Genomic DNA, 144,179 nt, shown 5'->3' with positions numbered 1-144,179 from the left:
GCTCAGTCCACTAAGCCATACCAGCCAGGGCTTGGGTGTTCTTTTTTGATTCTTTATGACAATCTTTGCCCTTTAATTTATGCATTTAGATCTTTGACACTTAAAGTAATTATTGATATGGATAATATCTATCTTATTCTTGTTTTCTGATCATTGATGTCTGTTTCTTTGTCTCTCTCTGTCTCGGGATTCCTTTATCTTTTTCCTTCTCTAGTTTTACTTGAGCATTTTGTATGGTTGCATTTTGTCATCTCTCTTAGCAAACCACTTATACCTTTTAGTAAATTATCTGGGGTGATATTGGTTAATGAGGGTACGTACTATATAAAACAGTATGGATTTCAATAAGACAGTGTTCATATGTGGCCATACTAGAAGGTATATAACCATTCTGCACCAGTGCTTAAACTCAGTGTGACTGTTAGCTACAAATATGGATAGAATAAGGGTGCTGTTTTTGCAATAATAAAACGTGTAGTGTTGTTATAATGTATCTCAGCAATATGTTAAAAAAGGTTCTAAATAGAATAAGTTATCATCTGATTGAATGTGTTTGAAGTTAAGAAAAAATTAGTTGTGTTTATATACAAACTGGAGTAGTATTCAAGACTCAAAAATTATTTACATGTAAGTCCTCTGGAACATTCCACATATAATGTAGGGCAACAGAAAATTCATCCTGTGCATTGCAAAAATGGAATATCCATGGTCCTACCCAAACATTCCCTCATTTTATATTCTAGCTACATCTTAATTTGTGAATACTCAGTTTGTTTCCAGATTTTTTTCTAACACAACAAAAAAAAATGCTTCAAGGAAAATTGTGAGCACACATTTGCTTGAAGCAAAAATTGCTCTTTGTGTGTGACAGAAATTGACAAACTACAGCACAAAATGGCACCGATTTACAATTCCATTATCAAACACTTTCTCAATTATTTGGGGGACAGCTTTTACAGTGTTTTATTTAAATGTTTTCTGCTCCTGTTGCAGCCGTGACTACCAGGCAAGTTGAGTTGGAAGAAAGACTTGGGAAAGCTGAGAGGCTGAACTATGTAAATATTCAAAGAAGGAACATTCCAAGTATGAAACAACAAACGCAGAGGCTCTGAATTGGAAACATATTCTGCCCCTTTGAGAGGCAGCAAGGAGGCAAGGAGCGGGGGCTGGAGTGGTGAGTCAAGGGGAAAGGGGCTTGGTAGGCGTAGAGGTTGTAAATTAGGCAGGGACTGGAGCTCTGCGGTCTTTGTGGGATTTGAAAGGACTTTTGGATATATTCTGCCTCTGATGGGAACTCAGTGGAGGCTTGAGGTTTCACATTGAACTTGTTAGTGAATCCCAGTAGTTGAGTCTGCCACCTGAGCTCACCGGCCTGAAGAAATGCATGAGCAGGAATTTTCACTGAGCAAAAGAATTCGTTTGTGAAATGACTGAGTGATCCAAAGAGTGGGTTTGCTCATGGTCTGCACACCAGACTCCCAATGGCATATAGAAGGTAGAATACTATATAGGACAAAATCACAAGACTCTGCGGGTCATATTAGGAGCTGATTGGTCAGAGGCGAGGTAAGGAGCAAAATCATTTCTCAGGTACGGAGGATGGCTCAGAGGGCCTTCCTGGTGGAACTTTGACTGGTTTCATGGCCAGGTGGCCAGGAAGTTGTTCCACCCGAGGGCCCAGGAACTGAAATACCTAGGTCAAGACTTTATCTTTACTCTGCCAGAGGTACATACTTTAGGGTAATTAGTCAGGTCTGGGATGTTGTCTTCTGTTATCTCAGGGGTCAGCAATGATCAGGGTGAGAGGCTAGGTCTGTGACATGCATAGAGAGAGAAGAAAAAACATGATTTCTAAAGGTACAGTCACAATCAAACCAAAATCATGAAGACCCTCAATTTCAAAATGTCATCATTGATCTAGGAATCTAGTACCTACCATATTTTTTCTGAAATGTTCAACAGTCTCTTCAGAATTTTTCTTCTAATTACAGATTACGGAACTTTTCAAATTAATATTATTTCTTTACATAAAAAATCTCTTAATTTTACTATTAAAAACAAATACGTCTTAGCCATTCTTTTCTCCTTTTTTTGTCTACTGTAGGTATTCTACAATTCATACCATAAATGTAGAGACTTTTCATAATTTAAAGACACATGATTTTAGATTTTTCTCTGTAGGCATGTTTTTATTTGATTGCCATTTTAAATGTTCAACATTACACACAGAACTCACTTTTATAACTAGGTGATCACACAAAAAGAGCATCAGGTAAAACAGTCTCTTGGGGTTGGCTTTCTAGGAAACTTCAGAATCACCAATATATGCAACATAAAATTATAAATTGGGCCAAGATTTAAATTAAACTTTCAAAAAATCAGCTCAAACTCTGTACCAAGCCAAATTCGAGGTGTTTGGCACATATTAGTAAACAAAACAAAAATGCTTGATTTAGTGACCATATTCTAGTAAGAATACTTGTAAAATTTTTTTAAACATAATAAATAAATTTACGATAGCCAAGAGTTGGAAGCAACCTAGATGCCCATCGGTAAATGACTGGATCAAAAAGCTATGGTACATTTACACAGTGGAATTCTATGCTGCAGAAAGGAAGAAGGAACTACTACCCTTTGCAACATCATGGATGGAACTGGAAAACATTATGCTGAGCAAAATAAGCCAGGCGGTGAAAAACAAATACCATATGATCTCACCGTTAACAGGAATCTAAACAACAAAACAAACAAGCAAGCAAATATGACCAATGACACTCAAATATGGAACAGGCTGACAGGGTCCAGAGGGGAGAGGGGAGAGACTCATAGGGGAAAAGGGGATGGACTCACATGAACAAGTATAAAGGACACATGGACAATAACTAAGGTGGGGGATGGAAATGGGAGGGAGATGGGGAGCACTGGGGGTGGGGGCAGGGCTAGGAATATAAGACAGAAAACTGTACTTGAACAAGAATTAAATAAAAATAGCCCTGGCTGGTGTAGCTCAGTGGATTGAACACAGGCCTGAGAAGCAGACGATCCAGGTTCGATTCCCAGTCAGGTAACATGCCTGGGTTGCAGGCCAGTTCCCAGCAGGGGACGCATGAGAGGCAACCCTACAGTGACATTTCTCTCCCTCTCTCTTTCCCTTCCCCTCTAAAGATAAATAAATAAAATTTAAAAAAAGAATTAAATAAAAATAAAAATTTAAAAAAAACACAATAAATAAGTACATGGTATATTAGAGGGTTAGAAAAGTAATGAAAAATGGAAAAGAGATGGAGAGGGGAGGAGAGAGTTCAAACTTAAATAAGATAATCTTCAGACAATACAGTGGAATAATACTGTGTAGCAGGGAACTAAAGCTGCCATTCACATATTAACTGATAAATCTTAGATGTTTAATATTTAGTTGAAAAGGCAAGATACAGTGTGAAAGCATATCCAAAATATTCCCTTTAAGAATCTAATAATATATATATTTATTGTAAATAAAGCATCTGTTGTAAAATTATTAGGAAAGTATGAATTGAAAAAAATGTGATGGCCGAGAGAATTAGAGGGAGCCCCCAATGAATATTGGAATGCATACACTTTGTTACTTTGTTTGGTAAATTAATGGGTGTTCATTTATTTTTTTAATAAATTATAAAAACATATGAACTCTGTTGCTGTATCCAATATGCTATTTTAAAGAGAAAAAGTATAATTTTCACAATACATTATACAGTTTTATATGAACTCTATGCAAACAAAACAGAGTACATTGTCACACACCTGCCCCCAGGGAAAAAAATCTGAAAATACATAACTTTAAATTATCAAAGTCTCTAAATTTCCTGGGTGAATTGTAGGATACCTGGAGTACACAAATTTTTTTCTCAATGTGTATTTGTTTCTAATAATGCAATTAAGAGATTTTCTAAGTATAAAGAAACAATATTAATTTGAAAAGATATACAGGCCTGGCTGGTGTGGCTCAGTGGATTGAGTGACAGTCTGTGAACCAAAGGGCTGTGGTTTGATACCCACTCAGTCTAGGGCACATGCCTGGGTTTCGGGCCAGGTACCCGGGTGGAGGGCATATGAGAGGCAGCCACACATTGACCTTTCTCTCTCTTTCTTTCTCCCTCCTTTCCTTCTCTAAAAATAAATTTTAAAATATTTTTAAAATTCTTTAAAGAAGAAAAGCTATACAATTCATAATTAGAAGAAAAATTCTGAAGAGACTCGAATATTTTAGAAAAACAGTTGGTAGGTACTAGTTCTTAGAATAATGATGACATTTTGAAACTGAGGGTCCTCATGATCTTGATTTGATTTGTGACTATCCCTTTAGAAATCACGTTTTGTTTCTTTCTCTGTCTACACACCTCACAGACCTGGCCTCTCACCCTGATCATTGTTAACCTCTGTGACAACAGAGGACAGCAGCCTGGCCCTGATGAATAGCCCCAAGGTCTGTGTGGGAGGTGGGGGCGAAGAGAACATCTGGACCTAAATTATGTTTTCGCTCTGAGCCCTAAGGCGGAACTGCCCCCTGGCTACTTCTCTGTGAAACGGGACAAAGGCACTCTGGAGCAGAAAATGTCCTTCATTGTGACAAAGTGCTTGTGTGATTTTTGCCTTGGGTGGAGTGGTAAAATTATTTTTTTTAAATCAGCAATATATTCTTTGGGGACTAGGGGGCTTAGTCATCTTTGTCCTCCTTGCATCATAACATAAAATATAAATATTCTCCGACATTGTGCAAGGCATGCTGACATTGCAGGTCAATGGGCAAGGGAGTGGTTGGCAAAAGTGATTTATTTCAGGAATCCTGAAGGAGTTATAAAGGATCACAAGGATGAGAAAGCAATATTCCAATTAATGTCTATTCCATTTTTTGGTGAAATTTTCCATCTTGGCACATCTTTTGTTCAATTTATTAATATAACTTTAAAAAATCGATTTTTGATAAATGCATGGGTTAGTTCTAAGTTTGTTTCTATTGTTTTTGAAGATAAAATCTTGATAATGTTTTTATGAAACATTTTATGAAATCTCCAACGTATGTGAAAAATTCGTAAAGAGTCAGGATGCAGTTATCTTTCTTCGGGGTAGAATTTGATGGATAGAGAACCAGAGTGGGGATTTGATAGTGTGACTTATATTAAGAAATATATGTTTGGACTTTTGCCCATTTCTGGCAGAGCTCCTACATCCTTTGGAATTTCTCAAGTGAAGAGAGCTGTAAGGATGTCCTTTGTTATGTTAAAAAGGTGACTTTGAGAGCCACACCTGAGGCTGGGGCTGCTTGCTGGGGGAACAGAGGGTTGGAAGTTTTAGTCTTACCCCTGCCCCACTCCTGGGTTCCAGGGAGGGAAGAGAAGCTTGAGGCTGAGTTCAGTCACTGGTGGCCGGTGACTGGATCCGTCATGTCCATGTGGACATGGATAAAGCATCCATAAAACCCCGGAACGACAGGGTTCGAAGAGCTTCTGGGTCGGTGACTGTGTGGGGAAATCGAGTGATGTGCACGGAAAGGCAGTGATAGCCTTGTGCCCCTTCCCGATACCTGGCCCTGTGCCCCTCTTCCATCTGGTTGTTACGAGTTCTATCACTTTATAATAAACTGGTCTCCTGACTTCTGGGAGCCACTTTAGAAAAGTAATCAAACCTGAAGAAGGGTCTTAGGAACCTCTGATTCACAGCCAGTCAGCCAGAAGTACAGGTGGCAACCTAGACTAACAATGGCCCTTGAAATCCGAAGAGGAGTTCATGGGATCCTTCAATTTGTAGCCTGTGGGTCAGAAGCTCAGGTGGTAACATTGAGTTACAACAAACGTCTGAAGTGGAGAGTTGCCTTATGGGACTAAATCCTTAACATGTGGGATCTGTTGCTATGTCCTGTGTACAGGGTGTGAGAACCAAGTTAAATTGTGGGACACCCAGCACGTGTCCCAAGAATTGTTTGGTGGTGGTGTTCCGACAATGCCTTTCAATTCACAAGTGTTGGAATGGGGTCCAGCATCTAAATGGGGACACATTGCGCCTGGCTGGTGTAGCTCAGTGGATTGAGCGCGGGCCTGTGAACCACACGATCGCGGTTCAATTCCCAGTCAGGGCACGTGCCTGGGTTGCAGGCCAGTTCCCAGCAGGGAACTCACGAGAGGCAACCATACATTGATATTTCTCTCCTTCTCTCCTTCCCTTCCCCTCTAAAGATAAATAAATCTTAAAAAAATAAAAAAAACAAATGGGGACACATTGCAATCCATGTGGGGTTTAAATTTGTTCCAGGCTAATATGCAGTTTTATACTATAGCTATATATGCCTCTGACTTACCTTCTCTCCAGAGAGCTCTTTCAGAGTATCAGCTGAAAATCTTGAATGATTATTAGCATCCATCTTCCCTAGAAGGTTCTGGATTCAAATTTTCATTTTTTCAGCACTATGACATTAATAAGATTTTCTGTTGATTCTCGATTTCTTTTCTGCTTTGCTTCTTTGTCCCGCTCCATGCACAATTCAGTCTTGACTACCTTGGGGATGTCAAATGTCAAGATCGGCTTTCCGAATCTCTCTTCTCTCCACATTCTTGCCCGTTCAAGCCCTTGTACCTGTGTTGGAATCTGTGAACTTCAATGTTCATGAGTACAATTTGTGAGATTTCTGAGAACTCTGCTGTCTTTTCCTTTCCTTGGAAATCACCATCTTATTAATGCTTATTAACTTTTCAAACACTCACTATTCCAATATGTGAAAATACTCTGAAGAAAAAGATGTGAGCAGAATGCAGGGCTCACTTCAATGAGTTTACTTTCTCCCCACAATTTTGGTCCTTCAAGTCCTGGTTGCCTTCTATAATATTCAATTTTTATTGGATGTATATATCCAGTTTCCATAGTGGTTATCGGAGGAGCATGAGTGTGCTACAAGCTACTCCATCACAGCAAGTTGCGTTTGAGTAATCATGACCTGTATTTTCACTACAAGACGTATTAGCAACATTCCTATCTTTTAATAGCATTTTGAAGCAAAATGAAGTAGAAATACACAATCAGAGGACAGTAACCAAATATACTTCTTGAATATAACTAACATTTATATATGAACACATTATTAATATGTAATCCTCTGAATTTCTAGGATTGATATATATTTTTTTAAATGCAGCCCATTTATATCATCACAAAGTTTACAAACGATAAGCAGTTGATAGCCCATCAGTTTTGTTTCCACCAAGATAAGTTCCACAAGTGCATCATACGTTATGAAAAGTTAGTGAGACCACTCTTAATAAGGTTTTCTGCAACTTTCGTCTTTTTTAGATGGTCCATAAGTACCAAACACCTATCAGTCAGAATGGCCCTTGGTAATGAATGGCTTGTTAAAATGAGGAAGCCATGACGGCGTATGTGAGAGGGGCCGTCATTTTAACTTTCATTCAATGTCAATTTAATTTCAGTATCCTTCCCACACCCAGTTTATGGTTAGGACAAATTACAACACTGATGTGTTTGCTAGGGTAATGGTGATGATATGCCATTAATTCCCCAGAGCGTATCATATTTTTGGAACACGTGGTGTAGGGAAGGTCACATTGAATTCATCCCTTTACACTTCTAAACATACACCACTACCATGAAGCTGCTGTATAACAGAGGAAAGATACAGAGCAAAATTGTGAGTGTCCTGTGCTTATCATCATAGTCTTCTATAACTTACCACCATGAGTATGCACTTAGGTGATCACTTCATAAAAGGTGGTTCCATTTAAATGTGCTGTTTTTAAAAGTGGGAGAAGAAACAAAGGACGTTGGCTGGTCAGGTGTTTTCAGTTTATCAGAGTATTTCTATCTTTACACTGGTCAGGAAAAGACAGGGTGGCTAGTTCTCACTTGGACTTTCAATCCCAACAATAACACGTTCCCTGCTATTCCCACATGACTGCTAAGACAGCAGTAAATATCTCTTTGTAAAAAGGTTGTTGGAAAGGTCAAATTGTAGTGAACTTTTTTTGTTTATTTAAGAAGCCAAAATGCATGGAGCAATGATTTATGTCTCATCTATTTATGAAAGAACATACACACCGTATAGTGAGATGTTTCATCTCATCCTTCGGCCCAGGGCGGTGGCCCTAAACCAGCAGTGAGCTTGCCCTGCGGAAGAGTCTGCAGGTTTGGAGATGCATTGGGTTTTCATCGTTGTGGGGGAGGTTGCTGCTGGCATCTGGAGTAGCGATGCTGAGATTTGACAGCGCCCAGGATGAGCCCCGCTACAGAGGAGTATCTGGTCCCAAATGCCAAAGTGTCCAGGTTGAGAACCCTGGCTTAAGAAGAATCATTCTGTTTTCCATCATTTAGATGTATGATACCAAGTGACTAAGATAACTACTGTTTGCATGGAATTTACAATTGAATAAATGCATTTGATATCCATTAATTTACGAGTTTATCTTAGTCTTCTGAAGTAAATATAATGAAAATTGTATGTCAATAAATGTAGCACTTAGTTGAAAAGAAACAAACATTTGAATAACACAAACTATAAAACCAAAGCCCTGCAACTAAAGCCCTGCCCAGGTGGCTCAGATAGTTGGAACATCGTTGAATACAGTAGAAGGATGGGTGTTCAATTCCCAGTCAGGGCACACCCCTAAGTTATGGGTTTGATCCCTAGTCAGGCAACTTACAAGAGGCAACCAATCTATATTTCTCTCTCACATCAGTGTTTCTCTCTCTCTCTCTTCCTCTCTTTAAACATACCTTGGGTGAGGATTTTTTTAAAAACCAACTTAAAATGAATAATTTGACTAGTCCTATATCTATTAGAGAAATTAAGTTTTAGTTTAATTATAAGAATGAAAATTCTAGTACCATATAATTTCACAGGCAAATCCTGGTAATCAGTTAACATAGAAGATAATACTATACAACTGTTTGCTAAATTTTGAGGAGGTAGAGAATACTTCTGTACTCATTTTTCTGATATTATACCCGTACTCAAATTCAATTACAATATTTTTGACATTTTCTTAACATTTAAAAACTTATTCTTGAATTTATTTTTTAAATAGTGAGCAGTCTTAATCTTTTACACAAATTTGTGATTCCTATTTAATCACTGGAAAGCATTTAGATACAAGGATTTTTGGTGAGTCAAATAATATTAACTGCCAAGCATAAACTCAAAATGTAATCAAACCTAAAACAACAAGATAAAATTAAAAAAGTGACAAAAACATATTTAAATAACTGTTTTCTGTAATCAGTATTTCACCATGTCTATTCCATGTATGTACGTATGTGAAATCATAGTCCTTTAGTATCTGGATGGATTTACAGTTATAGTTGTTGAGTAAACCACATGGTAAAAATTTTTCTACCTTTCCCATTTTTATTATAAGTGGCAGCAATAATGTTAAAATACCAGCATCCAAAATTTTACATCACTGGCTTCAAAGCAAATAGTCAACTAAAGAAAATTCCATGTTGGAAACTTATTTCCTTATAAAACCTGAAATAAAAACTATGATGATATTAACAAACACACAAACAAGATAAACAATTCAGCCTTCCTGGTTAGTGCAAATTTATACCTTCATAGCTGTTTCTGGTAACAGAGTCAACTCTTAACTGCCCATGTATAAAAAGTGATTTGATGTCACGCAAGCCAACTATTTTTATATGTGTTCAATTTTAATTATATGCTGAAAAAATGTTTTTAGAATTCTGTCTACCACGTACCTGATTATGGTTTGGGTGGGAATTAGTGAAATACACAGCAAATTCAGGAAGTGGATTTTGGAAAGGTGATCATAGTTCTTAGCACGTGGATGTGACTAGAATCAAACAGAGCAGAGCCCAACTAGGTTTTTAGGAAGTTGAGATGCCAGAATACCCACCATTACTATTCTCAGACCAACACAAACTGTCATTGTTTAGACTTAAAATGTTCCTTTGGTCCAGGTGACTAAAGGTGGGAAATGGGATGAGTAAGATGCTTAACTCCCATGAAGGTATAGCCTTCGATCCACTTTAGACATGATTGGGGAGAATAATGGATAAAAAATGCCAGAATATGACACCACCATTTACAGAGGAAAATTGACTGGGCAACTCATTCTCAGGGAAAAATGAAGGCCTGACCCCAGAGCACGTTTACCTCCAAGGCCAGGGCCCAGCCCCGCCTGCAGGGAAGAGTGCAGGATTGCTGCGAGACTGCTCCGTGCACTTGGCCTTCTCTCTTTCTACATGCAGGAGTTTATTGTGGGCTCAGTGCCTAATCTACTAGTCAATATTGTTTGTTTGCATTTTGAGAAAACTTGTCTTTGTAATGCGCAGGTTTCTAGACCAAGAGGAATTATACCTGGAAATGATGATTAAAAACAATAAAATAAGCCCTGGCTGGTGTGGCTCAGTACATTGAGTACTGGCTTGTGAACCAAAGGGTTGCCAGTTCAATTCCCAGTCAGGTCACATGCCTGGGTTGTGAGACAGGTCCCCAGTAGGGGGTGCATGAGAGGCAACAACACACTGATGTTTCTCTCCCTCTCTTTTTTTCTCCTTTCCCCCCTCTCTAAAAAGAAAAATAAAATCTAAAGAAAAACAGTAAAATAAAAGTAAAAAACCTAGACATCACAATGACTGCATGAGAGTTTCGCATTGTTTCCTAGAGGAGTGGGCGAGAGCATGTCTGTGTACAGTAAGGAGAAGTGACTATCTGGAGCACAAGTAGATAGTCCACAGTATCGTTAGGGCTGTCCTGCTAGTATTGCTGGCTCTTCTTCTGAGAAACGAATGTAGTTTCACTGTCCTGCTCCATGGAAGACCCATAAAATGTGAGTAGCAATGACATTCGTCAAGTCCAGTTGTGAAAGAAAAGAACCAATGCACAGCCCATCAGTCTCCGTACACCCCTGACAGCAGGCATCCACTCCACACAGCGCCTGCCCTGAGAACTGGAGTTCTGCAGAAAGTGCACAACGCAGACTCCCAGCTCACTAACCTTCATGAAACATGGTTTTAGGAGAAAGAATCGTTTTCTTTTTAACCAGTAAGTTATATATATATATATATATATATATATATATATATATATATATATATTTAAACTACAGCCTGATTTAGTTTATCCTGACAGATGCAATTTACTGAAAATTACTCAAGAAAGGGGAAAGTGCATATTTTTATCCAGTCCTAGTTCCCAAGTTAATTATTAAAGCATTAAACAATCTAACAGTAACGTTTTATCCAGACCTGCCTCTTTAATTATCATTGCATGTAGGAGAAACCGTTAGCCCTCGGATCCCTTTTATCTGTGGTTCATATTAAGGAAAGTACTGCCTTAGGGAAGGAAGGCTTTGCCACGGAAAGACAAAGTGCACTGTGGACCTCAGTGTATGCAAGCAGCCGTGAGTGCCTGCATGTCAGGATGGCTATGCAGATTGTTGAAGTGACAGATTTTGCATACATTTTGTCCTAGTGACAATGTTGTTTTCAGACAGGAAAACCTAGATAGTGCATTTCCCATTTATGTGTGATTCCCAGTGAGAAGCAATCGGTAAAGCAATTGCAAAACGTCTACCAGGAGAGTACAGAACAGAAAATACGCCTTCATGGTAGTTATCCGTTTTATCGGTGAAGAAAACAACTACTCATTGGTTTAGGTTAGAAATCTTTCTGCTCCAGATTTCCTTAAAGTAAAAATGTTCTTGAGGTTTTTCAGAAAGGGTAGTGAAATGGAAAAATTTAGGTTCTTGGATGTGAATTGGCCTCTATAAGTAAGTTGCTCTCTGGAACATAATTCATTAGTTATACTATTTAGTGAAAGCAAAAATTTACTAAAACAGATCAAAACAATTTTGAGCAGTAAAAGTTAAACATAGTTTATCAAGAGACTACCAACTTTTAAATTAACATGGTGTTATATGTTTCTCCAATAAAATCATATGCCAGAGAATATTTGAATTGACTAGATACTTAGCATTAAAAACCTTGGAAGTACCTTTCTATTTATTAATTATTTATAATGGTTGGTTACCTGTGAATGATGTTGACATTCAGTAGCATTACATAAATTAGTTCTTATGAATGGAATTATTTCTAAAGATTCCGTTTTTGCATACATGTCAATTTGGTTTGAACACAAATGAAGAATGTGCCTTAGTGTTTTTTCTCCATGCCATTGAAATCAATTTCTGAAGAGTAATTTTATATTTGATCTGGGCTGTTTACATCGGATGTGACTTTAACATGAAAACATTTGGAAACAAGCCCAGAATGTCCGAAAGCCTCACAGCGCATTGTGTTGTCTGACCCTGCGTTGTTTTCCCCGGGGACAGGCTCACGTGGCCCACTGCCCACCTTGTAAAGAGTAGTGTCATACGGGACTGGTTTCGTGCGTTTGATGCCTGTTGAACATTCTCGGTGCCATTAGGACAATTTAATGCCCTGTGCCTCGAAGCTAAGTCAAGCACCTCTTATTGGGTCAGAGAGTTCAAATACAAGCATTCAAGTGAATGAAAGAAGACATCTCTTCTTCTATACAGGAACTTGGTGTACCTATGTGAAGTGCACTGTAATCATTTTAGCAGGAAGTCCAAGTTATGTGAATAAAAGTACCCTTGACTGTAGGTAGAGTACTTTGACAATTCTAGCTATCAGAGAAAAGTGTAATAAGGACACAAGGGGAGCACAGGCAGGGACTTGGAAGAGCTGCGCCAGGAGAGGAAGAAGCAGAGGATGGCTGACTCAGGAAAGTCTAAGTGCCTGTCTCCCTAGGTTCCAGGAAAATTTCAAGACGTTAAGATCCTTTAAATTTACCATTCCTAAATTTTAATTCCACAGGAAAATTTCCCTTTAAATAAAGACACATTCATAGCTTCTTTTGATTTAGCCTTAAAGCAGGCTTCACAGGAAATAGGCTTTACTGGCTATTGCCCTCATGCTTCAGCAAGTATAATACCCTGTGGACACATTAGGGCTTTGATGGGAAGGCACTGTCCACAGTAGGAGGGAGCCTGGACACGGACGGTGGGGCATCTTACTCTCCTGGTGGAGCATTCAGGGGAGGACGTAAAACGATGATGGGAAGGCATTCTGATTACTCTTAGTTGGTCCAGGCTGCTCGTATAAGTCAAACGGTCGTCAAGTAAATGACTTGATTATACAAATATCTACCAAAATAGTACTTTATATTTGATATTTAATTTATGTGTCTATACATTTTATAAAGCAAAAAAAAAGAAGAAAAGAAACAGAAAACCTTCCTGCAAACTCCCGGAATGGTCCTTGTGGTGGCCGCAAGAATTCCCTACATGATTCGTTGCTATGGTGACATAGGTGACTGACAGTTCCCATTAATACCCCTCTGGAGTCCTGACCCACCAGCTCGGGACTGATGGTGGCAGAACTAGAGGACAGGCCTGTTTCTCTGAGACTCCTCTGGCAGGCTATTCTGAGTGACTGACCCACGTGGGGGGCACCGTAACGTTACCAGAATGGTGATGCAGCCCATTTGTCTCCTAGCCCACCCTTCTTCCTCCCACTGCCCCTCATAGGCCGCAGGCCGGCACTGTGGTCTGACAGTTCTCCCTGGCAACTTCTGGCTCCTCCCCATCCTCAGTCCCAGGTACTTCCCCTGATAAAATATCGCACATCTAATCCCGCCTTGCCACGTGCTTCTTGGATAACGGAGACGGACGCATCGTATAGATCCTCAGCAAGCATCCGAAAGGTGACACTTTTCTTGACTTTTCATTGACTACAGTTGATTCTGAATGATGCTGGCATCGATCTGAAAGACTGGCTTGTTCGCCATAGAACACTTCAGTATACAGGGTGTGACTTAAGTGCATGTTAGTCTCTTTAATCAATAATCCACTATTTCTAGTGAAATTTTGTAACACTATTTATAAATTGATGCTTCAGACATGCTCAGTGGGTGTCTAAAACTTTCTAAACAAGATCCACATGCCAGAGATGGACACCAACAACGAAGTGGATACAGACATCAGAACCTGCATGAGAGCATTCATTCATTCATTAGCCTGGAGAAGTGGAAGTAAATGAGTGGCATTCCGGAAATGTGTTTGCTCAGAGTATATAGGTGTATTGATCTTTGCACGGCTGTTGTTAGCCCAGGAAGTCAGTGTCATCTCAGAAGTACCTCCTGCTTGTAAGACTGTTCAGTCCCACCCACCACTGCCCATTAACTCAATGCAGTAATCTTTCCTCATTTCAGGGGAGTATCCCTGTTTCTTCATCACTACCGTGTGCTTACAGGTGAACCTTTTATTCTTTCTAGTTATGTGGCTTTTAAAGAGCAAAAGCCCCTCCATGCAGACGAACCAGCACATACAAACGTGCTGTGGCGGCAGAGCACCGGCCTTCAGGATGGATGGACGGCAGGAGGAAGGCAGAGCTGGGGTGGACGGAACAAACAGGAGAGCAGGAGGCGAAGGGGAACAGTGTGTCTGGACGAACCCGCTGTCCCTCCGTGGTCCAGGATCGGGGGAACTGGGCCCCGGAGAGTTGTGAGATGGAAAGATAAAATGTGAAGCTTGAAAATAAGATGCTAAATAGATAACATTTACTGATAAGACAAGGTCTAAGGTTTGGTAAAAGTTGACGTGAAGTGGTGAAGGCTGTTGGAGGGGAAAATTCAAAGTACTAAGGCCATCTATGTAGAAATTGTTAAGAATTATGGAGAGTCTTCTTAGAACTGAAAAAGCTCATTGGAGAGAGTAGCAGTATAATCAGTTGAAATCTTCAAAATGTGAGGAAAAACGGACCACGTCCTGTAGCTGACTGAGTCAAGAAGAGCTGTGTGAGGCAGAGCTGAGGTCGCGGCTCTTCTCTACAAGGCCTCACTTGTAGGAGTGTACAAAGGCAAGGAAACTTGAAAGGCTGCTTGGGAGGTAGTATGTTTAGGGAGGGCTACATTTGTTTAGGGCAAGAAACTGAAGAAAATACTTATCAATAGTGTTCGGAGGAATTTTGCTAACAACCATGACTAATCCAAGAAGGACAATGGGTGGGCAGAACTCTATGGTGTGGAAGTCTGGTAATGGGATGATCTGGGAGTCTCTGAGTCCTTACGCCATAAATAGGGTTAGGTTAGGTCATCTCACCCACTGACCCCAGATGGTGGCCTTAAGGCTCTCAGGAGGGTGGGTAGAAAATAGAGGCATGGAGGTCCTTCCAGGTCATGCAGAGATCTAGAACCATCTTCTCTCCTGACAGGGTGCTGTGGAGGCTGAAGAGAGGGAGGTTTACCCAGAACACCAGGGGTTCTGGACTTTCTCCTCCTTCCTGTTACAGGAGGGCAGGGTCTAGGGTCACGGTGGTCTTATCTATGTATCTCTTCTTCCTCTCTCACTAAAGAACACTTATGAAAAAATACCCTCACAAAGTTTTAAAGCTAGTTAGTTAGAATTAATTTGCAACACCATCTAATCTTTTATAGTACCAGCAAGCAAAATATTTGCTTTTAGCAAAGGAAAAAGTGACAATTTGTAAGCATGAGCTGGGTGCCTATAACAACTTTATTTATATTATGTTTTTGAATATTCATGACAATCCTTTCCATTTTACACATAACAAAAACAAGTTGCACAACAAGTTTCGTTGCATATCTTAAATGTGGAAGAGCCACAGTTGAAGTCTATTCCAGTGCATTTCCATGCCCGCATCTCAGAGACTGGTCAACCTACCATCGGTCAATTCTTTAGCTGTAGTTCTGTGCGCTGACTCAGTCTATACATGGACAAAAAGCTGGTTTTATAAGCTCCATGGTGGGAAAAAAGGCATAACAACATTCTGGAGATCCTTTAACAATTTTAGCTACCTGATGGGAAACAGGCCAAGTGTGAAAACTATCACCCCGTTCCTTCACCAGCATGGCAGTGATAAATGGTTTGCATTTTTTAAAAGAAGAAAACACCCTCAACAGAACTATTAAAAGGAGAAAATGACAGGGGGGTCATAACGAGGTTCCTTGAAATACTTTAATATGTTTCCAACTTTCACCGAATCACCAAAAATGATTTCCATGAAGGGTTTGTTGCAGGAGGCACTATTTAGTTGGCTATTAATTGGTGCCCTGGGGACAGAAAGGTCCTTTGGAAAGTTACCTTGGACAGGTGCCTCTGAAAATGTGTTACACATTATCATGTGAAGTTCTGAATTATAACTTTTAGAACTAAATCTAAATTTTTGAACTAAAATAACCTTTGCTGCACTTTGCAACATTTTCCTTTAAAATCTAAACCCTGGTCCCACTCTATGCATTTTTTTCCTTTATCATTATTTTGAGAGGCACTACCGAAATCTGACAAGATCAACTACTTCTAAAACACAGCCGGGCCTCAGCAGCGCTCTCAGCTGCCGTGAGCGGCCAGCCTTTCACACGGGCTCCTTGGGTTTCTGTTGCTTCCTGCAAACCAAGGAGTTGTAACTGGGCCACATGGTAAGAACCCCAAGGACAAAGTACACCTGGAGGGGAAATAATTCACATTAAAATGCACCCTTTATAAGTATTTAAAAGAAAAGTAATGTAGAGGGCCACTGACATTTATAAGGTTAACTAAAGTTTTGAATAATCAAAAGAATGGATACATTGGAAATAAATTAAGAAATGCCTTTCTTAGAATAAACAAATGGGATCTCATCAAAATAAAAAGCTTCTGCATGGCTAAAGAGAACAGCATTAAAATGAAAAAGAGAACCAACCATATGGGAAAGCATATTTGCCAATGATTTGCCACTGGGTTCTGGACTATTTCTGTCTTCGTGATCGTTATTTCAGAATGTGTTACACCAAAAGTGGGCAGCTTAGATTAGTGCCCTCGATCATCACATGTTTCTGTGGGTCAGAAGCCCAGATATGACTGGGCTGGGCACCTTGTTTTGGATCTCTAAGGAAGCACACAAGCCTCAGAGAAAAGATGGCATTTGTTAGTGAGAATGTCCTTGATAAGTCACTGGGCCATGAGGCATGCAGAGGTGGCCATCGGTATGAAAGTCAGGGTCTGAACCTGAATGTTTACTACTGATAGAAAGTGTGCTTCTGATCCACACAGGCACGCTCCCCCTGTAGTGGGAGAGGTCCATGGCTTTAATGTGAGGGGTGAAAACCTGCTGTGGCTATGAAACAGAACCTGTAACATCACGGTACTTGAATTTTACATTGACTGACTTCCTAACTGATACTAAAATCCATTTTGCTACTGTTTCCCATGAGTACCCCAGCCATGTTCTGGTAAATTCTATAACATGTATCAGCAGGTCAGGGTTGCTGAGAGGAGCTAGTTTGAGTCTATGAAAAGTTCTAAACATAACCCTCTGGTGTCATGGATGAAAGTTTCCCCTGTTGTGCCAATGGGGGTGAATCCATGGGGCAGTCACCCCGCAGACAAAACTCACCCCCAACAAAAAACAAAGTACTGCGAGGTTAAGCTACAGATCTGTCAGAGTTTTTGTGTGTGTACTTTACAAGAGAATACTTTATTCATTTTTGTCTGTTTTGATATGTCCAATTCTATTTTTTGTGAATAATGAAAGCACTTAAAAATATAGCTCAAGGTGAACATAAACTTCCTGTATATGTCATACATCAGTCATAAAAACAAATACAAGTTTGATTCTATGAATTGTTGAATAAAGGTATCAGTTCAGAGGTATCAGTTAAGGTATCAGTTAAGCATTGCTATTGCCATATTGAAAAATCTTATGTTAACATATGGTCTCTTCTTCTTATATTTTAATTAAAAATATCATCATGATAGCTTCTCTTTGTTGTTATTGGTTCTCATGACATTTTTCATTTCTGTCTCAGTCAGTAATACAGACAGCATCCTCCAGTTTCAGAAATAGGCCAGTGGAAGAGGGAACAGTGGGGAGAAATGGTGGTGGATGGGGACCTGACTTGGGTGGTGAACACACAACCCGCTGTACAGATGATGGGTTGTAGAACCGTGCACCAAAAACCTGTATAATTCTGTCAACCAGTGGCATCTCAATAAATTCAATAAAATGGATAAAAACCAAATATGCCAGTGTCTCAAAATAAAATAAAGGTCCTTTAAAAGAGAAAGAAAAAAGTGTAAGAAAGGTTAAGCAAAGATTAACAGATATCTCTCAAGGGGAAATTAGCCACCCAGGGGCATGACCTGTGGAGTCTGAGAGGAAACACGTCTCGAGGTCAGCTGATTTTCAGGGGCTGATAGGCTTATCATTTCTAGGTTTAAGGGCTAGCAGAGTCAGACTCTGGGAGGAGAGCATTTCTAGGGATGTTTGGTCAAGACAAATTAGTGGGCAAGAAACGAACAACTGTGAACACTTGGCCAATGCTATTTTATTATTTGAACACAATCATTGCTTTTGAGGAAGGCACATGTAAATGTTACAAGTCGAGCTATCACTATTCTAACGGTCACACAGGACCCACCCCGAGCCACCTGTCTAGGCCCTTTAATCCCAGGCCAAGGGAAGGAGGCTGTCACCTGGAGTCTCTTTGGAAATGTTTTACGAACTGTAACTAGTGTCTTTATCCACTAATCTAATCTTTCAAAGCAACCACACAGAAAGTGTTCTTCGCAGGAAAATGTTCAAAATAATTTGAATCATATGTTTCTGTTTATGTCAGGGGCTGGCATTGAAATTTGGCAGCACACGTGGTCCACATGTCAGGGGCTCAGTTCACAGGATGTTGGCATGAAAGTATCTCTAAAGTCTTTCACATGCAACCACAGCTCTGCCAGGAGGTGCATTAGAGGGAGCCTGTATTTAAAGTGACAGAGCAGTTTCAGATCCAAGTAAATGGTGCTTCATGGTGTTTGTTATCCTTATTGATAGGGTTATTTCACACTTTACATGTATTCATAGTACATGCACCCAGGTTTCTTCTGCCTGATCATTTAGTAAGCAGGTCATTGGAAAGCAAAGGACCTGTGTCTGTCCCATTCGCTCTTTCCTACTCAGACACACTCGTAACAACCCCTTAGTCACTTGACAAAACTGACAAAACTGACAAACCAAATACACAATCTTTAAAAGCAATAGATTAAGATTGCAGGCAGAAGCATCATACTCCTGAAGCCTAAATTTCAATTCTATCATTTTCTCTCTGTGCAACTTGAGGAAGGTACCTGACCTCTCTAACCTGCAGTGCACTTAACCCAAATGTGGGGAAAATATCGACCTAACAGGACTATTGTGAGGATAAATTAAAATAATTACATGGAAAAAAACATATACCTTTATATATATAATTATACAAAAAGAATATATTAGGGTAGTTGAGGTAAAAACATATTAGTTTACATTTTCTTTATATAATAGGCTTATATTATTTAGTATACAGATATAGGAAAGTTTCAAGGGTCAGACTTCTAGTAATTTAATCTAAGATCAAATATGTGGGCAAAATCTCCTACAAATAACAGTTTTAAATTTTAAAATTAGAATATATATATAGAGAGAATATAAAACTACAATGTGTATGTCTGCTTTTATTAGACATATGTGTTATTTTATGCATTACTGTTCATACATAAACAACCTAAAGTATATGAGTGTGTGTGTATGCATGCATTGATTTAAAGCTTTGATGATCATTAACAAATTTGGTACACTATATTAGAAAATATTTTGAAAAAATAATAATGAAAAAGATGTCCAAATATGTGGAAGAGGCTAAGGCAGAGCTTACAGGAAAATTTGTACAGCTTAAATGTTCAAACTGAAAAACAGTGAAGGTATAAAACTAATGTATGTAGCCCAGTTAAAAGGTCCCCTCCAAAACTGACAAACCAAATACAAAATAATCAGAGAATAGTAAATAATAAAGATAAGAATGCAAATCCATTAAATAGAAACAATAGAGAAAAACAACGGAAGCAAAAGCTGCTTAAGATTGGTGAAACTATCATTTTCTCTCCATGTGACTTTGAGGAAGTTACTTGGCCTCTCTAATCTGCAGGATGATAACCGTCCATGATAAAAGAAAGAGAAAAAAAAGAGTGGGAAAACACATCCTATTAATAGTGGGAAAGAAAAAGAATGTCTATAGAGATTTTATAGATTGTAAGTAGATAATAAGGGTCTATTATGAAAAACTGTATGCCAATAAGGTTGACAACATAAATGAACTTCATGGATTCTTCAAAATACAAACATTATTCAATCTGAATCAAAAAGAGGAAAAATAAATTGTCTTATGTCTACTCACATAATTTAATTCTCAATTCAAAATTCACCCACCAAAAAAACCCCCACATTTCAACTATGTAATCAGCAAGCAGCCAGTGATATTTATCAAACATTTAGAAATAAATGCCACCATGCATAGACAAACATTTTAAGAAAATAGAGAAGGAATAACCAAATGCCAGTGATTTATATGAGATCGACATTACTCTGACAGCAAAGCATGAAAAAAGTCACAGGAAAAGAAAACTACATGGCATTTACATAGACAAAAATTCTTAACAAAATATCACCATGTCAGATCCCCGAGTATAACCAAGTCTTAGTCTGTAACAAACAAGTGAGATTTTTCATAGGCCTGCAAGGGTAGTTTAACATTGGAAAATCCATCAGTACAACTCATCATATTGAAATAATAAAGAAAGATACACTTTTGATCATTTCAATGGGTACAGGAAAAGCAACTGACAAATGACACTATCTATTCATGATGAAAACTCTCAGTACACTAAAAATTAAAAGGAACATGTTCAACATAATCATGAAAAGTGAATGTTTTTCCCTTAGTGACAAGAATGTCTCTCTCAAAATGTGTACCCACATTGTACTAAATGTCTGACCATGTGCAATAAGGTACTACAGGAAACAAAGCATTCAAAGGTTTGAAAAGAGGAAGCAAAAAGCTGTTATAAGTTAGTCATTTACATAAGAAATTTTAAGAGATATACAAAAAAGCAACTATGCCTAATAAATGAATTTAGCAAGGTCCCAAGTTACAATGTCAGAACTATGTAACCATACAGACAAACTTATCAAAGAGTAGTCAAAATTAAATTGCAAAACACTGCTGATGTACATTATAGGGAAGTACAAATGAGTGGAGACCACACCAAGCTCCCAGACTGGGAGATTCAAGGGTTTTGTTTTCAATAGCTCCCACAATGATTACAAATTCAATGGCATGATTCCCCAAAACCCCATTCCCTTTTCTCCCTGTCTCTCCTATTTTATTTTCTGTTCATACCCCCAAAATTATCCCCAACCATTTCACTTTATTCCTTTTCCTTTTGTTATGACTGGCCAATCTAGAAACCTGTGTGTTTTGGGGGGGACAACACATTGTACTGCTCCCTTTTATTTAGCTATGATTAGCACATCTTCAAGGGCCTAAATTATAAATATCTGAATAGGTCATTTTTGTGTGTTTACCACTGTCTTAGCCCAAGCCTTCATGTTTTATCTATTTGTATGAGAATTACTAAAATAGACTCATAATCAAAAACCCTGCCTTGGCGGTTAAACAGCACGCCTTACTGTTGCCCAAATCACTTTCCTAAAATTCAGATTTAGTCAAATGATCCTTTCCCAAAAGACATTAGTGTATTCACAACTAAGTCAAACACCTTCATGTTCTTGTTCTGCTTATATGTTCATGCTTAACTCCTAACATTTTTCAACATCCACCTCAAAATCCAAGTATGCCAGTATTTTAGGCATTCCATTAACATGGCTTTCTTAGTGGTACTGCAAACAGGCTACCTTTCTTTTTTCTTTTACAATTTTATTTATTTTATTTTTAGACAGAAGAGAAGTGATGAAGAAAAAGATGGAGAGAAACATCAATGTGTGGTTGCCTCTCATAAACCCCAACCCACTCTGGGGACCTGGCCCACAAACCAGGCATGTGCCCTCACTAGGAAACGAACTAGCGATGCTGTGGTTCACAGGCCAGTGCTCAGTGCAGTGAACCACACCAGCCAGGGATTAGGCTACGTTTCTTAAGGTAAGTAGACCTGCTTGTCCACGGAGCTCAACATGAGCAGCATCTCTTTTGCAGACTTTCCCAAGTGCCGCCACACTTTCATCTGTAAAGCATCAGTAGATTAAGCCACATCCTCCTGGGCTCCTGTAGTACCTTGTGAAAAATGTGTCCTAGCACGTATGAGAGTCTAAAAAACGCAAGACCCTTTCACTAATAGATGACTTGATTCTTGTAGACAAAGAGCGCAGTGTGATTTTTATTTTGTTTGTTTTTATCTACTCCTACCACAGTACCTCACACAGAGCAGCACTCAACATTCCTTGAATAAATGGATCTAAAGACATCCAATGGCAGTCTAAGTACAAGACAGCATGATAGAGTGGACTCTGGATCACTGCTGGCATCAGATTGACAGAAACTTGAAATCTGGCCGCAAAACATTCCAACTGTGTGACATTCTCTGAGTTTCAGTTCCCTTATACCTGGTAGAATGAAAGTAATAGCAACCAACATATACCACAATGCCTGAAAACTCCACAGCACTTAGAAGGGCCACAGCGTCCTTTTCTCTTGCTGCTGGGAGGGATGCCCAGGAGAATTAACATTGTTTGGATGCGGTTCCCTTTGCCGCTGAGAGCTGGGCTACAGGTGTGGCTCTAAAAGATAAAATAGCTCCTGTCCGGGCCGCTCAGTTGGTTAGAGCATCATTCGGAAACACCAAGCTGGTGGGTTTCATCCCTGGTCAATGAATGCATAAATAAGTGGAACCGCAAATCAATATTTCTCTCTCTCGCCATTTCTCTCTTTCTAAAATTCAGTAAAACAAAAGGTGAGCAACTATAGGACCATTGCTAATGTACATAGACTACTCGTAGCTCTCATAAATTTAAACAGAAAAATCTTTCCTCTTCTTCAATTTTCTGGAAGAGCTTGAGAAGGGTAAGTATTCAATTTCCTTTGAATGTTTGGTAGAATTCAACAGTGAAGCTATCTGGTTCTGGAATTTTACTTTTTGGGAGGTTTTTTGATGGTTGTGTCAATTTCTTCACTGTTGATTGGTCTACAAAGAGTTTCTAGTTCTTCATGATTCAGTCTAAGGAGTTCACATATTTTTAGGAAGGTATTTGTTTCTTCTAGATTATTGAAGTTGGTGGTGTATAGTCTTTCGCAGTATTCTGGTATGATCCTTTGTATTTCTGCAATCTGTGGTAACTTCTCTTTAATTTCTGAATTTGTTTGAGTCTTTTCACTTCTTTCCTTAGTGAATCTAGCCAGAGGTTTGTTAATTTTATTAATCTTTACAAAGAACCAACTCCTTGTTGCATTCGTTTTTTGTATAGTCTTTTTGTTCTTCATTTTATTTAATTCTGCTCTAACTTTTTATTTCCATTCTGTTGACATTTGGCTGCTTTTTTCTTTTCTTCTACTTTTTTAAGGTGTAATTTTAGGTTGTTTACTTTGGTTTTTTTCCTTGTTAGTTCAGATAGGCCTGTAATAAGAGAATAAGCATTTACTAGTAGAAGTTTAAAATCTGTCACTAAGAACTTACAGGTGTAGCAATCAGCCACGAATAAGATAAATTATACATAAGCAAAAACCGAAGAAAAGAAAAGCCTCACTCAGAAAGAAGATAATGACACAATTAAGTGTTAAGTGGGAGAGGAACAGATAGAGAGAGAGAGTAACCAAATCCGTTTTGGAGACCCAAAAGGACAAGTATGAACTCCCACCATGGACGTCACGAGGTCTGCTATGACCCTGCCCTGGCTCTTCCTGTACTTCCATGCAACTCTGCTCGAACGTAACTACAAACAAAAAACCTTGGCTCTCCTGGCAACTCAAACTGCCTGACCAATCGACACCTGCATCACAAGGTTGCTGAGATCAGGAAGCTGGGTGCTGAATGCACAGTAGCCCCTAAAATGTTTTACACCATTTTCCGGCATGAATAATGACCTTGAGGCACAAACTAGGTTGGTCCTTTAAAATGTACATTAGATCATATTCTCTTTATTTAAAACCCTCCAGTGGCTTACCACCTCACTCTGTGCCAAAGCTAAATAACCTAAAATTGCCAGCGAGGCCTTCTAAAATCTTCCCCCATGTGCGCAGGGAACACACGCGTGCATGCACACACACACCCCTCACATTATACTTTTGACCTCTCTATACTCCACTCATGACAGACTCCTGGATGTTCTTTGAACATTCTAGGTAACAGATTGATTCTTGGATCTAAGCTCTTCTCTGGCAAGATAACTGCAGAGCACACTCCCCCATTTCACGACTGTTTTCTGCCCACCCTCTCCTCTCCAGTTGGAACTTTCCTGATGTGTCTGTATTAAATGCTGCGCATCCTGCTCCGTGACAATACTAACTAATCCTCTTGTCTGATTTATGTTTCTAATCAGCCCTTTTGCTTAGCTAATGTCCTAGATAGTCTGCTAATCAATCTTGTCCATTCACTGCGTCCCTTTACTAGAACATGGGCTCCACTTTGGGGCTTTTGTCTGCAGTTTTCATGAGTGTATCTCCAATGCTAAGGCAGGAGCTGGGAAGACTTCCCCTTTTGTCCCTCTCTACCCCGTAACCCCATTCCCTCCAGCAACCACACCAAGACACATCATGATTAAAATGCTAGAGGTTAAAGATAAAGAAAGAATCTTAAAAGCAGCAAGAGAAATGTAGATAGTTACCTACAAAGGAGTTCCCATAAGGCTGGCAGCTGATTTCTCAAAAGAAACTTTGAAGGCTAGACTGGACTGGCAAAAAATATTCAAAGTCATGAAAGCAAGGAGCTAAAACCTAGATTGCTCTATCCAGCAAAGCTATCATTTAGTATGGAAGGGCAAATAAAATGCTTTCCAGACAATGTAGAGCTAAAGAAGTTCATCATCACCAAACCATTATTCTATGAAATAAAGGGAACTATATAAAAAGGAAGATAAAAACTATGAATATTAAAATGACAGTAAATTCACAACTATCAACAATTGAATCTAAAAAACAAACTAAGCAAATAAGCAGAACAGGAACAGAACCACAGATATGAAGATCATTTGGAGGGTTATCAGTTGGTAGGGGGAAAGAGAGAATGGGGGAATGGTGCAGGGATTAAGAAGTACAAAGAGGTAGTTACAGGGTACAAAATAGACAGGGGATGTTAAGAACAGGAAATGGAGTAGCTGAAGAACTTACATGCTTGACCCTATTTGTAAAAGAAGTGTATCTTTTAAAAATTGTATGTTTTCTTCAGGAAAGAAGAAATGTTGTGCAATAGAGGTTTCATTGTTACAAAAAAAAACCCCTCTATTCAGAAACTTCTCTGCTCTTTGTCTTATGTTCACACAAATGTAAGGTGACCAACAACTACCTGGAAGAAACGTTGTGAGGATTAAACAACATTGAGTATGCATAACTTACATCAGAGTGCAGTCACTCCATGTGTACTGAGAAAAACCAAAACTTTCTGTTTCTTCTGCATACAGACCACCCTGAACCTGCCACAGTAGTCTTAGTTTGTGAGCACAATTTGGCTTTCAGCCATGCGACTGTATGCCTCAAAGGTCTGGCTATGTTTGCCTGCAAACGTATTGGTACCAGGCTTTCTTTTTATTGAACATGTGGATTTATAAAACATAGCTAATAATATGTGTCTGAAAGCACAAGCCATTTTTGTTGAAATTAAGATGAGTGTTTTAGAGATGCTTATTAAAATCAAGATTTTAAAATGCCATTAAAAGGCATGAATGAATACACTTTAAAATAGTTATAAAAATTATTAACACTGAATAGTACCAGTTTGTGTCCACACAAAAATCTGTACATCTCTATTCATCATTGTTAAAACTTGCAAGCAACCAAGATGTTGGTTGGTAGGAGCATCGATAAACTGTGGTGCATTCGGACAATGGAATGTTATTCAGGAATGAAAAAAAAGCTCTATCATGCCATGAACATACCTGGAGAAATCTTAACTCCATATCGCTAAGTAGAAGAAGCCATTGTGAAAAGGCTGCGTAGTTGTGATTGCAATTATACAACATTCTGGCAAAGGCAGAACTATGGAGACAGTAAAAGATCAGTGATGGCCGGGGTTAGGTGGGAGGGAGGGGTGCAGTGGCAGGGCACAGAGGATCTTTAGGCAGTGGAGCCACACTGTGTGATGCTGTAATGGTGGATACAGGTCATTATACATTTGCCCAAACCCATTGAATGGGAAACGCAAAGGGCGCACCCTAATGTGAACACTGGATTCTGGGAGAGAGGGGTTGATGTGTCGTGTAGGTTTATCAGTTATAATGAATATAACCGTGGCGGGTACACACAACTTTGGTGTGGGATCAGACAGCGGGGCAGGCTGGGAGGAGCAGGGGCACAGGGACCAAGCGGTCTTCATACTCGATGTTGCTGTAACCTAAAACACAGCTCTAAAAAAGTGAATAAAAATTATTTGACTGGTAGGTCTTCATGTTTCTTTCAATTTTCCTTCACTCTTTCCTCCACCTCTCTCTGATTTGGATTGAAGACTATTTGTAACTAAAAACCTAGACACATGATGAATGTGATTTATAAAAAAAATATTCAGAGACCCATTATGGGAATATATACACACATATGTAGTGCAATTATATATAATATATTAAATTAAACTATATGTATATATATATATATATATATATATAATAAGCTAAAATATTAAAGCTATCTTTAAGAAACACTGTTTCATCTACCATACTAATTAGTTGACCCACTGTCAGAAAATATAACATAGAATAAGCTAATTTCTGCTGAGTGGATTTTGTATATTTATGTGTACATTTATTTTATACATATATTTATTGATCACATATATAATTCAATGTTCAAGTGTACTGTACTATCTATATTAAAAGCCACTACATTATATAAAACAAAGCAGAAATTGGTCAACTTTTCCTGTGAGTGCCAAGACAGTAACTATTGTAGGTTTCTTAGGTCAAGAATCTGTTGCAGGACTGACCACTGCCGTAATAGTATGAAAGCAGCTGCAGACGATTGAGACCACGCGTTAACGGATGTGAATGGCTGAGTTCCAACCACCTTATTTGTATCAATAGAAGGCCAGGTGGATTCAGTGCAGGGGCATCTTAATTTTCAGGTTGTGATGTAGAGAAAGATTGTCATTTAGTTAATGTTCAAATATTACTAATTTCCAATGACTAGTTTTGCTAGTTTCAATATATACATTTAAGCAGGATTTTTCTTTTCACAAGTATAGGCACAATCTTTAGAAAATGTAGCAGTGTTTTAGAGGTACTATTGCATTTCAGGAAACTTAAGCAACACACAGGGCATCAACTTGTACAGTTCAGCTTGGTCTGCGAACGAGCTGTTCTGTTCCACAGGTCTCCCATGCTCAGTGTCGATTCGACCACATGTGTTTCATGTCTCATCACATGTGTGGTGGAGGCTGACATTCCTCTTTTCCCAAATTATTCTATTGGATTTTCATTTTGTTTTCACTCCTTTCTGATGCTTAAAAATTACGTGTGCCTTTCATTTTCAAGAAGCAGTTGGTCACAGTCTTCTGTGTCTTTGTACCACTCTAACCTCTGACACGGTCTTGCGAAAGTAAAGATGAGAGAGATTGAATATCAGGATAATCAATGGTGATAAGTCTGCATTTCTGGAATTCTATTTCTGGATTCTAGTATTTTAAATTGTTTGTTTGTGTATTGTCAATTGCTAAAGTATGTCTTTTATGGAATGGACATTTTGTTATTTAGGTAGTTGTTTATTGCCAATTTCCTTTATCATGGGGATTAGATTGCAGTTTTAAAAAAAAATATTTTATTTATTTATCTTTAGAGGGGAAGGGAAGGAGAGAGGAAGAGAAACATCAATGTATGGTTGCTTCTCCTGCATCCCCTGCTGGGAACTGGCCCCTGCTGGGAACTGGCCTGCAACCCAGGCATGTGCCCTGACTGGGAATCAAACCGCGATCGTCTAGTTCGCAGGCCCGTGCTCAATCCACTGAGCTACGCCAGCCAGGGCTAGATTGCAGTTTAATCAAGAAAAACTCTTCCTTGGATGCAGAGCTCCGAAGAAGGTATGCTCTCAGCAACAAAACAAAACAGAAATAAAAGATGAAGTGTGTATATTTACGAATAGATAAATTTTAATTGTATCAGACCAACACTGCTGCAACTAGAATTTAAAAGATAAATCTTCTAAGGCTGTACAAAGTGTTGCCATATTTAACAGATTTTTAAACTAGGAGCCAAATTTTACTGAGTCTGACAAAAAAGGGCTTACCATTGTTTGAAACATATATAATGACAAGTGTTTTGTGTGTTGTTTTTGTTCTCGGAAAGCATTTTATTTGCTCCTATTTATCAGTGTGATACATGATCACTCTTAAAGAATAAACTAAAATACTGTACTTTGGACTACTAAGAAAGAATGACATCTAATGATTATCTATAGAGACAATTATTTTCATTATCAGAATTTAGAAAAGTGACTTTATGACTGTCTGTAGGGAGTAGTGTTGGCTGACAGCTGGAGTCAATGACCCGATCCTGATTTGGCAGAATCTGCATAAAACATACAATTCCAAACTGCACGTTCTTTAGAAAACCTAACTGTATCTCACTGTAGTCCACAATCCTGACTGTCTTTGGAGTGGCATGGTAACAATCGGTGTAGCAAGTGCTGACCCACACTTGCTCTTTTGTGTTGGGTAAGATAGCCCTCAGGACATCACCCTGAACTGGAACTCTCAGGTTGGAAAAGGGTAACTGCCCTCCGAAGTGGGTCTGGGAATTGTATGAAAACAAGAAGCAACATCCCATAAAATGCCACATTCTTCCATAAACATTAGAACTTGGATGCACCCTGAGGACATAATGTTACGTCAGACAAACCAGTGACGAGGACAAATGCGGAATGATTCCACTATTAGGAACAATGTCAGTTAGCTAAACTCATGGAAGCAGGGAGTAGAATGCCAGTCAGTGGACAGGGCTCGGGGGCCAGGGGAACAGGAGATGGTTTAACGGGTATGAAGTTCTGCAAGATGAGTGAGTTCCAGAGATGTGCTGTGCAATGTCGTACCTGTAGTTTGCCACACTAATATTTTGCACTTCAAGATTTCTGTTCAGAGGATAGATCTCATGTTGTATTCTGACCACAGTTTTGTTAAAAAAGTTTACGAGATAAAACGTATTTCTATTTGGTGTGCTGCACATTAAGAAGTAGCTGACATTTACTTAACAAATGGTAACTAGTCCAATTTCTGAATTCAAAAATGAAGTAAGCATAAATCAGAACACAGTCTGTTTGGTTCTCACAGCATTAGTGGTAATCCTTTACCTACTATCATAAAAAAGCAACGAGCATGCCTACCATCCCAATATTGCAGGACTCGAGCATATTTCTGAAATTTGAGGCTGTCCCCTATCAATAATTGCATATAGAAACCTTGACAATATTGTTAATAGACATTCATAGTTTTAGACACCGTTCATATATCTTGACCTCTCTCTGATTTGGATTGAGGACTATTTGTAACTAAAAACAGCAGGGAACTTAACATTATATATTTTACAAAAATAATGTTTATGACAGAATCAAATGATAAATTTCCTACAATCAGTATACATAGGTAGGTGATGAACTCAGGAAAAAAAAGAGGATAACAATTTAGATATTGCCTTCGTTTTCTGTATTCTACTTGATTCCTGAGCAGAAAGACTGAATTGAGAAGCAGCCAGGAGGCATAGACCCAGTGGAAAAGCTCTTCTCCTTTTGGTAACTATTGTGCTTAACTTAAAGCAATCGTCCGTTTCGTCAGCTAGTTCCCAAACAGAGGGCGTGCCCTCTCCCCTGCAGAATCCTCTTCCATAAGTTCATAAGTTGAATTTCCCTCTTCAGCACCTCAAGGCGATAAGTACTTCATTTCTGTTTTATTTTTGCTCGTTGTTAGGAAAAGGGCAAAGAATACGATCAGTTCATACTGCTTGCTGGAGCTGTCTGCCTTTTAACCCCAGACTAGGAGCGGACACCAGAGCGCCCTTAAGATAGTTCACACAAAGGGCTCAGTGTTCAAGGCTCTACTCAGAAAACCCAAAATAGCGTCCAGTGAGCAGTGACAAACCGAGTGTCGTGGTGCTTAAAGCCAAAGCCCAGAGCAAAGTGACTCAGTCAGATTTGATAAGAAGCCAGGGAAGCAAAAGAACAATCTCTTCTGCCATTCCTCGTGTGTTTACCAGGGATTTTGGACTTCCATTTCTTCAGAACTGCTAGAATTTGAAGACATAGGTAAGAATGGGATAATCAGGCATACATTGAACTATATAAATTATTTTTTAATGACTATAGGACCGAAAAGTACTTCAAAAAGCTCTTCGCCAGTGTGTACTTCACAGGAAAGAAAACATTCTAATGCTTTAAAACTGTGACATGTATTTTGAACTTTCTCTAAGACAAATATATGTGAGAGCAATTAGCCATCACTATCGTTCAGATTGAGAAAAAGTTGCATATATCTAGAATATTTAAAATATTGTTTCCAGGAGATATGTATCACCACTGTATTTTTCCTTTCTCTAGACTTTTGCTTTTTCATCTATCATGTATTTTTACCTCCACACTACCAGGTGATATTTATAGTAAAATTGTCAACCTTGAAATTATGAGAACAAATATTTATTTACAGAATAAATATTTTAATAAATGATTTATATTTAGGAAGTGATATCAGTATGGTACTTTCTGCATATCTGAATAAAACTAAGTGTTTCTTTGAAGAACAATCTATTTTCACATCTGACATACAAGTATTTAATTTTCTTCTTTTGCTATCAAACTCTCTATAGACATTTGAAAATTTTATAAACAAAATGCTGAATTAAGAATGTTATATTAATAATACCATTAAAGTAAAGTACTGCCCTTATTATGAATATAAACACATATATTGAAATATGTATACATGTAATTAGCAAATATTATATTCATTACATATAATAAAAGGCTATTTTATCAAATTTGAAAGATATAAAATTGTATATTAAAAAATGCCAAATTTGAAACACAATTCAACTTGTTTCTAATTTGTTGAAAATAATTTCAATTAGGTTACTACTATTAATAAAGTATTTCAATGAAATTTTGCCAAAGGGATTTAGTGGATCCGGAATATGAAGAGATAAACCACAAAAGTATCTAAATAGAATGGCTTTTTTTTTCTTTAGAGTATATAAATTTATACTTTAGTCCATGAATTCATGTTTTGAATTTCTGTATCTGTACGGAGGGTATTATTTATATAAAATATTTGCAGCCTGGACGGGTGTGGCTCAGTGATCAGTGCTGGCCTATGAACCAAAGCATTCATGGTTTGATTCCCAGGGAGGGCAGGTGCCTGGGTTGTCGGCCAGGTCCCCAGTGGGAGCCACGTGAAAGTCAACCACACATCGACATCGATGTTTCCCTCCCTCTCTTTCTCCTTCCCTTCCCCTCCCTCTAAAAATAAATAAATAAAAATAAAAATAAATAGATTAAATCCAATATTTTCAAATTTAGTAATATACACATTCTTGGTAATTTGTAATATAAATTAATATAATAAAATCATATAAGTTCATACAAAATATTTATTAAAATCTAAATACTTTAGCTGTTTAAGTATGACAAATATGCACATATACATGCATATAATTTTTGTTTGAAAAAGCCAAAGGGTTTAAGAATTACAAACTTTCAGTTATAAAATAAATCACTGGGATCTATTATAAGGTATAGGGAATACGGTCAATAAAATCATAGTAACTTCCTAATGTAACATTGTATGTCAACTACAGTTTAAAAAATGTTTTAAAATATTTAAATTTCAATGTAATGCGACTATCTCTGCTTATCACACTTTTCAACCAATAGAAGTATTTTTCAAAAAGGAATAATCATTATAAAGTGTAGAATTATTCATATTTAAGTAAATAGCCAGCTTATCAATCTATAAATTATCTGATATTTTATTCTTTATATACCTCTTATGTGTTCCTAAGAATTGTTGCTATTCTTTTATAATAAATCTATATAAGAATATAGATTGATACTGAATTGTTTGCCACTAACACTCTTCAGATGTCTCCCAATGTTATGTTACATTTCAGGTGTTATAGAATATTTAACGCTATACAGTTTAAAGGGATGCATAGTTCTCATCACCTACCTTTGCTTACATGGGGTTTTATTGCTGCGACTTCATGTTTGAGAACCATGCAGATGAGAATGAGGAAGTGGAGCACGTACATTTTGTTTTCATGGCGATTTCTTTCAGTATGGTGACCTTTGACGACCTGACCTTTGGTGAGGCGTATCAGATTGAGGACTAAACATACAAGTAAGGAATTTAGTGAACCCGTCTGAATCCTTCTTTCTGGCAATGCTGCTGAAAGCTCGCAGATTTGAGAAACGAGTGACTTTTACCGAAGTGACCAGAAAGAAGTCTGATACTTTTAAAAAAGAATCCATACTTTTAAAGTGTTCGTCACCGGCTCACATCACCACTTATTTGAGAGTCCAGCAAAATGTTCTAAAACCTACCTTTTCACGACTTACAAGTCCGTCTCTTTTGCAATGGTGCAGGCCCTCTGCAGGGTTCTCATATGATTCGCTAAGAGCATTCTTATCTCCCTTCCAACGCAGTTCTCGCTCCAGTAAAGGGAAGTGGTTTTGTCAGAATGTGCTGCATTAGTTACTCAGTAAAAGACATTCACAGTCATCAAAGAATGCCGTAATTGTCAAGCAAAACATAATGTTCAGGGACTCTGCTTTGGCATACAACTCTAGTGAAAACCAAATCCAGGGAAGCAGGCAGCAGATGAGAGGCTACCAGAGGGGAAGGGGATGGAGGGGGGACCATGTGGGAAAAGCAGGTCAACTGTGTGAGGACAGCTGGGAACTAGACTTTTGGTGGCAAGCGCTCTGGAGCACACCCGAAAGTTATACAACACTATAAACTAACGTGGCCTCAATAAAGTAGAAGTTTAAAATTATTACAGGACAGTGACGTATAAACACTCAGGATTAGTACATCCCCATTTTTATGTCCTTTCATCCTATGAATTTTCATAATAAAGGATCATCATAAATGTGCAGAATAGTATGTTAAAGTGGAGATAATTTTGGCATATCAGTTATGGCCTAAAATAACCTAAGTAATTTTCTCTAAGTACAAAACTTAGAAATGTCATTTCTATGAAAATGAGTAAGTTATACATAAATCATAGGACAGAAAAATGCCACCGCTTTTCCGCTTTTAAGTTGAATTACAGCTGGATTGTTTCCAAGAGTTCGCCATCTACTGAAAAATCTCTCGTGGAGATTCTGACATCCTTTGATGAAGAGGACACTGCCAAAATTCCAAGACAAACATGGACTATCACCAGAACACGGAAATGGTAAAGAGAAAAGAACAGAGATGCACCTTGTATTTGAATTTTAAAAGTATTGTTTGTTATTAAACAAATACGTCTTGATTGTGCTTGAAATTGCTTTTAGTCCGGCAAAGCCAAAAAGAGTCCTTTTCCCAAAGTAACAGATGAAAAATGCAGGGGCCCCGACACCACTTTTCAGCTGGATGTGGACCCTCCTTCGAAGTAAGACATTGCTTTTTCTTTGCCTCTTGATCTTCTCTTTCATCTAATGTCTATCAAATGTGCCACTTCTGTAGGCACATCAGCATCGGATTCCAAATGTCTTGGTTAGTAATAAATAAGTGTATGCATTTACATACATATATACATACTTAGGCATATGTGCATCTATATACTTGTTAAAGGACACATGTCAAATTTACATATTTACTCATTTGATAGTTTATGACCACATTAAAATGTGATGCCATTTAATAAAATATATTTAATAAAGTCACTTGTGTATAAGTGTTATATATGTATGTGTATATATATATATATGTATATAAGTTTTAACAGTTTAAAATACACAGCTCTTAACTCATAGGTATAGTGTGAGATTGTGTGACCTTGTATTATAAAGATATCTCTGAGTTTTTGTTTTGTAGAGAATGAAGAAACAAGGAAAACATGGTCAAGCTTTATACGTGTGAATTAGTTATTACAAATCTTAGTTAGATATTAATTAGCTGGCTTCTATATATATAAGGAAAAATGGTGTTAGGGATGCCAGATTTAAAAAAATTAGGGGAGATTATTTCATATAAAATATCATTCCTTTCCACAGAACGCATTAATCTCCCTCCCTGCCCACGATGAATTGAAGTAGCTTATACTCCATATAACCAAAATGTTTAAGATAAAAAAATTTACTTACTCAATAATTCAGTCATTCATCCATATTATACTGAATACTTCTACATTTAAGCACTTAAGAAATAACATGTTTATCTTCTCTGTAATCAATTACAAGGGACTCAGAAAACTAAAAGATATTCTTACTCACATTTTAAGTCCACTTTTATCTTAGATTAACTAAATTTATGATATTTTTTTCTCCCGTAAATTTACATGTATTTTAACCCATTCTATTCCTGGAGGTATACTTTTACTCTTTTCTAAATTTAAAAACATCTCTTTTATTTTTATGTACATTTTATTTGGAATTAAAGTGTTGTACTAAAATTTTATCTTGGGACACAGAGAGCAGGAATGTATTTACTATAGAAGCCTGCTATTCATGTTAAGGGAATTTGATTTTTTTCTACATTTGTTAAAATACTTTTCAAGACCATTAAACCTGCAGCTACTATGTTATGAGTGTGTAACTGTAGCCTCCTCATCAGCTGCATTTCTTTATTTACTACTCTTACCTTCCTTTTATCTTTATAAGTACTCATAAAATTAAAAAAATCATTTACTGTAAAAATTTAGCATCTGTTTTTCTTATTTCCAACTATTAAGTGCTGCTATTTTCGGTGTTAATTAACATCACACATGAGAAACAGCTAACAACAAACTATTTTCTGCTTGCCACCTCCTGGAAATACCACCAGGATACATAGTTGCCTCTCTCTCTGTCTCTCTGTAACTTCAAAATAAAACAAAACTTAATACTTCGACTAATTACCTAAGAAAGAGAAAAGTGTGCTATGTACATCAAAGAAAAGAAATTGGTTACTTTCTAGGAAATTAAATGCCTTTATTTCTAATTTTAATTTTAAACATTTTTATTAGAACTCTGAACATAGAAGAATTTTTGGCTTTACTTATTAATGGCATAACCAAAACTGATTTCAATATTTCACTCATTGCGGGTGTGCACGCATGATACCCTGGTAATAAACGCATAGGAAATGCATGCGACTCTGAGTGCACCAGAAAAATAGTGAATTCTCAGGGGAAATACCAGGAAAAAAGACTTTAAGCATTTGCTTTAAAAATTGTGAGGAAATGGCAAAAGAATTAAGTTAGTACCTAATATTGTAGAGAAAATACCCAAGAAAAATCAAGACTTGCAATCGACACAAGCAGGAATTAGCTGAATTCCACAGGCTGTGGAGATTTGCAGCCTTAATACCTTGATTTAGAAGTACTTTGACCTGGTCTGCTGTTTAAAATAGTGTTTCTAAATTAATATGCAAATTAACTTGTCCCTGAGCACTTCCTCCCCAGTGTCGACCCTATTCAACTTCTATTCATTCAGGTTAGGCATTTTTTTATCTCCTCTATTAAGTCTTCATTCCAGCTTTTGCCTATAGCTGGTCCTGGGGACTTCCTTTCTCTCGTTAGTTTATATAAGCTCACTTTGATCTTTTTTTCTTCTCTTTTTAAAAGGAGATTAATAATGAACATCTCACTGAATTACAAGGAAGACTAATGGGAGAACACATGAGGTATCTATGAAGGTGCCTGGAATGTAGTTGGTGATTTCACTGGAGTGCTAGGTGACCAAGGAACTGTCCAGTTCCCAGCCATCTCATACCACAAGGTCTTAATGGGAGTCGGTGGAGGGGCGGCCCTCAGCTCCCCACCCTCACTCAGTGGTCCCAGCTTGACTGAGGCTCTGCCTTCTCCCAACTACGACTCTTGCTTGCTAAAGAAGGGATAGAGAAGACCATCATTCCCGGGCCTTCCCTAGCTTCAGTTCTGAACTGATAGACATCACATTTATTTATATTTCATTAGCAAAACTGGTCAGGTCGATATGCCTGATTGAAAGAGGAATATTGGTAAACAATAGTATGTCTTCCACGGGGACTAAATATTTTAGTTCCTTTTTTATTTGTATTTTATAGTCTAGTCACATCTGTTTTGGCTTACTAATTATCCAGCATTTAGGGATAGTTTGTGAAATCTTACTGGAATAGAGCCAACATTTTCTTAGAGCAATAGGGTGGAAGGGAAGGGAAGAGGATAAGAATTACGGTTCTCTCTGAGTCTGGAATCACCATGCTCCCATTAAAAAATATGGGCGTGATTTTTGCAGGTACCTTAGCCTCAGTATTTCCAAACCTACCATGGACACTCCCTACCTGGGCCATCTCACTCCCATTACCTTTTCTGGGGACCATGATTAGCCTGAGCGCTGGGAAACATCGGCACCTACAGGATGGCAGTAAACCATCCAGAGTGCCAAGGAGGGCACAACAGAGCCACCATTCCAATGTCCTGGATTCCCTGCTGCTTTTAAGTAGAGAGTAGAGGACTCAAATTCTTTCACTGATGACTAATAATGTATTGGAACTAATAACTAAAATAAAAAAAAATATATATATATAAATTAAATATAAAGGTAGACACTGAGAGGGAAGTGAGACAATAAATAATACAGACTCCCCAAGAGATTTCAGCTGAAACACCAAACATTTCTTTTGAAACAACTAAATATGTTTCCATTAAAATGTCCCTGCTTCTGAGCTTAAGTGGACAAGATATTTATTTATTTATTCACTCATTCATTTATGTATGTTTTTAGAGAGAGGGAAGGGAGGGAGAAACATCAACGTGTGGTTGACTCGGGTGTGTCCCCCGCTGGGGACCTGGTCCACAACCCAGGCATGAGCCCTGACTGGGAATCGAACCAGCAGCTCTTTGGTTCGTGGGCCAGTGCTCAGTCCACTGAGCCACACCGGCCAGGGCCTTAAGTGGTAAAGATTTTAAAATAGATTCACACAATCCGGAGTACCCCCTTTGACATGAATGTTGAGGTTGTGTGTATAACATAAAAAAATAGATTTTAAGGTATAACCAGCCACCAACCATCCAGGATATTCCTCTATGAGGAATTATGAAAATGCTTCAGTAATAAAAGGGATTGTTAATAGAGATTGCAAGGCCTTCATTTTTTTTCATTATAAATAATCCTTTAAATTAAAATAAAGGAAAAGACTAACTACTTTCTCTCTAATAATATTGCCCCATAGGCCACATTTTACTGTATGTTTCACATTGAGTTTCATGCATCAGACTCCAGTGTAAGAAGTTAGACATGCTTCTTTAAATTGAGGAAGAAAAAAGTTTTCTCCTTTTTTAAGGGCCATTTTAGAAATCATTATTTTAAGAGTGTTTTTTCTTACTTTCTTTTGCAATTTAAGCTTTGGAACTTTCTGATTATCACACAGTATAAGTCTCCTGAAATGTTCTTTTGGTCAGGTCTACTCAATGGTTTCCTAAAGATGGAGACATTATATTAATTGCCATCTACTTTTCTTTACGAGAAGCGATTGTAGCTGAGCTTAGTTCAGCTTTTCATGAGGCTTCCAGAATACATTATATTTTTATAAGTTTTCACAGATGGAATAATTATCTTTATGTAACCAAGAAGAGGTCATAGAAAAGACAATTTCTAATTAGATCCAGTTACAAATGCTATAAGTGCATAGATTATAATATTTTCATCTGTTAAGTCATAATTAGTCTTCTTTGAAAGCATAATTGATCTGAGTCACACTGGGATCATTTGCGACCTATATATGCCCATGCAATATCACATATTGCTTCAAGCATGACAATTTTTATTTGTCATAGTCATTTAGCCATGTTTGGAAAAAATATAATGACATTCAAGTCATTTGAAAATCCATGTAGAACACATGCATCAGGCATAATGTATCCTACACTATTTTTGCAATAGTCATTTATAAAGTTTTACGTGCATGCACATTTGCAGAAATAACAGCAGCTGAGTATTTCAAAGTTTAAAAGAATGGAAGTGATCAGATTTTTACCACCCACTTCTAGGAAGGTATTTGTCTAGTTAGATGAAAACACTTGGTAGCTGGCAGACAGTATACTGGATGCAGATTCTCGTTTAATCAAGATAACCCTGAGGGATAGCACTGTTACTACCCTCCTATCTCCCAGGAGATCACTGAGGCATGCAGTGGTTGGGCCAATCGCCCAAAGTGATGAAATCAGTGGGTGGCGACTGTTCCCCTCATTGTCATCCCACTGCACAGGTGGCGCTCCTGAGCTCGCCAAGCTGCCTTTAGAACATTTCAGCTCCATGCATTTGGGAGAATAAGCTCAGAATCAATAAATGGTAATCGCTTGATCTTCACCGTAGTGTGAAAAACCTGTATTTATGTAGAATTGTTTTATAATTTTTTGTAAAATCATGTATGTGTATGTGAAATAAATATTAAAGCAAATACACATGAGGGAAATATGAATCCATGTATAATTCCTGGTTTTAGAGATGATTTCCGTCTGCATTTGAGGGCATAATCTTCTTCATATTCCCTGTATTTGTCTACATTTTTTCCTTAAATAAGTGGCATCATTTTATATGTATTTATTTTTTTAACCTAAGAAAGTATTACAGTAATATTTTATTTAATCTTTATTACATTTTTGATTACCATTTAGTCCCCTTATCCAGAGCACTCCCACCCTACTGTCCATGTCCGTGAGTCCTTTTCCCGTTTCGCTCAGTCCCTCCACCCCACTAGCTGTCATCTATTCTCCATCTATGAGTCTGCCTCCATTCGGCTTACTGGTTCAGTCTGTTCATTAGATTCCACATATGAGTGACATTAGATGGCATTTGTCTTTCTCTGTCTGGCTTATTTCAATTAACATAATGTTCTCCACGTCCATCTATACTGTTGCAAAGGGTAAAATTTTCTCTTTTTTATGGGTGAGTAAAATTCCCTCGTGCAAATGCCCCATAGTTGTTTTATCCACTTACCTACTTATGGACACTTGGGCTGATTGCATATCTTAGTGATTGAAAATAACACTGCAATGACCATAGGAGTGTTTATGTTCTTTCAAATTAGTGTTTTGGGTTCCTTCAGATATGTTCCCAGAAATGGGATCACTGGGTCAAAAGACAGATCCACTTTTACTTTTTTTGAGGTATCTCCTTACTGCTACCCACAGGGGCTGTGCCAGCCTGCATTCCCACCAACAGTGCAGAATGTCCCCTTTAAAGTCACTTTCCAGCACCATATTCATTGGCTAAATGATGTTATGTGAGCATGCATTTTGAAATTTGTTTTCATTCACTTGTGTCCTTGTCAGTTGTGAGACCAATTGTATGCATCTTTTCCAAGTGAATAGGTTTAAGACGGGGAATTTCTGGTGTTTTTAAATTATACAATGAAAATAAACATAGAGCCACATACACATGGTTTTACCTCCTTCAATAATGTAAGTCACATTCAAATAATGTTTTGGATATTAGAAATAAGGTATTGCTTTATTTGTCCTGGTTACTTATTGTTAAAAGAACACTAAGGGGGAAAGGGATTCTATGAAAGAAGGTATTTTCCAGGTTTGACTGCAATCACACAGGAAAAGAAGTGTAAGAAATAGCCTGTGGACATGTAATAGGTAAAGTAATATTAGATTCCAAAATGGCAAAGATATCATTGAGTTTTATGCAGATTAATTACATTCACCATATATAATTAGAAATGGGATCCCAAAAGGGTTTTAGACAAAATCTTCAGCACAGAGGCACGTGAAGATTTAACCTTGACATAATATGGAGAAACCATGTTTTGGTAGTTAGTGGAAAAAGGAAAAAAATGGAATGTGTTTTGTTTATTTTTTCATGAGATTTTGCCAGTGTGTATTTCATCAGCTGGACTCTGTCTCTTCTCATTCTAGAATATTCGGCACACGCGGGCTCAATCTGTCAGTGTGGAGCACTCCAATCTTGGGGTTCATTAAAAGACAGCCCTCCCATTGCTCAAAAGCCGAGTTCACGATGGCCAGTCCGGGCAGGGGATGGCACCTGCTGGTCCCGAGCTTAGGATGCCACACAAACAGTGAACGGAGAAGGCTGCACTGCCCAAGATAGCCCCAGATGCCCGTACACAGGCATTCTGACTTTACGATGCCTTATCTGTAGCGCGCAGCTTTTATTTCTGACAGTAACTACGCACAGTTTATTGAGAGTTCATAAACGGGACAAAGAACGATTCTTTATATTCCAGGTCTGGGGCAAGGGAGTTGGCACGGGGGCCGTCGCAATTTGGGGTTTGGAAGTGTCCTTCCTTCTCACTTAGGCGCGCAGCCTGCTTCCACCCTCCTTTCTTTCCATGGTTCCTAATAGCGGTTCTGAAAAAGCCATTTGAAAGTCCTCACGGGGAGTGTCGCTCCATGAGACTGCCAGTTTCCTCTGATTTTTAAGAGATGGCAAATAGAATTAGGTTTCTATATTTATCCCATCCACAGTTCCCCAGCTTCAACTTTTCTCCTCCCCCTCACAACCACCAAATCCATCATTCTGACTTATTCTTCCTTTTTTTTTCTTTTAAATCAATCTCATGAATCTTGAAAATGACTGAGATGGAGGTGTCCTAAAAGGGGGGGGGGTAAGAGAAAACATTTTTAGTGTCTGGTTTCAAGACTTGTCCAAACACTATAGTGCAAATTATAGATCTTTAGTCAAATTTGGTGTGTGAACTGATAGTGACAGGTAATATACATGATGTTAGACCCCTATGAATTTCCTTTCTTCTGTTCAGGAAAGCATGACGCATATTTTTCACTCTGTGCCTTTGAGATTAGGTTTCCAGTCCTACCTTTAGTGTTAAATAACTACTTATTACTGGGAAGGTCACTAAAATTTTATAGATATAAATTCCTTCATATATGATGTAATGCACTAGATGAGATATATTATTCAATAATAAAGCCATATGATTCTACTCGGACTTAGTAGTTAATGCTTATGAAAATAATGTTATTGAAATGTTAGTAAAATTTTATGCAATAGGTTAATATCAGTATCCTTTTAATATTATGCATTATATATTTTGAAGTATACTGTAGAGTGCAGTCACTCTACATTTTATTTAATAAATATAAGTAATTGTGCGTAGACTCTGGCAATGAGATTAAACCTAAATACACTAACTTGAGAGAGTATTAACACGATCTTCTTTTTCCATACTAGAATCATATGCAGGATTTTCTTTAAGCATTCATCTGGTTGGGGAATACAACCAGAATTGCAGATGTACAGCAACAGTGTCACCACTCGTTTCTCTGGGGACCGCGTCACAATGCTAATTGGGAGCCGTTTCCCTTATTAGCCTGGACTCAGCCCTGAGTGCTTCCGAGCCTGGCACTGTTGACAGCTGCCAACTGTCTTCAATCACAGGTGGACTATTATCTGAAATGTTTTCTCCTCCCCTGAAATACAAGAGCGTTTTTGCCTCTGACCATTATAGAAAATTTAACATGTGGAAAAGTATAAACAAAGCCACATTACTTCATCATTCTGACATTGTTATTGCTACATTTCATGTTTGTATTTTTATGCAGAAAAGTTCAAGTGCAAGGATATGCCTATCTATCGTGCTCTAGGATTATAAAATTACATTTGACTTGCAATTTTAAATTTACTTGTGAAATATTTCGGTCACACCCATAACCTGAAAAATATAACCTATAGTAGAGAAGTCACCCAGATTTAATGAGTATCGCTGTTTGATACATATACTGCAGATTGTTTTAGCAGGAGAACAATGTGACAGATAATTCTGAACTTCAAACTTTGAACCACTTTCTCTCCCTACTATCTTGGTAATTATCATGATACATTTTGCATGTCATTTTTCTTTACCCAGGATTATTTTACAAAATCTATTTATGGCCATAGTCTCGGGCATCGTCTTCTAATTTTATTGAAGCACTTCTATAATTGGTATTATATAGTACCCTAAATTGAACTTTCTTTTTTATATATGTTTTCCTAATTAATCTGATTTATATTTGCCCCCCACGTGGAGAAACTTGAAAGCTTCATCATGTATAAAGGAATAAAAACTGTTGGTTTATAGATTAGTATATTTCTACCTCTGTGAGACCATCATCTCAATCAGGATGAGAAGTACAGTCATCAGCCCACAAGGTTTCCTTGTGACCCCAGTCACCCTTCTTGTTCCTTCCTCATCTCCAGTCTCTCTTGACTACCAACCTGCTTTCTGTCACTGTGATAGGTTGATATTTTCCTGGGGGACATTTGAATGGAACCAAATACGAACTTTTTGTCAAGTTGCTTCCACCCAGCATCATTACTTTGAGATGATATTGTGTGTATCAATAGCTCATTTGGATGTGTGTTGGTCACGTGTCAGAGTGGCCGAATTGCTGTTACATGATGTCTTTATTTTGCACATCTTGCTGTTTGTGCCATCGTCATTTTAGATTTTATTCTACATATGTTACATACCTTGTCATACATTGTTATTAATGCATAAACAGTAAAATTACTTTAAATATTAATAAAACAAAATAACTTATATATTTACCCATATATTTTGTATTTCCATCTCATTATATTACATTACGTAGATTCATATGCACTTAGTTCTGAACATTTAAAAAAATATTTTTGGAGATCAGTTATACTATTAATTATTTTTTCTATTTTGCTTTATATTGCTCTTGTTTTGAAGGTTGTATAATTGTCAGTTAAAAGGTTTTCTCTCAGGACTCTATGTATATCATCCATCAGTCCTGCATTTTTTGTGATGAACATTTATTAGATTTTATGAGTTTGTTTTTCTGGTGAGATTTTATTATTTACTATTTATATTTTATTTTAATAATTTAAACATAGTGTGTCAATTTTTTTTTGCTTTTTTTCTCTTGTTTCATGTGTGTTGAGATTCTATTTTTGGATGTGATATTGTTCTGCAAGTCTGAGAAGCCATTAACCATTCTTATTTTATCCCAATCTCTCTTTCTTCTTTTTGGGGATTCGAATTACATGTTTGTTACACCACTTCAGATTGTTCCAAAGTTACTAAAATTTATTATGAAAGTCACTTTTGCTATTGTACTTTGTACTTTGGTTTGAGTAATTTCTATTACACAGTCTTCATAACCAATGTGTTTTCTTCTGTAGCATTCAGGATTTTGATAGAACCATCCAGTGAATTTTGTTTTCACTTCAGATATTATATTTTCATTGTAGGGCTTCCTCTCGGTGTTTTTTGAGTTTGTATTTTTCTGTTGTGTTTCACCATGTGGTCACTGAAATAATCAGTTTAGGCCATAATCATCAATAACTGCTAAAACTTTAAAACCGAGTGTGACTATGAAACTCATAATAAATGAATCAATTCATGGTACATGAATCTACTAATGAATCTTGAAACAAGAACAGCTTCAACACTAAAAACAAAATGTAAAAAAATTAGGTATTTTATGCCTCCAGGCATCACACAATAGGTAGTACAGGGCATCAACAATGAGTATTTTTTTAAATACATTTTGATTTTTTAAAAGATTTTATTTATTTATCTTTAGAGGGAAAGGGAAGGAGAGAGGGAAAGAAACATCAATGTATGGTTGCTTCTCGTGCATCCCCTGCAGGGAACTGGCCCCTGCTGGGAACTGGCCTGCAACCCAGGCATGTGCCCTGACTGGGAATCGAACCGCGATCGTGTGGTGCGCAGGCCTTGGCCCAATCCACTGAGCCACACCAGCCAGGGCAAAGATGAGTATTTTTGACAAATACTTAAAATTGCATCTAATCAAGCCTTTACTTATTTATAGAAGGTAAACAAACATACTGAATCACACTATGGGACAAGCAAAATCCTTACTGTGGGAAGTTCTACAGGATAAGTCACAGTTTGTCCAACTCACAAACTAAAAGAAAAATTAAATTTGAGAGTAAAAAAACCTATGGACTAAATGGGACAGAAGGAATGTATCAATAAAGCCACATTATGGGGACACAGTTGAATCCTGAACCAAAGATACTTAAATATTTTAATTTGTGCACTAATCGAATGTTTGATTACACTAAAGACTTAGCCTTAATTTGTAATATTCAAGATTTGCTTTTTAAATGGATACATATACCCATAGATAAAGCATTTTTACCAGAATGCACATGTCTCTGTGTAATGAATAGTTAATGTGCTGTGATGTGTGAAATTTGTTTTAATATCAGAAAATGGATATGTGCATAGATGAAATAAGATTGTCATAACCTTGATAATTTTGAAGTTGAGTAATGGTGTCTAGGTATTTATTATGCTATTTTCTCTATTTCTAGATGTGTGAAAATATCTTAATATAAAATTAACAGAAATGTCATTTGCCCAATAAGTTTACTTAACATTACTATTAGTAATATTTCATAAATTTATGCAACATATTTTCCAGTAAAACAAACTACATGTTCCAAATGTTTTCATTATTCACTAGTTATTAAGTATACCTATTTAACAATTTCTAAATAACATACTTTATATGAATCGCAAATAGTCACGTAAGGGTGAGATTTATCTTCAAGTTTCGCCTCAGCTGCATTTCCTCGTGACCTTCATGAAATAAACTGATCAAAGAACACGTTTGCTGCGAGGAACTCCAGGGAGACCACAGAACCTCTGCCGCGTGTTCGTTCTTAATCAGGTGCTTTTCCGCTCTTCCTAACAGGAGCCAGTGGCCTAAAACATCTCTCAGGGGTTGTCCAGAAATGCGTGGACATCCAAGACAGCATCACACAGGACACTCCTAACAGGAATGGGAACTCTGTGGCTTTCTGTGGTCGCTGTTGACTGTGACATTAAACTACACTGTAGATGTGGCAAAATTATTCTTCTTCCTTCACGAATCCCAAACAAACAAGTCCAGTTTGGTTGTACGGATGTGCTCTGTAGATGTAGAAAATGCGAAGCTTTTCATTTCTGTATAAATTATTCAGTGAGAGCTGGTATGATCAGTCCCAGTAAAGGGAGAATTTTAAATGGAAAATGTCACAGTTTTAGTTTTTTGTTTTAATAGCATATGATAGAAGATACTTTCGTCTTCTGTCTTATTAAAAGATAATGAATACATATTAAAAGTATTCAGCCATGTTTACCCAGGCACTATAATTTTGTATTTACTTTCTGAAAAATTGAGTCATTTCTTTGTTAGGATAAAACAATGTCATTTCCTATCTTTCATAGCATAAAATAGTAATTACCATGCACCAACTTTCTATTCACAGTGTTTTATAACATCAGGATAAGTGATTATTAAATCCTCTGGGTTTTAAGATGAATGGTCCCTTTGTTTATTTAATACTACTACATAAATGATAGTTTGGAGAATTGTATGAAAAAAACATATTTCCATTGAAATATAGGAGACATACTATATTTCTCTCTGCTTGGCTGACTGCTGCTTTAATGGGATAGTTTGTTTGTTTTTATTTAACTGAGATAAAATGAAAGAATTAAACAAGTTTTTTTTTTTAATGTCTATCTGCATGTCAGCTGTCAACCAAGGAGACTGCCGAGCAACTTTCCAGCCTTCAGGCAGATTTCACTACCACTAAACTGATGGTGCCTGAACAGAAATTTATAATTATCCCATTCATGCTATTGCTGAGCTACAAGATATAATTAACTAGCTTAATTGAATCATCCATTACGTATGTACTTGTGTTCCATTTTTTAAAAGATTTTATTTATTTACTTTTAGAGGGGAAGGGAGGGAGAGAGGGGGAGAAATATCAATGTATGGTTGCCTCTCGTGAGTCCCCCGCTGGGAACTGGCCTGCAATCCAGGCATGTGCCCCGACTGGGAATCGAATCATGATTGTCTGGTTCGCAGGCCCACGCTCAATCCACTGAGCTACACCAGCCAGGGCATGTTCCATTTTTTATGGATACAAAAGTTGTATCCTTTCTTTAGCAATTATGTGAGAAAAAAGGTATTTTTAAAATGTCAAATTGTGTTTTGTTTCTTGTTTTTTAGGACATGAAAGTCACCTAGAGTTGACAAAGATTATAAAGGATCATCACATTTTTTGTTGGCACCATATTGTTTCTTCTGGGGAGTTTCAGCCAGAGCCAAAGGAACAGAATGAATTGTTGCTTTTTGCTGCCTTTTCTGATGGGAATTCCTCTCCTGTGGCCATACCTTACAGCCACCGGGAGCTCTAAAACCGAGGAAGTGAAGCACCCAGGGTGGGCTCATTGGAGAGTGAAGCGTGACTGGGTGTGGAACCAGTTTTTTGTACAAGAGGAAATGAATGGGACTAATCATTCCATTGGCCAGGTACTGCTTTTCTGAAAATGGTACGAGAAGTACCGTTGTGTAAACCTATACAAATGAGTCAAGGCAATTTTCTTGTTTGCTGAATTTCAAATACTCTCAGTAGAACCGTTAGAAAACTTGGAATACCCCCATAATTAGTTGTTCCAGATTCATTAGCAGCTGAAGTATCCACACAGGATTGAGGGAGAAGGAAAGTACTGGTTTTCCCATTTCACTGTGGACACACGTATAAAAAGTGCAGCCGCCATCACCAACATCCGGAAACTTAACGGTGTTATTTTTGGTAATGGATCTAAGCAACTGCACTGAGAACAATAATATTACCAATAGTATTTAGCCTAATTTTCTATTAGGCAAAGTGGGGGTTGATCTACCCCTCACTAGTTTTTAATGAAGCAGATTAATACCAAATTCTTTTATAGTTAAGTAGCTTCAAGAGTCTATGCTATTTTTGTTTTGATGAGAGAAGTTGAAGTATAAAGAAAAATTATTTTCACTTCCTTATAAGAATATATTTTAAAAGAATTTCCTTTGTGAGAAAGGACATTTTCTATATATGTTTTTGGTTTTTATTATTCTTTGATTTTCTTTAAACAGAGGTAATTCCAATATCCTGTCTTTTTCTGTAAAGCTCTTTCTCTAGACGAATGGACAGAAGTAAGTTTAACCGCTAATTAACCGGCACTAAAATTTAATTGGGCCCAAAGGGCGAAGTGCTCAAAATTCATTAGCTCCTTTTTTCTGACCCTTCCAGGAAAGATGCAGAGTTATCCTGCTGTCCAAATAGCATGGTAGCTCATCTATCCCATCATCCCAATGTACCTTCAACCGAAGGCTTAGCTTAGGATTTTAGGCAAATGGACTGATTTCAAGCTGTGTGTGCCCTCAAGTAGTCTATCTCATCCCTTTTTATTCTCTAAGATGACTGCAGGTAAATCACAGGCAGAGAGCCACGAAGGAGGTCCATAATGAAGTGTCTGCTATGTAACTGGGGCTCCCTAACTACATTTACAGTGGGCCCCACGGAGCTCTGTAATTGCTCTGCATTCGCTGACAGTGGTGGTGGGCTGACGAACTCTGGCTGGTGGCCAGCGCAGCTCAGTGGGGCAGGGCATCAGTGCCCTCGGAGCAGGGACTGCCTCCCTAGCTAACTGTCATAGATTCTGGTTTTTGTTTTTCTGCTCCCTCCACAAATCCCCCCCCCCTTTGCTTTCCTTTCACGTAGCAGTTGATTTTGCCTATATTTTTTCATTCTGCCAATGTAGTTTTGAAAAGAGTCAACCAGATAGGTTCCCCCTAAAAAACCTTATTTAGCTTAAAAAACACATAGATAACTATTTAAAATGAGAATAATGATGCATGATTAGGTGCTTGTTAATTAAATAACTAGTAAGAATAAAATTTAGCTGACGTGTCCGACAGAACTTTCCTTTTGATCTGTTTGTTAAAAGAGATTAAGTTTGGAGAGCATAATTAAGCAAAAATTTCAAGTGATGTTGATTTGCCAAATTGATGATAACGGCTTCATCAGGAAGATGTATTTTGAGTGGAAATGTAGGCATTTTATAATACTAGAAGCCATGGAATTGAAATGCGTTTAACTTACACATCTTGTGACATTAGGAGGCAGGTGTTCAAAATGTAATATTTTGCTTTTTTTAAAATTTAAATCTGTGTCTTTAAAAAGATCAAGCCCTCTCATCTATGAAAATTGCCAGAATATACTTGCCAGAAATATACTTGAAATGCATGTACTTATTACTAAATTTCACTTATTTTCATTCTAATGTTGAATTGAATCTTCAAACTACTTCACAATGATATTTGAAAACCATGGGCCATGCTTTGCTTTCATTTAATATATTTATTTAAGAGGCCATTTATTTTCCTTAATTTCTTATTAGGTCATGAGCCTTCCTTTTTATTTTATGATAATGAAGGATTATCAAATTAAAAAAGGTAGAACTTTAAATTATCTTTTTATTAGTAGTAACAATTTGACTTTTTCACTGCATGGCAGTGATATTCAACACATTATTAAATTATTAAAATTAGTTGTTCAAGACATCTTCTGGTATTCTCCCAAATACATAGAAAAAAGTATTACTTACTACAGAGTAATACATTGTACCTTGAGCTTTCAGAAAAGTTAGGAACTTAGGATTGTATTTCGTGATTAACATAAAATTTCAGAGAAGCCATCACTTTGAAAAAGGGCATATTCATAAGTGATGAGACATGAAAGCCGGAGATTCACAATTATTAGGAGCTTATTGCAGGCTTTCCTCTCTATGTCAAAATAATTTAGATATGCAAAAAAACATACAACCAATGTTACCTATGTCCTAATAACCTTTGTTTGTACATATAAAATTAAGAATTATATTAATGCTATGAGTGGTAAACAGATTCACTTTGCTTTGAAAAAATAAGAGTAATGAGCATAAGAATAATAAGTATATTTGAGAATTGGGCAAAATATGCCTGGTGATAGAATTTAATCTTAAAAGTAACATTATACCTTATTTAACACAATAGAGGGATCACACACAATTATTAACGTCAGGAATGACAGACAGGCAAGAAAATAAAATCATTATAATAGAAGTGTCTCTTTGGGCATGTCTGGAAACTAAAGGATCTGTCTTTTCACTTGCAGTTGAAATATGGGATAAACAATGAAAACAACAATTACCAGTACAAGCTTTTTGGAGAGGGAGCTGGAAGTGCTTTTGTCATTGATGAAAACACAGGTGTCTTATATGCAGTACAGAAGCTTGATCGAGAGGAACAGGAGCGCTACACCCTGAGAGCCCAGGTCATAGACACCACTACTGGAAGGGCAGTGGGCCCCGAGTCTGAATTTTCCATCAGAGTTACAGACATCAATGACAATGAACCGAGGTTCCTAGATGGACCGTATGAGGCCATTGTACCAGAGATGTCTCCAGAAGGTATTACATATTAATTTACATCAGGCATATATTAATAATGAAAACAGATTTAAGATTTTGAGCATATGCTTTGGAAGTGGGTTATTTGAAAATTCTACATTTGTGCTTTCTTCTATAAGCATGTTAAGTTAAACATTTGAAAAATGAATCTACTAAAATTTTGTGAATATTCCTAAATTATTTGTCTTGTTAAAATATGTTCTCAGTCTTCAAAGCAATAAGGAAAAGTTTAAACGTGTTTATTTGAGAGAAATGTTTAAACGTGTTTATTTGAGAGAAAGTGTAAACATGTTCACTTACTAGTTTCTTCAAAATGAAACTTTATTTTCCAAGAGAAGTATACTTTTGTATTTTAAAGAGGAAAAGTGGTCAACCTTAAAGGTATGCAGAAGAAAAATAGGAGTAAGTTTATAAGACAAAAATTCTCTGTGCATCAAAATTGTGAAATGTGAGGACTAAACTCAAAACAAATTGTATGAATACTTCTGTGGAGCTGTCCATGCTTTCAAGTTTTTTTTAAACCCTATGCAACTTTTATAACTATTTTAAATGTAATACATGCAGAGTAGAGTGCTTTTCCATGAGATATAAGAATTGACAACCTCAGGAATCAGAAATATCTTTACAATAGGGGGAAATTATAGTGGTTATGTAAAATTAGTCCACTCGCTCACTGAGTGGACTGAAATTTTCTGAGTCAGAAAATTTTGATGACACAATATGTAATAAAATTTAATTGATATAATTCACTAATATGTGATGAACTGATATGTGATCCAGTTATGGTCATTTAAAATGTTTCCATGCTCAAGAACTGTTTTAACTGAGTGTTTGATTCATTGGCCAGTGAGGGTACAAACTTCCGGTTATGAGATGATTCAATTCGAGGGATGTAATACACAGTACGGTAGCATTAACAGGATTGTGTTATACACTTGGAAGTTGCTAAGAGAGTAGATCCCAACTGTTCTTTCTATGAAAACAAAATTGTGATTATGTCAGGTGTTGGAGATGTTAACTAATCGTATTGTGGTTATCATATCTCACAGTATATGCATGTCTCAATCATCAGGTATCTTAAACTTATTGAACATTACATGTCAATTACATCTCAATAAAGCTGAAATCAACTTCACGTTAAGAATATTTATCATTAACATGGCACAAATATGTCATAATGTAGAGCCATTATAAAAAGGAAATTAAATGAAAGATTTATGAAAAAATATATACAGATTTCAATGTTTTTCATGAATTGTAATAAGCATTATGTGTAGCAGAGATTTTCCAGAAATATAAAAATCTTTGTTTCTTAAAATACATCAAATGTGAAAATTAGATCTTACGAAACATATTCCTTTGTACACACGAATTGAAATTGATGGGTACTATGATCGATTGTTCTTTGTGTCCTTTATGAATATATTATTATTTATTAAATACAAACCAATTTATTTTATTTAAATTCCCTTATATTATTAAAAGTAGAGATGTAAAAACTGCAACTGAAGAATAATTAGAATGACCTAATTTTCAGGTGATTGTGGACAGAAAACAAAATTACTTAAAGACTACGTTGCACATTTGTGTTGACAAGAGGGAAATGCCATCTGTTTCTTGAGTGTCGCATGAAGGTCCTAGGTTGTAAAGTAGCTTCATCTCAGATATAAGCAGGGATGGGCCAATCAATACTTGTAAATAACTAATAAGCCTTATACTAACAAAATTAGTTCTCAGTGTCAAAAAATGTGCAGATGCATGGATTAAACCATTATGCCCATCATGCATTTAATTTCTGAAAATTGCCTTTTTACTAGATCATCTAATAGCTTATATCTGCTTTTGTTACCAAAATCACACAATCAGGCTGTAGGTCAAAAGAATATTATTTACTGTGAGTTTGAATTTGACCACTAGACAAGTCCACATTGGATTTAAAACAAAAATATTACATACAAAAGTAAATGAGTCATTTTGAAATCTACAGTTGAAAGCTTGGCATTCAAGCATGTTATTATACTGTAGTATGCTGTTTATATAGAATTCTGTAATAAATGCAAACTTTACATATATGATGATCTGACCACAAGTTGCTGACTTCTCTGTTGCTTACATGATATTTAACTTAGCCACCAGAATTTATCACTGTTTTGCATTTTTATGTTTGGATGCCTCCCCAAAATAATGAGAAGATAAAGCATTCTGTGTGAAATATGAGACACCACCTTCTAATACAGTTTTGTTACTAATATTAAACAACATTTGGGTGAGAATCATTCAGTCCTCTGTAATTCTTCTGGCTTGTACTAAAATCCGTATAAATCAACACTGACAGAGTTATACTATTCTTACATCAGATTCTACTTTCAATGGGTAAATAGGTCTAAAGTGTTGAGGATATAATTGATGCTATCAATAATGCTTTCACCCTTCAAAAATTTTATGTAGTTTTATAAGTTTTAGTACTTACCCGCATTACTACAGAAAGCATAATTTTTCATTCCTCATACATAATAAATGCTTTATATTAACATACCATTATTTCATTTTAATTTTCTATCTATGTCATAACAAATGAAAAATGATGTCAGCAAATGAAGATTCTGGAAGTACTAAAGCACGATTTTTCTTTCAAGCGCTTGGTGTGATTTTACTTCTTATGTGACCTACATAACAATGTGCTTTTGCAATACAGTGTGTCTAATAAAATAGGCAAAGTCAAATATCCTCTTAAATTTACTTTCATAAGGTTATTTTGAAAAATAAAATAGGCTCTTAAGATTCAGAAGCTAGCTAGGAAGATAAAACTGATTTTAAATTTGCATTTTTGAAAAAGTCTCTTAAGAGTAATTTTGGCCAACACTATCAACTATCATTGTGATAGTAGAACCTGGGATTGTTCTATTGAATATTACATTTGTATAATTCTGAGAGAACAATTTTTTGTAGTGAAACTCCTGTTCACTAAACAGAATAGAGAAAAAATGATTTAAGAAAAAATTTAGACAGGAAATGCAATTGTTTGCACTTACAAATAATGTCTGATGATACATACTATAAATTGTATTGGGTGTGAACCTTGGGTGGTAAACATACAATCCTGGTTTTTTCAAATTTTAATATTACTAGTAAGTGCATTACAATAAGCTAGAGTAAATTCAGTAGGTATCTACTTTTTACATGTATCTTCTTCCATGGAGTACAAGAAATAATGCGCTACAAAATATAAAGTTTTTATATGAAGAATTTCTTTGGATCGACAACTAACCATACCACAATTTTGACTACTATTCCTGAAGCAGCAAATAAGTAGTGTAGTTCTGGACACTAGGAATGGGAAATCACAATGGAAAGAAATTAAGTGAAGACAACGAGAACTCACAGGAGAAGTAAGGGATGTGTCCACAGAACAGTTAAAAGAACATCTTGCCAAATACTAACTGATTAAATTGATGGCTCCTAAGCAGGCTTTGTTGAAATAACTTCACAATCATTACAAGGATCGATCAATTGATCTACCTATCTAGATATAACTTTAATTTCACATTCTATATGTTTGAGGTATACAATGTGTTGATTTGATGTATTTATACATTGCAGTATGCTTACCACCAAATCACTGGCTAACATCTCCATCACGTCACATAATCATTACTTCTCTTGCAGTGAGACCATTAAGATCTCATCTTTCAGCAACTTTGGGGTTTATGATGCAGTATCTTGGATGATAATCACTATATGGTGCATTAGCTCTCCAGAACTTATCTTCTAAATGCAAGTTTCTGCTCTTTGACCAGTAACTCCCCAGTGCCCGCACTCTCAGCCCCTGGTGACCCGCCATCTACCGTCTGTTTTTATGTGTTGAGCTTTTCTAGATTCCACGTGTGATGTTATCTAGTTTTGTGTTTCTGGGTCTGACTTATCTTATTTATCATAAAGCTCTTAAGGTCCATCCATGTTGTCACAAATGGCAGGACTATATTCTAAAACACTTGAAATGAATTTGTGTACATTTTAAGTAGTTGTGCAATATAAAACAAGTGTTAAAAAACTAACATAAAAATACTGAACAAAGCCGGTGTGGCTCAGTGGATTGAGTGCCAGCCTGGGAACCAAAGGGCCGCTGGTTCAATTCCCAGTCAGGGCACATGCCGGGGTTGTNTGGGTCTGACTTATCTTATTTATCATAAAGCTCTTAAGGTCCATCCATGTTGTCACAAATGGCAGGACTATATTCTAAAACACTTGAAATGAATTTGTGTACATTTTAAGTAGTTGTGCAATATAAAACAAGTGTTAAAAAACTAACATAAAAATACTGAACAAAGCCGGTGTGGCTCAGTGGATTGAGTGCCAGCCTGGGAACCAGGGGGTTGCTGGTTCAATTCCCAGTCAGGGCACATGCCAGGGTTGTGGGCAGGTTCCCCAGCTGGGGGCTTGTGACATTTCGTGCCTTCTCTTTCTTCCTCCATTCCCCTCTGTCTAAAATGAAGTGAATAAATTCTTAAAAAGAAAAACAGGAAACAGTACAAAGACATTCATAGAATTAAGGTCCTTGGTAAAGTTTCAACAACTTGATAACCAAAGAATACAAGGATTTTCTAGTAGAGTTTCTTGGTTTCTAAAATTAGATTATAATGAAAAAAATCCTGGTATTTGTTGCAAAGAAAATCACATAGGCTACTGGGCATTGTGCTATTATGTTACCAGTCTTACTGATATAGCACATCACAAATCCATAAATGAGAATTTTGAAGAAAATCCATAATGCTAGATTCCATAGGGATAATAAAAAACTTAGTACTTTTAAAGAAATTTAATTTGAGCATTAATTTTAAATGTACAGTACTTAATTTTTAATATCTTAATTGATTACTACTGAATTTTAATGCCAAACACTAATCAATATCTGGTAGATTTTGCGTTGTACTTCAAAAAGTTTTTGAAACAACAAGGTAGTTTACAGAAGGGAATTCAAAAGCAAAAGAGTTATGCCCATCCTCAGTTTGGTACTTCTCAAGTTCATTTTAATAACCTTTATTAATGTTCTGCCAACATTCTCCAATTTTTTGTTACTGATCACAACATAATTTTTGAAGAAATGTTTTTTCAATTTTTTTCATTTCTCTGCTAATAACATACCTTTGAAAAATCTGAGTTACACGTTGTCATGGATTGGTCAATGGTTCATTTAATCATGTCATAGGTCTACTCAAAAATCTACATGGTGTATGGGAATTGGAGCCAGTCTGTATGAGGTTGTATTCTCTTGTCTGTACAGAAATATATTACATAGTATTCAAACTCAGAACAAAGAGGTATGCTAGTATTCGACTGTATATCATCATCGTACTGGCTAAGAAAGAAAGCTCTACAGAACTGAATTGATTGTTCAGTCATACCAGAGTGAATTTCTTGGAACTGTTTACTTTCCCTTCAGAGACGTCCATCATCCAGGTGACAGCAAGTGATGCTGATGACCCTTCCACTGGCTACAATGCTCATCTCGTGTACAGTTTGCTGCAAGGCCAACCGTATTTCTCCATTGAAGCAAAAACAGGTATTTTCAATCAAAGTGCAATTCTATATAATTCTCAGTAGGCGAATATAATAGCAAAAACATTCAGCTTACAAACATGCTGTAAAGCAGACCTACTGTTACACAAATAAATAGGTTTTATTTTAAACACAATCATGTTTAGTCTTTTAGCTCATCTTTTTAAGGTTGAAAGACTGGTTTTTACACATTCATACTGCACATGGTTAGTGTATGGGAAATAAGACATATGTAAGGATTCTTGCTAATCAATTAGAAAATGACAGATTATCCGGTTGAAAATATGGGAAAAAGAACTTTACAAGCAATTGACAAAAAGCCTACAAGCACATTAAAAATGCTCACCTCGTTAGTCATCGCAAAAATGCGAACTAAAACCACAATGAGATACACCTGCAAACCAAACCAGACTGACTAACGTGAAGCACGCATTTGCAGCTAGATGTAGCAATGGAGAGGAGGCATTCACTTCCAAAAACTGATTTTTTTTTTGCAGTTTGTCTGTTTTTTATTTAGATGTTAAACTTGAATTTCTAAAATTGCTTTTCTAATTTTCATTAATTAATTGAATATTTTATAAAATAAATGGGACATGTTTCTTGTTTCTTAAATATGTACATTGAATATTTAAGAATGATATGACACTATTTCATTTTACAGACACTGATCGCCATGTCCAAAACAAAGGTTAAGCCCATATGAATCTTGCCTTTCAGAGCTTACAGTTTCTAAAACTGGAAAGAGAAAACCCATACAAGTATGTAACTACCTGCCAAGAATGTGGCAAAAGAAAGGAACATTTATGCTGGTTAATAAAAGGCAAATTATTTTTCTATCTCGGTGACATGAAAAGCTTAAAAGAATGAAAACATTTAGGTGGACCTTCAAACACCTCTTACTGATTCATTCAACTAGCAGATTATAAATGTCTCGGCCTTTATCAATCAGGGCTTCTTGGGAGAGATTCTGAAAAATAGAACTCAAGTGACTATATTTGTAATTCTGCCAAGCACAGGGCCTAGCCTCTATTATTCTGGGAGCACAAGACAAAAACTACATGCTCGTACATGCAGTGGATTCCTTAAGACATTATGTTTTAATTCCCTGACGCGATCTCGGTTGAGAAGGGTTGAATGTGTGACAGGCATGGTCCTAATGCTGGATTTAGGACATTACAACCTAAAACAGCAACATGGAGTCCTCTCCTGGAACTTACAAATGTAGATTAAACATGTGCATGCTCACAAATACATATACTCAGCTTGTGAATGTTATTGAGTGAAACAAACATGACCCAATAAGAGAAAGAAAGTGAGGACTGAGTTATACTGTGTGGTCAAGACAGAACACACTGGAATGGGAATGCAGAGCAGAGCCTATGGCCTAGTGCTAGAGAGTCCAGGGGTGTTCCAGGTCCCGGGAAGAATGTGTGGGGTGTTCCCGAGATGGAAGAGTGGTGAGCTCTCAGATTAGAGGCCCCTGTGGAAAAGCACAGAGCAGGAGAGTAGAAAACGATGTATCTGAACAATAGACTTATACTGGGTCATACTGGAGCTTCTTGACCATTTCGAAGCATTATCTTTTACTGCTTTTTTCCCCCAACCATCACTGTTTTTAAAAAAATGTATTGAGCAACTTAGGGAAAGCTATGAATTGCATTAATGGAGGCAAGGTGGAGTGGGCAGCAAGAAAAATGAGAGCCTCCAAAAAAATGAAATTGTAAGTTTTGGAGTCTATGAGAGGGTCTGGGAATATACAAGGTTCAGCAGAAAGAACACCTCAGTGTGGCTGGTAGGGTATGTGGATGTCATGCAAAAGATAGACAGCTATTTGAACATTTCACCTAAAATGCCCTACAGTGTGCTTGAGTGGGACATTGTTATATCACAGAATGACATGCTTGTGGTTTTGTAATAAATATTTTGTAATAAAAAGGGTGCTATTTGTGCCAGACCCTGTATATTCTTTGTTCAGTCTGAAGGAGAGAAGAAAAGTTCATAAAGTAGACGAAGTTCATGGAAGCCCCCACACCCAGGGAGCAAAGGTCTCTATGTTCCTCTCACGGCTTCACTGGCCTCTGGACCTTTGGATGCATCATATGTGCCAGAAGCTCTAATACTGTTTTCCTTTGCTAACATGAAACAATTCTCTCTTGAGTCACACATTGGGAGGTAATAGCAGCACCTCTTTAATATAGTCAATGGTTTTCATACTGACTCCCATTCTAGATTATAATTGTGAAATACCCTATCTACAATTAAAATCCTGTCACAAGGCCGTCTATTTTATTATTTTAAAAATAGCTCATGTCATAATTTTTCTGATGAAGGCTGTTTTTCCAGATGCATTTGAGAAGTCTCTTTCCTGTGTCTTTGTTAAGTGTCCCCAAATCTTCAGGACTGCATTCCCCTAGAAACCGCTGAAATCTTTCCCAGGCTTTATTCAGCGATGATGTTTTTGCTAACTGATTTTCTAGAAAGTGGTCATGCATTACTGTATTTATCATGGTTCGTCTTGAGTTTGAGCATTTGTGCATATGTTCATCTTTATTGGTAGATTATGAGTAATTATTTTTGACAGTTAACTCGAGACTTATCTTGCAAACTCATTGCAAAACACATTTTACTCGATATTTCAACCATAGTGAACACTATAACACGTTAAACTCTGAATTAAAAATACCAAATAAATGGTACAGATATATGATTTCACATAGTTTATCCAAGTGAAAGAAAGCATCTGTATCAGACATATATCTTGAAATTATCTTCTATTTAAAGTTGTGTAAGGCAGAGCTGATAGATTGCAATAATATAGTCTAACATCCGTTCAAAAGTTATTCCATGATACGTATCATAATTATGTTTCAAAAACCAACCTTTCTTTATACATCAGGACTCAAAATAGACATCACAGGTGCACAATATTTTTTACATAAATTTGGTGTTGTAATTTACACATTTATCCATAATAAACTATCTTATGCCAAGTGAAGAAGAAAAGTTAATTGTAGCACACTAATATTATACTAGAGAAGATAGCAGAAAATAGTTGATGTAAAAATAAGACAGTCTTCTTTTGTGCCCATGGGTTATCATAAAATGGGGTTTTATTAAAGGTCTACTAGTTCTTAATGTTGTGATGACACACTAAAATTAAGGCAGAATTGTTTAATTTATGATTATTATTACTTTTTCTCTGGAGCTGTATCTAGCACATTGTGGTGATTTGAAATGTGTCAGAAGTATGATTATATGGTTGAAATCTTAAAAAATAACTAGGAAGGTGCCATGGTTAATAGAATTATAATTGGAGTTTATCACATTTTTAAAGGTATTATAAGAATATCTTCTAAAATGGACAGAGAACTGCAAGATGAGTATTGGGTAATTATTCAAGCCAAAGACAAGATCGGCCTGCCTGGAGCTCTGTCAGGAACAACGAGCGTATTAATTAAACTTTCTGATGTTAATGACAATAAGCCCACGTTTCAAACAAGTAAGTAGAAAGCACCTTGAATTTTTATTGCAGCGTCATTTTAAGTATGCTGAGTACATGTGCAGTTGTTCGTTTGCATTCTAAGAGCGCTGCTACAGCCCTAAAATGACATAAAATAAATTTGATGGTTCTAATTGTGATTATTTTCACTAGCGTGAAAAGTCAAATACAAATGAAAGAGCAATATGTTCTTTTTCGATTGCTTTTGTAACCAATCACCACCAACTTCATGTCTTAATGTAAATTGGTTACCTTAAAGACGTCTGGTACAGGGGTCAGCAGGTCAAGTCAGACCAACCACGTAGGGGCTGCCTTCCTTCCTCTGAGCTCCAGGGCAGGACCCGTTTTCTCGGATTTGGGTGTTGGCAGAATTCAGTTCTTAATGTCTGTAGATTCATGGTCTCTGTCCCCTGGATGACTGTCAACTGGAGACCACACCCAGCTCCCAGAGCCCTTTCTGGGCTTTGTGCAGAGCCACGTATCTTAGAGGCAGCAAAGGCTGCCATGTTATATCCCCTCTCTCTGTCGTCACGCTGACCCTCAGTTTTACCTCTTCTTCTGCTTTAAGGACACAGGCGATTACATTGGGCCCCTTTGGAGAGACCCATCTCCACAGTCAATGTCAGCTGATTAGCAACTTCAATTCCACCTAAAACCTTACTCCCCTGTTGCATGTTTTCAGGGGTATTAGGACACACATGCCTTTGGGAGTCATTCTTTGACCTCTGACCAGTAATGATCTAAAATGAGTATCTCTTATTTTTTATTTTTGTAGCAAGAATAAATCAGAATTTCTTTTGACATTACAAGGAGGAATTTATTTTCTATGGAGCTTCTTTTTCAGGGGTTTCTGTCTTAGCTACAGAAATAAATTTGCAAGCATTTCCAGAAATCATGAGCAATTATCATGATGGAGGGAAAATGGGATGAGCATGGAATGAAGAAAGAAGTAGACCAAGCAGACACACACGTGTGACATGGCGTTGACTCTGCTCAGTGGAGCTACTTTGTGCCAGGCCCAGGGTTGTCAGATTTTTCCGGACCTTTGAGAAATACTAGAATTCTGAATATTTACTCCCTGTGCTATCATCCAATTTGAAGTTTTATTAGTTTGAAATGTAGCCACTGTTATTATTTTCAAATAGAAATTGTGAATATTGGGTGTACGACATGATGTTTTGAAAGAGTTCTGGTAAGATCATCACTGTGGTCAAACTAACTGATGTTCCATCTGTGCACAGGTCGCTTGTGTGTGTGTGTGTGTGCATGCTGAGTGCACTGGGGTCTACTCCCTCTGCAAACTGAAACTATTTAATATAGCTGTGCTAACTATAGTCACCGCACCCTACATTTCTAGAACTCATTTCTAGATTTCTAGGGTGTAGTCACCTTGCATAATTGCAGCGTTTGTACCCTGTGAGCTACATCTCCTCATTCCTTTGTGAGCTTTTTTTTTAATAGAATTTAGACAATGGAGTAGCAATGTGTGACCTTCACCTTCATGCTACGAATGGTATAGTGTTTGTGACTCTCTCCACATGTGAATATATCCCTATAGGCAAGAAGACATGTCTAATGAAATCCAAAATGCCCAGACCTTTATCAAATAATTGGCATATAAGCCAGGCAGTGAAAGACAAATACCGTGTGATCTTACCTTTAATAGGAAGCTAAAGAATAAAACAAACAAGCAAGTAAAATATAACCAAAGACACTCAAATAGAGAACAGGCTGACAGTGACCAGAGGGGAGAGGGGAGGGAATTTCAGGGGAAAAGGGAGAGGATTTATAGGAACTAGTATAAAGGACACGTGGACAACAACTAAGGGGAATGGAAATGGCAGGGAGGTAGGGAGCACGGGGGAGTGGGCTGGGATGGGAGTAAAAGATGGAAAACTGTACTTGAACAACAATTAAGTAAAATTAAAAAAGAAAACATAGAAAAATAGTGGCTGAATTCATTGAATAAATCTAGTCTATTTCACCAGATTAATTTGTTGGCAATTTTATATTGTGTGATCAAATAAACAAGTCTTTTTATTTTCCAACAGTGAAATAAACACTGCAGCACAGTTACACTATTTCCTTAAAGAATAACACGTTAGCAACTTTAAAATAACATTTTCACTTAAAAAAATAAGGGAAAGTTTTTCAAGGTGATCTGTGAAGTGGCTAAAACAAATAAGAACACTCCTGAGGAAATCAATCATCTCCTTAAAGAAAATTATGTTACATGGTCTCCTTTTTAATAATAAGAAGTTTCATTCTTTAGAATAATAAAATACATTATTATTTCCTCCATTCTTGTATAAATTAAAAAATAATAACATAAGACTGACTAGTCTTTTTCAGTTTTAGGCAAGATACTTCTGAAAACAAGGAAAAGAGCTGAGTTATTTCTATTTATTATCTGTGTTTCAAATATAGTTACTGTTATATTATTGTGGCTAAACAATAAAGTCATCCAATTTAAACATAGTGTTTCTACTACATCCAGTTACCAAATTTTATGGGTCTAACTTTCTTCTTCACTTCCACTAAGTAAGTCTAATAGTTGACAAACTATCAGATAGTCTAATAGTTTAACAGTCTAATAGTCTAATAGTTAGTAGTCTAATAGTAAGTCAAACTTTCTAAGTCATACTTAGAACTCAACTGTAGCTCATAGTTTCTCCTATCGTTAACTCATGCTTACATGTTTTCAGTTATTTTAGGTATAAGCATGCTTAAGTGAAATTGAAAAACTTTTTATCAGATTTAATGTTGATTCATTGAAGTGTACAATAAAAATGCATCATTGAATATCGAGAAGGTTTTTTATAAGTAGAAATTTGGAAATTATATGTACTGGTAATAGGATTTACTAAGATATTTAAGAGACCATAATAGATGCTCAAATAAATTTTGGAAGAATTGTGCAGATGGTAAAAACAAAGAAAGTGTATGTATGTGTACGTGCATATGTATCAGTTGACTGGGTGTCACTGTCCAACTCCCAGTTAAGGCACATGCCTGGGTTGTGGGATCAGTCCCAGATTGGTCAATGCTTCTCTCCCTCTTTTTCCCCCCACTTTTTCTCTCTCTCTAAAAACAAATAAAATCTTAAAAGAAAGAGAAAAGATGGTCATGGGTTTCCCTAGGGTCCATAAATAAAGGGTGCCATAATTGGGAGATTCTTATGTTTATTATTTATATGAAGTATCTTGAATTTTGTTTTTGAAGGTTTATACCGCATGAACGTCTCCGAATCTGCACCCATTGGCACTTCTATAGGAAAAGTCCTGGCCTATGACAATGACATAGGAGATAATGCAGAAATGGAGTACATCATTGAGGATGACTCACAAACATTCGATATCATCACTAATCATGAGACCCAAGAAGGCATAGTTGTATTAAAAAAGGTAGATATATTAAAAGTATTTGCCTTGCAAATAATGCAAAATCAAATCAGAAATACACATGATTATTTTGTGTAGCCAGTTAGTTTTGAAATGGGAACCTGTGATTTGTTTATGGTTTAGGGAGACAAGGAATTTAGAGATGTGATTTTGTTATTACAGAGCTTCTTGAATTATATGTAGAATTAAAAAAAATATTTTCAGTAGAGGACAAACTTTATGAAAAGATCTTAAATGAAAAAAATAATTCTTAATTCCATAAAATCCCCAGAAAAGTATAATTTTAAACCTAAATTAAAAATATAGTTAGTATCCCAAAGCATTTTGTAATAAATATAAATAACAAAATACGAATAGGGATTTACTGTGCAACTGCTTCATGATTCTATCAGAGGGATCCAGGTAGATAAAAAGTAAAACCAATATGCCATTTATGAGTACAGAAATGTACACCTGAAACCTATAAAATCTTATTAACCAATGTTACTCCAATAAATTAAACTAAAAGGAAAAATATAGAACAGAACAACTTAAGGGAGAACGGTCAAACCTAACTGAAACCGAGGTAAGGCAACAACAAAATCTTTCTTGTTCTAAGTGATGCCTCGGGTTACTAAAGCCATTTCTTCCGCGTCCACTGTATTTCTTTATAGAAAGTGGATTTTGAGCAGCAGAACAACTACCGTATTACAGCAAAAGTTAAAAACCCCCGTGTCGATGAGCAGCTCCTGAAATACCACGCTGAAACTTCCGCCACGATCATTAAGGTCCAGGTGGGAGACGCAGATGAACCCCCCGTCTTCCACCTCCCGCATTACCTGTTTGAAATCTCCGAAGGAAGCCCGCAGGGGTCGTTAGTGGGGACGGTCTCTGCCACAGATCCAGATCAGAAGAGCTCGCCTATCCGGTATGTCCGCAAGGCCAACTTTGCAGGAATGAATGCGTGGACACAGACTGGCTTAAATATGCGATGTTAGGCCTATGAAACAAGGATGTGACCGTGTTTATCTATATAGTACTTAAGAGCCTCATTATTGGTTAGAAAGCCATGAAATAAGCAAATGCAAACATGCAAGAAATAAACAACCACCATCTAAAATTGGATGCAACCGTCTCTATGAGTAGGGGTAAGAAGGTGAAGGAGTCCTTGATGACGTCCAGTTAAGGAAGACACAAAGCCCATCCAAATGTGGTTCAATTTTAATAGTATTTAATTAAAATTATATTCGGAAACTGATAAAGCATTTTTCAGCTTTGGCCAGTTGGCTGAGCTGGTTGGAGTATCCTCGCACCCACCGAAAGCATGTGGGTTTGACTCCGGCTCAGGGCACCTGCCTGCGTTGGAGGTTTCTTCCCCCATCCTGGGGCTTACCAGGCAATCCCATCAACGTTTCTCTCTTCCATCACTGTTCCTCTTTCTCTCTCTCACTCTAGCTCTCTCGCTGTCTCCCTTACCCTCTCTCTAAAAATCAATAAACATACTTGCAGGTGAGGATGAAAATAAAATTGAGAAAGTTTTTTATAGGATACCACTTAAATGAGTAAAAATGGAGTAAGTCTAATCAGAAATAAATTTCTGTTACTGGTCAACAGTATTTGCCATACACTAGACTACTATATTCACCCCATTTTCTTCTTTTGTAATATGTGAATCACGGGTCTGGTTAGACATAAGAACAGAGTCCGTTACACGTCCCCTTCATCTTGTATTTACCACAACCTCCCATGTAGATGCTGCCTCCGCTGTGCGCTTTGCAGAGACTGCAGATTCGAAGAAGGAGCTTCTTTAACTCTGTGACAGAGAGATGCTCCCATTTTCCCACTCTAATTACTAATCATAAAAACTGCTTTCTAATAGGTAGATATAGTTCCTGTTTAGTTATAGTAATCTTAGGAAAAACTGTAAGTGTATAAATGATATATATGTATCATTATAACCCAGTAAATCAGTTGTTTAAATTTTTGTAGTATATTTATTAACTTGTTGTTCTTTTTAGAATGCTTAAGAATATCTAATGTTTTTCATGCATACAGTTTACTTTTAGAGAGAGGGGAAGGGGGGGAAACAGAGAGAGAAAAACATTGAGGTAAGAGAGAAACAGTGATTGATTGTTTCTTGTATGCATCCCATCCTGGGATTGGACCCACAACCCAGGAATGTGCCCGGACCGGGAATCGAACCTGTGACTTTTCGCATTGCAGAATGATGCCCAACCAACTAAGCCACACCAGTCAGGGCTACCTAATATTTTTAAAATGCTTTAATGACTCCACTGTTCATTATATTATCATTTATGATAATTAAGTGTTGAAAACAATTTAAATGTTGAATTTTGTTGATGTAAATAAGGCAATGAGTGATGATTTACAACAATGTTTATGAACATTGATTTAAAAACATAGTATGATTTTAAGAGATAATACAAAATTATTAGAGTTGTATGTTTACTACAAGTAAAAATGTTAGGTATATATGAGGCAAGTGAGTGAGACAAATATTAATAGATGTCATGCACTTGAAAGTACCACTTCTGGTGGTTACTTACCTTATTTTTTACCAAAAAATATTTTTTACTAACAGTTTTCATTTTTATACTGAAATTAATTACTTTTAAAAATAGTTTGTGAGCACCTAGTAACAAAAATATATTTCAATGCCTTTTCTGGACATTTTTTCATTTAGAAGTATCTTTTAAATAAAATTACTTTTCAGCTTTTTCCCATGAAATATAGCAAATGTTCAAAACATATCATGGAAACAAAATTAAATGTATATATACTTGGCTTGCATGTGGGTCCGTTTCTTCTGAGAAACGGGAATAGAACTTTTGTAGTTGTACAAACATTAAGAACAAAATCTATAGGCATCTGGAGATGGAGTCATGGAAGAATCTTTTGTTTACATAATTTTGGCAGGGGCTGTGAGCAATGAGAAAACATTGCACCATCACATTTTATTAGTCCAGCTTTTTAAAAACTTGATTTATTGGGCATGACGCTGGTTAATGAGACTCTCTTGGTTTCAAGTGTACTGTTCTATGATACATGATCTTCATGTTGCATTGGGTGCCCACCACCCAGAGTCAACTATTTAGCTCCCACCCCTATTGTCCTTTGCTCCGCCCTGCCCCCTTCCCCTGGAAACCGCCATAATGGTGCCTGTGTCTGAGATTTATTTGGTTCATTTGTTCTTCTTGTCTGTCTGTGTGTTGCTTTCAGTTTCCAAATTCAACATTTCAATTGTTTTATAACATATGAGTGAAATCATGTGGTTCTCAACTTTTTTCTGTCTGACCTGTTTCGCTTAGCATGATAGTCTCAAGATCCATTTATGTTGTAGCTAATGGCAGCATTTCATCTTTCTTATGGCTGAGTAGTATGCAGTTGAATATATTTTTAAAGAAATGGAGAGGCCATAAAAGGCAATGTGAAGTGAACTAAAGGTTCACCTTTTAAGCATCAAACATTTACATTCTAAGCTTCTTAGCTGAGGCTCTTTAAAATGTATTTCAGGCGTGTTTCCTATCCTAAATGTTTGTATTGACTATTACTTAAAACGTTACTGCTCACAGAAGATCATAATTTTTAAAACTTTTACTTGGAAATAATCTTTAACTTTTACTTGGTTTTATTTTGACTGGGTATTATAGAAACTGGATATTCTAGATATTTCATATGAAATATTAACTGGTAAAATGCTATTTCATGTGTCAACAAATAGCTTCAGCAGAAAATCTGACCACTTGTGGGCATGTAAGTAAATCACTTACAAAGGTTTAAAAGTGAGTAAAGTTGAAACTGAATTCCTCTAAAGCTTTATTCTCTGTAATTTCTACTTTAAATTGGAATACTAATCTACAAATTAGTGATATTTTTAGAAACCTGTCAACTGAAGATTAAAATAGTGCCATCTTTTATCATCCAATTATGCCAAACCTCATTGATGTCTCATCAAAGTCTTCCAGAATATTCTTGCAATGAGAAGCCCACCCCTAACCCTAGTTATTACTCTTCTTTAATTTTTATTATTAATCATTTGCACCCAGATAAGACATGCTGAGTACTTCAAAGGCTCCTTTCAGTGTGGAGTTGAAGATCATTTTCCAGGCTGTTCAGTATGCAAAACACATTTTATTCCTGTATTATTATTACTTATAAATTATATATTATATACATTATATTTTATATAAATTATTGTGTTATTTCCATACAAACAACAGTCAACCTGCCTTTGCCTTTATATACATAACAATGTGATAACAGTTAATAAATTTTCTTTCAGCAAACAAAAACAAATAATTTCTCACAGCTTGGCTATCAAGTAATTATAATATGATACACAGATTTATCAAGCAACTCTGTGTGTTGGAGTGAAACTGAAAGCAATCTAGGCTAATAATTTGTTTTATGTTGCTTCATATTAAAAAGAAAAGGATCACACGCATTCATTTTTATCTCCATTTATTTGCATTTCTCTTTATGTTGTAAATTACATTTTGCCATTTCCTTTTTAAACAAGTTACTCACTTATTAACATTCTCTCTTGAGAATGAATATGAGTTTAGATTGAGCAAACATCAGTTTAAACTTGAATCCACTTTAGTTTCTTTTTTTCCTATCTTTACTCAATTGAAATGCATAGATATATGTATATGTGTATCTCTCTCTCTCTGAGAATTGTTAGAATTTAATTAGCTATGTGGAGCACACCTTTAGCAACGTGTCTTATTGCTTTGAAAGTGTGTTGTACAGAGAAAAAACAAAATGAAGGGACACTCTTTTTTGGTTCAGGTATTCTGTACGCATCACCGGAAGCAGCGAGTTCTGCATTGATGACAATGGCACCGTCTTCACAGTCAGCCCTCTCGATCGAGAAATGAGTGCTTGGCACAACCTGAGTGTTGAAGCCGTGGAACAGTGTAAGTCTTCACCTGGGCACTGCACATCAGTTCACTGCAACGCCCGGGCATAGGGACAGAAGGTCGCTTACAATGTTATTGGAGTTAGAGTTAAATAGTTTATGCCAATTCATACATGTATATTTATTTCATTATTTTAAATTAACAGTGTCTGCCCATTGCTGCTGTTGGGCTTATAAATTGCTTTATCATTTACATTTCAGTAGTAGTAATAAACAAAGCACCTGCATTGTAGAAAACAGAGGATCACAAAAAAAGTGTCAGAAAAAAACGCCTGCCGCATGTGGTAGCTACCTGGAAGCATGAGGCACAACAGTCATGTGGACTGTGGGAAAGAGATGTTGTCCTGTGACATTTGCCTTCTCAGCAAATGAAGTTCATGGTGCTTAGTCTCTTTCCTGGAAAACTTCCCGAATTAAGCAACAAGCTATTTATGAGAATGTCAGCAAAGTTAGTAAAATGACTATCTTAAAATAAAGCTGTCAAGATATTAATATATGTATGTTTTAAATAGTTATGTCAAAAGTTTAATTTGAACAAAATTTTAAACAGAATTTTCGCAGAAAAAGAATAGAAACTTAAAATGAATTTCCTACTAATTTTCCTTTGATTTATTTGTACCTGGAATTCTTTTTTCACTGTACTTACTTAACCAAAAAAATTTTCTATGGGGATATGTTATATGTTTAAATCATTCAAAGATGCACCTTAAATTTGAAATCATTCCATCTCGAAATCTCTAGGAACACTTTATATTTTAATGTGCTATTTATCTGTTTTCCTAAATATAACATGATAGAGGAGAGCCTCAAAATAATTCTTAATGGCTTGTGTATTTCCTAAGAGCCATGGATTTGTGGTATATATTAAACTTGCAATTTATAATATTTAAGTAAATGAAAATTGCAATTTCTATCCTAATTGTAACTGATTCATTGGGAAAGATAGTTACAAACCAAATTTCCTCCCAACCCAGAAACCTTCCCTACGACAGTGGAAAAGAAACAGTTTTATCCCTGAAAGGCATGAAAGCAGAACGTGATGTGCATTCAAGGAAATCTGCTAAGAGATTGCCAAGACAGAAAGAACCTTCTCCCTTTGTACACCCAGGCAGGCATGGCCCATCACAGGCTGTTCTCAAGAGAAGCAATTACCAGCCTTCAAGTAGGAGGACTTCACATCACACGTCCCACACAGTTCCTTTTAAATTCACTAGGTAGTTGGATTGCCCACCTGAGTTTGCTAATTGACTTTCTCCAAATGAAAACCAAGCTTTCCGTTCCTTTATGACAAGAGGTAATTTTGCAAGTTGGGTCAAGGCCTTTGCTGGCGTTTGGCTCCTAGCCTCTCACAGAAAGTGGAAGGAAGGCTGCCCCCTGCTTGATGACACATTTTGAAGGGTCACCTCCCAATACTTGAGAAAGACAGAGCTGTGTTGGAAAGTTGGCAAGAGGACTTCTAACTATTAAAAGGCTTACATGCATATCAAATGTTCTAAGAGGAAGGAAAGACGGTCTTTTCCCTTACTTTTAACAGAGAGAATTGTCTCCTTATTTTATTTTATTTTATTTTATTTTATTTTTTAAAGATTTTATTTATTTATTTATCTTTAGAGGGGAAGGAGAGAAACATCAATGTATGGTTGCCTTTTGTGCGTCCCCTGCTGGGAGTTGGCCTGCAGGGAACCAGCCTGCAACCCAGGCATGTGCCCTGACTGGGAATCAAACCGCGATTCTCTGGTTCGCAGGCCCGCACTCAATCCACTGAGCTACACCAGCCAGGGCTTCCTTATTTTATTTTTTTAACATTTTATTTTTATTTTTGTTCATTATTGTTCAAGTTCAGTTTTCTGCCTTCTCCCCACCTCTCCCCACCACGCCAGCCCTCCCCACCTCCCTTCCCCATTTCTACCGCCCTTGTTATTGTCCATGTGTCCTTTGTAATCATTCATGTAAACACTTCACCCTTTCCCCCCATTATCCCCTCTCCTACCTTGTCATTGTCAGCCTGTTCTCCATTTCAATATCTTTGGCTATACTATGCTTGCTTGTTTATTTTGAGAATTGTCTCTTTAAAAAAGTCTTCACATTAAAAACTACAGTTGTCAATATAATGCTTTTACAGGAGCAAAAGAACCTATTGATTATAAATAAAAACATTAAGAGAAACGAAGTAACCTCCCTCTTCCTACTCTTTAATTGTGTATACCTTTCCAATAGCATGTTTAAATGAGAGAGAAGTGTTAAAATTAATGTTATACATATACAGAATGTATTATACCACATCTTGTTTTAATCATTACACAAAATATGCATATTACTTCTGATTAGTAGATAAAATAACATTTGACATTTATTGCTCCTTTATATGTTAAGAAATATTCTAAATGCTTTATGTATATTAATTTATTTAATCTTTATAACAGTTCTGGAAGTAGATACTAGTATCATTTACATTCTGCAGAGAATCAACTGAAATAAACAGTAGCTAAGTAATTGTCTCAAAATGAGAACTAAGATTAAAAGTCATTTTTAAAACTCATGATATTAATACATTTGTTACATTGACTCATTCGTTTTTAATAAGCACCCAGAATTTCATAGGATGGTTGCAATTTATTCTGCCAATTCCCTTTTGATACACAGTTGGGTTGTTTCCAGTTATTTGTGATGCCAACAATTCTAGAATAAATACATTGAATCTTATGCCCCTATATCCTGGTGCTCAGGCAGGATAGTGAGAAGCTAGGAAAGCTCCTTGGCAAGTGGAATGGGGAGATGGAGACAGATAGTTAAATAGCTGAGCAATTTGCAGCCAAATAATAAATCACGTCTTATCTCCCCTGACCAAGGACACTTAGGAGCAAATGGTTTATACATTCTAGACGGTGCTGGAGCTCACTTGCCTCGGTCCTGGTTCTTCTCCGGTGACATTCTTTGAAGGTGAAACCAACCGGAGAGTGACCCTGACCTCTCTGTGTGCTCATTTTGGTAAATCAGCATATTTATGGACATGCCTGGAAAGCTGATGAATATTCTATTAAGATTCTTTCCTGAGACCTCCCACAAAATTTCTGCCTTTACAGATAAAAACTCTTAAAAATAAAGGACCCAGTGCATACTCTTTCTCTCTCTTCATCATGCCTGTGCCTTCCCCCCTTCTTTCCTCAGGGATGTGCCTTTGCTCTATTTCCCCTAAGCTCTCAAAGTTCCCAGAAGACCTGTAACCAGGGGAACAGTGGGAAGTGGCCACTTATCCTGAGCAAACCCCTGAACCTGTCGCATTTGCCTCTGTAACTCGTTTCCCCGAGTCCCTGCAACCCAGCCAGCTCACACCTTCTGCCTCCCTGGCTTTCTTTCTAAAGGGCCAACACAGTGGCACTTAGGTTTGACTCTTCCTCGGGTTTCCAAAAGGCCACTCCGCCGAGGCTCCTTCTTGTTGCTGTGGTCTTGCCTCTTCTATCTTACGCCCTTTCCTTGTTTCATTGCCCCCAACTTTAATAAAGGTATTTTCAAAATCACCTGGACGGGTAGTGTGAAATATTTCCTCCATGAAGGCAAGGATTCACACATTTCAGACCTGGCAGGGGCAGACTTCAGGTTTCCCACACACATTACTGAGTCAAATATATACGTAATCTAGCTTTCACTGTCTGTTGCCAGATAAGGTTCTAGAACAGGTTTTCTTTCCCATTATTTCTCATCATTCCACCATCCCTGTTCCCTCCCCCCATATTGAACACCAGTTCCATGGACCAAATCATCATTCTCTACACTTTTGGTGAGCAAGAGCCTTTGTGACTGTTATGATAGAGCAGCATCTCTCAGCTGTGGGCTATCTTTGCCCCCTGGGACATCCGACCATGCTCGGGACAATTTTGAATATCGCAGCAAGTGAGGGGATTGCTACCATCATTGGGTTAGTATAGAGACCCCAAAATGCTGCTACCCATCCTACAATGCACAGGTAACCCCTCAAAACGGAGACTCATCCAGCCTAAAGTAGCCATAGCGACAAAGCCAAGAAAGCCTGGTTTGAAGTCACTTGAATTTTTCTCATCCGGGAATTCGTGGTTTGTGAATATTTCCACTGATTTGTCTTTTTCATGTCATGTGTCAGGATTTGAAAATGAGAGCTATTGACATTTCATCTTGTGATGCAAACACTTATCCAGACCAGTGTCGTTGGGTTTTGATTTGTCTTTTTGACATTGCTTTCTGCCATTTAAAAAGCGGATTTACCTGCATCTTCCAATTCTTTCATAGTTCTTGTATTTCTATTTCTTGGCTCATTAGGAACAGCCTCCCAACTCAATGAATGTATAAAACTTTACTTAGATATTACTTTCATTATGTTATTTTACCATGTATTTAGGTAATTATTTTGTGCCCTGCTTTGCTTTTAAAAACGGCACTGGATGGTGTTGTCATTAAGTGTACTTACTGGCGGCTTCTTAACTGCCTTTTACACTTCAGCTGTGACCTGAGGCAGGTCATTTAACTGTAATTGATGACACTAAACAGTTTCTCAATGTTCTTAACAGTCAAGCTGGGGAGGATAATAGCACACATATTCATCAGCATTGGATTAATGAGCACACATATGTTAAACACTTCCTGGATTTTAGGAAGATGTTCATATAACTATCTTTTTTTACTATAGTTTCTTATCAGCTCCTATGTGTACGGCAGGTACAAGGCACTTCCTAGAAACTGGTGGAGTCGAATGTGTGAAGAACATTCTTTTCTAGCCTGTATTGTTGACGAATATATGAACCATATGGAGAGGCTGTCCTGAGATAGCTTTTATTTAATGGAATTATATCACATACCCTCTAACACGCTTTTAATAAAATTTCCCCCTAGTGAAAGAATTAACATTGTTCGTTTTTATTCTGTTTATTGCAGACAATGTGGAACAGATTTCTTCCATTCCTGTATATGTACAAGTTCTTAATATCAATGATAATGCTCCTGAGTTCTCTGACAACTATAAGACTTACGTTTGTGAAAATGCAGGCTCTGGTCAGGTAAGACACTACCCAATTCCTGACAGATTAATTGCATGCTTTTATGCTGTGTGTTCTGTATAAGTTAAATTTCTTTTGAAAAACAATAACATGTCACACTTTGACAGTGTTTCTATTCAATGTCTTTATATAATCTTTATTACAGTTTTCCATTACTATGCAGTCCCCTTATACCCCCCTGGCCCCTCACAAATACCATACCATTGTCCATGTCCATGAGTCCTTTTCCCATTTGCTCAGTCCCTCCACCCCAACCATCCCCCAACAAGCTCCCCCGCTCCCCGTAACAATCACCACACTGTTAGTAGACACAGACATCTTACAGCTCATTCAGAATCTCTTAAGAAGGAACTGAGGCTCAAGAACTTGTAATGTATGACCCTACTCTTAACTATTACTGTTAATATTAACAAAAGTACTTTTAATAAAGGCCAGTTCTGCCCATTTACTTAATTAATAGAGTTTTATATTTACTAATTCCTTATAAGATAGGAATTATAGCCTAAAAGTTATATCATGCTTTTGAAATACTTGTAGCAAAAAAGAGACAAAATTAAACACCAACATACACACATAAACTCAAGCTCAAACACATTATTATACATAGGCTGGCAATATCATATGCAAATTATAATTAAACGCAATTTCTGAAAGTATTAAAAGGTAATAACTCAAAAACAATATGTTTAGGAGTATAAGCATGCTATTAACTTGTATAGTCACCTTATTTTAATTTCCAGAATTAATCACAATCTCACTATGTGATCTTGGCAGCATCTCTCTTCCTTTTTGACAATAATGAACAACTTGACTGACACATTCATGTCTGGAAAGAAGATAATTAATTGAGAACTGATTTGTTCATAGATCATCACTTCACCTTTTTATGATCTAAGATACAGGAGATTGTTTGATGCGGAACACATTTATGGTATTCTTTATGAGTCAAAGGAAATCATGTACATTGCTCCTTTGCTCTAAATGCACTATTTTCTTAAATCAACTTTAAAATCTCATTACTTTGGCAAATACTTTAGTAAGACAATAACTGCATCAAAGTTATGCACTCAGTATTAGCAGAGGCTATACGATTTCAGCATATCACAATGCCTGGCATTCAGATAGGGAAGGGAGAAGAAGCAGAGAAGGGGTACGGCAGGAAGGTGGGGAGGGAGTCTTTGAGAACGTCTAAGGAAGAGCTCATGGAAACCATCTGGCTATAGTAAAATGTATTTGTTATATAATATCAAAACACTCTTTTGAACAAGACAAACAGAGATATTTTAACCTAAGAAACGATGTTACTATCGCTATCATTTTGATAACTATCCTCTGTGAGGTCCATAAATTTTTATAAAGCAATTAAAAAAACTAATGACAACAGTAACAATGATCTTTTTTCCTGAATGAAAAAAAAACCCACCTTTTTCTATTTTTTTTCTAGATAATTCAGACCATCAGTGCAGTGGACAGAGATAAATCCATAGAAGAGCACTCTTTTTCCTTTAATTTGTCCATGGAGCACACACAGAACTCTAGTTTTACACTCATAGATAACCAAGGTAATTCCGTTCACTCATGTTGGCTTTTGATCTACCTTCCTAGCATCGTGGCTAATTTTAAGTGAACTTACAGTGTTGCTTTTTGTACTCTTACTGCAACATGGTAGTGTTGAGACATAGAGCAAGAAGTAGAAATGAGAATGAGAAACAAAATCCAACATGAACTGCTGAAAATACTACCCATGATTTCTGCTGGATTTCTTGAAATTAGAAGCAAGTGTTCCAGTCATCAGTGGCTATAAATCCTTGTTAAGTCTGGATGACTTCGTGATGTCATTTTGGTTCCAACACAATGGTTCCTTTCACTTCACCACGAAAGTCAAACTTCAGTAGATTCGGGGGGAGAAAGTGATGCATCCTTAACTTGTCGTAGTCACATTCACTTGATCAATTCAAAGATAATTGGTGTCAATAATTATGTCTGTAACTCTATGACGTTGGTTCAATATTATTCTTTTTCTTTCAAAATGAGATGATTGTATCACTCTAAGGACAAAATGTTCTAAGAATTTCATATGAGGACACAGCATTTCTTTTCCTTCCATAGCAGTGATGAACTTCATAGAGAGTCACTCTGTTCTTTTTTTACATTCAGTAAAATATTTTAATCACCATATAGATTTCTGTATTAATTTTGCCTTGTATGCCCAAACCGTGGATCACCTTTAGGTTTATTAATCAAGCATCTGTTACCAAATACCTTCCCCTGTCCTTCTGGACAGCAGGGTTTTGTCTATAATGCGGGGGACATCATTTGTTGGGAGAGTAAATACAGACATGCTATTTCCTTTGTCATATTCTCCAATGAAAGGGCCTCAAATAGACCTAGGATAAAAACCTCTAATATCAACATAAGAAATAAGATGCAGCTTACATTTGTTGGTATTGATACAAAATAAAGTTCTAAGGCGAAATAAGGAGATTGAAACAAAGAAATAATTGATTATGTTTCATGTTTGTAGTTATAATAACCTATATAGCAGAAAAATATAAATTCTCTCACCTTTTATATCTGTCTAGTAACTAGAATCACAAAGGTTCTATAGACTCAAGAGCAAGATGGAGAATTGGTCTTAAAAAGATGATGTGAGAAAAGCCATAATTAGGCATACATTTCAAAATACTTTCATTTGTTTGCATTTCATGGTTTGCCTGTACAGATAGTCTGTTTGCTACAGAAAATATCTGGGGGGTTGGAGGTACCAAAAATAAGAGCAAAAAAGGAAAACAATACTGAGGCATAAGGAATTAAGCTAAAAATATTATTTAGGTTATCACTGTACTATCGCCTCTACTACATATGCCTGGTGTGAATTTCTCATACATTGTTGAAAAAATTATGCACATGAATTTTTGTTTTAGATAACACAGCTGTAATTTTGACTAATAGAACTGGTTTTAGCCTCCAAGAAGAGCCTGTTTTCTACATGTCCATCTTAATTGCCGACAATGGACTCCCATCACTTACAAGTACTAACACCCTTACCATCCACGTCTGTGACTGCGGGGACGATGGCAGTACGCAGACCTGCAGTGACGAAGACTTCACATTCTCCATGAGATTCCGGACAGAGATTGCTATTGTAGCTGCTATTCTGATATGCGTTGTGATAATATTTGGTGAGTAGTTTTGAACCGAACATGTCTCCTTTTATTGAAAGTAGTGTGATAATTATGGAAATTAGATGATTTTATTACAGCAGTAGAGTGTGGCTTTGTGTGTGTGTGTCTGTGTGTGTGTTTGTATTGAAGTCCTCTTCTGAATGTACAACATTATAAATCTTAAATTAAGTGGAGTAAATTTAACAAATAATGACTGTGCACTTCAAGTTGAAAATCAACAATAACAGAACAATGAATAGTTTTAAAGTTTTTAGAAAAAATGCCTGTTGCCTATTTTGTAGTCAGTAAATATTAACTTGGAATATAATTCTGCTACAGAATTTCACTCACTGGGGGCTGTCGAACTGTTAATAAAAGTTATACTTAACTTATACTGTATCTTTGATTCTAACTGGACAAGTGCATATGTATTGAAAAATGTTCCCATATTCTGCTTTGTTTTATTTCCAATATATAAGAAACAATTAAATGTTAGGTTTTAAATTGATCATCATCAAAAACATCTCATTGTAATTTTATGATATTTTTCTACTCTAAATCACCAACTAGAAAGTGTGTTGTATTTCCTATGTCATTCTGCAAGTCCCTTTTGTAAACTTTCAACAGAAAATATATTTTAGTCTTAAAATCATAAAATCTAAGCTTATGTCTTGAGCTTATAACAACAGCAAATATTGTAAAGTTTATCATAAATAATGCCGTGTTGTTTTACGTTCTATTAATTCTATTTATTATATTAATATTTTGGTATACTTTCTTTGCCAGGGCTTATTCTTTTGATTCGCAGTCTAAAACAACGAAGAAAACAGACTCTATTTCCTGAGAAAGGTGAAGATTTCAGAGAGAATATCTTCAGCTATGATGACGAGGGGGGAGGCGAAGACGATACAGAGGCCTTTGACATCGGACAGCTGAAGAGCGGCCCAGTCCTGAGGGAACACAGGGCACGGAAGACGGCTGCTGGGGGGCTCAGTTCTCTCTACAGGCAGTCTCTGCAGGTCGGCCCCGATAACGCCATCATTCGGGAATTCATTCTGGAAAAGCTCAGAGAAGCTAACAGTGACCCCTGCGCCCCTCCTTTTGACTCCCTCCAGACCTATGCTTTTGAGGGGACAGGGTCACTGGCTGAATCACTGAGCTCTTTAGGATCAACAGCCTCTGATCAGGATGACAATTATGATTACCTTCATGAATTGGGACCTCGCTTTAAAAGATTAGCATGCATGTTTGGTTCTACTATGCAGTCAAATAATTAGGGCCGGGGAGGGGGTGTTGGAAGGCTGGGTGAAGAAGGCGAAGGGATTAGGCAGAAAAAGGAATCAGACACAGCGCTATGGTGATGCTGAAAGGAAAGGGGGGGTGAGTGGAAGGAGGTGGGAGAGGACAAAGGGGATAAATAGTGACAGGAAGAGATTGGCTTTGGGTTGTGAGCACACAGTGCAGTGTGCAGATGGTATATTGTAGAGTCATACACTTGAAACCTGTATAGTTTTATTAATCAATGCCACCCCAATAAATTCAATTACAACAAAAACGTTAAAAATGCTCATATGTTTTGGGGCAAACTGGTAATCTCTTGGTAAAGAGTTGCATGCTCCAGTTCTTTGGGGGAAACCTGATTTATAGTGTCTTCTGATTTCCCTACAGTAAATACCCATGGTTATTTGAAGCCTGCAATGTGCTGCCCGGACACCTCTAGCCCACCGCTGACTTGCTCTCCTACCGTTGTTTTCAGAACCACCCAATACAAGTTCTCAATGCTTTTGAATGTTTAAGGTGGGAAAGGCACTGAACCTAGAGTATTTAAATAGTATTTATTTTTTGCCTTTATTAAATCTTACCAAATAAGAATAAAGTGTATAGGTGTGTTAAATTCTTGATACTATACAGAGATAATAAACACCTAGAGAGCCTGGATAATCACATAAAACTTGAAAAAAACATTTTGTTTATATAAATAACAAGTTACTACTGGGAATCTATGATTTATTCTAATTTTATATTTTTAAATCTTTGTCAGGACCACATTTTAAAACTGACTTTAAATTTAGACTGCTAACTAATATGTGTGAATTAGACAAAGATAGAGTATACATTTGTATTCTTTTTGATATTATAGCTTTGTATAAACAAGGATGATACATATGTGTAGGAGTTTTTCACAAATTGTGTTCATGTGTAACCAATGCATCTTTATCATGTCATAAGACAATGGCAAAATATTTATTCATCATTATGTTAAATGTTATGAAAAGGTTGGGAAATGCAAAAAAAATTGAAGTGAAATTTTATCTACTAGAATGATAGAGGTAAATGAAGGAGAAATGTACTCAAACTTGAATTAAAATTCATTTGAAGTATTATGATCAACCTCACTGAAACCTACCACACACAGGAAAAAAAATGATAAAATTCTCAGCGTTTCCCTTTTTCTTAAGAGCTTAAACTATAACTTATTCTTCACTGTCTTTTTTATCATGGCATAATGAATTAGGTACAGTAGTAACTTTTCCTGTAGCCCTGTGAAGGATTAATGTTAAACTGCTGGACATAAAGCTTTCTAGTAATATTAGATAATAATAAGGTAAAACACTTTCATTTTAATCAACTTTTTAAGAATGGTCCTTATTAGTCTATTCAAATCCAGGTGGAATTTCAAACTCATAGTTTTATTCAGGAAGAAAGTAGTGAATATAATCGTCAGGTAGCAGCTTAAAAAAAAGAGCGCCCGGAGGGGAAATAAAGCAGGGCTCCTACCCAGTGCAACCTAACAAAGAACTTAACACAGGAGGCTGGAAACACAAGGGGTCCCCCTCGTCTGCTGACTCAGCAGTCCTGAGCCCAGCTGAGTAAGACTGCCAGGCATTCTGAACGTTCAGCACAAGGGGAGCCCTTGAAGTTCTGTGTGTACCGTCTCCACCAGCTGGGAAAGAAAGCCTTTGAGGCTGTGTATTAATGCCAAGATCTGGAGGAGGGAGGAGGAAGGGGAACCTAGAAACTGGCTAGGGTATAGAAGCCCTGAACCCTGATAGCCAGGCTCAAGTGTATAGAGCAAACTTACTAATGATTTTATTGCTGTATACATGGGGCATTCAGAATAATTGGGTGCCTGCCTACAGTTTCGTGCTCAAGTGTATCTTATAAATAGCCTTCTTAACTCATTTCCACTGTGAGAGCTGTCTCTTGCCTGAATTTTCTTGTGAGCAAGGCAAGACCCAAGGAGGGGAAGCCCCCTGACTCCAGCCTCACAAGCGACACAGTGACCTAAAAATTGATTTGTATGTTCACTTTATATAAATAGTGTGTGAGACTTGAGCTGTACCAAATTGGGGATATATGTTTAAATCCAATATTTTTGAATAATTTTGAGCTAAAGATATAGTAATTGAATGGCTACAATATTTTATCTCTGTACTTTGAAACGTCAACATCCACACCATGTAATAAAACTTTTTTCATCAATATCAATCATGGTGACGACGCAGATGATATCATCACTTTTACAAAAGCCTGAGAAAATTAGACTTGACATACAACAATTTAGGATGACATTAAAAGTAGACAAAAGGGAGTAGATATCATTATGTACCTAGGGAAGATTAAGCATATTTAAAATAATTTTAAAACAGTGAAACCTTGACCTGGCTGGTGTAGCTCAGTGGATTGAGCACCGGCTTGTGAAGCAAAGAGTCGCCAGTTCGATTCCCAGTCAGGGCACACGCCTGGGTTGCAGGCCAGTTCCCAGTAGGGGACACATGCGAGGCAGCCATACACTGATGTTTCTCTTCCGCTCTGTCTCCTTCCCTTCCCCTCTCTCTAAAAATAAATAAATAAAATATTTTAAAATAAGAGTGTAAACTTGCAAATAAAATAGAAATTTTTGTGTTCAGATGACATTTATATATCTACTCTATTAACATAAAAATTGAAAGGGTATAGTTAAGAAATTTTTTATAAATTAGTTCTGGAAGGATTTTCCCCTGTATTTAAAAAATAGCACAATATAATTATGATTGAAAAGCTGGAAAGTATGATAAACAACAGATGAAGCAATCTATGGAGAAATAGATTAGAAAAAAAGAAGAAGGATTTCTGGGGATATAGAAGGTTCTCTCATAGATGAAAACCTTATAAACCACTTTTCAATTTGGATGAACACCGTCTAAAAAGGCACACTGATCCAATGGATTTATAAACTGGGTTTTATGTTTGTGTCCATTGGCCTGAAATAGATGTGTTAAATTCTGGTTTAGTTAATGAGATGATTGTCAGTCATACGATACATAGAAGAGTACATCTGGTTGCATAACTATTTTCTAGTCTAAAAAGTGTTTTTTTGAGTTGCATCAGAAATGCTATCTGAGTCTATTAAAGAAGCTGCTAAATCCTATAAATTGTACTTAGCAGTCATTGAATACCTGTTTTAACCTTTTCCTAGTCATGGTTGTTCTGAGAAGACAGCTGTATCCTAAGCTAAAGAGAGAGCATTACTGCTGTGGCTGGTGTGGCTCAGGGTTATTGAGTGCCAGTCTGCAAACCAAAGGGTTGCAGGTTTGATTCCCGGTCAGGGCACATGCTGGGTTGGGGGCCAGGTCCCCAATAGGGGGCACACAAGAGGCAACCACACTGATTTTTCTCTCCATCTCTTTCTCCCTCCCTTCTCCTTTCTCTAAAAAAAAAAAAAACCCCATAAATTAAAATCTTTTTTTAAAAAAGACATGGCATTAGGATCTCATTCTTTTCCATTTTAATAGAGGTTCCATCAGTGTAGATATTTATGAAAATAGCACAGTTTCAGATTAATGCCTGAAAGGGCTTCAATACTTGCCTTCATTAACTCACAGCATTACACACAAATCTTAAATTACTAATGGTTGAAATGGGAAAACATTCAGTCCTTTATGAGAATCAAAAAGTTCGCAATAATAGGTGCTCTGTCAATGCACGAGCTTGAGCCTCACAGAGTGCATTTGAATTAGTCCCCTTTCATCTGAGTAACTGGGCACACTTTGTGAAACTGCCTAACCTTTCAGGATCAGAGTCTGTAACCCGTGACATGAGGTCCAGCGTCCCCCTTTCACGAGAGTGTTGTGAAGAGTCGGTCGAAGAGCATGACAAATGTAGGGGCTGCGTGCACACTGGCCTCCTGGCCACGCTGAGGTTGTTTTGTCTGAGTGCGTGCATCCTTTCTCCCCTCCCACTCATTGATCCCAGCGGCTTCACCACACGAGTAAAACACAGATCAGCGTCCCGACCCAACACGGACGGTCATGCAGTGTCCTGTCTCGGCTTACGTCCTCAGTCTCTCAACTCTCCCAGTCTGGTCTCTGAGGCCTGGACACCCTCCTGCAAACACTCCTCTCTCCCATCCCTCACCTCATTCCGGTGGGCGATCGCTGTCCCCTGGTGGCTCTTGTTCTGCCTCGCTTTCCATCCAAGCACTTAGCTACCTGGTATTATTACACTATAAATATTTCTTTTTTTATGGTCTTTATCCATTATTACAATGTAAACCTGAAGTGGGCAAGGGATTGTCTGACTTGTGTATTTGTTTTTGTCTTACATGGTTCTAGCACTTGGTAAGTAAATGCATTCATGAATCCCAGGTACCAGTTATATACTGACTTTTGTTGAATATTAATGTGAAATTAATGTACTTTTTAAAAAATATGTTAGCATTGGGCAGTGCTTGGGTAAAGGTCTTTTAAAAATCTTTCTGGAAATTGTACGAGTTTGTTTGGAGTTATTTATGTTAATTATAGTTGGCATTTTAAGAGGCGATCACGTTACACTAGTCAGCCAGACAGGTCATTTGATGGTCTCACAAGAGCGAGTCCCCGGGGCAGAATGACGCGCAGGGAAATGAGAGCGACAGTCTGCTTCTCGGTTCAGAGTGCCACGTGGTACCAAATGCACTGGTGAGCTAACCGGGTCACACAAAACCTACTTGGGAAGCTTCATATTCTTCTAGGTGGCATTAAATAGCAAATAAGCTAAAGGCAGAGAGACGAATTTGAGAGATAAATGGAGGAAAGAAATATGCACCATTTTACCTGTCCATGTAAGTCTGTCCACCTATCATCACATATCCATCCATCCATCTCTTTATCATTTATCTGTCGTGAGAAGTTGTGAGAGATTTGCTGGAAGGGGGCAGACTAGCATCTCAACCACAAAGATTTCAGGACCTGTTAGAATTGGTTGCTTCCTCCTGTTCTTGGATCTCTCGGATGGCAGGTTGACGGATGGGTCTGAGCGGCCGGGAAGCGAGAACGGGCTGCAGACGGGCGGTGAGTGATTCCTCGGCCTCTGACAGGCAAAGCTGCGTGAGCTTCTCATAGGTTAAGTGATGGCCGCGGTAGAAATTGTGCACAGAAGGTAGGAGCTGAGAGGGAGCTTAAATAAATCATCTAAAGAAGTTGTCACACAGGCTGAGAGACAATAGGGACCTCAAAGGCTTAAACTGTCTCCCAATACCCCACGCGAGTGGACCGGGATAAAGTGCCCGCAGCTGGATAGTGGGACGCTTATCCTTTCTCAGGACTCTGGCTGCAGAATGATGATAGCACCAGCCAGGTTTCTCTGCCCGTTACCTCTCTTTCCATCCCCACCCAGCCACAGAGGTAGGTCCCAAAGCAGCCAAGAAAGTGTGAGTGAGTGAGAGATGGCACTTTATATTGGATGTGAGTTTAAAGGTTTCTGGTGGAGAGGTGGGTATAAGGGGGCTAAATGGTAATAGGGACAAATACAATAAAAAAGTTAAAAAAAAGGCTTCTGGTACTTGGAGAAGGGAATTAAAGAAAAAAAAAACATTTGGTGATGCCCCAAAGCTGTGCAAACTGTCTGAAATTTGGCCACTGTGGGCATCAGAAAAATCAATGCAAATATGCGTAAAAACTGAATCAAATAAAACATTTTCATGGTGTTTGCTTCAAGTTACAAACTAATCAATAAACTGAATATATTAGCATATTGAGTCGATGTGGCATATTCAAATACATAATTTAAAATTCTATTTTCTAATATCCACTATAAGCAAAAGAAGTACATAAAATTTATAGCGTTCTTAAAACAGTTGAGAGCCCATAAATAGTCTATACAGCTTTATTTCGTGCCACCCTTGGTGCTTACGCATTTTCAGATTTAAAAGGTGGCACGTTCCATTGAGCTCCGCAGGGCTCAGTGGTTTGTCCTAGCTGAGAAGGCTGGACAAGGAAACTACCGTATACTTACAACCACATTCAGGTAAAACTCTACTCACCATTTTGTCTCAAAAAGGGACTGTGCTGATGTATGAGATTCACATGTTCCTATGCATGACCTCACAGGCACGCTAGTGACAGAAAGCGGTCTATGAAGGACGTTGTAAATGATTTCCCAGCCATGAACAAGTCTTTGTTAGGTCAGCTTTAGTGCACTGTGTAAAACTTTCTTTCTTGGTGGCTTCATCTACTTAATGGGAAGATCAAGAGTATGTAACTCGTGTAGCTCAGTGGATTGAGCATGGGCCTGCAAATCAGATGATCGCGGTTCGATTCTCAGTCAGGGCACATGCCTGGGTTACAGGCCAGTTCCCAGCAGGGGCCAGTTCCCAGCAGGGGATGCATGAGAAGCAACCATACACTGATGTTTCTCTTCCTCTCTCCTTCCCTTCCCCTCTAAAGATAAATAAATAAAATCTTTTTAAAAATTAAAAAAAAAAGAATATGTAACTCATTGCACTATTAGAGGAATTCACTGTAATAACACATATAAAGAATGCACTCTGCCTAATGTATAGCAAACAATAATTTTACCTGTTATTATTGTTAACATAGTAATTGTTGTCATATTATTAAGTTTATCTTTAGGAATGTTCATAGATGGGCCTTCTTACTCTAGAATGAATGTAGATAAGAAGTAAAAAAAAAATCAACTCAGGCCATTAGTTAGCCTGCTGTTACTTACTACCTTCCCGCTGTAATTATTCCAGTGTAATATCACATTATTGCCAAAGGGGAAAATTAATTGCTCGTGTTATACATTATGTATGAGATATTCAGATTGAAAGTCACTCCTCTATGATATTTATTTTGGAAAAACACTGCTAAGATAAGTGGTAACTAAACTTTGTGCCAACTTTTTTAAGCTATTTTTTAGAAAAGGAAATATCAAAAAAAGGAAGGATTGGTTCTGCTTACTTTGTAATGAATGATGAAATGGAATTATTTCTATGTTCTCCTGGAACCACATGGAAGAAATAAAACATGCTGAAATCTCCAAGAGAAAACTTTCAAACCTGTTCTTAATAGCTAACATCTGAAACTCATGGTTCTAATTTTATCTAAAGAATTTAACACGAAATTACAAGCTGGAGCGTTCTCTTCACCTCTGACAATACAGAATGAAGGATGCATGCTGGGCTTCTATCAACATTCCCCAGCCTCTCTATTTTGAAAAACAAAAGTTAAGGACACGTGGCCATATGTCCTGTGATGAGTAAGTTTTCATCACCTCTCCTTATTTTCTCAACTTAGAGCTCAGGCAGGTTCTAGGCGACTGTCCAGCTCACACGGACACCTCAGTTCTCAGGCATTTCTTGTTGATCCAGATGACCTCCACCTTAATGCTGGAAGCCTCCTCTGCAGAGCTGATTATTTAATTTTAACTCTCTTTAAAACTTAACACATACCTGCACGTGACATAGTCAATTTCCAGGGAGAGAGTTTCACCCAATTACTTGAAAATGGTTTTAGTTTTATTAATTTCATAATTAAAATTAAAATTTGATAAATCACATAGTGGTTGGCAAAATGAAGTTTACAGTTGTTTGCATGGAAAATAATGCAATAATAAATACAGGGCCCAGCACAAATAATGCCCCCTTTTTATTACTAAATCTCTTATTACAAAATTGTAAGCATATAATTCTGTAACATAACTATTACCTCAAGCACACCATATGACATTTCAGATAAAATGTTCAAATTAAAAGTATAAATTATTACACCCATATTATTACTATACCAACCATACTCAAGCAGGTGTTACTTGTGTTGGACCCTGTATTAATATAAGAATAAACTCTCTGTTTTGTGTACTCACAACTATCAATCTGCTTTTGTCCAACTCTGCATTGTGCATTTATTCATAGTAATTCCTTACCATTATCAGACATTGTTAAAATAATTTGTCCCAATAACAGTTTAAATTGCAGAAATTTCTCTCCTTATAAAATGTTATCTATAGTCATGTTACTTTACTTTTTTTTTTCACGTGAATACATTAAAAGGAAATCCTTGCCAAAGGACTAGGGAAAATTTTGAACTCTGGAAGTTCTATTTCTTACACTTATGTTCACCTGTCCTCAATAAGTAAATAACGAACTTCGACCAGTAGCATCTTCTGAGAGCATCTCCAGTGTGACTGCTGTGTAACAAACCCCAAATAGAATGCGAACAAATAAAGTATCTGCACTCCAGCCTGAAAAAAAAATGGCGGTGAAAGGAGAGACGGTGACCAGGGGGACAGACTGGTGCTCAGGGGAGACTGGGGCTCGGCATCTTTCCAGAGCAACCCCTGCTTCCGACTGAGCTTCACTGAGTTATGCTACTGGCTGAAAAGGGGGGGCAGATATTAATGATAAGAGGATTTGCAGTTTTTCAAATCTTTCTAAGCAAACCAAACAAAGCTGTTTCCTTCTCTCTCTAGCTCTTCCTCTTCTTTTTTTCTTTTAAGCAGGTATGTTTCCGGATCTCTCTCTAAGTGTTATTTTATTTTATTTTATTAAGTGTTTTCTCATTTGACCCTCTATTATGTGGGGAAGTATTAATGTTATTCCCAGAATATTAGTAAGGAGAGTGAGCCAAAAAGAGAGACTGAGCAATTTGCCTGAAGTCACATACCAGAGAAGTGGGAATAATGGAAAGCCAGGCAAGCTAGTTCTGAATTCCTGGCTTTTACCTGTTACACCATGTGCCTCCTCATTTATATCACCTCCTTAGTTTATTAACCCAGAGGCTTTAATTATATTTGGTTGCTAATAACTTTTTGTTACTGTCGATGCTCTGGCTGCATATAAATTATAGGTACACGTAGACAAGATAAAGAGTTGGCTAGCATTTCTGTTTCAAAGCATACTTATCCCTTTAATATTATTATTACTTAGAATTTCTATCAAAATTAAATGCCAAACATTTTTCTTTCCCCATTATTATTACCCATAGCATTGCTACTAGAAACGACACACTAAAAAATGCAGGCACAGCGGAAACATTCATTATTCAAGCTCAGTTATTCTTAACCTATTGTTACATTAGGCAATGGCTTACAAAACCAATCTATTCATTTACTTACTATATCATATTTTCTTCTTTATAGAAAAATCACCGGCACAGAGCATATAAGTAAATAGTTTTATGCAGTTATTTTTATCTCCATTTGAGGACATTTTTTTTCATTGCTTTTAGAGGGAGAAGAAAGGAGACGGGAAGGGAGAGGAAAACCTCGATTTGAGAGAGAAACATGGTTCGCTTTCCTCCCACGTGCTCCTAGACCAGAGATGGAACCCTCAACCTGAGGTCATCAAAGAGGCAACCTTTTGGTTATGGGACCACCTTCCAACCAACTGAGCTGCACCAGCCAGAGCCATGTGATGTTTTTTAACATTGCTGTGAAGAGCAAGTAAGTGATGAGCAGAGGAAAGAAAGAAGATTAAGGCAAGAGTATAAAAAAAAACCACTAAATACTCATTAGAGAATTCAGAGCAACTGCCATTTGTCTGTGTTGCTTTTGGCACCTCCTTGTCATTCCCCCCTTGCTCTTCCCTCTATTTGGGTATTTTCAATGCTATCTATCACTTATACTAGAAGGTGCTGTAAAATTTTTTTCCATAATTTAATCACCAACTAAAGACAGGGATCAGCTGCTTTTAAGCAATGACCTCTGAGATTCACAGATGCTGAGAACGGAGCCGCACATGAATGGCAAATAGTCTGCTTGCTTGGGTCAAACAAAGTAAACGTAAATGAACAGACCTGGTTCTCTGACTCATTTTCCATTCGTGGCCTGTGCCCCAGGAGCACGAGTGACACCAGAAGCTGGACATGCGCCTTTAACTTTCCCCTTCTGATATCAGACTGCACGGTCTCTTTCACATCAAAAGATGCACCCCTTGATTAAAGGAAACAGAAACTGACCAGCAGATGACCCCAAATATCAAGCTAATGGGCACCATCACCAATGAGGCCCAGTTCAAGCCTACTGATTCCTCTATCACACGTCCACTTCACTCAGGATGGGAACAAAAGAGAAGGTTCCCGGTATGGTCATGATACAAAACGAACACACTGAGAAGCAGATCAATCACCCCACTTTTTGCACATCCGAATTGCAATTTATTTTATTTTTGACCTCCCAGCACGTATACCAAAGCTGGTATGGACTTTGAAGGCGGTCAGTGTCGAATGACACAAGTCAATTATACTGGGAGATTTTATTGGAACACCCTTATTTTAGAAACGTCTTCTGATCAAATTGAGGGCAAAACAAAGCATGCGAATATCTGGAGTGATGAAACCTGGAGAGGCTGGAACCAGAAAGAGAGGATAAACCAGGAGCTACATCTCTAAACCCATTTTAAAGGGCACATGTGCTTAAGCGACCATATTCTCTTTCTATTATACTTGATGAAAAGCAATTAATCTGAAATATTCCCTCTGCAATGCTTTTGGAGAGATTAATAAAACATGGTGGGAACAGATTATTACTGAATCCTTACTGTATTCTTAACCTAGCCATTAAAATGCCTTGCTGAAATAAAACTTGACTCCCATCTGGCAAAGACAAGGTCAAGTATCAGTGGATCATCTGTCCCAGCAGAGGGTGCATTGTACTCACTTTACTTAAACAGAAAAATATGGGTGCTTCTGCATTTTGTGCCAAGGCAAATACTGCTGATCATCAGCTCAGAAGAAGAGAATGTAGTTGAATATGTATAGGGAGGAAGTAAAACTGATCCAGAATTTTATATTGCACTAAAAACCCTAAATTTCTTATGATGCCCAGCTTTGCCACATTAGTCAAAATTAATAGATTTACTAAACTTTATAGGGATAACAAGAACTAGAAGTCATAGCTTAGGCTTTCTCGAGCGAATCATCTTAGCATATGTAACATTCCAGATTGCAGAAGGGTTCCTGCCCTTGAACAACACTTGTTAGTTTATTATGGGTTCTCATTTCTAATTAAGGTGGTTGTCCAACGCTTGTGAAACCCCGCGATGTGCACTCAAAGGGCATTTGGGGGCAGGGCTACTCACTTCCAAGCTGACTCTTGTTTTGCTACACGCCTTCCCGTCCTGACCAAATGCTGCTTTCTATGGCTCGCGCGTTACTCCCTGAGGCAGGTTTCAGCACTGCATTTCCCTTCCCTAATCACTTCTATTCATTTCCATGCCGCATGTAGCATTAACTAAATCAGAACATTTCATTATGACCCCTAATTGCTTTTCTGAGAGGTAGGATGCTGAAGTGCATTAAATATGCTAAACATGGCAACAGTCCCACTGAGAGACATAGGGACCTCAACAGCGTTTTCACCTTTACAAAGCAATTCACAGAGCATCTCTTTTTTCAGGCAGTGCCTTCCTTCAAGTAGAAACAATCTGATATGTGGCTTTTACCATTAGACATTGCCCCAGGTGAAATAAAATCAGAATAATAGAGAATTTTTAAATAGCATATCTATACTGCTTTGCATTAAAAATAAAAGTTATGAGATGTTGGTTTGGAATACTTAAGTGTTAGTAGCTATTCTTTAAGGGAAATACAGTGTATAGTCAACATTGTTAATCCTTTCAAAAGATTGAATCTCATAGACAGTTAAACGAGGTAAATAGCTTGTAAGACAATATGTCCCAATGTGTCTCTTAAGTACTGAAATCAGCACCCTCCCCCCCCGCCCCCGCTGGTGTGGCTCAGCTGGTTGGAGTGTCCCATACTTGGAAAGGTTGCTGGCTGGATTCCCAGTCAGGGAACTTTCCGAGGTGGCAGGTTCGGTCCTGGTTAGGGCCCAGACTAGAGGTGTTTCTCTTCCTCTCTCTCTAAAATCAATAAGCCATGTCTGGTGAGAATTAAAAAACATTATTAAAATTAGCAAGAGGTGAAAAGGTAAATTTTAGATCTTTTTGTTAAGCAATTATTTTCTTCCAAATATCCATTGGAACAATGCTGTTAAGTAGCATTGTAATGGCGTATTTCTGTGATCCCTATAACATTCTATTTTTAGAATGATTTAGGTCTGGTACACCTGTGCATACACAGGCACGCACATGCACACACTGAGCTCCTCGAAGTTGTCTGGTGGGAAATACTGTCACGAGTACACACGCTGCTGTCTCTGGGAGCCCTGTCCCCTCGGAGAGCAGGCCGTGGAGACTTGTGGTTCTGTAGGCTCATGGAGAACATTCTGGGCATATTGCCACATGGTTACTTTTCCTCCCCCATCCCAGAGACACAAGGGACCTTCTTTTCTTCCTTTATTAATGTTTTCCATCTTCCTTCCTTTCTCTCTTCTCCATTCCTTTTGTTTGTTTGTTTGTTTGTTTGCCTCTTTCTCATGAAAACCTACTGGAATTCCAGAGAGGAATCTCCGAAAGGCTGCAGCTTCCAGAAGTTTCTCCCTCACAAGCTAGGCTGCCTTCACTCTTCAGCAATTCATCCAAATTGCCCTTTAAAAGCCCCTGGAGCCAGTCCTCCAGGGGAGCAAATTAAGCCCTGACTGGCTTCACCTGTCTGTGGTGTCCTGCACTGCAGTCAGCCTTGAATTGGGAGCTGCTGTATTAGCTCTCGGACTGGTTTGAGGAAAGTCGCTGATTTTCGGTTTGTTCAGTGTTTGTTGTTGTTAATGGTGCCAGAAAGGAGGTGACGTCTTCCAAGCTGTTCGCCCTTTGTGGCTTGGACCAGAGGTCTCTCCCAGAAACATAAGCATCTCTGGAGACAGAGAAGAATAAAGATGGTGCGGAGGCGGCAGGAGCACAGAGCCCAGGCAAGCTCTGTGCCTGCTGAAACGCAGAAGGAAAAAGGGGTGGCCCCTCAGTGAACACGCCCAGAGAGAATCCCAGCAGGACCCTGACCACCAGGCTGAAGCTTTAAGGTTAGTCAATGAGCTCCTTTCACATAAATTCTGGGTGCTTTTCAAAGGGCTGCTTCTTCACTGCTGGCCCCTGGGGCAAGGGAGTCTTTCAAACAGAGTTTGTTGGTTGCTGCCAGTCTGTGGGTCTTCTGGTCAGGGTACTGCTGGTTTTCCAAAGCGCGTTGTTTCGGGGATCAGTCTCTCAGGTGCAGGTCTTAAAAGACGGGTGCTCCTTTCTCTCTGCGGGGAGAAGCTCTGGGTTTTGAGTCCCCACGGAATGACGATCGCGTTGCTTACTGCCTGTTGTTGAAATTTGAAAGTGTGGGCGGCCAGTGTGACCCCAGGCCGTGGTCAGCCAGCAAGTCTTTCCTTAAAGAGTCAGGTAGGACATATTTAGGAATGCTGTGCCTATGGTCTCTGTTGCAATTTCCCCGGGTTTGCTTCCTAACATGAACCGGCCATAGACGATCCCTAAATCAGTGAGTTCTGCTTGTTCTGAGAAAACATTGGAAAAACCAGCCTCTGGTTCACAGGTCGGAGTTCCCCAACCTTTCTTCTAGGGTGTTCTTCGGGAATTCAGTACATGTGCTGCTGGATTTAAGTACTTTAGTGCTTCGAATAATGATTTATTTTCAATGTCCTAGAGAGTGAATCAAAACGCTGTAGAATTTGCCCGGAGAGCAGGTCCTAGTGTGGATTCTCTCAGAGACGGGGAGGTGACTGAATCCCTGGCTTCACCCTGTTGGTGTGGGCAATCTAACGTTGCAGTGGTCTGACAAGAAGAAGGGAATGGAGAAAATCAAATCGGATCATCGTAACTTCCCCATGCCTGATGCCGTTCTTTGTAGGGACACACACCTGTTTTACGTTTTGACCTGTTTTTCAATAGCAAATTAGAAAATCTATGTGGAAATCTATGGTTAATGATAAGATCCTGTATACTTCTGTTTTTTTTTTATAATTACAACTATTAACCATATTCTGTCCTTTATAGGCAGGTAAATATTAAGTTAGTTGGACATTTCCCAGTGAATCAAAGCACTTTTCAACCCACTGATTGATTGATCGGCAATTACGTTTTGTTCCTAGTTCTCTAGTATTTTTGCCCCTTTAAGGAATGGATTGTTTTGTCTGTTGGCTGTGCTTTAAGTTGGCTTCGTTCAGAGAAGATTCTATGACTTTGAAATAACCTAGACTTTCAGCGTGCAACTTCACATCTCATCCACGATTTCTCCCAAAACAGCCATTCCTCTGAATAGACACGTTTGGTAGTGTGATTATCCTCATACAGCGCTTCTCATAAGATACAGATCTTTAAGTAGTGGCCACCCCTGTCATTTCTTTAAAACAAAGGCCTGTAGATCATTTTTTCATATATAACTTAACAGTGAAGTGGGTTTAAAGCTTTCCTAAAGAATTATGGAAACTTCTCTAAAACATGAATTTAACAGGAGGGAACAGCAATATCTTTATGGGCACTTTTATTTTGAAACATAGTCCAATGTGAATCGGCCTTCTGGATTTCAAAATTAACCCCGGTGGAGCATATTCCGAAATAGTTTTAAAGCACTATCTCCATCCACATTCACTTTTCAAGAAACTTGAGGATGCTGGGAGAGAGGTACGTTCAGAAAAGGAATTAAAGGCAAGTCACTTAATTTGCAAAGTCCCATAGCGATACTTTACAGGTCATAGAAAGATCTAGTGGTTACTGATCTTTTCATTTCTAGCTAGCTTAGATTTACTGTTGTTCACACCTGTTACTCCTTTCTGGATGGGTCCTAATTTATTATGCCAAATAAGTTATCTCTTTAATAATCACAGGACATAGTACAGTGCGGAGTGCTTAATTGATCATCCAAGAAGTAATACATTAGGTTCTCCGGGTAGGTGTGAATTATCCTGACAGAATTTATTTACCCCGGAAGAGAGATGGTGAGAGCCGGGTTGAGAGAGGTGGTTGCTCATTCGGGGTCATGGGTACCTTCTGTTTCAGGTTAACAGGAATTAAATGAACGACTGCAGGCTGAATGCTCTCATGCTTGGCATGGCATCAATTTACACCACCGTTATTTTTATATGGTCTTATGTCAAACACGGGATTAGTGCCAAGCAGGTAAAAGATAACCTATATCCTATGGCTTCGTGTAAGTGAAAAATTTGGATTTGACAAGTGTCAAAATAAATGTAAGTAACAAGTTGGCTAAACTCACAAGACAGAGAAATGTTAATGGTGCACTATTTTTTTCAACCTCCCAGCTGTGTTGCATCTGATAATAACACGTTTGATACTTTTTAATTAAAGTCATGGACATTTTGAGAGCTTAAGGGTCAACAGGAATTTTCTATGAAAGATCTTTCATATAACATCTTGAGATATGAACTGGTGAACTCCAGTTAGATAGTCTCATTTATAGATATACACTTTCTAAAAATACTGTCATGGAATCTGTAGTGTTTGGAGGTATCCCTAAGAAAGGAAGACACAATGTCAAGTTTGTTGTTGAAATCCAGATGCATTATTTTCTGACACTATTTACTGACACTGCAATTGCTAAGAGTAATTTTCAGCATTAAGTGATGTGCCTATGGATGTTAATTTTTGTCACTCTAGGTGAGTCAAAGAGATAAAATATAATTGAAGGAATTAAATGCATGAGAATTATTGAAAGATTTGATTTATAAAACTCTAGGAGAACATTTCCTCGAGGGTTTCTTTTTAGTCTTCAGGAAATCAAACAGTTATCTAATTAGCAGGAAATATGCCAATACTCACAGATGCCTATAGCAGAGGACAGGTGCCCATTGCAGAAAAAAAAGAAGCTCATGTGTAGAGGAGCTGCAGTATATTACTTCCTCAGAAGCCCAAGGGTCAGCCTACCACTACTGGAATAATTACCTTTTGTGTTTTTTTTTCTGTTTTCCACATCTTTCACAACTACTTTTTATTAGTAGAGTTAAAAGTGGAATAATGCAGACTGAGAGGGTGTGCAGCCAGTTCAACTCAGAGCACAGTATAACCAGAGTCAGAAAGCTACGTGGTACCAGGAGTGATATCCCGACAGTTCCTTGAGGATGCTGAAGAAGTCAAAGCTCAGAAAATCATGCCTGACTCTCACATTTAGTCTTGTATTTTAGGAAATCAGGAATTTGCAGAAATATGGGGAAACGGCAACAGTCATATCACCGCCTATAACGACAGATAGGGACATTTTAAGAAAATGCCAGAAGAATTGCATGACTCCTTGTCTGCCAAGCCCATGCCCATTTCTGAGACCACTGTCGGGGAAAAAACATGGTTTCTACTTCCCCTCTAGCCCTGAATTGGCTTTGCTTTTCTGCCTTTCGAATTTCAGTGTCAAAACTTGAACTGAAAAGTGCTGTCAGCGCTTCCTGTCTCTGTCTAGTTCCGGGAGCAGGAGCCGATGTTCAAGGTGATTGTTAGTTGTAATTTATCACTTTTCCCATTTCATATTCACCCACGTGCAGTCCGTCATAAGGTCTGTTGACTCTGCTTCCTGAACACATCTCCGCGGTGTTCACTTCTCTCTACATTTATCACTATTTCGTGTCTTCCTTTGCATTTCAAATAAAACTGAACTCCTTAAAATAAGGCCAGTCATAATAACTAACTTTTATTTAATACTCACTCAGTGCAATATTTCCTTTTGATAGCTACAAGAAATGTGTGACTATTGACCATGTGAAATGAAGCTACTTTGGATTGAGATGTTATATAAACATAAAATACACATAGCCTTTCAAAGACTTAATATAAAAAATAAATAATGTAAAACATCACATTAATAATACCATATTGATTGCACGTTGAAATAGTAATATAGTAGATGTATTGGGTTGAGTAAAATATGATATTAAAATTAGCTTGTTCATTTTTACTTTTTAAAATATAGAAAATTATAATTTGCGAGTGTATCTGCTGTTTTCAACTTGCAGTATAATTCTATTGGCCAGTGCTAGACCAACTCATCCCAAAGGATGGGAAGTTCAGTTAGGTTATTTCTTTTCATTGACTTCCCCTAAATTCAGACACTTGCTGGAGCCGACTTCCCCAGGTAAGTCACCCCTTGTGGACCACAAGCCAGTCTCATCTGTGACTCTGACACATCTGGGCACAATGCTAAAAATCGCTCCAGGGAGGCCACATTCAAAATCCTGCGATCATTTCATATAGAACCAATGAGCTGAATCCATGAATTTACCTTTCTCACCTCCAGAAACACCCCTAAAATGACAAAAGTGGGAATCTTAAAGAGATGACTCTACAAAAACAATGGGAAAAATAAATGGAAAAAACTACACAGTACCCAAGACTAGAAAACACATGTAAAATAATTGGCACAACAAATGCAAGAAAGTAGAACCCGAGACTGATGGTGGAGAAAAGTCAAGATGGTACCTCTTTGCACAAAACAATTTACAAAAGGCTTAGGAATCAGTGGCCTCAGGATACCCTACGGGAAAGCTGAAGGTGGGGCAGAACTCAGAACTCTCTGGTGAATATCTAGGCAAGAATGCCAAGCCTCAATCCCTGTCCCATTCTACACCCTGGTGCCTCTTCTCTGCATGCTGTCCGTGGACTAGCAGGGTTTCCTTCAGAAGAATAGTCTGGGATGGAGGAGAGCCACAGTTCCATACTGTACGGAGAGCAGTGCATGAATACATACGGAACAGGACAGAGCCTGCATGTGTTCAGTCTATGCTGCTGCGTGTGCCCAGCCAAGGAGCAAAGAAATAGCTGAAATCAGAGGGTTTGCTGGAGTCTGAACTTAGGTTGAAATTCTAACCCCCACAGCGATGGTGCTTAGAGGCGGGACTTTGGGGAGATGGTTAGGTCAGGAGGGTGAAATTGGCAGGGACCTTAATTAGCAGTGAACCACATGCTTTGGTTTATGAGCTGTTCCAGTGGCATTCCATTGATGTTGTAGAATTTTCCTGCCCTGACAACAATTATTCGTGCCTAGTAGCTGAAAGTCTAACAAGAAGTGTCTGATGGAAGCCAGATGTACATTGTAATCATCTTTATTGCATTGCTGTCTGAGTCTGTTCACACTATTGTAACAAAGCGCCACAGGCTGAGTAGCTCACAAACAACAGACATGCACTTCTCACAGCCTTGTACACTGGCAGTCTGAGGTCAGAGCCCCCACGTGACCTGGAAGGACCCTCTTTCCGGTGGCCGACTGCTCACCGTGTCCTCACGTGGCAGAAAGGGCTAGGGAGCTCTGTGGGAGCTCACTCTCATTTTTCCCTTATTTTTAATGATTTTATTTCTATTTATGTATGGGCCTTTTCCCATCTTCATTGAGATGTAATTGAAATATAACTTTGTGTAAGTATAAGGTCCACAGGCTGATTCAATGTACTTACCTGTTACAGCATGATTACCATGATAATGTAAGCTGGGGCCTTCATCACATCACATAATTCCATTCCTTTTTTGTGGTGATACCTTTTAAAATGTACTCTTTTCAAAACTTTCAAGGGTCTAGTAGGGTGTTGTTAACTATAGGGTTGGCCAAAAAGTCCATGTAGTTTCTTCCATAAAATAAAATGCACAGTTTTCATTTTCACCAGTAACTTTATTGGCCGTCTCCTGTGTGGTAGAACACTGGTCGTTCTCAGTTCATGTCTCAGTTCGGTCTCTGTCAACTCCAACTGGTCTACCCGACCAGGGAGCACCGTCCAGTGAGAAAGCTCCAGCACGAAACCTCACAAACCACTTTTGACACATCTGAGCAGTCGCAGCACCTTCTCCATGCACTGCACAAATATGTTTGTTGTGTTTTTGTTGCATTTTTACCTTTCTTGAAGTAATAAAGCATAACATGCCAAAAATGTTGCTTATTTTTGTCCATCTTCAATATTAAAATGGCTACATGAAAATTCACCAATTTTATATATTTTAAAATGCATACTAATAGGGAAGCTGTCACACTAAAATCTAACAAAATAGTTTCAAACGAAGTTACAGAGAACTAAGAACTACTAAAGCCATCTTATGGAAAAAAACAGACTTTTTGGCCAACCCAATATATTCACAATATTGTTTATTAGATTCCCAGACTCATTCACACATGAGATGTTTTTATATATACCTATAAGCAAATTGAAAATGAAATAATAACTTATGTTGATTATATAATTTTACTGCTTATTTTTACCATTAGTAGAAATTTGATTTTTATTTTTAAATTCCTGGGTCAGATTCCACCTCCATACCTCAGCTGCTTAACCCCTTGGGCTTGTCCCCTCGTTGTTAAACAGGGAGAATGACATCTCCTTGTGTGGACCGAGGAAGATGGGACAAGGGAGCATTTAGCACGGTGCCTGCCACAGAGTCAGTTTCCAGGACATAAAACCCCCCTCCCACTGGTGTGAGCTGTGTGACAGGGACATGCAGATTCAGTGAGGTGAAGGCTGAACTCTCACACATTGCCACCTGACAGCTGTGTGACCTTGGGCAAAATCCTTCATCATCCGTAAAATGGGGATGATTATCACCTACCTCACAACTGTTTGTTGTAGAAGTTCAATTTTGAAAACTATGCTTTGTATGTATAGAAATGATTATGATATTACTTCCCAGTTCTATTAATATAATGCATTGCATTAAAAGAGCTCTTTACCCATTCCTGAAATTTAAAAACAAAGCTGTAATTTGTCATATTGTATTATCTTTAAGATGCTGTGGGGTGTTTGGTAACCTTCATTGACACTCATAAGCGATGTTGAGCCGTGGTGTTATTTTATCATCACCTTCATCACACTTCTAATAGTCACCTACAAATTTCACCTTTTTCTATTCTCAGGAACAGTTTAGGTGTTATTTCGCTTTATGATCTTTGAAGATTTGGTAAAATTCCTCTCAGTAAAAAAAAAAAAATTATTGTGCCATTACTGAAAAGTTCCTTCACATTATTTTCTATTAAAAAATTGTTCACACTTTCTATCCGTTTTGGTTATAAGTTTCTATATTAATTTTCCTCCAAAGCACACATTTCATCTGTGTTTACAAATTTATAAAGAGAGAGATATCTTAAATGATTTCTTAAAAAAGATTTCTCTGTTCTGCAAGTTTTCCTTGTTCTTTCTTAATGAGATGTTTGTACTTTTAACCCCCTTGTTGAATAATAGGTAATATAGAGTTTTTGTCCAGTATGTTCATCTTTACCTTAATTTTAAAATAATTATTTTTAACATAGTGCAAATATTTTAATATTGAAAAGCTTAGTTAATTTGCTTTTCAGAATTATTTACTTTTTTGGTACTTTTTTGTGAATTGATGACATATATTAACATTTCATGTTTTTAAATTTCTAAATATGTATTCTTAACATTGGTCAACTTCTGCAATTCTATAATTTCAGAAATCATAAACAACTGAATTTTCAAGATAAATTATTATAGATAGTCCAGTATATTTTCATGCATTTCTTAGATTTAATATAAAAATTATAGAAAGGTAGAACTTAAGTACTTTTGTCAATAAACATATCATAAAAGAAAATATAACTTTATTGTAAAATTTTAGCTCTTTCTCTATTCATTCATTATTCATTCATATAGTCAATGATTCAAAAATGTTTACTGAGGATTTACCAGGTCTGAGTTTTCATTGTTACTTTATATTGCTTATATAATATTAAAAACCTGGCACAATGTTAAAAATTCATAAAGCAAATAGAACAATTTTGCAATACTGTCTGAGACATCACTCAATATGCAAACCCATCTTCTCTACATGCAATTAGTTTTACACAAAGTTGATTTGTGGGTAGGTTTTCCATCATCTGGAATGTGTACTTTTGAAACAAATTTTGCTAAGCACAAAAAATAAGACCTAGACTTCCAATTGCATTGAAAAATTATTTATTGTCTTAGCCTTGCATTTTTCTTATTCCAAGTATACTGTTGAAAGAATATTGACTTTTTATAGAGTTTTTCTTTAAAACAGTCCCAATATATTTTCACAGAAGCAGATTATTTCCTTGGGAATAAGCTTCTTCCTTCCTTCTTTTTCTAATCACTCCCCTCAGTCGAGTAGAAACAAGTAATAAAATGGCACTTAATCTCTAACATAATAATTACTTTAAGTAGTCCATTATGCCCAAAAGACAGGTATTAGCAGAACTGATAAAAAAGATTTAAAAAAAACCTTGACTTATCCATGTGGTGTCTACATGAAAGATAGAAAGTGATGATACCAAAGAAAGAGGAATAGAAGGAGCATATAAAGCCCCAGTGTGTGGGGAGGAGGCCACTGAAATCTTCTATTAGATGAACAGGGAAGGGTTCACTCAGAATGGGGCACTAGATTGCAGACCTGACATTAATGACACAGAGAGACATGAATAGAGGGGACCCGGAGGCAAAGGGTTCCAGGCAGGGACAGTAAGTGTAAAAGTGGAAGTAGGGTTGTGAGTGCCATGGTGTAAAGACCTAGGACTTAGGGCTGGTGCCTCAGGGGAAAAAGTGGGCAAATAATCTGGAAACAATGAAGAGGAAAAAGTGGGAAACATAACCTGCCTCCAGGCACAAAGGAAGAAAGGATGGAAAGGAGTAAGAAAAACAGCCATGACCTGAGAGGCCTGTAGGGAAGCAGAGTTCCAGGAGAGAACCAGATCCCAGGTTTCTGGATTGCTCCTCGGCTCGGATCACACACAAAGACACACACACACCCCTTTATTCCCAGTGGGGATTACACCCAAAGACACACACACACACCTTTATTCCCACTGGGGAGAGTGGTAAAGTTGCCTGTGAAATGGATCAGCAATAAAAAAGCACATTTTTATCACTGGACAGTCCTAATCACATGTCCATGGAAAGAGGGTTCCCAGGGTCTGCATATTTCCTACCTTAGAACATTTTAGTCGGATGAGGGGATAAACGGGATCCTAACTTGCTGGAGAAAGTAGAGAGAGGCAAGGAAAGACCACAGTGAGATCAAAGCTTTCAAATTCACAGTTCTGAGGACTGGGATCCAGGGCGAAGGGACCAGTGGGGTCCGTGAGCAGCAAGAGCTCTCCTTGTGCAGACAACTCCTGCACACTGTGCGCTCACATGGCCCTTTCTCCCTTCCAGCAGGGAGAGGCAGGGAGAGGCAGGGAGAGGTAGGGAGAGGCAGGGAGAGGCTTCTCTCAGTCTTGCAAGGCCACCAATCCTTTCGGGTTAGACCACCTTTATGACTTCATTTAACCCTAATTACCTCCTAAAAACCCTCTCTCCAATTACAGTGACATTGGGAATTAGGGTTTCAACCTCTTAAGAGTTGAATTGCATTAAATGTTGGATTGTTGAATTCAATCCATCACAATTATTCTGGCCCATGTATAAGTGACCTGAAAAGCTAGAAGCTGTAAGTGGGACTCAATACCAGGGAAAGCTCGTCAACAAGCCCAGGCAGCCATGCAAACTGCTCTGTCATCTTCAAGCACAATAAATTCCAACAGATCCAATGGTGCTTGAAATGTCAGGCGAATAGAACCGCTGTTTCGAACCTACAGCTGCAGGGTCCTATAGGGGAATCACAGCACAGACCCTGAGGATTTGGGAACAGTGCTCTGCCGTTGTCAGAGGCTAACTGTTCTCAACAGCGTTCCCCTTGCTGCTGAGCCTCAGCACACCCTGGATGCTTAACCACATGGCACCAAGTTGCCATGGGGCTAAGCTGCCCATCAGGAACTGTTGTTTGACACATTGGCATGATCTTGGACTTGCACAGTGCTAATCATCTAACAGAAGGGACATATTCGAGACTGGCTCAAGCATGTCCTGAAGGCACAAGTGAGCTGCACAGGAAATGTCCTCCCTGTCCCTGACACCTGCTCCCGCCATATTACCTTCCCTCTCTTAGCCTCCTGGCGAGTCCCGGAACACCTGTTCACTGAGGACGAGAGAGCTCGGGTTGGTGTACAGATGATTCTACCCAGTACACAGGCTACTCCCCCAGTGGACAGTTACAGTACCATGGCCCTTTTCTTGGACCTCCATGAAGGGCAGTAGTGAAGGAGAATCTTCTCATCAGCAAACCCTCTAGTGGCCAACTTAGTTGTTCTTTCTGCGTGGAAGAGGGAGAGCCAGAAGCATCAGTCTATTTCAATCCATGGGCCACGGCCAGGGGTTTAGCTAGATGCTCAGAGCACGATGGAGTTTTGGTGACAAGGAAGTCTGGGTAAGTGCTATGTAGAGAGACCTCTCTAAATGGACAACTGAAGTAAAGACATGTGCATCTCAGGTGCATGCCCATAGAAGGGTGGCCTGGGCAGAGGAGGGTTTTAGTAAGCACATAGGATGTCTGGTAGGTAAGTGCCATTTAGCTCCTTTCTCTAGATACTCATGCCATTGTCTCCTGAGCTCATGGGTGGATGATGTCAAGAATGGAGGTTGTATTGTTATGGTATTTGTGACTGTAACACATCACCCCACACTGGGTTACTTAAATTTATTTCTCATAGTTCTAGAGGTTGGCAAGTCCAAGATCAAGGTGCCAGTCAATTTGGAGGCCAGAAAGAGAGCCCTTGTTGGGACACCAAACGGCTACCTTCTTCCTGTGTCCTTATAAGGGAGACAGACTGAGAGATTGGTTTATTTTAAGGAATTGGTTCACATGATTTGGAGGCTGGGAAGTCCAAATTCTGCAGGGTGGGCCAGCAGGCTGGAGACCCAGGGCAGAGCCGGCGCTGCTATTGGGTTCTGAATACAGAAGAATTCCCTCTTCTTAGAGAGAGGTCAATCTTTGTTCCATTAAAGCCTTCAATTGACTGGACGAGGCCCACCCTAGTATAGAAGGTAGACATTGCACTTTACCCAATCTACTGATGTAAACGTTAATCTCAACTTAAAAGAAGACAAAACAGGTATATAGAATGTTTAACAACAGAATACCTGGGCACCAGGACCTAGACAAATTGATAAATGACATTAACCATCACGCAGGGAACCATTTTCATTTTCAATGTTGTTAATCTCACCCATTCCACCGGAAATTGTTAAAGACATTATTTTCAAAGGCAAAGTCCAGGAAAATAAAAAGGAGAGGTAAATACTTGGAATGGGAGAGAATTGTTTCAGATTTCTTGTGGTTGTGTAGCAGCATGTTCCCGGCCTCTGCAGGTAGAAATACTATGAAATCGGTGGTGTTTATATTCACCGATATAAATTTAATTTATTTACCAAATGATAGTAAACTAACAAAATTAAAGTTGACGAAAACATCTTGGATGCAAATTTATTTAGAACATCTGAAATGAATATTTTAACTCTTCAATTTGGGGGGGGGTGCAATTTATAAATGGTACTTGGTCTAAAACCGTAACCACTATTGTGCCTAGCAAAGACAAGTTTTATAAAAATAAAATGAAAAAAAAACAATGCTGTTACTTAAGTTGTAAAGTTATATTAACATTGATAAATAGCAGAAGAAAATAAGCCTATAATAAATAAAGGGTAAAATGAGGAAAAGCATCAATATATCTGAGCCGTGACTTTTACCAGTACTCGATGTGACATTCCACATTTATTTTTATAAATGGATCCGTACCTCCAGGCTGTTTTGAGTTTGTCAGTAATTATTTATTTTTACCTCAAAGTGTTCTACATATTATGTTACAAATCATTTTAATAAAGATATGCATAGTAAGTATATTAATATTTCCTGTTCCTGAATAACACGAACTATAATCATGAATTAATTATAACATACAATACGGCTAGGTACAAATACTAGGATCTTGCGACCAGAAGTTAATTGCTGAGCACATAACCGAGGCCTCAGGAGGTGCATAAATTTCTGCAAAACATTCGGCAAGCGCCCAGCTGCCTCTGCTTCAATGTATCCACAGACGTGAGAATAAACCCATGCCAGAGACATTTTAGTCCATTTTTTCTGTAGTTGTTTTTAGATTATTATCATATTGATGCAGAATCTTCATCATCATAATTTCTGTTCATTAATTTTAATGTTCTCATCTAGGGTTTCATTCCACACGTCCAATTCCTCCTACAAGAGTACCCTTTGATTCCTTCATTATAATCCTCTTGCTCAGCACAGTGCTCCTCCAATTTTTCTGTTCCACAGCCAGATTTACTTCTCAGATGAGAACTTCTGTTTTCCTTACAATCCTGAATCCTGTTCATGCTCCTTAGCCACATGCAAACTCATCATTTATTTTCAAGTCTAACACTCAGATTTGTCACCTAAACCTTCCAGAAATGTACTAATTTTCAACTCTCTCTTTCTGTATATCATGGGTATGCACGTGTGATTTCCACATTTAATTTCATATCCAGGAGCTGAGACCTGGAGAGGATCTGTCATGTGATCCAAGGTCATGCCTGCTAAGTGATAAAGGTGAGACATCGAGGGCCGTGACACAACAGTGTCATTCCTAGCCATGGTCTCAACGGCCTGTCACCTCTGTCCTGAAACTGTGAGAGTCGTTTGCAAGACAATATTCTCCTCTCTAGATTAGACCCCTACATCCTGTCCTGGCCACAGGTCCAGAGATGAGGCCCAACCTCTGCTGGTGTGTGTAAACTGGCACACTCACCAAAGCAGCTGTGGCAATTCACTGACATCAATCACTGGACACTCAGACCACGTGCTTGTGAGTGGACCATGAGGGTTACAGGACAACAGGGAATGAGAATGTGAGTGGATGAAATAAAATTTGTTGATATGAATAGCGGGACTCAGGTTTAGGATTTAAATTCCTTTCGCTAATACCAGAAACCAATCGTGGCCCACTACTAGGGGGATCCCGGAAGCCTGGATATGTGAACACTCACCTGCAGTCAAACGAAGACTTAGTAGGAACTCCCTTGGCGGAGTACAAAGAAAATCAGTAACGAGTCAGAACGTGGGCGTTCAAGCACAGTTCCCCACGGTAAGAGGACAAAAAGATGACTTCATTCCTTGAGAAAGCCCAGCAGCTCTCTGTTCACTGAGCTCATCAAAAACGCGCTGATGAAATGCATGTTGACGCTGTTGCTGAGGTCACCAGCAGCTCCTTTCTGTGAGCCGCAGGTGATAGTGGGGTCACTGTTGTGAAATGAGGCCCCCTATTGTCAACGGGGGTGATAAACTTCTAGACTAGATGTCAGATTGCATTGCCTAACCTTTAGAGGCAGGATGAATCTAATTACTCTGAAGATGGAGTGGCAATTAAAGATTAATCCTGGTGTTCCAAGGAGTAGAATAGATAAAAATGTTTCAAGACATTAAATAATTTTCCCTGAGAACTGCTACATAAATATTTTACATGCTTGAAAAGCTCGTATCTGTTTTGATTGCCTACTGCAGAATAACAGAGTTACTGCCATTCAAATATTAAAATTAAATCTCCAGTGAGGGCAGAACAAATCTGATAGAGAAAATAAACTCATTTTGCAGAATTGCTCTGTATTACTCTAGCAGTGTAGATCGCTGCTTGCAGAGATGAGGTGTGATCGTTACAGTGCAGTTTACGCACAATTGTCTGGAGGAGTTCAGTGGTGTCGCACTGGATCGGGCAGGCTCAGTCTTTGAGGCCGTGTATCCAGAAGGTGGAGGAAGTAAAACAGGCCAATGAAGAACTGCATCCACTTAACACTTTTGCCAGAGTTCTACAATGGGAGCCTTTTAAATTAAAATTATAGGGGTGATGTGGGTTAATACAGTTGTGTAGGTTTTAAGTGGACACTTCTAAGATATAGTATGCATTTATTGCATTGTGTGTTTCCCACCCAAAGTCAAATCTCCATACCATGTATTTGACCCCTTCTATCCATTACTACCTTTCATCCCTTCTTCCCTCTGGCAACCACCATACTGTTGTCTGGGTCTGAGTTTTTGTTTGCTTTCTTGTTTGTTTATTTTTTGCTTTGGGTTTTATATGCCACACAAGTGAAATCACATGGCTCTTGACTTTTTCTCTCTGACTTCTCTTAGCATGATACTCTCAACTTTTTGTAAGTGAGCAAACTTTGTGATATCATATTTGTCAATAAAAGAAAAAAAATAAATATACTACATCACCATTAAAATGTTATATGCATTGATAGACATAATAGTGTGAAAGGCAACTGCAAAAAAGGAGAAATATTTGCAAGTCTAAACATGTAAAAATTAATATAAAAACATAATGAACTTCTATGTCTCTATAATATACACAAATGAACAAAAAAACATTTTTAAAAGGAGAAAATACTTGAATAGATATTTCTCTGATGAAGGTATGCAAATGGCCAATAAACACCTGAAAAGATGCTCAACATCACTAATGCTTAGGGAAGTGAAAATCAAAATCACAATGAGACACCACCTCACATTCATAAAACAGGAAACACGGTGTTGGCAAAGATGGGGCAGTTGGAACCCCTGTGCGTTGTTGGTGACAATGTAACAAATGGTACAGCTGCTATGAAAAATAGTATGGCAGTTCCTTGCAAAATTAAACCTGAAGTAACCATACAATCTAGCATTTCTACTTTTGGGCATAAATTCAAAACAATTGAAAACAAGGTCTTAAAGAGATATGTGTACATCCATGTTACAGCAGCATTTCTCAACTGAGGCAGGACTGTGTCCTAGTGTATGTTGAGGATGAATGGGTAAGCAAAATCCGTTCTATTCACAATTGAATCACTCAACTTTAAAAAGGCAGTAAATACTGACATGTGCTACAGCATGGATTAACCCTGAGGGCGTTATGCTAAATGAGATATGCCAGTCACAAAAGAACAAGTGTAACTCCACTTAGACGTACACAGAGTACTCTGATTCACAGGGGCAGAGAAACCGAATGCCTACCAGGAGCTGGAGGTTGGGGGAGATGGGAGTATGTTACAATATGCACAGAGTTGCAGTTTTACACGGTGACCAGATGACAGTAGATGGACGGTGGTGATAGTAGCATAACAATGTGAACATAATGAAGATCACTGAAGCCAACATTCATTATGGCTGATGGCAATTTTTATGCTATGCATATTTTACCATAGTTTTCAAAGGTGATAAGTAAAAAGCGATTTATTATTTTATGTAACTTTGGTTCTTATTTTAAAGATTGAAGATCTGTATTATATTTAAAATAAATATTTTTTAGGTTATCATATGAACTAGAAGACATACTTGTGCATAGTGAGTTACCCAAACTATACACTGCATGTAGGGTATATAAACATATCTATATCTATAGGTACATACACATACATATATATGCATGCATGCATACATACATACAAATATATATGTATGTACAAGGTCTGTCCAGAAAAGGCGCAGCCATTGCTAATAAAATGAGAGCAGTATGTGCAACATAGATGTAACCTGGCAGCCAAGGGGAGTGGACTGGGGTGCACATGTGTGAACAATGATGACTTCACTGTACTGATCAGTGGGGGTGGTAGACGCTGTTGAGTGAGGATATGTAGTACATGGCCATCATATTTAAAATGGCCGAGTGAGTAGAGCAACAGATCTGCATCAAATGTTGCATTAAGCTTGAACATTCCTCTGCAGAAACTGGATGACTCAGAACGCTGCAGTTATGGGCATCTGGTGATTGGCAGCTTCATCATGACAATACACCTGCTCATGCATCACATCTTGTGTGGAGCCTTTTGGCAAATCATCAAATCACCCAGGTGACTCAGCCCCTTTACAGCCCATATTTGTCGCCCTGCAACTTTTGACTTTCCCCAAACTAAAATCACCTTTGAAAGGGAAAAGACTTCAGACCATCCATGAGACTCAGAAAAATACAGCATGGCAGCTGATGGTAATTGGGAGAACTGTGTGAGGTCCCAAAGTACTCACTTTGAAGGAGACTGGGGCATGATTATGCTATGTACAATGTTTCTTGTATCTTCTTCAATTTCTTCAATAAATATCTCTTTTTCATACTACATGACTGGATACCTTCTGGATAAACCTGCTATATAAACATGCATACTCATATATGCATCGGATATATAAAAATAGTTATTTAAGCATAGCTTTGTTCCTTCGGATATTAATTAGCTATATACAATTACCTGATTAATTAAATATAAATGCATATTTGTTGTATAAAGCTTTATAGATCAATGTATATATGTTGAGCTGTGATTTGCACCTTTTCATATCAGCACATGGCAACAATTTGGACTTACCACTCAAAGTAAGTGGTTCAGATCGGAACGAGTAACCCTCAAGAGTATTTTCAGTGGATAATGATTTCATGCTATGGTAGCTGAGGATGTCATCATAATACACTGTCAAGATTTCTCCTTTAAGACTGACACATTTTTGCCCTGGCTGGTGTAGCTCAGTGGATTGAGCACGGGCCTGTGAAGCAAAGGGTTGCTGGTTTGATTCCCAGTCAGGGCACATGCTTGGGTTGCAGGCCAGGTCCCCAGTACGGGGCACATGAGAGGCAACCACACGTTGATGTTTCTTTCCCACCCTTTCTCCTTTCTTCCCCCTCTCTCTAAAAATAAATAAATAAAATATTTTTTAAAAAGACTAACACATTTGTTCCTTCGGTGCTGAAGCAGTGGCACCCGAGGGCTCTTAGCCAAACCACTCTGTGGGAATTTCTCCCTGCCTTGTCACCCTTTTGCGACATTTTGTATCTAATTGTCCAGTGTAGGAAATGCAGAGGCTCACCCACTTTCCCTTTAGGCGGAGCTTCTCGGAAACAGTTTTCCCAGTTCTAGAAAATCTTGTGGAATCAATCTGAAATCTTCACTGCAGCTTCTAGGTTCCTCAACAATCTTTCCTCTACTTTCTTCCCTTCCCCACAGACCTTCATCACAAGGTACTTTCCAATGAACATCCTGAACAGACCCTTTTCAGGGCTTTTTCCTGGGGAACCCAACCAAGACAAAGATGAATATGATCCTCTACAGGTTTCTGATACCATATCCTGGTAAACTTTCATGGAAATATAGAAGAACATCCAACATACTAGAATGAACACTGGAAATTGATGTAGTGTAGAATTTTTGATCAAAGTTATAGAAATTTCCATGAACTTCAGTTTGAACTGATTGTGACATACAATGCCACAGAACATCAAACAGAACAGACAAGTGGACAAGAAAGATGGACAGATAAGTCTTTGATTACAAATAATTTTCCTCTTCACCCTAGCCCTAAAAAGAGGCAGGTGCCCAGAAACTTAGCCAGGTGACTACATTACAATGATTTTACAAGGAAATAGTATTTTTAAAAAATGTCAGTCACTTTCAAAGGAACCCCTCTTTCCAGTTATTTGGATATTACATATTCTAATTGTTGCTGCTTAAATACAGTGGTGTAGTCGAGTGGGAAGGTGGCAATATACTTGAATTTTGGATTATGGATTACTTGGTTCAAGACAAATAGTGATGATAGAGATGGACTAAGACTCACCAATTTCCCCTCCTGCCATCGGTGCACACATTGTATCTAAAACCTAATTTCTTATTCACAGTAAAATAATGATGGGAATGTTTTATACATCTTCAGGTTTCTTGTATTTTCAAGTATTTTGCTGATATTTAACAACTGCATTTATTTCCACCAAGTGAGTGTAAACACTCTCTTTGCAGCGGAGTTGTGGAGAATTTACTGAAAATGAATAAGGGTGCTTTTTATAGTTGTTTCCATATGCTTGTGTAGTTTATGGTTTTATTTGCATTGCATTTATGTTGTTAGCAGATGCTTGCCTTTCAATGTGGAGATCATTTGATACACTTGAAAAGGGGATTATTTCTCCGTAGCTGTGGAGAGTGGAAGAGCTAACAATAACGGAGGCAGTGATGCATCTTCACTCATAATTTTCTCAGTATTATCTCTAGTTTTGACTCGGAGAGCCAAACAGTACATAGGATAAAAAGGTCTTGTCAATTGAATGGCGATGTCAAATTTAACAATGAAGGTTGGGTACAGGAGTATTTGCAATATGATTTTTGTTTGTTCATTTACATAGTTGTTTGATTTTGCTTTGCCTCTCCTTTAGCAATCCGAGCCCTGTTTGTTGAGTGCCCTCTAATTTGAGAGAGAATGCTGTGGATTCAGACTATTCTTAAAGCATTTATCTAAAATATGATGTTTAAGGAAGCTTAGTCGTTTTCTGAGTATCCATGCTCCTTAGGAATGTTTGATAAAATTAGGTGGCTGTAAATGGACAAAGTCAGGAAGTTGATGATATCTTTGTTTTAAGGAATAATGTGATTTTACAAGGATAAGTTATAAAAAAGCTGTCTGTGCCTCAAAGACCAGAGACATTATATAGATTGCCCCAAAGGCACCTCAGTGCCTGGTTATGAAATAACGCGTAACCATTGTCTTTCCTGGGTATCTCCAAGACAGGCTAATTATGGAGTTCTTTTAATAAAGACATTATTAGTAATAATAATATTTCCCTTATTATGATGTTGGCAATTTAAACATGCACATTAGTCAAATTCCTTAAATAAATTTGTGGAGAATGTTGTTTTCACTCCCCAAGTGCTATATGCATTTTATAATCATACAGTTGACTAGGAATAGGAAGTTAAACTATCACATGATTCTACGTGCATAATAAAGCCAGAGTTGTAGCAACATTTCTATAATTACATGACTATAAGTCCCTTGATTTCTGAAATCATGATTTATGGTTATAATCTCCACAATACGAAATGCTTTTTTTAAGAAATCAGTAAATAATGTCCATGATTTATATGATCAGTACATCATATACATGATTACTTATCAAACAATAGCTTCATCAGCTGGACCCCGAGACCAGTGGGTAAAGTTAGCATTCAATGAGAGGGCTGCTTAGTCACAAACAAATATCAGATGTGCAGTTTCTCTGGCCCAGAACCACATGCCTATATGCAAACTCAATCATATACATGCATATTTGTTTTGTCCACTAGCCAAAACAATGTTCTGTAGGAATACTGTGGGGTACTAAAACACGAGAGAGTCTCATTTAGCCTGGAGTGAACAATGCAAGCTAGTATTCAATATAGCAACAGAATAAAAAATATAGAGTATTACACTAATAAATCAACTAAAAGAGCAGTTTTGACAGTCCTCAGTAGGAAAAATGTAATACATGAATATTATTAAAATTCACACTAGGAAATACATAAACAAAAATACTTTCTTAAGGAGTTTTAGATTATTAACACATTGTTTATTCATTCCTTGTCAATATTCCTTTTATAGTTTCTCAAGATGATTGTGATGTTACAGCTGCTTGAGGGACTTGCTCTGAAAGTCACCGTAAACTCATTTTTCTGTAATTGTTCCCTTTATGTCTCATGAGAGTCAATGTGATATTTCATCTGCTTCCCTGCTTTCCTCTTTTTCTGATCTAAAAATTGCATGGAAATTGACTTCACCAAATAGACGGGTTTGCAGGATATAATTCATCTATTAAGGAAAAAATAAAGCTAAACATTTTAGTAATGATTTTGTAAGTGCAGTGCCTTTATATTACATGAAAGAAAATTTATCAGTCACATAGTTGAATAAATACATTTATTTCTATATTTTATTCCCTATATTGTATACTGAAATGAACTTTTTGAAAGTATTTTACCTGTTAATTGGTCCACCAGACCATTTCTTCTAAAATGTTAGGGATAATTATTAAACCAATTATTTATGGTCCTAAGTGATATGTATATATATGGGCATACTTGTGTTTCTGTACACTCATAAGCATTGAGCCTTAATATTCAAGCATTCATGTCAGAAATGTGATAGAAAGTTTGAGTCACTTAACTAAATTCACACAGTTATTAAAAGACGGTTCACAATTCAAAACCAAGCAATTTGATTCCTGAGCCTGTCGTTTAAACAACACCCCAGGTGGTCTCCCCAGATTGTAATGATTTAGTACAAAATCATCATTTCTTACAAAAGGAAATTCAGGTTCCACATAAATATGATGACTCTAAGAATGAGCAACAATTAAATGCCAGTGTCTTGTCTTTTTGGAGCACATTGGTAGGTCTCAGTATCCCATAACATAACTTTTAAAATTAAGTATGTATTTAACAAAATATATTAAGAATGATAATTTAAACAAAATATTATCTGCTTAGTTAAGTGCAGTGTAGGAGATAGGATTGAAGTATAAATATATTTGATAATAGTATTTACACTGAAGAGCATACAGTTTACCATAAAATGTGTAAAGATATGTATAATGAATTAAAATGATTAAAAATGGAATCTAGGAATTCATATTTCACACAGTGAGTCCACCGGAAAGGATTCATTAATAAGACTCCAAGCAACAATGTGAGAGGCTTGAATCACTATATTCTGTGCAGACTAGGGCATGTTTGTGTATTATAGGCTGTCTTCATTTAGGAGTGACTGGCTTGAGATATGAATAGAATCAAACAGAAAAAATACAATTCTCACCAACATTACACCATATTCTTTGGTGTCTGTCTATACACCATTCTGTCTTCAGTGTCTCTTCTTCCACCTGGAAAAGTGCCAGAGACATCAGATCCGATGTCTGAACAGACATCTTGCTGGAGATGAGTAAAAAATAATGTCTTTTAAAGCACCTCAAAATCTACACACAGTTCTTTTACAACCTGGCTTGTAGAACATTCTGCATTTATTCAACAGATGAATGGGTTGAACAGATGCAGTGTTCTCAGCTGTTCCAAAATACGTGTTTCTAATTCTCACTGTACATTTATCCAGTCTCCCCGTGGCTCACTAATTGATCACATACGTGGCTACCAGGCAGGACTACATAGCAGACATCTGGCTGGGGCCAAGCTCAGGGTCGCAGAGGTCATTGGCCTGCCAATTAACAACCCTTGGAGGTCATTTTGGCACCCACAGTAGGCAGCTGTGTTTGGGATGAAGGATTGCAAAACACTTTTTTAGCTTAGGTGCTCTCTTTGCCAATTACCAAAGGCACGCAACCATTATTAACTTTTGTAAGTTATGACCAAATAGTTTTGAAATGTTATCTTAGAGGGTTATTAAAGCATTCTAATTTTGGAAGTTGAAAATATGGCTCCTTTAAACGCTGAAAATGCCTATGTTCTTTCCCACTCATAGTCGGGGCATGTATTGTTTACTCCTCCTTGTTCTTCTCGCCTGCAAAAGCCGGGGGACCCCTGCCTACGGTTGGGGTTGCTGTGGAGAGTGATGATGTCACGCGCACAGCAAGGGCACCTGACATGCTTTGTCCGATGCCTGAGAGAAGCATCCACGGAGCCCTGGCAGGCCACTGAAACCAGTCCAGAGTGAAATGAGAGGGCGAGAAAGGACATGGGCCGGAGTTTCGGTGCGGGTTGGGATGAGGGTCTCCACACGCAGGCAGGGACTTGCTGTTTGAATTTCCCACCCGCACCAAAGGAGGGAGAACCCAGACTTTCTATCAACTTGTCCAGATGTGGGCCAGAAGGAGGAAGGGAATGGGGAGACTTAAAAACTGTCAGCGATCAAACCTCAGAAACGTTTGGCCATTTAAACAAATATAGAGAAATACACGTACTCTTTATGATTTCACCCCCGCTGGACACAAGGGAGTGAATAATAGGTGACAGGATAGTACACAGGGTGGCGCGCTTTGGAAAGAAGGAGGTTGGGTGGCGCTGGCCCTGATATTTAAAGGAGCTTGCAGGTCTCAGGTACGGGGCTGAAGGGCTCCCCCTACAGGAAGGATCCAGAGCAGCCCACCAGAGCCCCATAGGACCCACGGAAAAACCACTTCTCTATTTTAACTTTCTGAACATGAAACCTAGGGGTGGCGAAAGGGTTGGAAGACCGCGTGAAGTTAAAACTGACGCCACCCACACCTCTCTCGGAGACATCTTCCCAGTTGATCCTAGCACGCCTTCTAAATCACCTGACCCCAGTCATGGCAGGAGGCTAAGCTTCTCTGGGCCATTATCACCCAATGCATTTGTATGCCCATGTTGCTAGGCAACACACCAGCGGGACCCCTCTCTGCAGCCTCCCTGATCCTCCAAAATCTGCTCTTCTCTCCCAAATACAGTCTGTTACTTCTCCAAAATTTTCTGTATCTTTTCTTTATCTTTATCAGGATGAATTATATATTCTTTCTCTTAGTGAAGCTAGCTAGCCTTTCCCTGTGAGTATTATGTCTTTCTTAGAGCCTAACCGAAAGTAGCTTTTCCTCACCATTCTACCCCGTGCTTTACCTCCCGTAGGAAGTAGGGTGATGTCTTACATGACCGTATATATTCCCTATTCACCCCTGCCAAATCTGGTCCACTGCCACCTCTCCTACAAAGGGTGAGGTTCACTGTATTAAAGATGGCGATTTTTATTAGTGCAATTTTTATGTAGTGCAAATTGGCTTATTTTTTCAAACTTTCTCCTGACTTTTTCTATATTCCTGATATCTTATATTTACTAATTAAATTTGAACTTTTTTCTCTTATAAAATCAATACATGTATTTTTTTTCAAGAGTAGGCATAGTATAAACAAAAAGTATGTGATGAACCATTTAGTCTTTCCATGTGCACTTGAAGTGTCCTCGGGTGCAATTGACCATACTGTGTGTTTTAACAACCAACTGTTAATTGGCACAAGGAAAATAAAGGTTAATTGTCTTAAAATTTACTGAATCTTCAGAGAATTCACACATTCTGCTGACTTATCCTATGTGGTCTTTCAAAAGTTCTAAATGCAAACGAGCTGAGCTACCTTTGGAAACTTATTTTTCTTTCACCCTTGACTGTGTATCCAGCATCTTTCTGTGTCACAGCCCAAGTATAAAAGGTCATATGCTTTTTAAACAATTTTAAAATTCGGATGGGCTTTTACATAAGCATATGAATACTCCGGATGGGCTGGCTTTGGCAGCACATTACCGACTGTCCCAAACGAGGGACAGAAGCTGGGCTGCGGTCACCATATGTGCAGGTTGAGCTGGAGACCCCAAGGTTTTTAACCTCGCCTGCGCGGAGAACATGTGGAAATCCGTTTCCCACCTGCTGGAAGGGACCCCGGCTCGTGCAGTGACACCGAATCGGATAAATACACAGCTCCCACCGGCTGCACCTCAGAAGCTATCCAAGCAATTTTAAAATCAATTTGGTGTTTGACAGGGAGCCATTGCCACTCCCGTAGGAAAGCAGTGACATGCTGAGACCATTTAGGTGGAAAAAAAAATTCTGACAGCAGCATTTCGCTAAAGTTGAGCTTTCACAGCATTGTTTTGTTGTCGCTCTCAGAGACCTTTTAAGAAGGGGCCTGATGATATTCTGACCCGCAGGTTAAAACAGCGAAATCTATTGTCTCGGTCTCAGCGGGAAGGCAATTGGTGGGTGCTCTCCGGTTTAAAGGTAAAATTAAATTCTTGTCAGAGGTCTGAAATTACGATAGGAAGGCAAAGGTTGATTCCAAATTATCTGCCAAATGTTTGGCATAAGGACAGTGGCCGCTGTCAGGAAATTTAGCGAAGACAGGAAGCTTCAGGAAGGAACATATATCAGGCAGTGATTCTAGTTTCACTGTCTGGCACCATTGCCTTGGGCATTTAATAATATGTATTGAATGATAATACTAAATCAATGTAGTATTTCATTCTTCATATATGTTTTTAAACCTATATAAATTACATTTGGGTTTAAATCACTAGCTTTTTATTTTGTAATCAATATTATGAGTGGTAACGTCAATCCTACTGAATGCTACAAATTAACATTTACTACTTTGACCTTCATAATTTTAATATGTATAGTGTATCCCTTCCTCCTCACATCTCAGAGAATAATTGCCGAAAGCAGGTTTTTCAAGATGGCGTTGCCATCGTAATAATTGAGATCCTACTTCTTTACATTCAAGTGTGCCTGTTCGATGTTCAGATTCTAAGGCCTGAAAATCTTGTTGAATTCTAACTCTGGAGGTGTTTGGATGGCATGGGATGATCCATTCTTAGTGGTAGCAAGGAGTGGAAAAGGAAAAGTTATCTGAAGAAAAGGATGCCACTCAGAAAGAAGAATAAAATTTATCCTAAAACACAGAGGGTTAAGGAGAGGGAAATATTAGGTGCACGTAAGTCCCCACTCCCACCCAGGGATCTTCTGAATATAGGGGCACAGTCACATGTTGTCCTAGCGAGTAGAGATGCAAATCCTTCCCATTCAGTTTTAGCACCCGCAAGGGGAGACTGCTGCCCACGGAGACTCTAGAGACACACCGCTGTGGTCCCAAGATTCAGTGAGCATCTCCACGCCCATCGCAGCCTCACTCAGTGGGGGCGCAGGTGGGTAGTGTGTCTTAGTCTGCCCTAAAAACATCACTTTTTGTGTGTGTTTGAAATCCATGATGCTAAACCAGACTACTAGACTCTCAACTATATAATACTAAAGAGCTTATTTTATTTACATTTTACTTTCTAAATTTTGTTTAAAATGCATGCATGTTAATCTCAAATGTTTTTGTTATTAAATGTAATGCCATACTGCTGGTGTGCACTAGGCTTATAAAATATCTGAATAAGAAGAAAATAATTAAAGATACTGTGTCAGCCTTTACTCTTAATTTCTCTTTAGAATAGCCAGAATTGTTATACAAAACTTGTTGAATTATTCATGCTGTTCTCATACTATTTATTTACTCTTCAGTATTTTTGTCATTATAATACATTATTTTGGAGATGTTAGTATTTCCATACCGGGGGCCTAGTAGATGTATTTTTCTTCCTTTTTAGTACATTTCTGTTTATGCTTACGACAATTCCAAGTGAAAATGTTTTTCTCTGTCATAGAGAATAAATCAAGAATTTCAGTTTTTATATGTAAAACTTATAGATTTATTACAGGGAAGGAAATATATTAGTTTCATGATATTTGGCTTCAATATTTCATGTGTATGCTTTTCTCACTCTGGATATTCATAACCCATAAGTCAAAAATAACTGGAAAAATATGCTATTATACTGGGTTTCACACCGACTCGATATGCCTTCCCCTGCTGTCTGGGTTTAGAACTCACTTGCCTCTATCCCTTGTAATGAATATTGGGAAGTCAATATAATCAGTTATATAAGGACAGCAATGTTAGATTAATTAGCCTAATGTCCATGAGATACACATTCACATTGGAACAAGGAGCCCTAAGTTCTAGAAATACAAACAGAGTTGAGTGTAAGATGGATTCTGATTTCTAGACTGAGCCAGCAATATTCAAACCTGACAATTCCTCCCCACCCCCAAAGAGCTTTTCTGGGTGCCTAACAATGGCAGTTAAAGCATGGTGTTTCTGGTATCTTTACTGTCCACTATAATATTAATATTATACTCTAGGAAGGATAAAAATCCCATGAACCATTTTCATTTTTATTGAGCCATTTCTCCTTCCTGATGGTTTCGTCCTTGATTTTGATGGTCCCACAGCCTTTTCCTTTAAAATTTAGGAACACTAAATTCATAGTCATGCATTTTGACTCTGCATCTTCCCCATTTTTTGACTGGCAGCTTCCACCATGATCAGTCATTCGTCTCAGTCTGGACAGAATCTCTGCCTCTTAGCTCTGCTCACTAAAGTGATTTAGAATTGCTTTTGAACTTGGGGTAGAGGCCATGGACAAATACGGCCCGGAAGAGCATTTTCCATCATTTCAGCTCCCAGCTGGCGTTCTAATATGTTAGTCATTCTCCCAAGGTACTCACCTACGTTTTCACCTTTGCTCAGTTTACAAATGTGTATTTTTGTTCAGTCTGACCTTCCGGGGCAGAATGCAAAACTGCTTCAACCAATTTTTCTGAGCCTGCCTTTACAAATTCTCATCTGCTAGACCATTTGGTTTATCTCAGCAGTCGGCCTGTGCATGCAGTTTATGGTTTGTCTGCTGGCAAAACAACCCCAAATAACCAGTTGAAATCGTGCCAATCAAGTTTATAACAGGACTAAGCACGGATAGCTTGTGAAGAATCTCTATGACTGTTCGCTTAGGAGAGGACTCGGGACTGTGATTTCTGACAGTTTATGCTTGAGGAGCTCACACACATTTGTGAAACTGTTGGCTGAGACATTGGCCATGTGTCCAGGCCATGCTGCACACCTGCATCTATACAGACTAGAATTGGGGCTCCCATTTATGGAATAGTTTAAGTGCACAGGAATGAAACTGGGGTAGAGTCCCACAGCCAACCATACCGAAAGGGACGCAGGTGAGCTTTGCACATAAGGTTGAATCTTGGTTCCATTTACAGTTCTTTAAAAAGCCCAAGGCTTCAACCTTCAAGTTTAAGAAAGATGGAGAGGTTATGGCTACACGGTACTAACAAGTGCTTTTTAAAGTACAAAAACTATAACACGGTGGAATTCTATGCAGCAGAAAGAAAGAAGTAGCTCCTACCCTTCACAGCAGCGTGGATGGAACTGGAGAGCATTATACTAAGTGAAATAAGCCAGGCAGTGAAAGACAAATACTATATGATCTCAACTAGAAGTGGAGCCTACTCAACAAACCAAACAAGCAAGCAAAATAGAACCAGATATGGGAATAAAAAACAAGGCCCTGGCTGGTGTAGCTCAGTGGATTGAGCGCGGGCCTGCGAACCAGATGATCTCGGTTCGATTCCCAGTCAGGGCACATGCTTAGGTTGCAGGCCAGTTTCTGGCAGGGGCCAGTTCCCTGCAGGGGATGCACGAGAAGCAACCATACATTGATGTTTCTTTCCTCTCTCCTTCCCTTCCCCTCTAAAAAAGATAAATAAATAAAATATTTTAAAACAAACAAACAAAATGACAGTAACCAGAGGGGCAGAGGGGGGGCAATAACGGGAGAAAGAAGGGGAAGGGTTGTCAAGGAACTTGTATAAAGTACTCATGAACGAAGCCAAAGGGGGGTAGGATTGAGGGTGAGAGGGGTGTGGAAAAGTAAAGGGGGGGATGGAGAGAACTGTATTTGAACAACAATAAACATAAATAAATAAATGATGCTAATACAGCATTTTTAAAAAGAAAAAATGTAACAACTATAGGTTTTCATTTTCCATAAACCTTTTACTTTACTTTCTAAATTGCAACTCTTTGGGTATATAACAGAGTATATCCCCTTGATGAACATAACATGATTTCAACAAGAGTTTCCCCTTAATTGCTTTCACAGAGCCTTGGAGATGGGAGATGGGAGGTGGCATGTTGAATTAAAGGTGCCAATCAGTAAAAATAGTTATTTAGTGTTCATTGTTGGGTTATCCCAGGTATAAAATTTTGATAGCATTTAAATGCATTTTTTCTAAAATTCTAAAAAATAAACAAACTTGGCGGGTACTATAAAAAAACACACATCCATGACGCTAATCAGGCAGGCTTTAGTAGGGATCAGTGTGGTGCTCTGAAGACCACTGCAATGGAATTTGCAGTGGGGAACTGATGGCCCAGAGCAGTAAGGAGGTCAGTGGATAAAAAGTTGCTAAGAGGAGACATCAGGGCAACTCAGGTTCTGGCCAAACCAGGTTAACAGACTTCTTCGCTCCAGATAGGTTAGAGTGATCAGACATTGCCTGGTGGATTATGGAAGATGAGGAGCCTGATCAGATATTGGTGGTGATCAGATATTGAGGCAGGATGGCAGGGGGTAGGGGTTACATTCTTGCCAAAATAAGTTAGCAGGACCCTTGTTAAAACTGGATTTTGTAAGAAAATGCACAGTGGGGTCAAGGAGAAATTTGGGAAGCTAAAGTTTCCCTTACGCAGAATGATAATGTCATGACATGTATTTGGGATTTCTTGTATTTTTAAAACTTATGTGGTTGTTCATTGTATATAAAAATACAATTCAGATGTCTAAGTTGAAGTCATTTTTAATAAAAAACAGACGTTCCCTTTACATGCAAATATATTTTCATTGTTGACACCACGTCATGGGCTGATACCTGCTCTTGGGTTTTACTCCTTCCAGTCATAAGGGTTTAAAAACTATTATTTAGTTATTGGACATGTTACCAACCCTAAAAATAGTGCTAAAATATGCTATTTCTCAGTGTCCTTTATAAACTATTTTGATATCCCTCAAAACATTTTATTTACATGATGACCCTGAAAATGAATGAATGCACCAGGTAGATAAACACACGTGGCCATTAATAAACTTGCATTTAAAACAAAATCGCATGGCATCTCGGAGACGGCATCCTAGTCTAAGTGTCACCCATCCATGGCAACATGTCACATGGTGATGGTTTCCTCAGCTTCGATGAATGTGTACTTAGAGTTTCTAAAGACAGCGATCCATTTTTGCTAATGGTGGACCAGTGACTTTTGGAGACACAACTATAGAGCCTGCATTCTCGGGAAAAGTGTCCAAAGTCTTGACGTTTCTTGCCATAGTGTTCCCAAGAAGACAGTCAATGGGTACAGCTCGAAATCCGGTTCCCTGGGTCTCAGCTGAATGTTGCATTGCTTTATGCAGGAGGACATGTAACTTTGGATTTTACATCCTATTCACAATAAATTAATGACTGAAAAACCACCTGTAAGATCAGTCTTTTGTGTTGTTTTATTAAAAAATCAAGGAACTTATCTGATTGATTTCTCAAAATATTTTATACTTACATTGCTAAAGACGTAGCCTATTATACTATTCTTAAGATACATATTTTTCACAAATTTACATATCAGAAATTGAGAAATGTCTTAAAATCAACAGCCTATAATTATAACCCTATCTTGTACATGACATATTAGTAAAAATTAGAACATATTAGTGGTAACAGAGATGATTAAATATAGTATATTTTACTGTAAAGACAGAAAAGAATAGGCCTGGCTGGTGTAGCTCAGTGGATTGAGCGCGGGCCTGTGAACCACACGATCATGGTTCGATTCCCAGTCAGGCCACATGCCTGGGTTGCAGGCCAGTTCCCAGGAGGGGACTCACAAGAGGCAACCATACATTGATACTTCTCTCCTTCTCTCCTTCCCTTCCTCTCTAAAGAAAAATAAATAAAATCTTTAAAAAAAGACAGAAAAGAATAAACTTTAGATNTGTCTTAAAATCCACAGCCTATAATTATAACCCTATCTTGTACATGACATATTAGTAAAAATTAGAGTCAGTGGTAACAGAGATGATTAAATATAGTATATTTTACTGTAAAGACAGAAAAGAATAGGCCTGGCTGGTGTAGCTCAGTGGATTGAGCGTGGGCCTGCGAACCACACGATCATGGTTCGATTCCCAGTCAGGCCACATGCCTGGGTTGCAGGCCAGTTCCCAGCAGGGGACTCACAAGAAGCAACCATACATTGATATTTCTCTCCCTCTCTCCTTCCCTTCCTCTCTAAAGAAAAATAAATAAAATCTTTTAAAAAAAGACAGAAAAGAATAAACTTTAGATTACTGAAGAAATTCATCATCCGCTAAGTGGACTTCAATGTGCAATATGTATATTAGCCAGGAAATTCTAAAAATAGATGAAAGGGAACTTCTTGGGAATTCTGAATCTTTGGGGGAGCACATCACAAGAATCTTTACTGTGGACTAGAAGGATCTCCGAGGTTCCTAAGTCTGTTCATTTTAGCAGTGTGTATTTTATTCAAGAGTTACGTACACAGGACACTGTGAGACACAAAGCCAGAGTATCAATCATAGCACCGCTCACACAGGGGTTTTTGGTTGAACCATTCATCTTAGTAAACTAAATAAGCCTCTCCTAGATTCTGAACTAAACAAGCAGAAATATGATTTTTGGTTGGCATAGATATGTCTTCCCTGCCATTGACAGAAGCATTTTAAAGACACATAAATTCAAGATTTGTCTCCTTGGCATAAGGACTTTAGGGGACATGCTAGAGTGAAGAAGAGCCCGTGTTAGGAGAACCAGACTCCCCTGAAAAAATTCCATATTTCTATCAATGTTCAGAAGGGACTCCAGGGAAAATCATCATCTACTATAACAATTATTAATGTAGGAAAACTGTTAAATTATGATGTGGAGTATTGCTAAAGTTAATAGAATCCTGCAAATTAAAAATGCAATGTAGACAGAGCCCCTGGTATTGCATCTGACTGAAGCCCTTCTGTTCATAATGGACAAGTAAAACTAAAAATCAAAACAAAACAATAACATCAGCAAAAGAATGTCGCTATCATTTGTATTTCCTAATGGAACACTTGTCCTTAGAAAGAAAACAATCAAGGAAAGCCTCTCAGAAAAAAAAAACATATTATAAAACATAACAAATAAGAAGGTAAGAGAATTAGCATACATATGAATATAACTGTGTATATACATATCACACAGTACTTTGAATTATGATAATAAAGATTGAAACAGATTAGAACATAACTTTCTTCTTTAAGTCCTGTATATTCTATTCTTTAATAGTATTTTTTCAGTAAGTATCTGTGGGTGCGATTCTCTTTTGCTCTTAGGTTGCTTTGATCTGAATAGTTAGTATGTATTTTTACTCTCTCTTTGTTTGATGGATTGACTTTCCTTGCTTCTAATAATGTAGAAAGACTCACAAACTGCACTGATGTTCCTCTTCTCTCTGGGGATGCTGCTAGACTTGGACCAGCCCAGACAACCCCTCACTTGGAGGTGCGCAGTTCATGAGCGAAATGTGGGTAAAAGTCAGGCAGTAAAGAGAGCATGCATGTGGGACTCCAGGACCTCCCTTGCCTTCTCCACCAGTGCACACACAGCTTCCCTTGGGAACACAGAGTTCCCGGGCAACTCTGAGCACCAGGTTTCAGAAAGCAGCAGTGTGGAAGGACCCAGTGTCCCTGATTCTAAGGAAATTTATAATGTGCAAAAAGCAAACACTGATTTTGTTAGGATAACAAGACTTGGGAGTTATTTGGGTAATAGTTTACCCCAACTAACCCAAGTGATGATTTTAAGTAAGGCAAAATCGCTATCCATTTAAATGTGGGTACTTTAGAGGAAACGTTTATTTTCTGACATGCCTCTTTTTGAAGATTTCCCTTTCAATACTGAATTTGTGATGTTGCAGTGAAATGCACAAAGGCCTAGGTGGACTTGGGAGGTTTTTGATAAAGGGACATCTTGAAGTAAAAGCAGAAGGCCTTGCAGACATTTACACTGCAAACCCGGAAAGGCGCATATAATTATTTCACATAATTTTCTATGTTAACACATAGCTCCTACCCCTCAAACTTACACATATTTTTCAAGCATGAAAAAAGGAGTAACTATGCGAGGTGATAGATGTGTGAATTACCTTGATTGTGGTAATTATTTCAAAATACATGCATGTATTAAATCTGAAGTGTACACATTAAACATACACAAATTTTATCTGTTAGTAATAAAGCTGGAAAAAATAAGATGGTGCAAGACCTTGAAGTCAGATAACTGTGCTGTAAATCTAATGTGTTTATTTTTTTCAGCTTTCTTGAGTCATAATTGTCAAGTAAGATTGTAATAATATATCTAAGGTACACAACATGTTGATTTAATTCACACCTACATTGTGAAAGAATTCTCATTTAATTAGCACACATATCACTTCAATATACTTCTTTTTTTGGTAAGAAGGCTTAACATGTTGTCTCAGCAAATTTCAGTCGTATAACAAAAGTACAATCAACTGTAGCCACCATGTTATTTATACACGAGATCCTCAAACACGTTCATCTCACAGCTGAAAGTTGCATTTTTTACAAAATGATGACAACTTGAAGGATTGCCCACTTTATTGTGATGGCCTGGAACTAAGCCCGCAGTGTCTCTGATGTGAGCCTGCCTGCTTCAGGCCCTTGCTGCGCTAGGGTGCAATACTTAGCCTCAGGTGAAGACTGCCCTGGGACTACCTGCATCTTAAAAGGAACATCTGAAAAGATCAACCCATTTTGGAGTAACTTAACCACATTCCATAGTAAATCTCAATGATAGTTACAGGAAAAAAATATCTAGTACCCACTAAGGTAAAACGTATAGTATCTAATACCCAATGAAAAATTATAAGGCAAACAAAGCAATAGGAAAAATGACTCAAAGTGAGCAGAAGAACAAATCAATTCAAACCATCCCAAACTTGGCTCAGGTTTTATCATCAGCAGACAAGGACATTAAATATTAAAATTTATAACTTGGAAAGTTATAAAGTCTTCGGCCTAGATAGGATAGTCTTCCAAAAAACGGTGGCACTGCAACAACAGAAAGTTAGAAAGAAGAAGAACAGGATTTTAGTCCGTACCTTGCACTGTATGCAGAATCTAAATCCTGATGCATCCTAGACATAAGTACAAAATCGAATTCTATAAAAACACTGAAAGTAAACATAGGGAAAAATGATTATGACCTTGAGTTCTGTAAACATTGCTATATATGTCAACAAAAATTTTAAAAAGAAAAGATTAGCAAGCTGAATTCAGCAATAAAATATAAATAAGTAAATAATAAATACATATGTAAAATAAAACCAGTTATAATAACTGGCATCCAGTTAAATTTACTAATGTAAAAAAGAGCATGATAATACAAATTATAATTATAATATAAAATAACAAATCAAAAAACATGTAGAATAATCACAGATGTTAAAAGCAGCAGTCAAGAAAAATTTTTAAATTATTATAACCGTGTTTCAGATGTCCAAGTATATAAAGACAGAACATAAAGGTGATAAGAAATCAAACTTCTAGAGTTAAAAAATAAAATGTATGTGATACAAGTTTCATCAGATGCAATCAATAGAAAAATGTTGAGTTCTCACAAAACAGGGAAGAAATTAAAGGAAGTAACTCATCGGGTCATGCTGACGTGGTCTCTTCTCACGTCTCCCATGGGAAAGACAATAACTCTCATGTCTCTTCCAGACAAAGGGAGAAAAGCTGCAATGTATTTAGACAGTAGAAACAGGATCTACCTGGGAGGAGGGGGACCTCACGTTCCCAATCAAGGAAGATCCAAAAGAAAGCAATACACAAGACCTTGGGCCACATATAGACAGATGCCTTTGACCTACTGCTCCATCTGACCATGAAACAACACTGTGAGCTCGAACCTCCAACTTCCTTCATCATTGAGATTACTCATCCCCCCTGTTAGCTTTTCCTCCAGGTCCATGTTGAAAATACTACAAAGACAAGGGACTGTTAGCAAATAATTGAATAACGCCATTATATTTATTACTTTCTATCATTTGAAAAGCTATCTTTTACTTCTTTGAAAATATAGGGTGCTTTGGTTATATTGTTTATAGAGGGAAACATAAAAGAATGCCGAATAATAATAGTTATCACTGTTTATTGTAAACATTGTTTGAGACACATTATTGTTCAGAGACGGGTTTAGGGAAGCTTTGTATGCTGTACAAGAACAAGACTTTGCTAGTACAAATGTAATATTCCTGAGAGAAGGGGCTGTGAGAAAACACATTATAGCAATTTGATGGGTTACCATGTGTAACTGCTCTGACAGGGGTGACCAACCTTTTGGCGTCTCTGGGCCACGCTGGAAGAAGAAGAGTTGGCTTGGGCCATACATTAAATACATTGCAGCATGTAATCACAGAGGAAATCTCCTAACATTTTAAGTAAAGTTACAATTGTGTATCGGGCTGCATTCATGACCATCCCATGAGCTGCAAGTTGAACATCTCTGGCCCAGAATATTTCATGAACGTGTTTCAAATCTCTGTTGGTGCATCACCATCAAAAAGGGAATTTCAACTTTGAGGAGCGGTCACAAAGGAAGAGGAACAGAAACGTCTCTGTCTAAAGTGAAGCTCAAACTTCTGAAACAGGCCAAAGAAGAATTTGATTTCCACACCCGATGTTTGGTGGGTGTGAGAGTGATGGCCACAGTCGCTCACCGTGTGATGCTGACGCCAACTGACTGAAGGAACATCTACAGCTGGAGTAGCAATGTGGAGGTCAAGTTTCCTTACGAGCTGCAGAGCATATGCACTGAGAAGAAAACATACCTAAACACATGTTCTTTATTAGAGGGGCAAATTATCTATCACATAATATGCTGTTGTAAATTTCATAATAGTTCCTGCCTTAAATGATGAAGTGATACCTCCATTAATAATCAATGAATAATTCAAGAATGATGGTTAAAGACCTTTGTGTCTCAAGGAGTGATCTAAAGTCAGTAGCAATGTAGAAATCATACATAGGAAATCTGTTTCCCAATGCAACATGAGATTGTTGCAAAAATATAATTTTATGAATTGTGCTTTATGTAACTCTGATCCATTAACTAATGTACCATTTGACCTGAGATTTTCAGTCTGTAAATATGCAACCCTCGCTGAAAGCAGATCTTTTTCTGTTTATTCTCCACAAAGGGGTAGATCCTTATTCTAACTGTATATACATTATTGTATGTCTTCATTGGTGATGGTGTATTATTTTATTAGGTTTTTCTTAGAAAATGCAAACTAATAGATCAGAATTTACAACCTACAGTTCACCACAGAAATATTATGGCTTTCTTTATCAAATTTATTATCCATGACACTTTTAATTAAGACCTATCATTTACAAAATGTTTATTATTTGTGTACTAAAAATGGTGACAAAACATTTAAAATCTATAGAAAAACCCAGAAAAGAATGTAGTAGATCCTTGTGTCTCCATCAACTAAATTAGTAAACATTAATATTTCATCATGTTTATCTCAACTATTTCTTTTAAAAATATATACAACTTGCACAGCAGTTGTAAAAATGCATACAACTTGCACTGTAGCTGTAGCAATCTTAAACCCTTTTCGTGCCCGGCAACTAAAGCAGGAATAATATGTATCCTTTATTATGTAGAATTATTTTTTGTATTATATTCTGGCCCTGATAGTTTTTGGAATCTGATTACATTGTCCTTTGGGTTCCTACATTAATTCCTTAATTTAAAATGCTTCCTTAATTAATAATACATATAGATTTAGCTCTTTATTTCTCTTTTGTTAAATTAGATTGCTTTTTCCATTAAGTAGAATCTTAAATCTTAAGTTCGTAAGGATTTTCTGAACAAATTTTACAAAAAGTTGCCTTCATATTACAAACGTTTAAAGTGTCTTCTTGAATAAGTACCATTGTCCTGTGTCAAATTTAATAGATTTTTCTCATTGCCTCCTGGTGAATGTTTGGATAAGACAACTTTTTCTCCCGGCTGTTGTTAATCCAGCTTTGATGAAAACTCAAACCAAATTGACAACCTAATAGAAACAGAGATGGATTGTGAAACTCTAGTGACTTCTTTCTCTGCCAAAGCAACTGATAAAAATATATAGGCTTCCTTCGGAGTTAAAGAAGAAATGATTTGGTGTTTCATTTCCCAGGGTTCAGCATGTTATAAGCTAGGATTTTTTGTTCCCTTTGAGAAACTATACCCTATTTATGACTAATGCCTCTTGAAACCCCAGCATTTATTTGATATAAAAATAAAGACGGCACATTTACAGAGAGGTTATGCATGTGTCACAGAAATCTGCTGGCCTATATTCTATCCCTTTAAAATCGGCTCTGGTTCAATGAACATCACTCATCCAAGTAAGAACTTTATCCCGCACTACAAATGTGCTTAAGAGCTCATTACCAAACATATTCCCAATTCTCAGCTGCATTCTGAACAGTAGAAAAGGCAAGGGCTGGTCACATCCAGCAGCTCCATTTCCCCCTGAACGTGTGGAATACTAAATATTGGTGATTGTTCTCCTCTCTTCCCAGGGATAAATGACGTATCTGCCTCCTCAATGGCTTTTGTATCTCTGTTATATCAAGAAAAATGATTTTCTTAAAACTATTAACACCAGACTGTCTTCAGACCATATAACATCTTTTAACAAGTGCTTATTTTTTCTAATTTAACATTTGTTTCAAAGACTTTGGCATTTGGAAGCATGAGAAATTATTTCCGAAAATAAATGCACGTCTCTTCCAATATAAGATGCCTTTTATGTGATTGGAAGGCATGGTTGCATGTTTTATCATCCTATACTAATGTGTATTTTTCAGTGTAAACAAGTTTATTTATTTTTTTGAGAAATTATATTTGTGGTATAAATAGAACATCAGAGCAGGAATGGTTTAAAAAATAGCTTTGCTATTGTCAGGTGGCTCATTTGGTTGGAGTGTCATCCCTATACCAAAAGGATGAGGGTTCGATCCTTGGTCAAAGCACATACCTAGGCCGAAGTTTCAATCCCCAGTTGGGGAGTGTGCTGGAGGCAGTGGATATCCCTCTCTCTCCCTCCCCCTAACTATTCCTCTCTCTCTCTAAAAGCAATAAAAATAGCGTTGAGTGAAATAAAAAATAATGTTAGTCATATTTTAGGTGGTGGACACCTATCATAGAAATATACACTTGGAACCTATATAATCTTATTAACCAGTATCACTCCAATAAACTCAGTTAAAAATAATATTGATCACATTTAAATGAAGAGTTATGACTTAATACATAATTTAGATTATTATTATTTCAGGCTGTTTTTGAAATTGTAAGATTTTAACTAATCCACCACTCTACTCCAGACTAACATCTTTTTCCACTCAGCTTTCATGCAACTTTAAGCATTTATTTTAATGCTCATCATGTTGTATCATGGCTATTTATGGTTTCACACCACACTGATGTCTTATTTTCTATTCATAACCAAAGCTTATGTAAGACATAGTCAGCTGAGCCCTGGCTGATGTAGCTCAGTGGATTGGGTGTGGGCCTATGAACCAAAGGATCGTGGTTCAATTCCCAGTCAGGGCACATGCCTGGGTTGCAGGCCAGTTCCCAGCAGGGGATGCATGAGAGGCAACCCAAACATATATTGACATTTCTTTCCCTCTCTCCTTTCTTTCCCCTCTAAAGATAAATAAATACAATCTTTTTTAAAAAGATGTGTTTTTTTTTTATGAAAGACATAGTCAGCTAAGTAATTAAGGCATCTGTTACTAAGGTGCTTAACTTATTTATTAGATTTAGTAATATTTTAATAGACTACTTGATCTTCTATGTGTACAGTATTTTTCCTACAACATTCTCTCTTCTGCTTCTAGAAATCCATTTACTAGCCTGTTACATTGTGTGAAATTTTTCCACAGTTTATAGAGATTCTAATTTTGTTGGTTGCATATTGTTATCGTTATACTCTTCCCGCCCCGTGGTGATTTGCTGTTTGTAATTTCTACTTATTTATCCTCACCTATTTTTTCTTCATCTGTGTCAAGTCTACTGATCAGCACATCAAAGAGGCTTTTTATCTCTGCTACGCTTCTTGTCACATTTCTATTCGATTCTTCCTTGTAGCTTGTATTTTTCTGTAAAATTCCCCAACTGCTCTTACATGCTCAACATGTTTTTCTACATTTAACACATTAATCATAGTTATTTCAAATTTCCTGTTCATCCCCAAACCTGGATCCTATCTGAGTGTGTCATTTTCATTTTGTATTTATAACTGGAAGTGTACTCTGGCTCGTGTGGCTCAGTGGATTGAGTGTCTGCCTGTGAACCAAAAGGTCACCTGTTTCTTTCGCAGTCTAGGGCACATGCCTGGGTTGTGAGCCAGGTCCCCAGTAGGGGGCACACAGAGGCAACCATACATTGATGTTTCCCTTCCTCTCTAAAAATAAATAAATAAAATCTTTAAAAATAAAAAAGTCATATTCTATAACTGGAAGTGTGTGTGCCTATCTTCCTAGTAAGTTAGTGGGAGGAGTGGAATTAACCTACCCAGGAATTAAATGTAGGGAGGGTTTTGTGGTTTCAGTGCACGGCTGGCGTCATCCATTGTTACCTTCTCCTCAGGGCGGTGTCTAGCTGGCTGAAGCGTTTTTTTCTTTTTATTTTTTTTTATTTAACTCTTGTTCAAGTACAGTTTTCTTTTTTTCTTTTTTTTTCATTTAATGCTTGTTCAAGTACAGCTTTCTGTCTTATATTCCCAACCCTGCCCGCCCCCCGCCCCATGCTCCCCGCCTCCCTCCCCTTTCCGCCCCCCACCCTTAGTTATTGTCCATGTGTCCTTTCTGCTTGTTCATGTGAGTCCTTCCCCTTTTCCCCTGTGATTCTCTCCCCTCTCCCCTCTGGACCCTTGGAGAACTGTGAGTTGCCCTGTGTGTTCAGCCACAACACAGGGAAAGGTCCGCACCCAAGCCTACGAGAACAGGAAAGCCTGGCTGGGAGCCTGCGCCCTCATGTCAGCCCAGGGCTGGGAAGCCTGGGAGAAAATCCGCTCTCAGTAGGGCACGGGAGAGCGGCGCCAGTCTGGATCTTGGGGGGTACTGACGTTTTTTTCTTAATGGCTCTTTCCTGCTTTAGACTTTCTCTGTGTGCCTGTCCCTCAAAATGGGTCTCTCTCTGCAATCATCTCTGGGTGGTAGACCAGGTGCTTGCAAACGATGCTTCGGGAGAGGATCTCCTGCCTTCTAGGAAACCGCTGTATCTTGGGGTTTCAGAACTGGTCTCAGGGACCCACCCACTCCTCCACTGAAGGGACAGCTGTACAGGAGAAGAGACCTCTACTGGTTTCTGCTTCTCCCCTGGATTCCAGGGTTTTCTCATCTTTCCCCCTTTCCAAGCTGACCTGGGTCTTCACAGTCACCTTGTAGGCAATGGAGCTTGCTGCCCATCTCGGAATGACTCAGTCCTTTCCCTCCCTTCTACCAGGACCACACCCAGTGGAGAGTGTTCTCCCACTTTCAACACCTTCCCTAATAGTCCTCATGATCACCCTAGAGAGGGCCTGGGAAAAGGCCCAATTCCACTTGTAGATGCAGCACCCAAAGCTCCAGACTTTCACTCTCACCCCCCACTTAGCATTTGCCACTTTAAAAATTTTCTGTTCCTTCAGTCTGTTCATACTACATGTTTATTGAGCTATTACTCCACACCAAACAGGAGGCTAGCATCAAGGGAGTCAGCAATACGTAAAACAAAAGCTTTTAATTTTAATGCCAGGTTTTCTCAATCTCATCTTCATATTGGAGCTTTCTTGCATTCACCTGAGAATCAGAAGCCAGCCCTGGCCTAGTGGCTGGGTTGGAGCATCATCCTGTATGTCAAAGTGTTGTGGTTTTGATTCCCAGTCAGGGCATATACCTAGGCTGTGGGTTCAATCCCTGGTCCCGCGTGCAGGGGAAGTGGCCAAACAAGGTTTCTCACACTGATGTTTCTCTCTCTCTCTCTCTCTCTTCCTTCCTTCCTTCCTTCCTCCCTTCCTTCCTTCCTTCCTTCCTTTCTTTCTTTCTTTCTTTCTAAAATCAATGAACATCTTTGGGTGAGGCATTTTAAAAATAATAATAATAATAAATAAAATGCTGAAAGTAAAGGGCAACGTGTTTACTTGAGATTGTAGAATTGCAATTAATGGACATAGATTTAGGCAGAAACCCAAACGGTGTCCTGATCACAGTGTAAAGGCAAGGAGTTTTTTATGAGAAAAAGAAGGAAAACAATTACCTGAATAGAGGAAAGGAATTGCTCTTAGCGCTAACAAACTAAGTTTACTCCTTAGCTGTACATGCCGCTGACTGATTCTACCTCCAGAAGGAATGTTGTGCATCAGCAGCTCTGGCGTTAGGATCTCTGCCTCCGTGTTCGTTTTACAAACAGTTGTTTGTGAGACAAGGTTGTTTGACCTAGTCCAACAGTTACTGTACCCAGTTTAAACATTGCCACGGCCCCAGGGGCACAACGTAAGGATTTGCTCCGGAATGACTGGGCCGCCTCCAGTTGTAAATGGCCCCACTATGTCAACTGGTCACATGCACCTCTAGGAGACTCCAGCCAGCACCCAAGGTAAATTAAACCGGAGTTTGTGGCGCTGGGGCCTACGTCATTGCGTTTCGTAAAGCTCCCCACGAGATGCTATTTTACAACCGAGGCTGACCCCGGACACTCCGCATTCCCACCGGCAGCAGCTGCTGGTTCTAATCAGCTTAGCACCCAGAGTCTTATCAAAATAAACCTAACTGTGTCATAGCGTGGCTGCCTCCTAGGGAAAAAAAGTTATTTACTGGATTAACAATGGAAAACAAACCTTACAGTTCTTTCTCTAGCTGTTGTTCTATGGTGTTTACCCGATGGATCAATTTTTATTATGTTTCCTATTCATTTCAAATTAGGGAAAACTATTCTTCATGCGTTGAATCAATAGGGTAATATTTATAGGATGAAGCATGATAAACAAATTACCAGACACTATCTCTGATTTCCCAAGGTGAGCTCTAGGCTTTTCTAGTGACATGGCTTCTAAAATGTATTGTATCTGGTTAAAAGGTAAGTTCACAAGATTCCTAATGCTATACATCCCGTTCCTGAGCAGACAAAATTTTTCCTGAAGGTCTTTGGGGTAACGCAGGTTTAGAAGACAAAGGAAAACAAAGGCCTTTTGTTTCTTACAGGGACATTGGCCGAAGAGTTCACGGTAAAATTCTAGTGAGACACAAGACAGCTCTCCTGCATCTGTCCTGTTGGGACAAGTCTGCAGAATCGCAACACTCCGAGCCCGCTGCTTTGTCTGCATAACGTCCCTGGTTTTGCCACTCCAGGAGGCAGCAGCCCTGGCCTGAGAAGAAGCAATGAAGGCAGTGAAAGCAAGAGACCTCCTTGGCTTACTCCACGCTCCTTGTGTATAATCTTCAGTCTTCCTTTTTCTGCTTTACCTTTTTTTATTGTTCAAAACACAGATATATTAGCACATTCTATATTTGGTACCTTTTAAGGAATGGAAGTTTGTTTTTTTTTTTTGAAGAGTTAGCAATTTTTTTTAAGAAGATTTTATTTATTTATTTATCTTTAGAGGGGAAGGAGAGAGGGAGAGAAACATCAATGTATGGTTGCCTTTCGTGCGTCTCCTGCTGGAAGTTGGCCTGCAGGGAACTGGCCTGCAACCCAGGCATGTGCCCTGACTGGGAATCGAACCGCGATCCTCTGGTTCGCAGGCCTGCGCTCAATCCACTGAGCTACACCAGCCAGGGCCTGGGAATGGAAGTTTTATACCTGCTCAGATTTACCCATATAGACAGGTCACAAGGGATCAAAAAATTTCAATTATTGAGCAAGAAAAGGGGGACTTTAGACAGCAAAATGTCAAAGAGAAGCCTGATTAGGATCCCAAGTATAGCTGGGGGGCCAGACAGCCCTTCTCCAGACTGAATCTCAATTTGGGGGGAATGATTCTACCCATAGGCAAACCTCAGGGTGAGAGGATGTGACTTCCCAGCCTGAAGGATACCAAGCATGCACGTGTCCCGTCATACGGTCACAAAACTAGCTTTGAAGTCCTGCCCTATCTCAGTCCTGTGCTCCCTATGAAGTAAGATTTCCCCAGGAGAGGTTATGAAGGGCTCTAAGTGAGACTCAGTTATTGAGTTAGAAAGCTGCAAGATAAACGCTTGTAAATATTTTAGTAACATTATGGAAGCAAAGTAATCTGATAACTCTTCCTGCTGAAAAAAACTAATAAAATTATCAGGTAAAATATTTCAAGGATATGATGGCAAGAAAAAAATGCCCAGAGATCTAGCCCTGGCTGGTGTAGCTCAGTGGATTGAGCGCGGGCCGGCGAACCAGATGATCACGGTTCGATTCCCAGTCAGGGCACATGCCTGGGTTGCAGGCCAGTTTCCGGCAGGGCCAGTTCCCTGCAGGGGATGCACGAGAAGCAACCATACATTGATGTTTCCTTCCTCTGTCCTTCCCTTTCCCTCTAAAGATAAATAAATAAAATATTTTTTTAAAAATCCCCAGAGATCAAAACAAAGGAAACATAGAAATCTTACCAGTTAAGGAAGGGTTATTAAAGTTAACAAAGCACATTTTGAGTCACGGCCAAATAGACTATCTAAAAATGATACATAGTTGTTGAAATGTATAGTTAACCAAGTTATTCAACAATGAATTGAATGTAAATATGACTAAACAAAAAAATTAGTAAACTGAAAGTAAAAAGAAAGTTTTCTTCCTAAAAAGCCATGGAAGATATGGATAAAAAATGAAAAGAGTTACAGGACTTTATATTGTATTTATATTACTGATGATGAGGGGGAGACAGAATAGAAGCAACATTTTAAGGGATAATAAATGAGAATACTCAATAATTAATTTTAAAATAGTATTGATAATCATATTAACAAACCTCAACAAATCACCAGTAGGCCATGTTAAAGGTAGAAAAAAGTAAGCGTGAATACCTAGAGCTATAAGACGGATTAGACATAATAAATTATATTTATACTGACAGCAGACTTTCCCACAAGAAAAAGGGAGCCAGAAACGAGGAAGGATAATTTCTCAATGTGCTCGTTAGTAAATACCGCAGCCCCACATGGCATCACTACCCACGTTCTCCTCTGCTTTCTGTGTACGTGGAGTATTTTGTCCTCCACTTCACCCTCAGTCTATGTGAGGGCTTTGACGCTGCACTGAGTCTCCGGGGCAGCTTACAGCTAGGTTTTGTCTTTTATTCATTCGGCCACTCTGTGCTTTTGATTTAGAAAATTTAATCCATTTACATTTACAGTAATTATGGATAGTTAAGGACTTAATTATTCTCATCTTACCACTCTATGCTTTTGATTTAGAAAATTTAATCCATTTACATTTACAGTAATCATGGATAGTTAAGGACTTAATGATTCTCATCTTATTGTTTTCTGGTTGCTTTGTAGTAGTTTCTTGTTTTCCTTTCTCTTTCTCTTGCTGTCTTCCTTTGCGAACTGATAATTTCCCACAGTAGCATGCCTTGATTCCTTTCTCTCTGTCTTTTGTGTACTTGAAATTTGCTGAGAGAGTAGAACTTAAACATTCTCACCACACACTGAAGGGATGATAACCGTGTGAGATTTTAGATGTGTTAACTAAACTGGTGTTGGTATTCAGTTGATGAAACATTGATACATCAAAAATTATGTTGTATACTTCAGATATATATAAATGTATTTGTCAGTCACACCTCAATACAATTGAAACAATAAAAGAATACACACATGTACAGTCAAGCATCTACACAATCTTTTATGGCAAAAAGGTAAAGTGAAGATATCTTTAAATGCTGAGCTACGACTTACCACCAATCAGCAGGTGATAACCAGGTAGAGCAGGCTCCCTGGGTGGACAGGAACCCCAGGGTCCTTGGGGCTCTGAGGATCTAGAAAGAGCCCTCACTTCACGGTGTCTGTGAGAGAAGAATGAGCAATTAACTGAGGTGGGGACCAAGCTTATGGGCATCACTGCCAGCCCCTGGGTGGAAAATGAGACAGCCATTGAGAAGGAGGGCCGCTGTGTCCTGGGAAGGGCAGCAGGGAAAGAGAACTAACAGAAGCCGCCCTCACTCTGAGAAGGAACGAGATCAACACTAATTGTGAGACCTGAGAAATGCCAGCATGAGTAGTGGCTTTGCCTCCACTAAGAGGTCTGTATAATCCACTCCATTTTCACCAGACTTATCCAGATAAAAGGCTCAGCCGCTCATCCCTCCAAATTCCCCAGAAATCCAGTTGCAGCAGCTTTGGAGGTGGCTCTCACAGAAAGAAATGGATTTTTAAAACAGATTTTGACTGAAATAATCATGCTAAATTACCAGTTAACCACTGTAGTACACTGAACACATCAAAATACCACCTAAAAATCACAATTTGTACACAGGAAAGCAATCCAACTTTAAAAAAATCAGTAAAGTGTATCTACTGCATTTAAAATTCTGTGACTTTGAATTGCATAACAGTTATAACTTTATAGCATAATTCTCTCAGAAGGTTGAAGGCATGGGCTTTGGTGCTATGCTCAAAGGGACAGTTTAAGGTATCAGACTGAAAGTCAATAGGGCCTTTTCTGATCAATTCAGCAATTATCAAAGTTAAAATTTGATTCAAAGTCCATAAGGGGCTTTCCACTCATAATCAATGTATAGGACAATACATTGTATTTTGTAGGTGATCAATAAACATGGACACAGCAGTTCAATGTCACAATTGTGAGACTATATAAACAGTGAGAAATCAGAAGCTGCTATTTGATAAAATTATTAGAAATTCTAATTGAAAAAGGTCTCAGTTAAAGGTGAGGGACCTAGAATGAGGTCTGGCTACTTTTAATGAGTTTTGAATTGCTGTCTTTGTATAAGTTGCCTTCCCCAAAGAAAGTAGTTGGTGAACAAAGTGAACTGGACCACATTTTCGGTGGGTCATATGTATGTTCATTTCAAAATTATTCTTGCTAAAATATGGATTGCTATTGACAGTTTCTGCACTGTGATTATAACTTAGGAATTATTACATTAGCATAGGCTGTTCTTTTGTTATAATTGGAGAACCCATTAGAAGTACATGATCTGGATCCCACCTTTAAAATTGACCATAATTGAATAATGATTTATTACACTACTCAAAATCCCTGTGAACAAATATTACATTAAATACTCCAAAGTCCTTGTGATAGCTCAAAAATATTTGTCAAGTAAATATATCAAAAAAAAAAAATAAAATATTGCTGCCTAAACTTCTAAACACTGGATTACACAACATATAAACTTTTTTTAAACCAATTGGGAATCACCAAGTGAAAAGCATAAATTAATACATTTTTTAGTTATCCTAGGAATTATTTCTAAAAAACAGGACTCATTTTATGATAATCCAACTTTAAAACCACTTACTTTTAAGGAGAGAGTAACAGAACACTCTGTGTGTGTGTGTGTGTTTTCCCCAGCCAAACCTGTTGATCCTGTTATGGAAGCATTCTGACTGGGTCTATGCAAAATATAGTGAGGGACGTGATCTACTTAAGGCTGACAATTTTCTGAACTTTTATCTTACTCTGAGCCCATAACTTTTAAAGAGGCAGCCGTTTTGATGAGAAATTCTGAAGAGGAACATTTACAAAATCAGCCGAACCAAGTTTCTGATGTACAGTATACATACTTACCGATGCTCTGTTGCAAAACAGGACAGAACAGCCAATGGGAGTTCCAGTAGTTAGTTCTCCAAAGAATGAATTATATCGTCAACCAGAGAAGGTCAGGGGAGGGGAGGAGGGAAGTACTCTTGTTGAGTCTGTGATTCACAAGCAGGAAGAACGCTGTGTTGTTTCTACGGTCACAGTACCTAATCAGCATTAGTAGCAGCAAGGTCATTTCTGAATAAAATACCACTGGCATTATATCTATAAACTAAGCTAACTCTATTCCCCCTAGAATTAAAATCTCTTGTCAACTCCAAGCCTTTTATATTTTCTTTTGTTTCTTTATTCTATTGAATACAACTAAAGCCTCAGCATACATTTTCGGTCATGTTGCTGTTGACCTTGTGTATTTTTTCTGATTTCCATTCAATAATAGAATGTTTGCTTCTGTCACTTTCCAAAATTGTGCAAATGCTGAGCCAGATTCACCTCATTAGGTCATCAAACTGCTACATAAAATAAATAGTAGTACTTCGGTTTCAACCGCAACCTAAATTTACAATTTTATTCCAAACTGGCTTGCTCTAGTTATATCTTGATTGCTTTGTGATATGTTGCGTTCTTGCTCCATTAGGCAAATGCCAATGCTACAATTCATCTAGGAGAGATGTGGAAGTGGCCATTGGCCCCTCTCTGGGAAGGTGCTGCCCAGAATTATGCTATTCAAATGGATCTGGTTAATTGCCATGGACAGGTTTCCTACTGATCCCTTTGATAGTTTTTATACTGAGAGTTACAAAAAATGTTTTGTTCCTGGATGGTATAGGAGGGCTTCCTTTTACTAACAAATATGACCAATTATCAAGGGGGCACATAAAAAAACAGATATCATTTTTTGTCTGAATAGATTCCAGATAGAGGAAAATAAAAAAAGCATGAAATTCCACACAACAGAGAACATAGTTAAAGTGTGATAACTGTACCTTCTAGAATCTCTCATTTCATTCCATTTGTTTTCCTGAATACTATCTCTCTTAACAATGTGATCTTTCTCTTATCCACTGATCTTTCAGATATATTTTTCCTACATATGGCTAACATTCTGTTTTCCAAAATGAGTAAGACACAAGTCAATGATAATAATCTAGTCTCAGTGCATGAGTTTTGCATGCTTATTACTTCAATTGTGTCTGGTAGGATATAATGTCATTTTTTCTTTGTTTTACTATCCTTAAATACCTCTTTCCAAAGTGCTGTTTTTGTTAAGTAAATAATCATTATCCAAGCTTGGAATTGGTTTAATAATCTTATATTCTCTTGGACTTTCTCCTCCTATTCAAACTAAACATGTACCTCACTCTCTCATGTATCTTTTATTTATTGCTAAAATTAAGTCACAATAATTCAATTAAAGTAACATTTGACACAATTCACTAATCTGATAATAAATAGTTATTTAATATTCGCTTTTAGCATATAGACTATTATGTTTCTGTGTATGGATATAGGCAAACACAGAAATATACCAATATAATCCTTAAAACTATCTATAATAGGAAAAGCAAAAACTAACTGTAAAGGTAAAATATTAAAAAGTCCTTTATGACAGGAAAGTGAAGTGCAATTGGAGTTGAAAACAGAGTCCTAACTTATTATTATTTTTCAATCCTCACTTGAGATCTGCCCGGAACAAAGTCCAGCCATTGTTAATATAACAAGAAGGCATTGTGTGACATCGATGTAACCTGGCAGCCAAGGAGAGTGGACTGGAGTGCACATGCGTGAACAATGATCACTTCACCTTACTGGTCAGTGGGGGCGACAGACACTGCTGAGCGAGCGTGTGAACTATGTGGCCGTCACATTCAAAAGGACTGAGCAACTAGAACAATGATTTTGCAACACATTTTCTGTTAGCTTTCACATTCCTCCATGGAAACTACTTGAATGTCTGAAAGTTGAAGCTGTAGGCAACTGGTGATTGGAAGCTTCATCATGACAACATGACTGCTCATCACATTTTGTGCAGAGTTATTTGGCAAAACAACAAAGCATGTAGGTGGTGACTCGGTCCCCTTACAACCCATATTTGGAGTTCTACAACTTCTGGCTTTTCCCCAAACTAAAATCACCTTTGAAATGGAAGAAATTTCAGACTGTTGATGGGATTCAGGAAAATATAATGGGGCAGTTGGTGGTAACTGGGAGAACTATGTGAGGTCCCAAGGAGCCTACTTTGAAGGGGACTGAGGCGTCATTGTCCTATGGGCAGTGTTTCTTGTATCTTGTAGCTATGTCTCTATTTTTCATATTATATGCCTGGACACTTTCTGGACAACTCATTCTCTCTGTGCGCATGTACACACACACACATATATATCTTCATTCTAGGAAGAAAAGGGAATTGGGAGATAGAGACACACATTGATTAGTTGCCTCCTGCACACACCCTGACCAGGGATGGAACCTGCGTCCTTGGCATGTGCCCTGACTTAGGATTCAACCCACAGCCTTTCAGTGCACACGACAATGCTCCAGCTAACAGAGCCACACCGGCCAGGGCAGCTTGTCACTTTAGATGAGCTCTCACTGGAGTTAGCATGAGGTACCGGAGTGTGCCTGAGATGGGGGGAGAGCGTCCCAAGTGAAAACCACAGTGCGAGCAAATAGATACAATTAGGAGTTGGAAACACATGAAAGATGTCAGCTCAGACACAGAAGGCAAAACGTAGACATAGCTTCTCTGAAACAATTTGAAGTGGAATTTTAAAGTGTGTTTCTCCTCTACCTAAAAATATCCATTTCATTTTCCAAAGAGTCACTGATGTGGTGGGTTTTGTAGAGGAGTAGAAATCTGCTCTCTACAGGCAGGCTGTGTTAAACGGGATAAAGCTGAAGACATCTCAGGTGTAAGTTTACCCTTACAAAAATCAAGTCATTGGAACACTGCCCAGCAGTCTTGTCTGACGGCGTCTGCTCCCTCTGCCCCCTAGGCTTGTGGCATTGCTCCTGCTGTGAAATGTCGGAGGGCACTGCTCCCATCCCTAGGTCACACAAGGGCTTCTGTTGTGAGGTCGAACAAGAGCTTCTTGTGCTGACATGCCAGGCATCTTTCAATTCACCCATTCACTCAGTCACTCACTAATCCACTCATTCTCCCATTTAATGGTGTACTCATTCAGGAAATTGTGCGCACCTAACCACCTGCCAGGGGCTTAACCAGGCAAGGAGCACACACACACACACACACAGGCAGATGCAGCTGGCCCTTGAATTCACACAAAGCACGTTCTCATGCAGATCAAAGCTTCACTAACAAGATACTGAGGTGCTGGGAGTGGGATGTAAATGAATGATGCGATTTCTCTCCCTGTTTCTTTACCCTTTTGTCCTTGGCTGTACCACTACTGTGGGATGGATACACAAGGAACCACGTTACATTCTATCTTGATTCATTTATCAGTTCTTCTATCGACTTTTTCATCCTGAGTACTTCTACCTTAAATTTCCCCAAATTTAAAGGTTAAAATAAAAGGGCAATATGTATATTCACAGGCATATTCCTGATCATATTTTTACTCAGAATAAGTTAGGATTTGGGGATTGTTATAAATACCTGGGAGACATATACTATTTTCATCTATTGAGAGATCATAAATAATTTTGTATAATATATCCCTTTCTGGGATTTAATAGTAAAATAACTAGTATGTAATGTCTACATGTTATTAATTGGGGACACTTTTCTTTCAAATGGCCACCATATGCACTCTATTAGAGATTTCCCTCATTTAAATTGAGAAAACTGAAGTTTTGAAGGTAATTCATAGGCAAAAGTATGTTTTTATAGTTCACTACAACTACTTCTACTTGGTTGTTACGGTTATTCTCTTCATTTAAAAAACCTGTTAGATAATGCACTAGTAACATAAGCAGAGATTCTAGGGTGCCAGGGTATGGCTGTCCTTTGGTTTCTGCATTATCTAAGGAAAAGAGAAGAGACTCTATTCCACAAACTCACCTCTTAAAAAGAAAAGATGGACAGTCTATCCAGATATATCAAATCCCTACACCTTTCTAAAGGTTCGAGTCTCTGCAATAAGTTAGACACTGAGAAACAAGACTGCTTTTAGGCCGAAAGTTTGCGATGGAATGCATTGCATCAGTAATGCCATAGAGTAACTAGGTGGCCACAAACTCGTCTCTGCTTCTTAAACCCAGAGGGGAAATAGAGTGATTTTCAATAATGCTACGGAATAATGGACTCAATTCTCCCCTGCATCTCAGGGAATATGGGTTTCCTAAACACAAGGAAATGAATCTCTGACATTCCATTCCCCTCGTCTATCCCACAATTGAATTGTTCCAAAATTAGATTTAGAAAACAGCCGTGTTTCACAGCAAGCAGAACTACCCATTCTGCTGTATTTGTGTCTCTTTTTAAAATGTACAACTGATATTTGAAATCTACATGGAGAGGTTGTTTTTTTTTTAAACTATATTGGAATAAATTTCAGAAAAATATTTGATTTTAAAAGTGAAACCATTAAATAATTTTTAACAAATATGAGTGAAATGGATGAAAAATTAAAACATATGACTTAAATTTTAATTCATGACATAAGTAACAATGATAAAAGGGTAATATTAACACTGTTAATGGCAAAATTTCATTATTTCACATTTTCTAGCCAGTATACTAATTACTTTCTGGCATGTATCATTTGATTCATAACCTATCTAATACAGGTTATTACTATTCTTCTCATAGGTGAGGAAGCCATGCTTGTGGAAACAGAATTAGAGATTGGCCCTCTTGCACCCACATCAGTGTCTAAAGTCAGAGAAGTTCAGGATTTCACAATGATGGGCCGATGCAGTGTGTGTATGTGTGCACATGTGTGTGCAACTGGGCTTCACCAAATGACTACCAAATTTGATACGTATATAACCACACACACACACCCACACAAGAAGAGATGCTCAGACCAGGTCAATAAAAATTCTCCAATGTGTAACAATACATGCAATGGCTATTTCCTTAGAAATAAACATTGACAATTTACTAAGTCATGAACAAAAGAGCCATAATAGTGAAAATTGTTCACTTACCTGTTGGACTAATGTAAGTAGTAGTAGTGATTAGATTGTATATATTTCTCACTTTAGAACAATGAGATAATAGTTTTGTTTTTCAAAGCCCTGCATGTTTATAAAAGCGCTCACCACTCCAAACCCACCGTGGAGAAATATTGCAGCAACATGAATAATGGCTTCTTCCCGAGTGCCTCCTCAACAGGAATGAATGAATCCCTATGCAGACATCAAAACAAAAGTCAGACAACTGTGATTGACTTAACCTGAGTGAAATAATGTGTGCTTTGGTTCACAAGATGACCAAACTCTGCAACACAATAACAGCAAAAATGTTTTCTAGCATTAAAATGTTTTATGAGTCTAATATTTGTTTGACATATATATCATCCATAATATTGAATAATTGATTCTTCAAAAAAAATTTGTTTGAACTGAATAAACCTGCCTTAATAGTTTGTGTACCATGGAAAACCCTTAAACTCCTAGTAGGTGAACTTTTTCTTATTTGGATCACTGTACATTTTTATGTGGACTTTTTGTATAGCATTATTTCTGTTGACTGGATACAATTTTTATTTTATTATTGGGTTTTAAGAGTGTTCAGTTAGAGGAGAGAGTTTTCTTCACATGCATTGTTTCATATTTGCATGAAAACTATGAATAGGAACAATATGTCTGTTGAGTAGAGGGCATTCTTTAGCATTGAATGTTACGGGAGTGCTCCATCCCCAAAATCCCTCGCCCTGGCAGAGGGATTATTTCCCTACTGATGTCCTTGGTTCTGATTTTGGTCTGGTTCTTGTTGTTTTTTTTTTTTTAAGATTTTATTTATTTATTTATCTTTAGAGGGGAAGGACAGGGAGAGAAACATCAATGTATGGTTGCCTTTTGTGCGTCCCCTGCTGGGAGTTGGCCTGCAGGGAACTGGCCTGCAACCCAGGCACATGCCCTGACTGGGAATCAAACCGTGATTCTCTGGTTCCCAGGCCCGCGCTCAATCCACTGAGCTACACCAGCCAGTTGGTGTGGAAAAGTGCTTGCTGTACTGGCCAGGGCCCTGCCATGCACCGCTGCCCCTCAGGGCCAGCAGGCACTTCAGGCTCATTGGCTGTCAGAGAAGCGAGGCCAGAGCAGTTGATAAAGTCTCTTCCTAATGATACTCAGAGGAACCAGTCTTCCACTCTGTATAAAAGAGACAGTAGGAAGGTAATAATAAGTCTCTATTTTGGGTGGATACACAGTAGAAAAAATAGAGTATTGGGCAAAAGAAAGCCATAAATAGAAAAAAGAAGCATAACAGTATTGACATTGAAATAGGTCAAATATGATAGAAGTATAATCTTGTGACTGTATAAAGTCATAGCTAATACAGTATTTGAAATTAATCTGGAAGGATAAATACGATTTTGTCATAAGAATCATGGAGGTGAGGAAGGAAGAGATTTAATTCCTAAGGGAAATATATATATATGAATGAGTATTGTACACTCGGAGACTATGAAGTAGCTTTGTGAGGTCGTGGTAGGATGGAGCAAGAAAATGCAATGGAAGCAGCTTCATTTAAGCCTGAGAGGTCTTTTATATATCATACTTTAACAATTTGAGATTTTCTAATAACACATGATTTTAGCTGCTTCCTAGGCACCCACATTTTAGTTGAAGGTGAGCATACTCTACTGTAAAATTCTGGTATGTTCTAAGTGCTGTATTGGAGATAAGTAAAAATATTTATGATTTTAATATAGTTGATGATTCAGAGCTCCAAAACACTTCAAATGTAGACAACAATTGCAGAGAAAAATTGTGCTAAGTATCCAGTTTGTACCTTCATTATTTCGTTGGAAACACCTTTTCCAAATGAACAATATTCAATCAACTCAACCGTTCTTCTGACCGAAAATAACGTAAGAATCTGTACATAAAAGTGAAGTTTCTTCTTCAACTTATTCTCTTATGAATTTCTTTTTATTTTGTTTGACTTTTGATATCTGAGTTTCATTTCACACTGTGAATAGACCATACGATGAAGACATGACCCTATGATCAGAGATGGAATTTATAAAGATGTGTGAGAAAGAAATTAAACTATAAGCTTGGCTGAACTCATGTTGTTAAAAGCCTTTGGCTAAAGGAATTTCAGATATGAGTTTATTTTTCTTGTTTGTTTGATTCAGTGTGATCTTGGTAAAATTATAAAAGTCCTTAACATAGGGATTTTTCTCTAGCTGTGAGAAGTAGGCCTATTTCATTAAAAAACAGAAGCACAGCATAGAGGTTTCAGTGCTGCTTTCAGTGCTGCTTTCATTTAAATATAATTCTAAGTTTTTGTGTTCTAGAATACGTCTTATTCTAAAATAAAAAGGAAGTCTTAAATGATAAAAAATGGTAAATCAGTTGTACACTGTTTGAGATATAAAAAAAATAATTGACATTCTAGTAACTTTGAGGTTAGATCAGCCTTTTTTGACCCCAAACCCTTACTCTGTCAGCCACATATACTGAGTAAAATACTTCATCTTGAAGCTCAGCCTCCTCAGGTGTAAAATTTAGAAAATAGAAATTCTTTTACAGGTATTGTAAAGACAAAATAAGTCACACAGTGGATCAACATTATTTCTCAAATTGCTTTTAAAACTGAACCAAAATAAGTATAATTTATAAAATACTCATGTTTTTATGATACTATAGTTTCAAATTAATATTCACAGTTAAAATTATTAAAAATTAAACCTAGAAATATTTAACTAGTTAATAGATACATTTGTATCAGGGTGAGAGGGAAAAATAAAACCCTTTCTTACTTTGAAGTAAGTTCAAATTCAAAACAGAACTGATACAAAAAGGAAATACAGGACACTGGGGAAAGACACTAAGATATGATGACATGGAAGTTACTAAATAATTACAAAATAAATTTTACATCTAGTGCTATAGGATTTTAGAAGAATGCTGTGCTTGTTAGAGAATAAGGAATGCTATTATATAGAAGGCAAGTCTATGAAAAAGGCTTTTGAATATTTAGTGTTTATCTGTGGTTCATTTATAAACATTTGAAAATGTCAGTCTTCAATAGCTTATATTGAACACTGAAATATACATGATATTCAATGTATATGTATCAATATACATTCATAAAAAATGATAAAATCATTGATAAATGATAAAATCAATGTACATTGATAAAATCAATATACATTTCAGTGTTTTACATTGATTTTATCAATGTACATTGGTAAAATCAATATATATTTCAGTGTTCAGTGTTTTCATATATATTTCAGTTATCAACATTGAAAGATGATACTTTGCTTAATATTTTATAACTAAAATAACATATCTGACATTTAGTCATATATATGCATATATGCATATATGTATATATATATATCAGGCATTGTTCTAAGTGATTTCCATGAATTATCTTATTTAATCTTCACAACTACCCTTTGATATCGGTTGTATTATTATTTCTATTTCCCGAGAATGTAAGTGAGAGCCAGGAAGTTTAAGTTAAATATATAAGATTATAGAACTAGGAAACAGTAAAGTCACTTGTAAATACTATCGAGTGGAAGGATACATCATAACCCTGAATTGTCTGTGTATTTAATTACATGACTGAGAATACATATGTTCTACTCACGCTCTTATTTCTTCCAAGGAGGTGACAACACTGGCTTATAAGTAAATTAAGGAAGAATTATTGAAGAAAGTTGGTGTTAGTTCTTTATTTTTTTTATCACCAAAAAACACTTTTAGCAAATTCCTTTGGGAGAAAGACTTTGTCTTTTTTTGTCAATATTTGCCAATAGTCCAGCGGCTAACATAATACCTGGCATCTAGAGCTATACAATATATGTTTTAAATATTGTGTATGAGGGAGGGAATTTCAGGGGAAAGGGGGAAGGATTTACAGGAATAAGTATAAAGCACACATGGACAACAACTAAGGGGACTGGAAATGGGAGGGAGGTGGGGAGCACTGGCGGGGGGGTGGGCTGGGATGGGAGTAAAAGACAGAAAACTGTACCTGAACAACAATTAAATAAATTTAAAAAAATACTGTGAGAAGGGGAAAAATATTGTGTATGAATGAGGGATTTTCTTCAGGGAGATACAGTGAGGAGTTCATAAAGGACAAATACTTTAAATTCACTGATTATGTAATTGAGATGATATCTATCTACCTATGTTTTATGTACGTGTGTGTACACACATGTGAACACACAATACACACACAAGGATTAAACTACTGCTTTGAATAAAGAGCAAAATAAAATTTGTATTTCAATTTGTTTATAGGTAATATTAAACATAATCCTAAATATTCTAATATGAAAAATATTTGCTCTATTTTAGCTTGACTTCCATCAGACTTGAGAGAAAGAAACACACAAGGAAGTCAGTAAAAAAAAGCCTATGTTGATTACGTGGAATGTTTCCTGGCTTTATTATTCATTTGAAAGTATTTACAATTTAAATAAAGCATGAATAACAGGTTAAAATTGTGTGTAGATCTTTTTAATTTACATACTGATCTCTCTCTGTGCGTGTATATGTGTGTGTGTGTGTGTGTGTGTGTATGAAGCATATTCACCCTAAAGTATTATCGACATCTTGATAGAGTTTAAAAGGTATTATGAGTTTGTCTACAACTCTACAGTTTTCAAATATATTTTGAAAGAAAGTTAAGGAAATCACTCTTCCCATATGTCATTGCGTTAAAGGTTTATGATGAAATAGCACCATTTCTTCACTGAAGGCTTTCAGAGAAGTTAAAAGGAAAAAAAAAAATCCTCACAGGGACTAAAATCAATGCTACTCCCTATCGGAATGGTGACTCATTCTGGTAATTACTCGTAAAAGATCCCATTGCACAACTTCAACACTTTTCAACTTTCTGTCTCTTAAGCTTTCCTTTGGATTCAGTCATATCAGTGAAGAAGCAAATCTGAAATCATCCTATTACAGAACAGCTTGAGGCATACTATCAACGCACTTGAAAACAAAGGATTTTCAGCTTGCAGTGTGCTTTGCCACGGTATCGATCAAAGTCTTCTAAGGGAGCCCTGGCCACAGTGGCTTGATCGGAGTGTGTCCCGTAAACCAAAATGTCTTCTAAGGGAAAGTCACTGTCTGTGAGCTTTCAAGAAATGATACAACTCTTA

The 144,179-nt window shown here is 37.8% G+C and overlaps 1 protein-coding gene across 3 annotated transcripts; it reads left to right on the top strand.

The window, feature by feature from the left end:
* Positions 1–30,145: 30,145 nt before the first annotated feature.
* CDH19 (cadherin 19) lies at positions 30,146–78,583 on the top strand. 3 transcript variants are annotated; one of them, XM_037035588.1, is made up of 12 exons: positions 30,146–30,265; positions 46,150–46,452; positions 49,112–49,406; positions 54,847–54,966; positions 58,297–58,461; positions 61,684–61,865; positions 62,516–62,769; positions 66,654–66,781; positions 71,689–71,810; positions 73,255–73,372; positions 74,735–74,992; positions 75,761–78,583. In XM_037035588.1, the coding sequence occupies exons 2-12, from the start codon at positions 46,258–46,260 to the stop codon at positions 76,249–76,251; spliced, it is 2,328 nt and encodes a 775-aa protein (XP_036891483.1). In that variant the 5' UTR covers positions 30,146–30,265; positions 46,150–46,257; the 3' UTR covers positions 76,252–78,583. The 3 variants fall into 3 exon arrangements, with proteins under 3 accessions (XP_036891483.1, XP_036891490.1, XP_036891486.1); XM_037035591.1 differs by lacking the exon at positions 30,146–30,265 and adding an exon at positions 41,440–41,545; XM_037035595.1 differs by lacking the exon at positions 75,761–78,583 and having other exon boundaries at positions 74,763–74,904.
* Positions 78,584–144,179: the final 65,596 nt, after the last annotated feature.

The sequence above is a fragment of the Sturnira hondurensis genome, unplaced genomic scaffold (assembly GCF_014824575.4).
Source record: "Sturnira hondurensis isolate 20B ecotype Veracruz unplaced genomic scaffold, ASM1482457v3 Scaffold0001872, whole genome shotgun sequence".
Classification (NCBI taxonomy): Eukaryota; Metazoa; Chordata; class Mammalia; order Chiroptera; family Phyllostomidae; genus Sturnira; species Sturnira hondurensis.
This window is presented reverse-complemented; position numbering and strand designations above follow the sequence as displayed.

Bases quoted from the DNA above. Each gene is read 5' to 3' on its own strand.
- CDH19 (XM_037035588.1), top strand. From the start codon at position 46,258: ATGAATTGTTGCTTTTTGCTGCCTTTTCTGATGGGAATTCCTCTCCTG. The intron at 71,811-73,254 runs GTAAGACACTAC...TTTTTTTTCTAG, and splicing joins AAAATGCAGGCTCTGGTCAG to ATAATTCAGACCATCAGTGC. The intron at 74,993-75,760 runs GTGAGTAGTTTT...TTTCTTTGCCAG, and splicing joins ATGCGTTGTGATAATATTTG to GGCTTATTCTTTTGATTCGC.